This window comes from Anolis sagrei, chromosome 4 (assembly GCF_037176765.1).
Source record: "Anolis sagrei isolate rAnoSag1 chromosome 4, rAnoSag1.mat, whole genome shotgun sequence".
In the NCBI taxonomy this organism is placed as follows: Eukaryota; Metazoa; Chordata; class Lepidosauria; order Squamata; family Dactyloidae; genus Anolis; species Anolis sagrei.
Window position 1 is genome coordinate 105,056,170 of NC_090024.1, and position 144,179 is coordinate 105,200,348.

The 144,179-nt window shown below is 40.0% G+C and overlaps 3 protein-coding genes across 3 annotated transcripts; 1 reads left to right on the forward strand and 2 right to left on the reverse strand.

Moving 5' to 3' along the window:
- The first annotated feature begins 7,560 nt into the window (after window positions 1-7,560).
- On the forward strand, window positions 7,561-68,598 carry CTNNAL1 (catenin alpha like 1). Its single transcript, XM_060774635.2, has 19 exons — window positions 7,561-7,796; window positions 40,410-40,599; window positions 43,147-43,334; window positions 43,917-44,036; window positions 46,696-46,785; window positions 47,074-47,244; window positions 47,789-47,989; window positions 49,036-49,122; window positions 50,059-50,217; window positions 51,931-52,023; window positions 52,801-52,951; window positions 61,069-61,106; window positions 62,936-62,986; window positions 63,076-63,230; window positions 64,281-64,329; window positions 64,928-64,984; window positions 66,655-66,774; window positions 67,672-67,755; window positions 67,838-68,598. The coding sequence occupies exons 1-19, from the start codon at window positions 7,617-7,619 to the stop codon at window positions 68,003-68,005; spliced, it is 2,352 nt and encodes a 783-aa protein (XP_060630618.2). The 5' UTR covers window positions 7,561-7,616; the 3' UTR covers window positions 68,006-68,598.
- Window positions 68,599-70,664: 2,066 nt separating this feature from the next.
- On the reverse strand, window positions 70,665-79,353 carry ABITRAM (actin binding transcription modulator). Its single transcript, XM_060774634.2, has 6 exons — window positions 79,181-79,353; window positions 75,473-75,524; window positions 73,875-74,004; window positions 71,383-71,459; window positions 71,239-71,308; window positions 70,665-71,159 (listed from the first exon to the last, which is right to left on the reverse strand). The coding sequence occupies exons 1-6, from the start codon at window positions 79,281-79,283 to the stop codon at window positions 71,010-71,012; spliced, it is 582 nt and encodes a 193-aa protein (XP_060630617.2). The 5' UTR covers window positions 79,284-79,353; the 3' UTR covers window positions 70,665-71,009.
- A 2,850-nt stretch (window positions 79,354-82,203) lies between these two features.
- On the reverse strand, window positions 82,204-109,435 carry SLC39A6 (solute carrier family 39 member 6). The gene is made up of 11 exons (XM_060774633.2): window positions 109,265-109,435; window positions 104,044-104,126; window positions 102,145-102,840; window positions 98,993-99,173; window positions 98,479-98,648; window positions 96,760-96,972; window positions 94,266-94,362; window positions 88,908-89,285; window positions 86,670-86,750; window positions 85,974-86,164; window positions 82,204-84,500 (listed from the first exon to the last, which is right to left on the reverse strand). The coding sequence occupies exons 2-11, from the start codon at window positions 104,047-104,049 to the stop codon at window positions 84,348-84,350; spliced, it is 2,166 nt and encodes a 721-aa protein (XP_060630616.2). The 5' UTR covers window positions 104,050-104,126; window positions 109,265-109,435; the 3' UTR covers window positions 82,204-84,347.
- Window positions 109,436-144,179: the final 34,744 nt, after the last annotated feature.

Sequence of the window (144,179 nt, forward strand, 5' to 3'; positions counted from 1 at the left end):
CACTGTGCTTATAATATAATATAATATAATATAATATAATATAATAAAATATAATATAATATAATATACATATAATATTGATAATATTATAATGCAATACAATATACTACTGCTACTAATAAATTGATATTATAATTATATATTTTATATTAAATGTGATATTACTAATAATATTACAGTATAATGTTATAGTACAATGTAATATATAATATTAATATTGTGCTATGATAATAATAATATATTGTATTTACTTTTTACTTGTAAGCTGCCCTGAGTCCCCTTCGGGTTGAGAAGGGCGTCATGTAAATGTCGCAAATAAATAAATAATAATAAATTAGCACCCATTAACTCAAATCTACCTACATCCTTTCCCTTCCCACACCGACAAGAGGCAGAACAAACAACAGCTACAAAACTTCAAACTGAGCAATGACAATTTATTAAAATTCCTTCCAAACCCAGAAACTAATCAGCAGGCAGGCAGTGCATCCCAACCAACCACCCTGCAGATCCTAGCCAGCCACAATCAAGACCAATCAGCACCAGGGCAGCAAAGTCCTTTGTTTCAAACTACTGTCAGAGTCTATAAATATTTATTTGTGTTTGCAGTGAAATATGTCAGTTTTTGGAGTGGCGATTCTGCTGACATCCACTTTGGTCAAAGTGAATGAATGCCTCTGTTCTTTGCCTTCATCCCATCGGTGTCTTATTTGGTGCTTTAAGAGCTTGACATGCCAGTCTCCTGAACCCATGGTTCTTGCCAAGCTCAAATCACTTAACACCTATGGGGCAATTATTATGGGTGGACTGAAAGAAGCTCAACTCACTGTCCCTTCTCATGGGCCCTTTACTTTCTATGAATGATTACAATTTGGCTAAATATGTGAATTCTGGTGAATAATGTGTTCAAGATTATTTAAAAAAAACAACCCTGTGCCTGGTGTTTGTTAATTTTCCTAGAGAATAAGGATAGCTGTCTGTCTATCAATCTATTATCTGCATCATCTCTATCATTGATTTATAGTACTTATGCACCAGTTCTCAACTCGGCATGATGTAGGTAAAGTAGGTATAGGTTTTCGCCTGACATTAAGTCCAGTTGTGTCCAACTCTGGGGGTTGGTGCTCATCTCCATTTCTAAGCCAAAGAGCTGGCGTTGTCCATAGACACCTCCAAGGTCATGTGGCTGGCATGACTGCATGGAGCACTGTTACCTTCCTGCCAGAGCAGTACCTATTGATCTACTCACATTTGCATGTTTTCAAACTACTAGGTTGGCAGAAGCTGGGGCTAACAGCGTACGCCGCTCCCTGGATATGAACCTACAACCTTTCGGTCAGCAAGTTCAGCAGCTCAGCACTTTAACTCATTGCGCCAAAGGGGGCTCCTTTCAACATGATGTACAAAAGAGTAAAATGTTTAAAATATTTTTAAAAGTAGGGAAAATACTTTCAAGTCAAACTAATCCTCTCCTTAGAAATAGTTTAAAATCAGACAATCAAAACAGCAGATAAATTTAAGGACTAAAGGCCAAGGTGGAAACTCAGAAGAAGTCAGGTCTCACATGATCACTAATAATACTAATAATAATACTAATACTAATACTAATAATAATAATAATAATACTTTATTTATACCCTGCCACCATCTCCCCAAGGGACTCGGAGTGGCTTACATGAGGCCAAGCCCAATAGTACATACATCATCAGTAAACAAAAGCAATAAACAAAAACAATTAATACAATACAATTAATATAAATCACATATAAACTATAACCAATAAACAGTAACATACAAGGATTTAAAAACCTATGGCCGAGTCATATGTAATGGTTTAAAAATTAAAAAATAAACGCTGGGCATGAACTGGTATAGAGTTTTCAAAGAGAGATGAGGGAACGCAGTCAATCCTAAACCCGTAGTAAAGGGCCTTTCTACAAAGCCATATAACCTTATCAAGGCAGAAAATCCCACAATATCTGCTCTGAACTGGGTCATCCGAGGCCCATTCCACATAGCTGAATCAAATCCCATATTATCTGCTTTGAACTGGAATATATGGCAGTGTGGACTCTAATAACCCAGTTCAAAGCAGTTATTGTGGGATTTTCTGCCTTGATATTCTGGGTTATATGGCTGTGTGGAAGGGCCTTGGGTTATCTGAGTCCACACTATCATATAATCCAGTTCAATGTGGATTTTGTACAGCTATGTGGAAGGGGCCTCACACAGGTGATCAGAGCGCATCAAGTGGAGAGTATAGGTGTGTGACTTCATATTCCTTCTGCTGAAAGCACTCATCTTCTCTCCCATTGTTTTCATTCTTCAAAATATATCAAGCACTGTGTAACTTCAGACATCTCTACTCATCTTCTGTCTAGCAGCACTTCCAGACAAGGGACTTCCATATTATCAGTGTTTATATTACAAGGACTCTTCTCCTCTATGACAGCCAGGAATGACAAGCTTTCTAAATCATTTCTCTCCAGAAGCTATTAGTATTCCAGTACAAAAGCAGTTGTAGTGTCTCTTGTCATTTCTGAACAATTCATACACAAACAAAATCTTCTAATAAAAAGTGATCTTTGATCCCAAGGTTGCAGAGCTATGTACATATATCTTTGAGGATGGTCCACTGAATACTTTGTAATAAATGTGCACGAAATTAGGCTTTGTGGTTGTCATGCTAAGCGACCACACAGCCTGAATCCTGAAAGTCAATAAAGAAGGGTACTTAAGAGGAAATAAGTACACAAAGGAGGAGGAACAACACTGTCCCATATGGATATAAATACCTGAAATATAGGGAGCTAACAGTTTTGCATTTGGGCTACATTTGATAATTTTAGTTTGTGACGGCACGAGTGGCGCCACTTATATGTAGAACTGTAAGTTGCAGGATTTAAACTATTGTATCATGCCTGATTTTGCCTTTTTGCCCTGTAAATGTATAGTTGGATTGATTGGTTGTTTGTAGCTGTCAATCAATGTTGTTTGCACCAGTTGAATTGCTCCTCCTACTCAACTGTTTGACCCCACCTCTTTCTAGAGTTTCCTTTTCCATTCCACCATCAAACTTTCTATCAGATGGACGTGAGAGAGAGACTTGGCTCTAAAGCCCTTGATTAAGTTACCTCTCAGCACCAATTCTGAGGTTCTTACCCTTGAGACTTATGCTTCATGTTCAGATCAACCTGGACGACATTGAGAAGTCTCAAGCGCCTTCAAACCAGTTCTTTGGCACCAGAGGAAGGCTTTGTGCCTTCAAAATATAGGCTATTAGAATTGGGGTTGTGATTATTCCAATATTCACAGCCATTGAGAAAGAGGGACCTGGAAAAGCTTCTCAGCTGCAAAACTCCTTGGACCCAAGACAACCAGAGACTGTAATGTATATTTTCCTTTACCCCTTTGAAACTTCCAGCTTATTGCCTTAAAGGGATAACTCTTTATGAACAATTAAACTTATTTTGAGTTATCTACAGTGTTTTGGTCTTTGGGAGTTCCAGTTTTCCTAAAGGAGGGCAAGAAGCAATCCCCTGGGGGAAAGATGTCCATGCCTCTTTCACTAAGAGTTATAGCCTCCAGGCGCGACGGCATATAGTTGATGGCTCCTTGCTTTAAGAATCCAAAAAATTAGGAAAGCAATGTGTTATAACTGGAACAGGGGCCAACTGAATACACCTTAGGAGGGCTTGCATTCTAGGGACTTGAGGGTATATTGCAGGCTTGGGCAAACGTTGGCCCTCCAGGTGTTTTGGACTACAACTCCCACAATTCCTAACAGCCTCGGGCCCTTTCCTTTTCCCCCTCAGCCGCTTAAGTGGCTGAGGGGGGAAAGGAAGGGGGCCTGAGGCTGTTAGGAATTGTGGGAGTTGTAGTCCAAAACACCTGGAGGGCCAACGTTTGCCCATGCCTGGTATATTGTTTCCTCCCTCTTGTTGCTCTATTACACTGTTGCGCTGGCTGGAAGAATCAGTACACAGTGTTAAGGTTGTTAAAGACAGGAAAGGGAAACCTCTCTCCTGCTAATTCAGTTGGAGGTTTCCTATTCAGCCGGGAACTTTTTTCTATCTTTATTGCCAACCATTGAGAATTTACTTCGAGCTTTGGAAAGTTTTGCAGTAATATGTGCTCTGGCTTGTAGCTCTGGAAGGTTTTGCATGGCACAGGAATTCTGGTTTGTGAATTGGCAAGGTTTTGCATGACACAGCAGCTCAGGTATGCTCAGTGGAAAGAGTCTATATAACATATGACCCTTCATTTACAGATCTGTAAGGTTTGCATGTATGACAGCCACCCAGCTGAGGTAAATGGTAAAATATAGCCTTGCCCATTTTATTTCAGCCTTACCTTATGCCCTTCACCCCACTGACTGTGGAATGCAGCCACTCCCTACTGAAATTGTTTCCAAATTGGAATCTAACTCTGGGCTAAAAGGTGTTTCCCCCTCATTTCCCCAGGTCAAGCAGATGCCTTTTCTGATATTAACATGTGAGGTACGTTAACTGATTTTTACCCCACACTGAGTAAATCCAAACTGCAAGCCTTTTACCTTCAGGGTGAGTGCGACCCTATCTAACACAGGTTGAATACCTATTATTTGATCTGCCTTCCAGGATCACCTTTCTTATCTAGATTAAGGGCCCTTCCACACAGCCCTATAACCCTGAATGCAAAGGCAGAAAATCCCACAATATCTACTCTGAACTGGGTTACTCGAGTCCACATTGCCGTATATTACAGTTCAAAGCAGATAATGTGGGATTTTTTTCAGCTGTGTGGAAGGGACCCAAAATGCTTGCTTATAAAACTATTGTCCTTTATAAACAAAACGTGAACCTTCTACAGCAGCTTTTCTCAACCTGGAGGTCGGGACCCCCAGAGGGTCACAAGGGGGTGTCAGAGGGGTCGCCAAAGACCATCAGAAAACAGACCTCACTACCTCTGAGGATGCATGCCATAGATGCAGGCGAAACGTCAGGAGAAAAATTGCCTCCAGAACATGGCCATATAGCCCGGAAAAACCTACAACAACCCACATAGTATTTTCTGTTGGTCATAGGTGTTCTCTTATGGGAAGTTTGGCCCAATTGTATCATTAGTGGGGTTCAGAATGCTCTTTGATTGTAGGTGAACTATAAATCCCAGCAACTAAAACTCTCAAAGGTCAAGGTCTATTTTCCCCAAACTCCACCAGGGTTCACATTTGGGCATATTGAGGATTTGTGCCAAGTTTGGTCCTGATCCATCATTGTTTGAGTCCACAGTGCTCTCTGGATGTAGGTGAACTACAACTCCAAAATTCAAGATCATCGCCCATCAAATCCTTTCAGAATTTTCTGTTGGTCATGGTAGTTTCGTGTGCCAAGATTGGTTCCATTCCATTGTTGGTGGAGTTCAGAATGCAATTTGATTGTAGGTGAACTATAAATCCCAGCAACTAAAACTCTCAAATGACAAAATCAATCCTCCCAAGCCTACTAGTATTCAAATTTGGACATATTGGGTATTTATGCCAAATTTGGTCCAGTGAATGAAAATACATCCTGCATATCAGATATTTACATTACAATTCATTACAGTAGCAAAATTACAGTTATGAAATAGCAACAAAAATAATTCTATTTTGGGGGGTCACCACAACATGAGGAACTGTATTAAGGGGTCACGGCATTAGGAAGGTTGAAAAAAACTGTTGTACAGAGTCACACTCAACTTCTTGAATACATAGCAGGGTGGACTCAGAGCCCTTCCACACAGCCATATAACCCAGAATGTCAAGGTAGATTATCCACAATATCTGCTTTGAACTGGACTATCTGAGGGCCCTTCCAGACAGGCCGTATGCCCCAGGATTTTATCCCGGATTTTCTATTTATCCCAGATTATCTGGCAGTGCGGACTCATATAATCCAGTTTAAAGCAAAAAACCTGGGATCCAATCCTGGGATATGGGTCATGTCTGGAAAAGTCCCTTCCACACATTTGCATAAAATCCACATTGCACTGGATTAAATAGCAATGTGGACTCAGATAGCCCAGTTCAAAACAGATATTGTGGATTGTGCACCTCGATATTCTGGGTCCCCTTCCACCCAGCTGAATAAAATCGCAAATTATCTGCTTTGAACTGGGATATATGGCAGTGTGGATTCAGATAACCCAGGGCCGTTCCAAACAGTCCTATATCCCAGAATATCAAGGCAGAAAATCCCACAATATCTGTTTTGAGCTGGGTTATCTGGGTCAACACTAAGATACTGTGGGCTTTTCTGCTTTGATATTCTGGGATATAGGGCAGTGTGGAAGAGCCCTCAGATAACCCAGTTCAAAGCAGATATGGTGGGGTTTTCTGCCTTGATATCCTGGGATATAGGGCTGTGTGAAAGTGCCCTCAGATAACCCAGTTCAAAACAGATATTGTGGGGTTTTCTGCCTTGATATCCAGGAATATAGGGCTGTGTGGAAGGGCCATTGGATAACCCAGTTCGAAGCAGATATTGTGGGATTTTCTGCCTTGATATTCAGGGATATAGGGCTGTGTGGAAGGGCCCTCAGACCCAGCAGTTCAAAGCTGATATTGTGGGATTTTCTGCCATGATATCCAGGGATATAGGGCTGTGTGGAAGGGCCATCGGATGACCCAGTTCAAAGCCGATATTGTGGGGTTTTCTGCCTTGATATTCTGCGATATAGGGCTGTGTGGAAGGGCCATTGGATAACCCAGCTCAAAGCTGATATTGTGGGGTTTTCTGCCCTCATATCCTGGGATAAAGGTCTGTGTAGAAGGGTCCTCAGACGACCCATCTCACAGCAGATATTGTGTGGTTTTCTGCCTTGATATACTGGGATATAGGTCTGTGTGGAAGTGTCCTCAGACAACCCAATTCAAAGCAGATATTGTGGGGGTTTCTGCCTTGATATTCAGGAATATAGGGCTGTGTGGAAGGGCCATTGGATAACCCAGTTCAAAGCCGATATTGTGGGGTTTTCTGCCTTGATATTCTGCGATATAGGGCTGTGTGGAAGGGCCATTGGATAACCCAGCTCAAAGCAGATATTGTGGGGTTTTCTGCCCTCATATCCTGGGATAAAGGTCTGTGTAGAAGGGTCATTGGATAACCCAGCTCAAAGCAGATATTGTGGAATTTTCTGCCTTGATATCCTGGGATAAAGGGCTGTGTGGAAATGCCCTCAGACAACCCAGCTCACAGCAGATATTGTGGGATTTTCTGCCTTGATATCCAGGAATATGGGGCTGTGTGGAAGGGCCATTGGATAACCTAGCTCACAGCAGATATTGTGGGATTTTCTGCCTTGATATTCTAGGCTATAGGGCTGTGTGGAAGGACCCTGAGAGGGTTTATTAACCCAGAAGGTGGGGAGGAATAAGGCATGGCAATTTTCCCGCCTGAGGGGCGAAGCGAGCGCGCGCGACCCTCTGAGGCCACCCTATTGGCTGGAGGGGGGGGGGCGACGTCCGAAGGCGGGAAAAAGAGGGGGAGAGGGAGGGCGGAGAAAGGGGCGGAGCCTCGAGGGGGAGCCCCGGCTTCTCTGCCGCCGCCTCTTCATTCCTCTTCTGGAGAAGGAGCGAGCGGCGCGGCTCCGGAGCAATGGCCGCGTTCCTCGGCGGCGCAGGAGGAGGAGGAGGCGGAGGAGGGAGCCTCGGGAGCGGGGTCTGCCCGTGGCCGCGCTCCCCTCCGGGCTCGGCGCTGGGCTGGGAGCCGCTGCTGCCGGGGCTGCAGATCCGCTCGCGGTCGGTGGAGCAGACGCTGGTGCCGCTGGTGGCGCAGGTATTGCCCACTCCAACCCAGCCCTCCCCCTTCATTGTCCACTTTGAAGGCTCCTTCTCCTCCCGCCCTATCTTCCTCCTCATTTGGGACTCACTTCGTGTGCCCAGAAAGGGACTCATCCGTTCCCCTTTCAGCCGAAGCGCCTTCAAACGGGGAAGGACTTTCTCTCTTTTGAAGGGCAGCCAGCCAGCCATCCATCCATTCACCCCGGCCTTTGCTTTTTGGCTTGGCTTTTGGGGCGCTTCTTTCTTTCACATAACTTTCCCTCATTCTTTTTTCTCCTCCTTTCGACTGTAATCCGTTTTAAAGAGCCTGTGACTAACTTCCGCGAAAGTTTGGGCGAAAAAAGTTTTGGCTATTGTTGTTGTTGCTGCCAGGCTCGTTGCTTTGTGTGGCTTTGTGAATATTGCATGAGCCTTACCTTGAGCCGAGGTAGGATTCCTGCGCGCTCTTTGGAGAAGCAGGAGGAGGCTAGAAATAGTCCCTTGGGCTCCATTGGGGGGTTGCCAGCATCGTCCCTACCAAATCCCACAATATCTGCTTTGAACTGGGTTATCCAATGGCCCTTCCACACAGCCCTATATCCCAGGATATCAAGGCAGAAAACCCTACAATATTTGCATTGAACTGAGTTGTCTGAGGGCACTTCCACACAGCCCTATATCCCAGAATATCAAGGCAGAAAACCCCACAATATCTGCTTTGAACTGGGTTATCCAATGGCCCTTCCACACAGCCCTATATCCCAGGATATCAAGGCAGAAAACCCTACAATATTTGCTTTGAACTGAGTTGTCTGAGGGCACTTCCACACAGCCCTATATCCCAGGATATCAAGGCAGGAAAAACCCACAATATCTGCTGTGAGCTGGGTTGTCTGAGGGCCCTTCCACACAGCCCTATATCCCAGAATATCAAGGCAGAAAACCCCACAATATCTGCTTTGAACTGGGTTATCCAATGGCCCTTCCACACAGCCCTATATCTCAGGATATAAAGGCAGGAAAAACCCACAATATCTGCTTTGAATTGGGTTATCCAATGGCCCTTCCACACAGCCCTATATCTCAGGATATAAAGGCAGGAAAAACCCACAATATCTGCTTTGAACTGGGTTATCCGATGGCCCTTCCACACAGCCCTATATCTCAGGATATAAAGGCAGGAAAAACCCTCAATATCTGCTGTGAGCTGGGTTATCGGATGGCCCTTCCACACAGCCCTATATCTCAGGATATAAAGGCAGGAAAAACCCACAATATCTGCTTTGAACTGGGTTATCGGATGGCCCTTCCACACAGCCCTATATCTCAGGATATAAAGGCAGGAAAAACCCACAATATCTGCTTTGAACTGGGTTATCCGATGGCCCTTCCACACAGCCCTATATCTCAGGATATAAAGGCAGGAAAAACCCACAATATCTGCTTTGAACTGGGTTATCCGATGGCCCTTCTATCGTCAACTACCAAACTCAAGATTTTCGTATTTTGTCTGTTTTTGTTTTGTTTTGTTTTTTTGCTTTTTTCTGTTAGAAATGTAACATAATCAACTGGTTGCACTGACACGATGAATAAATAAATAAATAAATAAAGCACCGTCCCTTCTCAGGCTGTGTCTAGACTGCTCTATATTTTAGGACAGAGGTCCTCAAACTTTTTAAACAGAGGGCCAGATCACAGCCCCTCAAACTATAGGCCTGGGTAACAACGGAAAGGAGAGAGAGAGGAGGGTGGGTGAGTGACATCTCTATTCTGGTTTGACAGTGCTTCTTCTCAATAATAATAATAATAATAACAAACCACTTTCTGCCTTCGTGAATGTATGGGACAGTCAAAGCAGTACTGAAAGATGGCCATCCATTCTTAATAATAATAATAATAATAAATATAATAAATATAATTAATATAATAGTTTTAACCTGGAGAAGGAAAGGGGGGGAAGGAGAGAGAGAGGAGGGTGGGTGACTGACATCTCTATTCTGGTTTGACAGTGCTTCTTCTCAATAATAATAATAATAATAATAATAACAAACCACTTTCTGCCTTCGTGCATGTAAGGGACAGTCAAAGCAGTACTGAAAGATGGCCATCCATTCTTGATAATAATAATAATAATAATAAATATAATAAATATAATTAATATAATAGTTTTAACCTGGAGAAGGAAAGGGGGGGAAGGAGAGAGAGAGGAGGGTGGGTGACTGACATCTCTATTCTGGTTTGACAGTGCTTCTTCTCAATAATAATAATAATAATAATAACAAACCACTTTCTGCCTTCGTGAATGTATGGGACAGTCAAAGCAGTACTGAAAGATGGCCATCCCTTCTTAATAATAATAATAATAATAATAATAATAAATATAATTAATATAATAGTTTTAACCTGGAGAAGGAAAGGGGGGGAAGGAGAGAGAGAGGAGGGTGGGTGACTGACATCTCTATTCTGGTTTGACAGTGCTTCTTCTCAATAATAATAATAATAATAATAATAATAATAACAAACCACTTTCTGCCTTCGTGAATGTATGGGACAGTCAAAGCAGTACTGAAAGATGGCCATCCCTTCTTAATAATAATAATAATAATAAATATAATTAATATAATAGTTTTAAACTGGAGAAGGAAAGGGGGGAAGGAGAGAGAGAGGAGGGTGAGTGAGTGACATCTCTATTCTGGTTTGACAGTGCTTCTTCTCAATAATAATAATAATAATAATAATAACAAACCACTTTCTGCCTTCGTGAATGTATGGGACAGTCAAAGCAGTACTGAAAGATGGCCATCCCTTCTTAATAATAATAATAATAAATATAATTAATATAATAGTTTTAACCTGGAGAAGGAAAGGGGGGGAAGGAGAGAGAGGAGGGTGAGTGAGTGACATCTCTATTCTGGTTTGACAGTGCTTCTTCTCAATAATAATAATAATAATAACAAACCACTTTCTGCCTTCGTGAATGTATGGGACAGTCAAAGCAGTACTGAAAGATGGCCATCCATTCTTAATAATAATAATAATAATAATAATAATAAATATAATTAATATAATAGTTTTAACCTGGAGAAGGAAAGGGGGGGGAAGGAGAGAGAGAGGAGGGTGGGTGACTGACATCTCTATTCTGGTTTGACAGTGCTTCTTCTCAATAATAATAATAATAATAATAATAATAACAAACCACTTTCTGCCTTCGTGAATGTATGGGACAGTCAAAGCAGTACTGAAAGATGGCCATCCCTTCTTAATAATAATAATAATAATAATAAATATAATTAATATAATAGTTTTAAACTGGAGAAGGAAAGGGGGGGAAGGAGAGAGAGAGGAGGGTGAGTGAGTGACATCTCTATTCTGGTTTGACAGTGCTTCTTCTCAATAATAATAATAATAATAATAATAACAAACCACTTTCTGCCTTAGTGAATGTATGGGACAGTCAAAGCAGTACTGAAAGATGGCCATCCATTCTTAATAATAATAATAATAATAAATATAATTAATATAATAGTTTTAACCTGGAGAAGGAAAGGGGGGGAAGGAGAGAGAGAGGAGGGTGGGTGACTGACATCTCTATTCTGGTTTGACAATGCTTCTTCTCAATAATAATAATAATAATAATAACAAACCACTTTCTGCCTTCGTGAATGTATGGGACAGTCAAAGCAGTACTGAAAGATGGCCATCCATTCTTAATAATAATAATAATAATAATAATAATAATAAATATAATTAATATAATAGTTTTAACCTGGAGAAGGAAAGGGGGGGAAGGAGAGAGAGAGGAGGGTGAGTGAGTGACATCTCTATTCTGGTTTGACAGTGCTTCTTCTCAATAATAATAATAATAATAACAAACCACTTTCTGCCTTCGTGAATGTATGGGACAGTCAAAGCAGTACTGAAAGATGGCCATCCATTCTTAATAATAATAATAATAATAATAATAAATATAATTAATATAATAGTTTTAACCTGGAGAAGGAAAGGGGGGGAAGGAGAGAGAGAGGAGGGTGGGTGACTGACATCTCTATTCTGGTTTGACAGTGCTTCTTCTCAATAATAATAATAATAATAATAATAATAATAACAAACCACTTTCTGCCTTCGTGAATGTATGGGACAGTCAAAGCAGTACTGAAAGATGGCCATCCCTTCTTAATAATAATAATAATAATAATAATAATAAATATAATTAATATAATAGTTTTAAACTGGAGAAGGAAAGGGGGGAAGGAGAGAGAGAGGAGGGTGAGTGAGTGACATCTCTATTCTGGTTTGACAGTGCTTCTTCTCAATAATAATAATAATAATAACAAACCACTTTCTGCCTTCGTGAATGTATGGGACAGTCAAAGCAGTACTGAAAGATGGCCATCCATTCTTAATAATAATAATAATAATAATAATAATAAATATAATTAATATAATAGTTTTAACCTGGAGAAGGAAAGGGGGGGAAGGAGAGAGAGAGGAGGGTGGGTGACTGACATCTCTATTCTGGTTTGACAACAACAATCCTATCTCATCAGCCAAAAGCAGGCTCACACTTCCCATTGAAATTCTCATAAGTTTATATTTGTTAAAATTGTTCTTCATTTTAATCACTGTATTGTTTTTAAGTGTTTTTCTTTTTTGCACTACAAATAAAATATGTGCAGTGTGCATAGGAATTCATTCATGGTTTTTTTCCCAACTATAATCCGGCCCTCCAACAGTTTGAGGGACTGCGACCTGGCCCTCTGTTTAAAAAGTTTGAGGACCCTTGTACCAGGATATAGGGCAGTATAGAAGCGGTCTCAGGCTGGATCCACACTGCTCTATTTTCCAGGATCTAATCCCAGGTTATTTGCTTATCCCGGATTATCTGCTTATCCTGGATATTCAAACTACAAGAAAGGAGATTCTATCTGAACATGAGGAAGAACTTCCTGACTGTGAGAGCTGTTCAGCAGTGGAACTCTCTGCCCCTGTGTGTGGTGGAGGCTCCTTCTTTGGAAGCTTTTAAACAGGCTGAATGGCCATCTATTGGGAGTGCTTTGAATGCAATTTTCCTGCATCTTGGTAGGGGGTTGGACTGGATGACCCATGAGGTCTCTTCCAACCCTATGATTCTATGATCTCCAAGTGCAGACTTGGCCCTTCCATACAGCCATATAACCCAGAATATCAAGGCACAAAATTGCACAATATCTGCTATGAACTGGGTTATTTGATTCCACACTGCCATATGTTCCAGTTCAAAGCAGAAAATGTGGGATTTGATTCAATTGTCTTGTAGGGGCCCCCGAGGGCTTTTCCACACAGCCCTATATCCCAGAATATCAAGGCAGAAAATCCCACAATATCTACTTTGAACTGTGTTATCTGGGTCCACACTCAGATAATGTGGGTTTTTCTGCCTTGATATTCTGGGATACAGGGCTGTGTGGAAGGGTCCAGAGTCTTCACTGCCAGATAATCTGGGATAACCAGAAAACCTGGGATCCAATTCAGGGATATAGGGTCTGTCTGGAAGGGCCCTCAGGCTGGATCTACACTGCCATATAATCCTAATTATCTACATTGAGCTGGGGGCCCTTCCACAGTGTGTGGACTCAGATAACCCAGTGCGAAGCAGATATTGTGGGATTTTCTTCTTTGATATTCTGTGTGGAAGGGCCCCTGGATTATATGAATTTTCAATGCCATGTAGCCCAGTTCAAAGCAGATAATCTGGATTTTATATGGCAGTGTAGAAGGGGCCTCAGCCTGCATTATCACATCTTGTGTTCACTGCCTGCGCTCCTTTCCTCGTCTACCGTAGAAACCCTTGTAGAAACAAATGAATTTTGCATTGAGACTTGGGCCTCCATCCCCAAGATATCTCATTATATTTGTGCAAATATACTTAAATCTCTCAACATCTGATATGTATGTGTATAAAGTGCGTATTTCATGTGTAGCATTGGGTCCCATCCGAGAAAGTTCATAATGTATATGCAAGTACAGGCAGTCCCCAGTTCATTTCCCACCCTGGACATTCCACAGATATATAAATCTCAAGAAACCATCAGGACCAGTTTATCACCAGGACCAGTAAGTAGCTAGACCTTGATGCTGCAAGGCTTTTCAATGCTACTCAAGTTGGCCAACTGCAACATTCACGCCTACCTCAAGCAGACAAGAGTTCTTTCTCCCACCCTGGGCATTCCACAGATATATAAACCCCACTTGCCTAGTTTCCAACAGACCTCACAACCTCTGAGTATGCCTGCCATAGATGTGGGTGAAATGTCAGGAGAGAATGCTTCTGGAACATGGCCATACAGTCTGGAAAATTCACAGCAACCCCATGATTCTGGCCATGAAAGCCTTTGATAATATATTGAGACTCAACTTGTTTGAGGAATAAACAATCACCCCCTCATCTCTCCCCCTCCCCTAAAAATGTGTATATCCTGCAAAACAGTAGACCTCACAACCTCTGAGGATGCTTGCCATAGATGCAGATGAAACGTCAGGAGAGAATGCTTCTAGAACATGGCCATATAGCCTGAAAAACCTACAATAACCCAGCAGAATGATTTTCAATAAATGTGAGTTAAATTCAGAATTTGAACACATCATCATTAGCATGATGCAAATGGAAATGAATAGGACGCTGCTCAAGAACATCAGCAAAAGTGCCTCTGCCATTCATGTGGGTGACAATGAAGTCCCATTCATCCTGGTGGATTGTTCTGGGGCGAAGGATCAGCCCTTAGAGCCTCTCCTGCCTGCTCTTGGTCTCTATTCATCCAGATCACTTCAGGCACCTAAGAGGCTTGTTAAAATCTCAGCATGAATGTCCTTGAATGTTAAGCCTGTGGGTGTACAGTGAATTTCAAATATCTCACTCAGTGCCCAGAAAGAGTGGCCATTTTTGTACTAATACATTTTTGAGTTTGACATCATAGCAGCTGGAAAACATGATGTTTGAGGTTCCTGATGAATGTGTTGCTTTCAAAAAGATGCGCAGAATAAGTGGGGCCACTGAGGGCTGATGGCAGTGCTGTAACTAATAAACAACTGCAGTACTATCTTGTGCTGAACATGTGTGTATTCTCATATTTGTGGCATTTATATGATTCATTTTGTGACTAAATCATTTTTTTATTTCATTGTACATTGCATGTTGCGAACAGCTGCACTTGAAGTCAAACTTGCACTCCTGCCTTATAAACATTTAACATTTAGAACAGACATTCCTAAAAAATGATCAGCTGACATTTTTATACTAATTCCCTCTTCCCATGCAAACATGCAGTAGTAGTTTATGGTCCACTTATAGCTTAAAACAGCCATTCCCATCCTGGATCCTTGTATATATCTTGGACTATATCTCCCATTATCTACTAAGTAGAGAGTTCTGGAGCAGAACTGACCTTGAAAAACTATCATCAGTTTTTCAAAGACTCGTGTGATTGCCCAGCAGCAAGTCGCATGTGTCACAACTAATAAGATAACTTTTTGATTGTTTCAAAATGTCAAAAAATATTGAAACAAAGTATTTTAAAGTTCAAAGTATGATTTACTCCAAAGTACATTTATAGCAGACTCCAGTTCGACAAGTGTGACACAGGATTAAACCTATTTTTTAAAAGTTTTAGTGTGATTGGGGACAAAACATTCAGCATTAAAACATGGCATAGTTTTAATGATTTTGTGCAATGAAAAAGAGGGAATCAGGGACAAAGGAAATGCAAAGCAAAATGCAGAACTGAACAGAATAATTCTCACTTGATTATTTTTAAATATCAGGTATAAGAATTGTTACTTTTGAATCCAATTTGTATGCTATTCTTTGGATTTCTGACTTAAATGTGTATTTATGAATATCACACTTGTCTTTCTAAGAAAGTTGAGTAAGCTTTAGCATAAATACTATGGTTAGAAATATGTGGGAGCACCGACAGTCATTCACGCACACACAGAGACAGATTGTGCACTAATACATTATACTTTCTATCAAACAAAACAAGCTTCGTTGCTGTGAGTTTTCCAGGCTGTATGGCCATATTCCAGAAGCATTCTCTCCTAATGTTTCACCCACATCTGTGGCAGAGGTTGTGAGGTCTGTTGGAAACTAGGTAAGTGAGGTTTATATATCTCTGGAATCAGGACAGTAAATAAAGAGCAATACTCAAAAATGTGAATTCCAGACATGAAACCATCAAGGCCAGCTAAAACCTCCCAAATAAGGATTCCCCCAGGCAGGAAGCAACCAGTCTTTGAAGCTGCAAGACCATTGAATGCCAATCAAGGTGGTCCGTTGCAACATTCACACCTGCCTCATGCAGACAAGAGTTCTTTCTCCCACTCTGGACATTCCACAGATACATAAATCCCACTTTCTTAGTTTCCAACAGACCTCACAAACTCTGAGGATATCTGCCATAGATGTGGGCAAAACATCAGGAGAGAAAGCTTCTGGAACATGGCCATACAGTCTGGAAAACTCACAGCTACCCAGTGATTCTGGCCATGAAAGCCTTCGACAACACATAAAACAAGCGTAATGTTCCAGATCCCCTGTTTGGTAAACATTATATACCATGATCAAGATCATCTGGTACATTGTGTGTTTGCTGTCCTTTTAAATTTGGACTCATTGTAATACTCCTCTTTCCATATTATCATGGAGCCAACTCAGATGAGAACACCTCTTCCATTTGCTCTGAATAAACTCCATGTTTACACCATATCACCAGTGAAATAAGACTCAGTGATGCCCTTTGAAGACAAATGAGTAAACACAAGGTTTCCTGCCCATGTTCTGCAGTTATCTTGTAGGTTGAAAAATGTGTGAAGGTTTGGAAATGATGCCCAGAAAGACTGGATTTCTCATTTTTTGTGCAATAATAAAAAGGATGCATATGAGGGAGATGTTTTGGAGATTCATCCTTAGCTAGAAGGAAGGTTCTTAGTGCAGTAGTAAAACTTTAGGCGGTTTGAACTGGCCTGAAAGAGGGAAGAAGGCATGTTGTAATGATGTTTGCAATTGTATCCATAAATCCCTGTGGAGCAGAAAATCTGTGTGATTAGCATACTGGAAATTATGGTTAGTGACAGCTCCATAGTGAATGTGTCTGTTTTAATTCCTCTAATTAACATTAGAGAAATACTGGCAAAGCATCATAGGGCAGCTTTTCCAAAACTGGGATCCTATAGGTGCTTTTCACTACAGATCCTATCATGACTGACCACTGGCCCTTATTGCTGGAAGACCGATGAGTTATGTAATCTGTAACTTCTAGAGGATCCCAATGTAGAATCACTGGATGTTTGTGTACTTTTAGAGAGATTTTTTTGGTCGTGTTATGAGCGACTTGAGAAACTGCAAGTCGTTTCTGGTGTGAGAGAATTTGCTTTCTGCAAGGACATTGCCCAGGAGACATCCAGATGTTTTGATGTTTTATCATCCTTGCGGGAGGCTTCTCTCATGTCCCCACATGAGAAGCTGGAGCTGATAGAGGGAGCTCATCTGTGCTCTCCCTGGATTGGAACCTGCGACCTGTCAGTCTTCAGTCCTGCCGGCACGGGGGTTTGACCCACTGCGCCACAGGGGGCTCCTTTTTAGAGATTATAAGTGGGGTTAATGTGGGGGAGTGGGGAGCAGGGTTGTGTGTTTATCTTTTCCAACAGACTGTCAAGGAGCCCCTGGTGGCACAGTGGGTTAAACCCTTGTGCTGGCAGGACTGCTAACCAAATGATTGGCCGTTGGAATCTAGGGAGCGGGGTGAGCTCCTGTCTGTCAGCTCCAGATTCACATGTGGGGACATGAGAGAAGCCTCCCACAGGATGGTAAAACATCGAAACATCCAGGCATCCCCTGGGCAGCATCCTTGCAAACAGCCAATTCTCTCACACCAGAAGTGACTTGCAGTTTCTCAAGTCACTCCTGACATGAAAAAAGCAAACTGTGAAATTGCAGTGAATCATGCATATATTATATTTCACATTGCTCAAATTAGTTTCCTTCATCTTCATTTTTCTTGGTTGTATTTATGCATACAGCTTTAACCTGTATACATATGGGTAAAACAACTTGGTGGGATATAATTACAATATCCTTAACCCACTAGCAGAATCCTATTGATATTTATTATAGAAATATAGGGACAGACCCAAGAATCCACAAGAGAGGTTATTTCTAAATCATTTAGAAACAGCTTTCTGTGGTTGTTATGCTAAACATTATGCTAAGTCAAGAAATAGCCAGTTAAGTAAATGATTTGTAAATTGTTGGCTGTGTGCTTACTAATTTATGTAAGCCCCAAGCATAAATTATCACAGTTGGGGTAGTGTTTGGGCCTCAGCAATAGCATCAGATGCAAAGAGATGGCCTGTATACTTTCTGGAGCACTTTCTTCATCCTGATCAGATGATTTATCCCATTAACCCAGTATTATATTTTTGTGAGTTGCAATGACTCTTCAGGGTCTTGGGCAGAGAAGCCAAAAACTATATCTAGGAGCTTCTGTATGCAAAACATATGTTCTTTCACTTAGCGATATTCAATGTTTTCTTGATCTCTTGCTGTGTTTGATTGAAGTGTGGAAGACTGGCTTCAGGGCTCTTTCCCCCATCATCCCCTCTCACGTATCGGGCCGTGCAATAATATTTGATACCAGACTTTCTCCATTCATATTCAGCTGTTCTTCAGCAAGTTTTAAATGCATACTTTTCTTACTGCACCTTATCTTTATGCATATCTTGGTCCTCTCCTGACTGAATTACTTGCTGCCTGTTGTGTCTGTTCTTTGATCTTTTCAAAACATCACTGCTGTCAAATAACTTCCCCGCCTTGTGTTGCTGTGATCATATCTTTCACTTTGACTTTCCTTCCTGGCTATCCATCATTGAACATATCGGCTTCAAGCTTCTAGTCCTTATCTTGAAGTATTTCCCTTAATAAATGCCTTCCTTCTCCTCTAATTTCCAGAGACTCCCTCTGGCAATAATACAGCATGTACAGCTATCAAGCCATCTCCATCTAGTTCAGAAGATGTCAGAATGTTGTCTTGGCAACACAAGCTATAATGGAACCATTAACACTTGTATCCTGTGCTTTGGAGTATACTTTTGATTTGGCCTATAGTCCAACTCATGGTTGCACTTAACATTTTTTCAAGCCTCCTGCTAGTCTGAGCTTCAGAAACTGAAGGTTGAGTGGCAGAAAATTTTCCACCATGGAGTATTTCTGTTATGAAAAAGAAATCTTTGAGATCTGCAGAATTAATTAGCTACATAACTAGTAAATAAAATACCAGTCTTACCAGGCGGTTTCAAAGTTGCAATTTAACTTCTTTTAAAAAGAAGCCTGCCTACATAAACCATGCACAGCCCATTGGATGAGCTAAAATTAGTATCTTAATGGCTGTCAGTTCATTAATGTTTTTATTCCAAAAATGCAGGGGGAGTGTTTGCTACTGAGTTGTCATGCCATTAAGTATTCATACGTGTTGCAATAAAAATGATTTCTAAGTGATATTTCAGCTTTGTTTGAATATAACAATCAAAGCACACTTACACTTTATTGGATATTTTCTCCATATCAAACATTTCACTTCAACTGCTTTTAGTTATTAGAAAAGCATCTGAAATTGTTTTGCAGTAATATTAACATGCTGTATTTGTTTTTTAAATTATATATTCATCTAAGAATGACCATTGGTTCACAACTAGTCTTGGATGAGGATGGGACCCAAAGTCGGTAGACATTTTAGTATTATTGGTTTGCATAACTCCTTTCTTCTTTGTGCAAACACATCCTGTCTCTCTGGTGTATGTACTTTCAAATGTGCTGTCAACTTCTGGACATGCCATGAATTTTGTAGGGTTTTTTTAGGCAAGGACTATTCAGAGGTGGTTTTGCCAGTTCCTTCCTCTGAAATATAGCTGAAAGCACCTGGTATTTGTTGTTGTTCTCCCATCCCAAATACTTAGCAGGGTTGACTCTGTTTCGCTTCCAAGATCAGATGGTGTCTGATGTCTTCAGAGTATTTACTCATCTTTCTGTGCTGGTCATGGACCATAATAAAGTCTTGATTGATACTTATCTCAAACTCAGCTCAACTTATTTTTCTCTCTCCCTATCTCTTCCCTCCTCTCAAATACACACAAATACACAGGCAGATAATACAATGGCTTATTGGCCTATGCATTTTGACTAACCCTGTACTTCCCAAAGAGTGCTGTTTGAAGTCTTTGAGCAGCTTCCTCAGCTCTGATCTAGAATATTTTAAATACCGAGAAATCAAAGTTTTTCTTTTCTCAAAGCAATAATTGATATGAGAAACATCATTTGGTCACTGTGGAGGGCTGCTCACTTCAAAGATAATCCCTCTTTGTTGAGGGCAACATTAAATCAAAGGGATGGACGTCTGGCTGTGGCATCATTCATTTCAAAGAAACTAAGAGTAAATTTACTTCTGTTAGGGTAGAGACTAGTGCAATAGTGGTCAGAATTAATTACACATGGTATATATGAATAAGAAATGAAATGTGAGCATGGTAATTTTCTGTTTTTTGCATTTGTTGCTTTCTGTTACTGAGATAACATTTGTGAGAGATTGGGCAAATCACATATCTATGCATATCCCTATGTCACATTTTAACTTTTGTGTGTTCTTCAGTGGCAGTGAACAATACTGAGTCCTGCTCATGCAGTCCATATGTGTTAGGGGTTTTTGGTGTTTGGACTAACCCTTAACAACAAATAAAGAAAAAAGAAAACTGCTTTTACATTGATCTGTATACCAGATGTTATTTTGATAACTTTAAGCCTGATATTTGGTATGATGTATCCATGAAACCTCCCATGTATATCCCTGTGGGTACAAGTTGTATTGAGATGTGGTTGCTTAGAGTAGAAGTGGGGATCACCTGGAACATTTTGCATCCTCCCAAGATGCAAATCCTTTGTTACACTGAGGTTCCTATCTTTGCTGTATTGCAAGGAGCTCTATATCGACAGAGATACAGTTTCAGTCCCTGTGGGCTTGCAATAAACATTCCAGAGTATCAGTTACTTCCTCTAGGGATACTTTGTCCATCAGTTTGTATCTGCAGAGTGACAAGAGGAATGCGGAGGAAACAGACTTTTGAAGTAGTAAGTGGAGGGAGGGAACCTGTTGCCTTCTCATGTACATAAAGCTTTTCAAGTATGATATCAATGAGTCTGACAAATGAATCCACAGTAAAGCTTTACTGTTTGAGAGCCAGACCTGAATCATACTTTTGTTCTGAGCTTCAACAATGTTGGTTGAAGAAACATTAGCTATAAGTAGCATTAATCATGAGTTCGGTAGAACAAAGGTACTATAGAAATGTAAGTGGTCATGGGGTTAAATGCTGGCAGCATGCTGTTTGTGGAGGAGAAACAACAACACCTGGAAATTTGGGCTTATGTCTGTTCTTCTTCTTATTCTTATTATTCTTATTCTTATGCTTATTCTTATTCTTATTACTATTTCATTTATTTCTACCCTCTTTATCTCTCTAAAAAGAGACCCAAAGTGGCCTATAATGGTGAGCCTATGAATTCCATAGGTTTTCTTAGGCAAGGAGTACTTGGGAGTAGTTTTCCAGTTTCTTCCTCTGAAATATGGCCTACAGTATTTGTCGGCAGTCTCCCATCCAAGTACCAACCAGGGCTGACCCTGCTTAACTTCCAAGATCAGGCTGGATTTGGTGTCTTTAGGGTACTTAGGCTCTTAAATTGAGGCATATTGAGTACATAATAGGAATCTGTTCTTTAGCTGACAGAGCTGATTATGCTGTCTGACGTTTTAGTCCAGATAATATTGGGCAGGATTATATGTGTGTGGACGTGCACATGTGTCCTTGTTCAGTCAGGAAAAACATTATGTGCCCATTTCATCAGGGAAATGTTAACCAAAGTCAAGACTACCACCACAAGTACTCTTTATGCCTGTCCTTTATACAATGAGCAGTCTGTCAGTAATTTACAGGCAAGAAGGGTCTTCAGGTTCATTTTGAGGTCAATATGCCTACACCTCAATGCACAATGGAGACCATGAAACCCTTGATCTGCCTTTTAGGAGGCAGTGTATACCCAGCACAATGCCCTGTCAGTATTTTTACAAGTAGATACTTTGAAGTGTAGGAGAAGCTATTGTTTTGCATCTAGTGACAAAAACAAATGCCAAAAGTCCTACTGTGTGTACAGGAATGTACATTTCAGGACAATTTGAAGCTATGGAGAAAATAGCCTTTTTCCCTCCCCCTCTTAAAAATGAGCATCCCTTACAGCTTTAAAGTAACTTTGGTACTGTAGGAATGTAAAGTGTGTGATTTGGATTCGCATAAAATGTTTGGTACAGTAAAAGCACAGTTTATTTAGGCAATAGTTAAAGATCACTTTACATTTTACAGGGTTGGTTTTTTTTGTTTTTTTTTACAAATTGAGCTGCTTATTCTTGAAGGAATTATTTTGTTTTCCTAGTTTGTTAGGAGCAAGAAAAAAATCTGAAATAAAAACAAAAGGCATAATCAACACCAAAAAAACAAAGAATGTTACATTGTTTCCTCTAGTTCGGTGGTTCTCAACCTGTGGGTCCCCAGGTGTTTTGGTCTACAACTTCCAGAAATTCCAGCCAGTTTACCAGCTGTTGGGCTTTCTCAGAGTTGACGGCCAAAGTATCTGGGGACCCACAGGTTGAGAACCACTGGTGTAGTTCTTCATAATGTCAAGCTAATGTAAAGGCTCCCATGAAACTAAACCAAGACCAAGAATTGCAGTGATCTGATACAGCACTTAATCTTAAATACAAATCTTCCTGTTGTATAGGTTTTAGAAATAATTTTGGGAATCTGAATAATTAAACTTCTATCTTAAACATTTTGTTCATTCTTTTAAAAGAAAATATTGCATAATCCATGTTTCCAAATTGTTCTGGGGGAGAAAAGTGTCAAAGAAAGGCACACACTGTTTTCCCCCCTGAGTTTTCTTGTATTTCTCCCCAGGCCCTCACATCTGTATGCATGCACAGAATAGCCGTTGTGTATCAAATCTATCAGAGACGGTACTTTTCAAGAGAAAGGTTCTTGCATTAATTTCCAACATTGTGAATAAGTATTTTGGCTCCAATTCTGTTCGCATTTTACTGAGAAAAAGCACCACTGAAAACAGCAGGATTTATTTTTGAGTAAAATCGATAAGAGTTATGTTTTACCTATTTGAATATTGGTGTGAATAAGGTTTTATTATTAGTATTAGTATTAGTATTTATATCCTGCTTTTTCTTTCCACAAGGAGACTCAAAGTGGCTAAGGACCCTTCCAGACATACCCTATATCCCAGGAGCTGATCCCAGGTTTCTGCTTTCAACTGGATAATATGAGTCTGCACTGCCAGATAATTTAGGATAAACAGAAAATCTGGGCTCAGATTCTGGGATATAGCACCTGTCTGGAAGGGCTCTAAGTTACTATATGTATCTTGAGTCACCTTCGGGCTGATATGGGCTGGATAGAAATCGTGTAAATAAATAAATAACTAACAGAGTTGGAAGAGACCCATTTGTAATCTAGTCAAAACCGCAATCTTCCCTTTCCTAGTGGAGCAGTGTAAGCAGCTTTTGAAACTGAGGAAGGGTGCTCCAAATGTCTCTGTTTCAATATGATAAAATGTGAATGAGTGAGTTGGTTTGATCATCAAAGTTTTTTTTAAAAAAATCTTGCCATATGAGGGTATGTTAATGCTGTGGTTCTGGCCATGTTCCAGAAGCATACTCTCCTGACATTTTGCCCCATCTGTGACAGGCATCCTTATGTGAGGTCTGTTGGAAAGTAGTGAGATATATATAGACACACACACACACACACAGATAAACCTATAGATACACACAGACAGATATATAAACCTTACTTAGTTTCCAACAGACCTCACAACCTCTGAGGATGCTTGTCACAGATGTGGGTGAAATGTCAGGAGGGAATGATTCTGGAACATGGTCATTCAGCCCGGAAAACTCACAGCAACCCACTTAAGTATCCCTTTCTCAAGAAAACCCTATGAAATTCATTGGGTCACCATAAACCAACCAGTGATTTGAAGGCACATGCACACAAAGAACTTAACACATTAAAATGTGGAGGAAAGCAGACTTGTTCACAGATTTTAATATGTTAACAAGAGCAATGCTTAGGTTCTTATCTACCCCAGAGGTACATTATCCCATGTATAAAAATGTTGCTTGGGCCGTATTTTGCTTTGCCAGCTGTCACAACAAAATTGAAGCACACTGATCTTGAGGGAGAGAGCCCTATTTGCTATGTGTTTTGCATGATTTGTAGGACAAAATTTGGCAGCTCTTGCTGACTTCTGAGAATTTTGAGAGCTTTGTGTGAAGAAAACCCTGGAGCCACCTCAGCATTTCAGCTAAGCATTCAGTAGGAGTTGGAAACATGTGCCTTCTGTGCAATCCAGCCCCTGAAAAGGCAAAGTCTTTTTTCCTTTCCCTTTCATGGCCTGAAGTGTTCACAGGATGAAAGTTTGGGATGGGGAAGGGAGGAGATGGATCATACTGTGAAAAAAGAAATTATGGGTGTTCCTTATGTCTGCTCCCTTGGCACCCATTGTTTATGTTCAAGCAGGCATAGAATAGGAGGAAATGGGTGTGGGAAGTCTCTAGATTACAGTGGTTGTAAGATTTGATTGTGCCAGGAGGATCCTTAAGCTTGGTCCTTTCCTTCCTCACTCTGCAAGTTAAGTGTGAACAAAAATAGTTGCAGATTCAGGCAGTGAAAAGATGTTGCATATTCAGTTCTTGTGGGTTTTTTCGGGCTATATGGCCATGTTCTAGAGGCATTTCTCCTGACGTTTCGCCTGCATCTATGGCAGGCATCCTCAGAGGTAGAGGTCTGTTGGAATTAGGACAATGGGTTTATATATCTGTGGAATGGCTGGGGTGGGGCAAGGAGCTCTTCCCTGCTGCAATTAGGTGTGAATGTTTAGCTAATCACCTTCATTAGCATTTGAAGGCCTGCCTGAACCTGGGAAAATCTGTTGCTGGGAGCTGTTAATCTGTGCCTGGTTTCTTCCTCTCTGTTGTTTAGCTGTTATAATTTTGGAGTTTTTTAATACTGGTAGCCAGATTTTGTTCATTTTCATGGTCTCTTCCTTTCTGTTGAAATTGTCCACATGCTTGTGGATTTCAATGGCTTCTCTGTGTAGTCTGACATGGTGGTTGTTGGTGTGGTCCAGCATTTCTGTGTTTTCAAATAATATGCTGTGTCCAGGCTGGTTCATCAGGTGCTCTGCTATGGCTCACGATGGGTCTGAGTGGGGTGGAGTCCTTACTCCCAAAAATCCATAAGGACTCCACCCCACTCCACCCCACTCAGACCCATCGTGAGTGCCATTGGATCCCCCACATACGACCTAGCAAAATTTCTTGCTGCACAGTTACAAAGCCATATTGGGCTCACTACACACTACATCAAGGACTCAGCCCACTTCATAGAAAAAATCAGCAATCTCAAGCTAAATACAAACGACAAACTGATCAGCTTCGATGTGGTGTCTCTATTTACCATGGTCCCGGTAGCAGACACCATGGCACTCATCAACCAGAGGTTCCCAGAAGACATCACGGCTCTGTTTCACCATTGCCTCACCACCAGTTACTTTCAGTGGGACAATGAATTCTACGAACAGAAAGATGGAGTAGCTATGGGGAGCCCTCTCAGCCCAGTCATAGCTAACTTCTACATGGAACACTTTGAAGAACAAGCCCTGGAGACAGCAACCAAAAAGCCCACGATATGGTTCAGATATGTGGATGACACTTTCACCATTTGGAGCCATGGAGATGAAGAACTCAACAGGTTCCTGGACCATCTTAACAGCATCCACCCAAACATCCAGTTCACCATGGAAAAAGAAAATGAAGGAAGACTGCCTTTTCTAGATGTCCTAGTCATCCGCAAACCAGATCAACAATTGGGTCACACCGTCTACAGAAAACCCACACACACAGATAGATATCTACATAAAAACTCCAACCATCACCCAAGTCAAAAAAGAAGCACCATCAAAGCCTTGGCAGACCGTGCAAAAAGAATCTGCGAACCCCACCTCCTCCAAGATGAACTGAACCACCTCAACTGGGCTCTCCAGGCCAATGGATACTCCACCTCAGACATCAGAAGAGCTGCAAGACCAAGAACAAACCACGAGAGTAAAGATGAAGATCCACCCAGAGGAAAAGTGTTCCTGCCATACATCAAGGGAACCACTGACCGCATAGGGAAGCTGATGAGGAAACACAACATACAAACTATCTACAAACCCACCAAGAAAATCCAACAAATGCTACGTTCAGCAAAGGACAAGAGGGATCCTCTCACCTCTGCAGGAGTCTACCGTATACCATGCAGCTGTGGACAAGTCTACATAGGGACCACCAAACGCAGCGCCCAGACACGCATCAAGGAACATGAAAGGCACTGCAGACTACTTCAACCAGAGAAGTCAGCCATAGCAGAGCACCTGATGAACCAGCCTGGACACAGCATATTATTTGAAAACACAGAAATTCTGGACCACACCAACAACCACCATGTCAGACTACACAGAGAAGCCATTGAAATCCACAAGCATGTGGACAATTTCAACAGAAAGGAAGAGACCATGAAAATGAACAAAATCTGGCTACCAGTATTAAAAAACTCCAAAATTATAACAGCTAAACAACAGAGAGGAAGAAACCAGGCACAGATTAACAGCTCCCAGCAACAGATTTTCCCAGGTTCAGGCAGGCCTTCAAATGCTAATGAAGGTGATTAGCTAAACATTCACACCTAATTGCAGCAGGGAAGAGCTCCTTGCCCCACCCCAGCCATTCCACAGATATATAAACCCATTGTCCTAATTCCAACAGACCTCTACCTCTGAGGATGCCTGCCATAGATGCAGGCGAAACGTCAGGAGAAATGCCTCTAGAACATGGCCATATAGCCCGAAAAAACCCACAAGAACTGAGTGATTCCGGCCATGAAAGCCTTCGACAATATGTTGCATATTGTTGCTTCAGGGTGTGATGTGACCATTTAATTCTGCACATTCCCTATTTCTCTGGCTGCACACCCCATTGGCCACAAATATTTGAGTGGCTTTCCCCTTCCTTCCCACTTTCCCCCCTCTGGATTAAAGGCTGATAGGATGTGTGTGTATGTATGATTGAGTTGTTACAGTTATTTTCGATGGACCAGACTGAGAATAAGTTGGAGCCCAAATAAATAAACTCAGAACTCAACCATTTCTTTAGGTGCAAAGTCTCCCCAATTGATCGATGCAACTGAATTGTGAAAATTAAAAATATATTTGTGCAGATATGAGTGATAGGCATAATTCTAGAGATAGACTTGTGTTGGGCAATGACCCTATGTATAGTTAGACTATTTAAATGCCACTGACAATTTAAGCAGTTTATGTTCAGAACCGAAGTCATGTACAGTATATGCTTTCTCTGGAAATATTTTTAGTTCATGTGAGGTTTTACTGCAAATTCCTCCCAGCTACAATAATACAAACAGAGCAAACTGTTCTGTATCTTGAGCATTGTACAGCTTGGATTACCTGAGCATTTCCTTGATTTTTAAGGTATACCTAATCTCTCAGGTATGCAGCTGAGTAACAGATTTAACTCTTGGTAATGTTAATACCCCTTGAGGAATTCTAGAAGCGTGGAGCTGTGTGAGGAAGGAAGCCCTTGGTATTTGAATGCTACTGTATATAAGATAGGATCAGAATTATTTTAGGTCAGCTGTATAGAGTTGCTACAGAAAATACAGTTGAAAAAAGTGTGCTGTAATTTTAATTAACATGAGTAGAATGAAGACCTTCCCCCCCTCCATCAGTACACTATTTAATCCAAAGATGTAAAAACATAAATTCATGCTTCTCTTTCAGAACAATCTTTTATTGCCAAATTGTATCCCAAAATTGTGCTTGCATTATTTAAAAAAACCTCATCTAGTTGAAAGAATATCAGATTAAAAATAACGTAATGTTTTATACGGGATGTACTCTAAAACGGTCTTTGATTCAGTTTACAGCTGCCTAATTGTTTAAAAAGAGCTGAGGTTTTCAGATCGTGTTCTAGGAAATACTGCCATCCTCTTGCCTTCTGAACAACAGCTTTCCTTCTCTCAGTGATCTACAGTGTTCAGCCCCAGGATAGTGCTGAATGCATCCTAGGTTTCATTGTAGTGATAGCAAGGTACAATACATATTTGGTACCTAGTGCAAATTGAGATTGCACAATGGCATATTCGGGGTGACAGATGTATAGGCACTCTGCAGCAGACAGCTTGATGTAAAAAAAGAATGCCTTGAGGACAGGAATTGTGAAAATTGCTGGAAAAAGGAACATATATTTATTAACTTTCTGTTCCTATGATTTTTGAATACATGTGCTATAGCAAAATGGGAGCGGTTGCTGAAAGATACTCTGAAACTGGAGATTTCTCACAAATCGACTCTTCAGGATTTTGAGCAGGATTTCTATTATGATTTGTAATATAACAATAGAATTGTAAAGGGGCTCATGGGCTATCAAACCTAACCCCTCCTCAATGCTACAGCCTTCCTAGGGTTTTCTGATTGCATTTCAAAGGAATTTTAACTCTTAAGGGCCTGTGAAGATTGTTGGTTATGCAGCAGTTGCTTAATCGGTGAATTATAGTGTGCTCATGTAGTGTGATGGATAAATCACAAGTATGTGATTTATTGGAATTTCTTCCCAGGCACCATACTTACTAGGTGGCTAGATCAGTGGTGGCAATCATATGCCATACAAGTGTTGAGGGACTGACTGCAAGTCCTAGCAGCTTTAGCCACCATAGCCAATAGTGAGACATGGTGAAAGCTGCCCTCCAACAACATCCTTTCTTTAGTCAAGTTGTTTTATCTACCTAATCTGTCATGTAGATTGTGGGGGAAGTGGGAGCCATATTGACTATCAAATGAATATAATAAATAGTTATTTAAGAGATAATATAATTTAAATCAGTATTGATCCCTGGGTAATTAACTAAGCAGAAGTTTGCTAGAATTCTAAAACAATTTCAGCCACACACCTTCTACACTGGCATATAAAATACAGATTATCCATGTTGAACTGGATTATATGGAAGTGTAGACTCATATAATCCAGTTCAAAGCAGATAATGAGGATTATCTGCTTTGATAATCTGGATTATATGGCAGTGTAGAAGGGATCATATTATACCTCTGTGGGTGTTCATGCACACAATGTCATTCAGTGGAGTTATTTCAAGTAGTAAAAGTTCCTGTTGAAAAATGCCCATGTGCTCAGGTGATACAGTGCTCTTAATGCCCACTGTGATTTTTTCCACTGGCACGAATCTGTTCTTACTTGTATATCATGATTTTAACTGGCTTAGAGATGGATGTGATTAGGATGTTGCTTTCCGTTGTAATTGATACTTCTTAGTTCATACAATCTGTGGATGCAAAGAAGCAACTTGGAGGACTCAGACCTATCACATGCATGGTTGACCCTGGCCCTTGGTGGATGTGGAAATCTGCCAAACTCGGCTAGGATTATAGACTGCAGAGATAATTAATGTATCTGAGAAAGTATTTTCTAATCTCATGAAGTTGTGATATGTCTTCTAAAAATAAAGATTGAAGGGGGAGGGGGGAGAGCCAGGATCCTACAGTTTGCCTAACTTTTCATTCTTGAGCAAGATTCTAAAGTACATGATGGCCTCTCAAAATTAAACAGCCCTAGATGAAACTTTATTTGGATAAGTCTCAATTCTGATCTGATTTTGGGATGAAACAGACTGGGTTGCTTTGACATAGAAGGTCCCTATTCCTAGCCTGATTGTGAGGCTGGTTAATTTGTATCAGAGACAGGACATTTACAGGAATGGTCTATTATTTTCTCAAACAATGCATGGTTAGCACCTTCATTATTTGCATTCAAAAGAGCTTTTAGAAGAAAGCTCGCTTTCAAGTGCTTCTTAACTATCATTTGTGTATTGGACATGCTACTCTAAAATTGTATCTACTGTCTGAATATTATTTTATAAAAAATACTTCTTTTTATATTTTGAATATGTAACATTTTAGTGTTATGTAATGTTGTAATGCTATGCCTCCCTGAGAAGACTTTGGCCAAGAAAATTATCTATACATGGAATGATAACATCATAGGATCTGAGAGGTGCACCCACTCCCTTTTCTACCACCTTAAAACGTCTCCGTCCAGGGCTCACCTACCCTTATTTACAAATCTCAAAATGTCTAGAAAACCACTTGTGTTTTTTCTGAAATTACAATTTTGGGACAAAATAAGATATATGCATATCTTGTTTTATATGAGAATTCCACCTCCTAGAGACCTATAGAAGAGCATTTTGCCATTTAGGAGTAGTTTGTTTTTCTTTTAAGGTCATTACCAGAAGCCTTGGTGGACTGAACATCCTTATTTTAAATTTTAAATAAATAAATAAAGCAATGTGGTGAGTATATCTTACATCTGATTATTCTTAAAAGTTCTGGATTCTCTGAAGACACTACATGATTTAGAGATGCTGCTGATATGTTCTCAGCTGTTAAACGTTTTGTTCCCAGCAAAGCTTAGATTATTCTGCCACTCAGTTCAAAAGCAGCCACTCTAGTTTTCATGCCATTTCCTCCTGGATAACGGTGATAAGCCCTTGTTTGACATATCAGAAATAGGAAGCACTCCATTCTGTGTCATGTCCTTGGCAAAGTGCCTAGAATTGGAGAGGGGTTTGTGAGTGGTCTAGTTACAAGCCTTGTTGTCTAAACAACAGCATAATCATGTGCATGTTTATCCAAGTCACCCAGTGTTCAATGAAACTGCTCCCCCAATTGGCATTGAAAAAATTATTGTCCAAATTATTTTTAGGGCTTCAGTTTTACTGTTGACCAATGGGAATGAGAAGCTGAGTTTAGGAATGTGAAGGAAATGGTTTAGAAGCATTCTGCCTGGCCTGGAAGCACATTTCCCTCCATGAGCTCCTTATTCTGCCGTCTCATCTCCCCATCTTTGCCCTAAAGGGGGATTTTCCCCATAAAAACAATTGGGAGACAAGACGAGAATGTTGTTTTGTTGTAAACATAAGGGTGAATGAGAGGTTATTGGGATCCCTGGCTTAGTCTCAATAACAAAAGGAGATACAGAAATACTCCTAAAAACTAATTGTGGGATGAGTGAAAGTGAATAATTGAATGTTGCAGGAGATATCCCTGGGGCAGTGATACCAGGGTTTAGTTTAACCTGTCGTTTAGCCACTCGATGATAATTTTTAGCACAAGACCTGCCTATTTTTAAATTTCCCTTAGGATGAAGGCCTCCATTATTCCATTGGATTGATATATGCTGCAATGGCAGGTCAGGAGATGGGAGAAACTTTTAGCTCCTAATTATCCTCTTGCCTCCTGAGTTTAATTTTGCTGCTGTCTTTACCCATTAGCTCTGCAGCTTAAGGCTGCAGATAGCAACAGACTGTTTAACACACTTGTCAGTTAAAATATTTCCTGTGGGCTTTCCAGAGTTGTGCTAATTTTGCTCTGTTGGTGGTTCCTAATTGTATGAGCAGCAGTAAAGCAACCAAAGAGTCACTCAGTGTATCTGTTGGATGAAACAATGGTGTTTTGTAGAACGGAATTACTACTAATGGTTGTAATAATTAGATACATTGATCTCTATGTTTAGTTCATTTAATTTGGATTGAACTTTTAGAGGAAATATCTAGGATTAGAGTAGGGCAAGTTGGATAACTTCAAATGTCTTACCAAAATATATTCTGAATATAGGAATAACACTATTTATTTATTTATTTATTTATTTAGGGTGCTTCTACCCCGCCCTTCTCAACCAGGGGGGTGGAGAGACACTCAGGGTGGCTTCCAGCCGGCACATATTCGATACCTACAAGCAATACAACAAAACACACATCAAAACAATAATTATAAATAGTTAAAAACATTAGAGTAATACAATAAAGTCTACTAAAAAGAAAGCCAGTCTGGTGGCCATTGTTCCGTCGAGTCCTGAATTGAAAACTCAATTAAACTTGTCCATAAACCGTTTCCATAGCCATGACCATCATTGTCATCGTCAAGTCTGCAAGCGTACCCAAAGGCCTGGTCCCACAACCATGTTTTTAATTTCCTTCTAAAGGAGAGGAGGGATGAAGATGACCTAATTTCCCCGGGGGAGTGAATTCCACAGGCGGCGGGGGGGACGGGGGGGGGACCTGTGGAATTCACTTAAGTTGTAAACTACATGTTGTGTTATCACATTCATGGACATTTGTTTTCATTACAAAAAAAAGTCTTGGACCTCCTTAGAAATTAACAGATTTTATTACTACTTCATTCTGTGGTCTGCAGACCACTTTCTAGGTTTATACTATCATGAATATAGTTTGTATCGAAAGTGCTTCAAACTATTTGTTGCTTTTGCTGTAACAGCCTAAAATTATTAGTTATACTATGCACTTTTCTCTCTGAGGATATTATAAATGGTTTTCTTGAAGGGCCAGATGTACTATTCTCCATCAGTAGAACTGCTTCAACACTCTGTAGGCACTCTTGCAACCTCCGATAATAGTTTGTAGACTAGAAACTTAAATCTTTTAAAAATGAAAGCTTGTGTATGCCATGATGATAGAATCCTTTGCAAAGCTCCCCATGGATATCTGAAACCAGGGATAAGAGCACATATTGTGTTTTGATGGTACTTGGCCCACAAGTATACCAAAGAAAGGCACTGGAGAACCTAGAAAGAGCCACAAACACTTCTGAAGGTGGGATAATGTTTGTTGGAGAATGGTTAAATGAAACCGTGGCTAATAGAATACATGGGAAATGGGATTATATAAAAACATAAGAGTATAATTGCCATTTATTATGCATTTATAGGGACTTTCAGTAACATACAAATTTGAGGCTTGTCAGCAAATGATTTGTATCCAGAGCTATTCTGTGGCAGATTTACATTAGGCTAAAGTGGATGAACCCCAAAAAACAAACAAAAATTTCTTATAGGAAATTTTGCCAAACTACCTTCTGGTACTTGTCTTGAAGCATGTGTCACATGATAGAAGTATATAATTTACTAAATATCTTTAACAGTCTCCTCGCCTCTCAAAATCAGTAGAATTCACTTATTCTTGGGTTTGCTGCCAAGGAGAACTTTTCACTCATCCCTATGATCTGGGGCAGGAGCATTGAATATTGAATAACTTGAAGATGAGTTAATTTGTGCTTGTACAGACTTGTCTGCACTGGAGGGATGGCCTAATTATTCTTGCTTGATTTTGAATGGGTTCATTAAATCCACCATGAACACGATATTTAATGACAGCTGCTGCTGTATCTGACACCTTCCTGGATTTCTTCAGGCCTTCAATTCATCTTCATGGTGCCGTGCTTCCTGTGAAGAGTGAAGGACACCGACTCCAGTGTCCTCATGTCCACTTCCACTATCTGGTGTTATAAATGGATACACATTTCTCGCTGTGTTATGTGAACAGCAGCACCCATTGGCATCGATCATAATAATACCCTATATCAAATTACATTCACTTTAATGTCCTTAAGGGTACAAAACCTAAGAGCATAATCCTCCCTCTGTAGATTTTGGTGGGATTTCCATGGAAAAATGTACCAGTGGATTGAAAGTCACCCCTGCTTGTCTCATTTCCAGAAATAAGATCAGCAATTTCATTGTTTATTTCAAATTTAAATGCACCCAGCTGGTGACCATTTATGTTAAATACAAACACACAGCTGCATTTTTACTGTAAGAAAACTTGGAACTGTTCTGGATTTTGACAATCCCCAATGTCAAGATAATATTCTCAGCTCATTTGTACAAGGATTGATTGAGTGCAAAGCAGCCTGCTTCTATGAATAGTTACATTTTATATGTCATACTAAATACATATTCTTCTGTCATTTCACTGGGAATACTACAGTTAGAATAATTTGTATTACTGATTAGGAAGTAGACATACTGTTGCCGCTCCGAGAAGGGTCACAGTTCATACTGAATCTATATTGCTTGATATTTATTTGTATTATTTATTCTAGCCCTTCCTTCTGGTTAGGGATGTTGTGACTTTAATATTAATAGACTTTTCTGTGCATGCGGGTGTAATTTGACATGAGTTTGTGTATATATTGCTTGCTCGGAGACAAACTAAAAGGAAACAAGAGCCTGTGATTATCTTGGGATTATTTTGCACATTTCTAACGTATTTTAACTTTGGATGTATTTTTTGGGGATCTTCCACAGCAACGTATATCCCAGAATATCAAGGCAGATATTCCACAATATCTGCTTTGAACTGAATTATCTGAGTCCACACAGCCATAGAATCCAGTTCAAGGTGGATTTAATACAGCTGTGTAGAAGGGGCATTGATTGTACAGATCAGTTACTAATGGGTAGTTATTTTCAAGAACAATCAGCATCATAAACTTGAACCTTATTTTTTTTTCCTGTGTAGTTGCTCTTTACTGGACTTTACTTCATGATTGCCTCACATTTTCTGTCTCAAAGCTACATTTCCGTTTCTGGATTTGATTGATCACTGAACCATGTGTGTACAGGCATACCTTCAAGTCACCTGTGATCCCATACATTTCATAGGGTTTCTTAAGGAATACACAAGGATGGTTTTGCCTCCCCCCCCCCCCCCGAATGCGTAAAGCACCTGGAATTCATTTGCCAGTCTCCTATCCAAGTACTAAACAAGACTGGACCTTGTTTAGCTTTCAGGATCATAAAGGATCTGGTTGCTTTGGTTTAAATGCCATTGCTCCAGTAGTTCTTTCCAGAGATTCCAGAGGTTAATTGTTTGCTTTGATGTGGTCTTTTGTTACAAATCTATGTGCACATGGTCAAATCTATACTAATACTATAATGTGGCTTCGGAATGACTTAAAACTACAGGGGTCACAAAACGAATGCAGCCAGTGCATGCTGTAGCACACATTTAAGGGTATACAGTGCATTTTTTAATGTTGCAGGAAAGTCCAGGTTCAAGCCAAGTAATATGCTGCAGCAGATACCAATGTATCCCAGATCCAGGGTGAAATCCGAGCAGTCAAATGCAGATTGCATCGTAGACACCCATCCTTGCTGTTGTGCATTATAGAGTCCAGAATGGGGGTTGCTGAAAAGTGCCCCAAGGGCAGGGCTGGCTAGCAGGGGGCTAATTGACTCCCTGGGAGAAGCAATTAATTATCATCCCTGCTGTCATTTCCCCCTTTTTTTAACCTATGCATCTGGAGCGCTGGTGTGTGTCTCTCTCAGAAATGGGTGAGGGAAACTCCCAAGTGGTTAATGTAATGATCCACATATCCTCAAACCACTTCTAGACCTATCAATCATATACTGTAATCTACACGGCAAAACCAGTTCCCCCAAAACTGGTTCCAAGTTGTATTATAGGTCCCTTATACATTGAGATATAACATCCAGATTATCTCCTTTGATAATCTGGATTATATGGTAATTTAGAAAGGGCCGTAATGTCAGTGTAGATGTGACCTGTGTCAGAGTGAGAAAGAGGTCTCATTTGTTTAAACATTAGAAGGCACAGAATTTAGCAAAACATTGTGAAATAAGTTAAGAAAACAAGAGTTAAGTATTGAAGGGTTTTTACTGAAAAGGTCCCTTTTAAAACAATGATGTCAAATATTTTAACATCAAGGGGGGAAAGAAGGAAGACACTGCCAATCATTACATATTTCCAAATAAAAAATCAATAGTTATTTCATGATATTTATCTTACAACTGCAGTGGAGTTTGAACTGTCAGAAAACTACAAGGATGAAGTTTCATGTTTTGAACCTGAGAGCAGTAAAAGTCTTTTAGGATGGATTAACATGGCTATATAATCCAGATTATTAAATTAGATAATCCAGATCAAACCAAATAATCTGGATTTTATATGGCAGTGTAATTTGAGTCTAGATGGGGCCTTACGACTCTTCCACACAGGCTCAAAATGTGGAAACTGACTTGGGTGTATATGAGGCATCCAAAAAATTCAGGTAAACCCAAATCAATCTGGAGTAAACTGGTATTTCCCAGTTTACTCTGAATTAATTAGATACCTGAATTAATTAGGTGTGGGCCCTGTGGGAATTGACTTTCAAGATTGCTTCCATGGTCAACACCTGCAATGATCCCAGTTCTTTGGACCCCTGGAGCCTGAAGGAGTGGGATGGGACCCTCACCTTCCTCTCCCAGCCCTCTATTTATCCCCTAAACTTGCAATTTGACATGCCAGGAGCTTCTGACAGAGAGGCCTGAGCATGTAGCGAGACCCCTTAGATAGGTTTAGGGGGTAAATGATGGGCTCCATGCCCTCCCAATTAAACCTCTGGTTGACCCAGGAGGGCATGTTGCCACCACATCTTCCCCCCAGGAAAGCTTGGGGTTTGGGATAGGTGTGGAGATTAAATGCTGGAGGAATTGGGATATAATATCCCAGTTCCTCCTGGGATTTAGCTATGTTTGGAAGGGCTCTTAGTGAAGTAGGGTAAATTATATGTCAGTAGCATGGTCTGTCAATTAGAAATTGAGTGTCATCTTCCACATGGTTCTGAACCTGGATGTCAAAACAGATGGCAAATTCAAACTAGCTCCAGCATTTTGAAAAATAAATAACAGATGTTTGGAAGAGAGTTTGGGTATTGTTGAATTCCTGAAGGGTGGGGAGTGTGAAGTATAGACATTATAAGGAGCTCTGTTCAGAACATAGTGGTTTGTCACATCCTTTAAATAAATGTTAAATGGGGATAATCTGTTTTGTATTTGTTGTATCTTACCTGACCTTCTGTATATAAGATGTAACTTGGTATTACTCATAGAGAATGGAAATATATAATTTGAAGGGATAGTTCATACAGTGATGTACATTTTGCATCACTTCATTATACAATGCTTGATGACTCAACCAAATGTGTGAACTGTCTCTGGTTAAAAACATTGTATTTGGATTGGCATTATACTATATGAAATTTTAGGCTGAAGCCTTTATGTTTGACTGCACTTTAGAATGATTGGTTGGATTCTTCAGACACTGTTCACAGAACTGCACGTGCGTATTTTGAATATTGGGAGGGATGAGGTTCATAATAAAAAATCTTTGCTTTTTTCAGACCTTTGCATGAACAGTTGATACATGTGTTCAGTCACGGGACTGAAAAGTGACAAAAACGTATGTGAGAAATTTGGGGTTAGGGAAGAGAAGCCTTGATTTTCAGGAAGTAATATCTACTCTTTATTTATTTATTTAGAAAGGAGCATTTGTACTCATGTTCAAACAGATGTCACCTTAATGAGAAAATGTACAAAAAAAGGCCAAGATCTTAATAGGATTCCTGGCTAAAATTTGATAATACTGCCACAAGAAATAGCAATTGCCTATAGTTTAGATTGAATTTAGATTACTAGATATATTTATGGAGGCTAGGTCTATCAACTGTGAAAGTTTAAATGCAAATTACATATTCAGTGGATGTGTACTGTCATTTCCAATTACTTGGAGCAAGAAACAGTGCAGGGAATATTTCTGTCTACTTGCATTGGAGATGAAAGTGCTGGACAGAACAGAACCTTAGGATGATCTAACACAAGTTGCTATACCCCTTTCTCCATTTTCTGTACACATCAGGAGAAATAAATATAGAAAAGTAAAAACATCACTAAACAGCGGTTTCAGGAGTGCACATTTATTTGTTTCTTTGTGAATATTTTCCCTATTTCTTTCTTTTTGAGGGGAAGGGGGATTTTTGAGATCTGAAACTGATGGCATCTCTAGAGCCAAGTATCCTTTCAAGAACTGCTTAGTTGCTTCAGACTAACTGGAGTGCATGAGCCTGGAAGGAGGATCAAGACATAAAAAGGAATTCCAGTTCAAAGAAGTAGATGACCATTATGATTAAACTAAATGCAGTGATCCAGTGTTAAATAGATGCAAGTTTGTGCACTTGCAGTTCAGTGAAAAACAAACACACCTTTATTGCTTGTGCTATTCATGGCTCCAGGAAAATTTCTTAACATGAAATTTAGTTGGTGCACAAGAAAATGTGCCATCTTAAGTACTGGTCTAAACAAGATCTGTTGTTGTTTTAAATCTTGGGATTATTAGGTCTTTTAAATTGGGGAGGGGCAATTTATTAATTTGTTTTTTTCAGAAAGACAAAGACCTAGCTTTCCAAAACAGTTGTATTGTCCATAGTGTTTGATTACAATTAAAGTGTGTAAGTGTATATTTATGTGTCTTCAAGTTGGCTGTCAATTTATGGTGACTCATGAATTTCATAGGGTCCCTTTGGGGAGTCCTCTTGGGGAGATAGGGCAGAATATAAATAAATAAATTTCCCTGAGTCCCCTTGGGAAGATAGGGTGGAATAAATCAATCAATCAATCAATAATAATAATAATAATAATTATTATTATTATTATTATTTTCTTGGGCAAAGAATACATAGAGGTGGTTTTACCAGTTCCTTCTTCTGAAATATACCCCACCTTGTAGTCATAGATGGTACTAACCAGGGCTGACAGTGCTTAATTTCGACATCAGAAGGGATTTCATGCCTTTAGGGTATTTAGTCCTTGGCTGACAATGAAAGACAAAAGCTTAAATCCAATTGCTTATCTCAACTAAAGTATGCCCATTGAATCAATTACTGAATCACAAATCAACAGGTATGTAAACCTCATTTGTTCAATTTGTCTAATCAGATTGGGATTAGCTTTTGGATTTAGTCCAAAACATTATCACGTAAGAAAGAAAACAGCCACTTAAAACAAAAATAGATTGGGCAGATTAAAGCATTTTACCTAGAATCAGGGTTTGCCACATAAAATTTTTATCTGCTTGCAAGATAAATATTTGAGCAGGAAAGATACATTTGGCAAACAACAAGAACAATGGGAGTCAAAGTCTTGCAGGGGATATTCTCCAATCTTGAGTGTGGCCTTGCATGCCCTTTTTACTGAGGTGGTAAACCATTGTCATTCTTGTATGATCCATTTTATACTTCTTTTGTTTTTAGTTTAATTTAGATCCCACCATTCTACACTGACATATAATCCAGATTATCAAAGCAGATAATTCACATTTTCTGCTTTGAACTGAGTTATATGAGTCTATACTGCCATGTAATACAGTTCAAAGCAGATAATCTGGATTTTATATTCAGTGTAGACACTTGAAACTTGGAGTGCATGCTAAGGGGACTGTAGAAATGTATACCTGTATTCTATTTTTAATATCCTTAAAACATGCCTGTGTGCTTCAGACCAGAAGTACTATCTTCACATAGCTAACTACTGTCACAAATTGCAGTGGGAATGATTTGGAGTCACCTCTCCAATTTATTTCACTATTTTAACCATTAATGAAGCTAAAGTTATAGTAAACCCAGGAGGACTGAATCATTTTGTTGTACCTTGCTATAATAATAGGGTAGATGCTTAGGAAAGAATTTCTATCTTGTAAGGCAGTAAACCAGGTCAGTAGAAGTGTAGGCAAAGTACTATAACTGTGTAGTGTGAATGTGACCTTGTTAAACCTCAAGTATTATTTTCAGGAGATAAAACTTCCTAATTGCTGTCTTTCATTTTTATCAAAAGTACATAACTGTAATACTTGAAGAACGGCTATGTTAAGACTAGTTCACACACTTGCAGGTTGACTAAGGGCTAAAACTGGTGATGAGCTCATCCAATGGCAAAAGTCCTTAGAACCGGCCCTTCTCTTTATGTCATCTCCTTTTCCCTCCAACACTCCCCACTTCTTGACTGATTGCTTGTGGAGGTTTTTGAAATTCATTTGAGGTCTGCATGCTATCCATCCATGCTTGTCTTCATTGTTTTTGTGATATAGAAGACAGATAATAAACCTACTACTGCATTGCATAGACGATAACTTATTTGGAAGTGTATACATTGAATCTTAATCTATCGTAGCAGCCCTGTGTCATATTGAAAGGCTTAACGTATTTATTCAAGGACATTTCCAAACTGATTTTAAAAAATCAGAAAGATCCAGATTTTGTTTGGGTTCTTCCCAGGCCTCATCTACACTGCCATATAAAATCCAGATTATCTATTTTGATTATATGGTAGTGTAGATCCTGCCCATTTTATTTTTTAGATCCATACACATTGTATTCATCCCATGATATTTTCTGTTAGTCCTTAGGTTGGTTTATTTTAAGCCATATAATCAGAAAGAAGAGGACAGAATTTGGGACTTCAATTAGTCTGGATATGCTGGGAGACAAGGATAGGAATTGTGCGACCATACAGATATGCTTGAATTGCAATGCCTTACTTTCATTACTATTGTTCATGCCTCTAGGAGTTGTCGTCCAACAGAATCTTCATCAGACAAGTTTAGCTTTCATATTATAGTTCCCTTTTCAAGTATGGTTTACAATCATCCATCTGTTTTGGATACATGTCATGCTAAAACAGTGTATATTAATATATAGTTTTAAGTGCCATTCACTTTTGTTTTTCAGATAACCACTCTCATTAACCACAAAGATAAGCCAAAACGGTCAGACAAGACTTTGAGAGCAGTCCAGCAAGTGGGTCAAGCGGTTAATTTGGCTGTTGGAAGATTTGTTATGGTGGGCGAAGCCATAGCCAATGAGAACCAAGAGCTGAAAGAGGAAATGAAGATTGCCTGCACTGAAGCAAAGCAAGCTGGTAGGTGGATGTTTAGAGAACACAAATGGCTTGCCTTTATCTCTGTTGTGAGCATCCCAGAAAATGCTGCCTGCCTTTAGCTCTTCAAGATAGTTTGAGACCTGATAGATACAATAATTTAGTAATGATTTTGTCTCCAATAGATAATTGTAATTTAAATCTTTTTAGTGTTTGGAGCAGTGCCTATATCATCCCACAGGGAATTCGTCTATATAGAATGCCTTCTGTTTTGCTGAAATCATACTAATTCCTGCTGCTGATTATTCTAAGTAAAATGAAGCATTAACACAGATAAATTGTGAGGTGACCACACTTCTCAACAGTGTGATGTAATCATTATTAAAATCTTTGGCACGAGGTAAAAATGTTTAGGTTACCGGTTGTCTAAACTTAAGATTCTCAAATTTTGCTTTTGGGGGTGGGGGTGGGGGTGCTTTCTCTGCTATATGGCAGTGTTGAACATTTGAAAGACACAACAAAAGTCTGTAGACACAGACCACTTCCTTTTGAATTGCAGCATGGAATAACACTGGATGGTTAAATCTAGAGCCCTCAAATGTAGGGAGATTAAAGATTTTCTAGCTAACTATAGCTCAGGGCCAACTGGAAAGGTAGATAAAGGTTTCCCCTGACATTGAGTCTACTTGTGTCCCACTCTGGGGGTTGGTGCTCATCTCCATTTCTAAGCCAAAGAGCCGGCGTTGTCCGTAGACACCTCCAAGGTCATGTGGCTGGCATGACTTCATGGAGCACTGTTACCTTCCTGCCAGAGTGGTACCTATTGATCTACTCACATTCACAGGTTTTCGAGCTCCTAGATTGGCAGCTGGGGCTAACAGTGGGAGCTCACCCCGATCCCTGATTCAAACCGCCAACTTTTCGGTCAGCAAGTTCAGCAGCTGTGCCACCAGATGGCCCTAAACTGGAAAGTTGTGGCTATTTTATTTGTCAAGATGACATAATTGGACAAGGCCAGGATTACAGGAAGAGAGTGTACACAAAGTGCAGGAGTCTGCAAAACAAAGCAATGGATCAAAGACATCATAGCAACCAAGATGGTCCCAATTAGCTAGTCAGCAGGCCAAACTCATAAAAATGTTTGCTTTGGAAGCATTTGAGAGAAAAAAAACCCTCCTTCCTGGTGAGTCCAATTGTGTCCTTTAGGGCAGAGGTCCAGGGCATGATCAATGCAATAGATGCTTGACCTGCCGAAGTTTGAAGCAAGTGAAGTAAAACAAAATGGGCACTGTTTTGAATTGTACTGGTGTTCTTAATGGCTATTTCTGTGATTTATATTGTTAGCCACTTTGAGCTCCCATGATTAATACTGATTGTGTTTTAAAATAAATAAACAACTCATGTCTGCTCTGTAATATCATTGAATCCACCATCTAACATTTCCTAACTGCGTGAATGACAACTCATAGGTTAGTCTCCCTACCCTTTTGTCACATTCAGTCATCATCCAGTGAAGCCAGCATCCAATTCTCAATATTCCTCAGGGGCTGGAAAAGTTACTTTTTGGACTAAAGCTCCCAATGGTCATGCTGGTGGGAGAATTCTTATAATTAAAGCCCAAAAAGTAACTTTGCCCATGGTGTTAGGAACAGCTCTGAAGTAGGTTTAACTGACGTGCATTTGTCACTGTTGAACTTCATTTTGTTAGTTTTGGCCCATCTCTCTAAACGATCTTGACAGATTAGAGAGATGGGCCAAAACTAACAAAATGAAGTTCAACAGTGACAAATGCAAGATACTCCACTTTGGCAGGAAAAACGAAATGCAAAGATACAGAATGGGGGATGCCTGGCTCGAGAGCAGTACGTGTGAAAAAGATCTTGGAGTCCTCGTGGACAACAAGTTAAACATGAGCCAACAATGTGATGTGGCAGCAAAAAAAGCCAATGGGATTTTGGCCTTCTTCAATCGGAGTATAGTGTCTAGAGCTAGGGAAGTAATGCTACCCCTCTATTCTGCTTTGGTTAGACCACACCTGGAATATTGTGTCCAATTCTGGGCACCACAATTCAAGAGAGATATTGACAAGCTGGAATGTGTCCAGAGGAGAGCGACTAAAATGATAAAAGGTCTGGAGAACAAGCCCTATGAGGAGCAGCTTAAGGAGCTGGGCATGTTTAACCTGAAGAAGAGAAGGCTGAGAGGGGATATGATAACCATGTATAAATATGTGAGAGGAAGCCACAGGGAGGAGGGAGCAAGCTTGTTTTCTGCTTCCCTGGAGACTAGGACGCGGAACAATGGCTTCAAACTACAAGAGAGGAGATTCCATCTGAACATGAGGAAGAACTTCCTGACTGTGAGAGCCGTTCAGCAGTGGAACTCTCTGCCCCGGAGGGTGGTGGAGGCTCCTTCTTTGGAAGCTTTTAAACAGAGGCTGGATGGCCATCTGTCAGGGGTGATTTGAATGCAATATTCCTGCTTCTTGGCAGGGGGTTGGACTGGATGGCCCATGAGGTCTCTTCCAACTCTTTGATTCTATGATTCTATGATTCTCTGATTCTATGACGTGTTTCCTTTTATTTGTAGGGGAAACCATTGCACAGCTTACCGACATAGCAGCTTTGGATCATCCAGAATCCGATGGCCAGATAACTATTTTTACAGACAAAACCGATGTGGTTAAGGCTGCAAGATTGCTCCTTTCTTCAGTGACAAAAGTACTGGTACTGGCTGACAGAATAGTTGTTAAGCAGATTATAAATTCTAGAAACAAGGTATGCATTGTTTTTATTAATACTGGCAATACATTGTTACCTGTCTGAATCACTTGAGTGAGAATGAGAATGTTGTGCTGTTCTAATAGTATTGTATGTGTGTCATGCAGCTAAATTTAAACTTTCGGCAGCATCATTGATAGCAATGGGACTTGATTACCTAACTGTTTAAATGAATGTGTTTTTATTTTTTAGTTGGGTTGTTTATTTAATGAGTTTTACAAACTTCTTGACTGTTACGTTTTTAGCTGTACTGTATTTTAACCTATATTGTAAGCTGTTTTGGAGTCAAATGCTAAGAGAAAGAATGGAATAAATAAAAAGAAATATGAATGATATGCTTAAATTTTGTATCGAATTCAGTGAAACTTGGGAGTACTGAACTTTGTCTGAGTTAACCATTACTAGAACAAAGTTGGAGAAACAAATTTGATGAAAGTGAAATGGGTATTTGTTGTATAATATATAATTAGGACTAAATATGTAGAGCTTACCTCAATTTCTAAGAGGAAATCTTAATCTTGTTTTGTTCAGCAATAGTATAGGTTTATCACTGGTGGTTTTTAAAATTATGTTTGACAGGTCCTTTTAACCATGGAGCGGCTAGAAAAAGTGATTAGTTTTCAGGAGTTTGTGCAAATATTCAGTCAGTTTGGAAATGAAATGGTAGAATTTGCTCATCTAACTGGAGATCGACAAAATGTAAGTATTCAGAAAAAAAATATGAATCCTGTGCTTCAAAAATGTACTAGAGTAATGAAAATATTGTGTTCCTCTTAAACCTGCCTTTGTCTGGAAAGAACATCTGTCTGCATTTTTTCTGTCTTCAGAACTCACTTTTGCTTTCTTTTGTTTTAGAATTATTTGCATAAATTAAAAAATTGGCTATTGTAAGCAGAGCTGGAAAAAGTCACTTCTATTGAGTTCAAGTGTTAGGGAATTCTGGACATTTTTGTAAAACAATTGCCATTGAACATGATATTTCCATTCATGCCTTCTAGTTAAATTCTCAGTGATATAGAATACCTATAGTAATAAGGAGCTGATTTCTCCAGTAGCCTTTGTGTATTTCTCCAGTAGCCTAATATTATATGGCCCCCAGGTCCCAAAGGGAATGCATTCCTAGACTTTGCAGAATAGTAAAACCTATTGAAATGAAGAACTTCCCAGTGCAAGAACAACATGAAGTCCTGCTGGAGAACCTCAAAAATGACATATTTTATTGAAAGCAGGAAATGAAACTGTGGATATGAGTCCCATGGACATTTGGGGAGGGGTGTCTATTGTACTATTTACAATTATCACATTTCCCTTCTGAAGGAAGAAATATGGATAGTAAATAGTGGAGGATTGGTGTAATATTGATGGCTTTTGTAGACGAGGAGCTGTGACTAAAGTGAAGAATATTAGTTTACTAGTTAGTTTGGTCTTACATGTATTTATTATTTATTACATTTCTGCTATAACTCTCTGTCCACTTTAAGAAAACAAACTTAAATAATAATAACAGTAATACTAATACAATAATAATAATAATAAATTAATAATAATAATTTTATTTCTTAATCACTTAAAATACACAGATTAAAACATATTTCTAAACAACTGAATACCAAAACATAATAAAATATAATGGAAATTATATGTTTAAAACTATATAACTAGGCAAACATAAAGAAGGAAAAGGTAAGTAGCTGTAGCTACCTAAGCAATCCTCTGAATAGAAATAGGACTGCGGTTGGTCTGTCAATCTGACATTGACAAAAAATATGTGCACCACTGATACCATCTGTGTCCCCAGTGGCAATCCTGGATCCAAGATCTTACATTGATTGTTTGAATTGAAATTGCATACTTTGAAAATGTATTTAGCTTTCCAGATATCATAGAGAATGAACTATCAAGGTGATTTTATGGTTTCTGTTTTCTTTGACGAGAAATCTGAAGGTTTTCAGAGGCATTGTTCCTTATTTTCTTCTTACTGCTTAACATAATTGTGCATGGCCTCCAGTTTTGTCACTAACAATAAGAAAAAAGTAACATGGGTATGAAACATCTGTTGTGCACCGGGAGACTGCATATGTGGCTAGCATCTGGATGAATTTTGAAAATAATAGATTTAAAGTCATAGGCGAGAAGGAAAGTCTCTTCTGCTCTAATATAGGATTCACTACTGCTCTTATATTTCATGCAAAATTATTAAAATTGGAGAAATGATTTCCCTGTGTTAGAGAAAATAGCTAAAAAACTGTTTCCCCTTGATTTTAAAAGTAGATTTCCTGACATGCAAGTAGATTAGAACTGGTACTTATTTGGGAAGTGTGTTAGTTTTAGATCCCTTTCTGTCTTTCTGTATTTTGTTAAGTATTTGTGTGGTAGTGACTAAAACTCACTATCTTAGGGTGGAAAAGGACTATAAATAAGAATGTAAAACCTAAAGAATTAGGAAAGCAAATAAAGTGAAAGGTCTTTAGTATAGATTGCTGCTTGTTTTTGTAGATTCATTGATAATCTTATAGTATTTGTTGTTTCTCCTACACATCAACTGCTGGAGTCATATTACTAGGTGAGAAGCCTAGCTTACAATTTTTGTCAAATAAATTGCTATAATAGGTTCACATCCTGAAGTGGTGGAATAACACAGGGAGACAAAAGTTATAGCTAATGGCTTGATTTGTCCATTTACATATATTGTTTGCTGTTCTGAGTAGCACCTTGGTTAGATGGTTTGCAGCTCAAGCAGGACTCTGATTAAGCAGTGTTAGCATAAAGTTAAGTTGGTAGGCTGGTGAAGGTGCAGCCTATAGGTTGCATTGTACTCACTAGGTTTAGCCAGCCCCATCCCAGACCTTCACACAACCCAGTTTTAGAAAGGTTAAAAGATGCATGAAACCCATCACCCCCAGATTATCTTGATATTCCATAACTCTCTGAAACTCCCACCTTGAAAAACCTGGAACCCGCAACTGGAAGTAATTTCTCATTGTGATTGAAATGGGATGGTGCAGTCTGTGATAGGTTCATAGGAACTAAAATGACCCGTGCAGGTACCCAAATTGTCTTAAAATAATTGTGCTCTTGCCTTAAGCTTTGTACTTTAGTTGTGTCCTGTCTTTTGTGTTCATGTCTTGAACAAACAATGATATGGGAGTCTATATTGCATGACTCCTCCCAACACTGGATTGCAAATTCATTAGATGTAGGCAGGAATCTACCAGCTAGGTACTTCCAGACTGTGAGTCTTTGGTCTTCCTTTTCAATGGTGCTCTTATATCTTCTGGAACATGTATCCAACTTGCCACATCAATAATGCTAAATGCTATAATTACTGACTTCCAATAACTTTGTTTTCTTTCGGTAGGATCTAAAAGATGAAAAGAAAAAGGCTAAGATGGCAGCTGCTAGGACAATTCTTGAGAAATGTACAATGATGCTTCTCACAGCTTCCAAGGTAACTTGTTTCACTTTTTAATGAGAATTTCTCTCTTGAGCTCCTTTATTCCAGCAACTTATAGAGAAGAAATTGACAGAAGCAATGGGAACATCATACAGGGAAGATGGAGGGCTTTCTAAAAAGCAGTGCTTAAATATTGACAAACACCATGGTTGACTATGACAGGACTGAGAATCAACCTTCACTATTTTGCTTGTAGTAGCGTATATTGTATATAAGGATTAATCTTGGGAGACTGCACAGAGCTATCTTGGTAACATTTACTAATTTTTTTTCTTTTTCTAGACCTGTTTAAGGCATCCTGACTGTGAATCTGCACGTGTAAACAAAGGAGCCGTGTTCCACAGAATGAGACTAGCTCTGGAGCAGGTAATAGAGATTGTAACAGACGCTCGACTCATTGGAGAGAATGAACCAGGGCCAGTGAGCATCTATACTGGCATCAAAGAATTCAAGGTGAGGAATTTTGTTTAGTTCTTGAGTAAATTATGAAATCACAAAACGTATAAGGAAAAAAAATGAAAATCTGTTCACATGGTTTGAAGGACAACATGGCTTTCAAATATGTTTGTAATAGTTTTATAGTGTTCTTTTCAGTGCAGCTTACTTACTACCCCCTCCACTTCAAAAATATACAGTTCAGTACACTATGTTGTTTTGTATGTGGATAAATCAGCAAAATGCATTTGCAATCAGCATGTTGGGGTCCTCCAAATTGTGAATATAAGAAGAGAAAGGGGAATTGTGCAAACTAATATGAGGATATTTGATGAGAGGTTAATAATCAATATGCAAACCATGGATTCCCCCTTTAGGTTCATCAAGAAAAGGTTACATGTTCTAGCTTAAAAGAAATTGGGCAGCCAGGTGTGTTTGTATGATGTGTGGAGCTATAATTCATAGCTCAGTTACTTAGCCACAGTGTTGTATGAGTCCCTAGTATACAGTATTAGGCTTTTCTACATTTTTTTTGTTTATGATTACCACCTTCCCTTTTCAGAATAAAGTTGAGGGTTTGCGAGAGAACATTTATCATCTATCAAAGGAGAACCTTTGGGCATTGCTGCGTGTTGTCCTTGAACATACAGAAGATTTTACAGATTCGGCTTACACTAGCCATGAGAACAGGGAACGCATCTTGGAGCTGGCTAAGCAAGCAAAGATGGAAATGGAGCAGTTGGTGTCAGCATGGATGTATGCTGTAAGATTAATTTTTTCCCCTAGTATTTCTGATTGGTTCACCAATTTAAGGAAATATGCTTCAAGATCAATTTGTATGGAACATAAAGCACATGTTTAAAAGTCACAACCAAGAATTCTGGTATGTTGTGGATAGAGCAGCATATTAGTCATGCTGGCGGATTGTTTTTTCTTGCAGAAAGAACAGCTAAACGAAAATATTGTATGGTTATTTACTGCAATTATCTCACATCTTTCTGTTGAAGATGGTACTGAAGGCAGTTATTGCAGCTGTTCTGTCTGTGGCTTGTTTAGCATCACATTGACACTTGGTAAAAGCTCACAGTGTAGTTTGTTTCTCTAAAAGTGTTTCTCCAGGAAGGTTAGTTAAAAAGTATTATGTTATATTTGCAGTCAGCCCTGTCCATTTCAGTTTTAACTTGTGTGGATTTGATTAATATGTTATCTCTGTGTCTTTCAATATGGCTCTGTGATCAGCTTCCAGAAGTTGTTGATCATAGAATTGCACCAGAGGACATAGAGATTTGTAGAGATATGTATTCTCAGATAAATAAATTCCAGTTTTTTATTTGTTGGGGTTTTTTTTCCCCACTTCGGCTGAGGTCCTGTACTACAAAAGTGGAGGAACACTTGTACACTAAAACAATTATATTCATGTTATGTTAAAATTGAGTCATTTATTACACTAGTGTTGATTCTGAGTAGGCATTGCTGTTTCCCTTGAATTACTACATTTCGTCCTGTAAATGTCAAATGCATCATGCTCATCCTGCTCTAAAATTGTATTTATATAAAAGTTCCCCATGGAGAAGTTTTCTGAGATTCACACTTTGATTTCTGCAGCCCTCATTCCATGTTGCCTGGGACAATGGGAATATGGCTGACTCTCTCTATAGTCAGACAGTGCACAATAATCCTTGTGAGATGATGATTACCACCACTACCACTATTACCACTTCTTATTCTCATTTGTATTTTTTAAAATGTGGTTGGACAACTGCATTGTCTGAAATAATATATTTGGGGTGGGAAATTGTTTCTTTTTAGCAAAGTCAGAAAAAGAAGGATGTCACAGAAGATCTGGAATTAGCCATATTGAAAACGTGTCAGTGTATGAACGAGCTTCACAGAGAAGTACGTATAATTCAGTACGATCTATAGTACATTTTGACCATTTCCATATAATTTTTGTTGAAAAAAAAATACTTGGCTCAGTAGAGATGTGACCATTTAGCTGTAATTTCAGCTATTGAACCTGCCATTCAAACCCACTTTTCACAAGAGGCTATTATGAAGTGATTATCGAGTGGAAGCCATGGGCATGATAAGCATGCAAGAACACAAGTTGCTACATTTTGTTGCAGAATTCAGCTTACTGTGGCTTATCATTATCATGAATCCCCAGTATTTTTCTTTATATGCTTTGTGGCTCAGCAAGTGTTCTGTGGTCAGCTGGTGTTGATGTATTATAAAATCTAAAATGGGTGGGAAGGTTTATTAGAGCACCATCTGGACAGCTTTGAGCTTACCTAAAAGGGAGAACAACACAAACAAAGCTTATCATTTAACAGCAATGGTTGTCAACCTGTGGGTCCCCAGGTGTTTTTGCCAACAAAAACACCAAAAATCCCAGCCAGTTTACCAGCTGTTAAGATTTTTGGGAGTTGAAGGCCAAAACATCTGGGGACACACAGGTTGAGAACCACTGCTTTACAGTTAAATACCATATTTAACCTTTTTGTGGGGAATTTGAAAAGGGTGGCAGTGTTGCATACAGAAGAAAGAAACAGGACATTGCATTCTAGTGCTTGGAAGCTTACTTTATAGGATGGCAACTCCTGTAATACCTCAACCTTGCCTATTGTTCATAAAATTTAGTAATTCACTGTTGTTGTTGTTGTTGTTGTTATTGTTGTTTTCACTATATGCAGCTCCTGATTATTTGTAGATTAAAGAGGAAGCCACCAGGGACTTTTGTGTATGTTTTCTGCATAAAAGTGTTTGTGCACCATGGATCACTCCATGTAGTAACCTGCTGTTTTGTGGTGTCTCTCTCCCTCATTACTGAAGCTCCACAGTGTAGCAACTTCTGTCGCAGCAGACCTGATAAAGTATCATTCAGATCACCTCATTCTGAAAGCACTGAAAATCTGTGGTGCTGAAGGAAACATAGAAGCTGTTGCAGAACATAGCTGTAAGCTGTCTGAACAGAAAGAACAACTGATTGAAGTACGTTCATGCCATGTTCATTAATGTGTTTGTTAGAAAATGGAAGTTTAATTTTGTTATAAAATATGAGAGCTCGGGGTCACTGGCTTATTTAGAGCTGTATATATGTGCTTTCAAATCACCAGGTGACCCATGGATTTCCTAATTTCTTTTCTTAGACAAGGAATATTCAGAGATGATTTGCCATTCACTTCCTGTAAAATACAGCTTATTGCACCTGATATTACTTGGTGGTCTCCTATTCAATTACTAACTAACCATCACCCTGCTTAGCTTCCAAGGTAGTCAGGCTCTGATGCCTTCAGGTTATTTAAGTGTATAACCTACTATTGTAAGGAAATGTATAACTCTATGAATAAGAAATCTCCAAGTCCCCTTATCATCAACAGCCCTTCACAGATCTTACAGATCCACGAACATGGCTTCCTTGATTGAGTCTATCCAACTGGAATGTGATCTTCCTCTTTTCCTACTGTCTTCTGTTGAGATGTGTACTAATAACATTAATACAGGCTTTCTCTTTCTAGACTTGTAGCATTGGTAACTATTTTCTGAACTGTTAGGTTATCCAGTTTTGGGATTCTAATGTATGCCTGTAGTATAGTGAACCATTGCCAACTGAATCTGTTTTGGTCTTCAGAAAATGTATGACAATGGAACTGGTTCTGGCAAACTTTTGATATCATTGGTTCAGATATGACAACAGCTGAAAGATGAAACAACTTTATCTAGATACTAAATTTGGGTTAGAGTAAAATGTGTCAGTCTTTACAATGCCAGCACAGCCATGTTATTTTGACTGTGACAGACTAATTTATATACTGAGGAAGAAATTCATTTTGAATTCACTTCAAAGTTAAGCATGCTTATGGCCCTTACTCAAAACAGCTCTAATGAGGATTGGACATACTTGGTGGAGAATGTTCTGATCTTGGCTTTGTGACCTTTAGTGTGCTTCCCTCAACCTTTTTTTCCAGGCTTTTTTGTGGAGGCTGAGAAGAAATTGTTAGATCAGGGGTCTTCAAACTTTTAAAACAGAGGGCCAGGTCACAGTCCCTCAAACTGTTGGAGGGCCGGGTTATAATTTGAAAGAAACATGAATGAATTCCTATGCTCACTACACATATCTTATTTGTAGTGCAAAAACCACTTTAAAACAATACTATAATTAAAATGAAGAACAATTTTAACAAATATAAACTTATTAACATTTCAATGGAAAGTGTGGGCCTGCTTTTGGCTGATGAGATAGAATAGTTGTTTTTGTTGTGTGCTTTCAAGTCATTTCAGACTTAGGTTGACCCTGAGCGAGGGCCGGGTAAATGACCTTGGAGGGCCGTATCCAGCCCTCGGGCCTTAGTTTGAGGACCCCGATCTATAAAAACAAGCAACAATCTATACTGAAGGCCTTTCACTTTATTTGCTTTCCTAATTCTTCAGGGCCAGGTAAAATACTTTGGAGGGCCGTATCTGGCCCCTGGGCCTTAGTTTGAGGACCCCTGGATTAGAGAAATTGGAGTAAAGGTTTAAAATGATGACTAGGAAAATAGTTAAGCTCCCTCTGTGCACAGGTTTTAAGTGTTTAGTGGAGCTGAAATCTTACCCTAGATTTTCTGAATTCTGAAACCTTTCATTACCATCCATAATATAATGTTACGTTGCATTCTTGGGAGTTTCATGATTGTTAGTTGGTCTTTTTGCTTTCTTTCATAGATATGTCATTTACTGAGACATGTTTCTGGAACAGAGCCTCTTGAAATTACTTGTCTACATGCAGAAGACACATTTCAGGTGACTGGGCCTCAGGTATGAGTAGTTTCCACCTTTCTGACCTTGAAAAACAGTTTTGTTGTATATTTGTGCTTATGGAATTTAAATATATGTTTACTTGGACTAGCAAAACTAGGAAGAGGTGTAAATGCTTCAGAGAGAAAAAGAAAAGGTGTAATAAAATGGATAACCTCTCTGGCACAATGGTAGCAACAACAATAGAGTGAATAAAGCTTTCCCTCCTGATGATGATTGTAGAAACCTTCACTAATTTATGGGTTTTCCTTCAACAAAATGCATCAAAACTGGCAAATATATCAACACATAACAATGCAAAAAATATAGTAGGATTGGGAGTAATAAGAGTGTTGTGTGTTTCTTAGAAAGCTTTGGATTCATGAACATCTTAATAATAAAACTTCTTTTGCCCGGGGGGAGGGGGGGGAACCTAGTTATGGGATCATTTTTAGTAACTGGTATTCCACAGCAACAGTTCAGGTGGAACAACAATTAGGGGTACCTAAATTTCTTCTAATTTTTGAAATCTAATGGGAATTATATTGCTTATACTTAATAATATAATTGAACTGTCTTTTTTTAATTACAAATTTAACAAAGCAATTGGATCAGAATGAATTTGCTTAAAATCTTCCAGTGAAATCCCTTAATGTTTGTAAGCCTTTGCTGAGTAAATGCTATGTTAGCTCTTTTTTTAAAAGAAATACAAATGAGAACTGTTTGTTCTTTGCCTCTGGGGATGGGTGTTGATTAGCAATTTCATGTTACAAAGCAAGATCCGCTTGTTGTCTTCAGATAATCTCTGCTGCCGAAACTCTGACTTTGCATCCTTCCAGTAAGATTGCAAAAGAAAATCTGGATGTCTTCTGTGAGGCTTGGGAGTCCCAGCTGAGCGATATGTCCCTGCTCCTAAGAGAAATCAGCGATGTGTTTGAAGGAAGACGAGGTGAGAGGGCTGTTCTGAGATACAGGCAACCTGCTGCTCTTAAATACAAGCTACCAGTTTACTACACACGCATTTTCTGAGTGCTGTAGTTGTAATGTAAAATATTTGCTTTCCTAAAATCTGTAATGACAACTTGGAGCCATTTTGTGCAACTAAAATGTGTATATAAGTTTGGAGGGCAGGCATCAAGCTCCAAAAACAAGGGACATATGTCAGAAAGACCCTCTAGACCATATGTCCTTAGAGTGGTGTTTGAACTATATCAGTTTGACAAGAATAGTCAGTTTGCAGACAGCTTAATTTCACAAGCCTTCTTCAAGTGATTAGCTCAAGCTTCTGCAAAAGTAATCAGTTTCTAACTGAGCAATATGCTAAATGGGGAGGAGATGAGGAGACATAGAGATGGTAGAGAGAGGAAAAGGAGATGTGTATGGCTACATTTGGTTTCTTGGCCCAATCCATCCCACTCTTGACATGCAGCCCCCATCCTGCAATAGATTAGCTCTGAGGGAGTGCTGTCCTCAAGATGAATTAAATTGCCCACCCCTAGCTGAAAGAGTCATGCAGGTTTCCATTACAGTTGTTAGCCCAGAAAACACTGGTGTACCTATGATGCCACATAAAGTGCGAATCAGTGCCTAAGTGCTTTGATAATGAATCTGAATCCATCTAGTCTTTTGTTTTCCAATGTGATTATGAATAGCATGCTGAGAGCAAGTCTTTTGTAATTTTAATTTTACTGCAGCCCCCTGAGACTGGCATGGAACACTTGAAAAAGTAGATTTTTTTCTACTTGAAAAAGAAAATAATCTATTGTTGTTTTGATATATGTTGTTTTATACATGTAAGGCATTGAATTTTGCCATTGATTATTTTGGGAAACGCTTTGAGTCCCCCTAGGGGTGAGAAAAGCGGTATATAAGTGCCCCTGGTGGCACAGTGGGTTAAAGCACTGAGCTGACCTGCTGAACTTGCTGACCGAAAGGTTGCAGGCTCAAATCGGGGTAGCAGCGTGAGCTCCTGCTGTTAGCCCCAGCTTCTGCCAACCAAGCACTTCGAAAACATGCAAATGTGAATAGATCAATTGGTACTGCTCTGGCGGGAAGGTAATGGCTCATGCAGTCATGCTGGCCATATGACCTTGGAGGTGTCTATGGACAACGCTAGCTCTTTGGCTTAGAAATGGAAATGAGCACCAACCCCCAGAGTCCGACGCTACTGGACTTAATGTCAGGGGAAAACCTTTACCTAAGTGCAATAAATAAAATAATAAATTTAATCTTTGCCTAACTATTCCCATAGATAATGCTGACTGAGAAGTGGTTTTTGAGCTCTGTATACCTCAAAGAGTTCTGTCTCCTTTGATTTGAGGAATGTCCCTTTGTCAGCACTGGCACTCCCGCACTTTGCCATAGGATGCTTGGGTAGGGTGGGGAAATTCATGCCTAGCAGTAGGCACATGCAAACCGCAGGGAAAGCTTTGAGAACAGCTTGTCCTACACTGGGGAGCTCTGATAGGCATCTAAGGAGCCCCGGGACATTGTAATTTGGAATCCACTATTCTAGAGGAACAGAGTTTTATTATAATACAATGAAGCAATTGTATAAACCTTGCTTTTCATGGCAGTGCAGCAATAAATTAACTTCAGAGACTTAATAGCAATACAAAGCAGTTGAAATATTTTTGTGAGGGAGTTATAAAGAGGCCTTTTTTCAGTCTGTCCAGAACTGTCCAATATTCTTGTAAAAGAAACACGCTTTATTTCTGTACTGTCTGCTTTCTTTCTACTCACTTCACAATGTAGTGAATGTAGCTATTTGATTTTTAAACTGCTCTCCTTTCTGCTTGGATGGGATCTCTCTGATGACTCTACACAACTTTTGGCCTATTTTCTGTGGTTGGTAAGTCACCTGGTATTTGTATAGCATGTAGAAAAGAAACTGTAAAAGTGCCTGTTTGTCTCTTTAATGTTCTTGCCCAAGGCACTGTAGTGGTATTTGTCTTTATACCTCCTTTCTAAGCATAATTTAATTTTCTTGAGAAGAGTTTCTCTTTGGGTTTTCAGGTTTTATGGAAGAAACTTTCTCGTCGAATTGTGCCATTCTTCATGTTATAAAAATGTAACGTCTCTGATGTATTTATTCAATTGTGTCTTTTACTGAAAACGTTCACTCAGGGCAAAAAAAAGAAGTTAGGTTTGACAAAATCAGATACTGCTATGTGCCAAAAGGGAGGCTACATCAAACCTGGTGTGCTCCCTATTCATACTGCATTGCCTTTCGGAGGACCTGTGTCCAGTCCACTGTATGGCATTTGGGAGTCCTATAGTGTGAGAAATGGACCGTGATTTAAAAATATGTAGTCCCTTCTCTTTCATGGGTGTTAAACAGATATGAGATTCTGCTATCACATATTTCCTTAGAATGATTGCCAGCTAGCTTGTATCTGTGATCCATTTTTCACATATAGTTCCTAGATGGTTTTACAACTTTTAAAAAAATTATCTCTGTGTGTGAGTGAAACAAGGCAACAATAAACATGCAGAAGAGAGTTTTAAAAAATCAAAAGTAGGATTAGACCTAAAAGTAGGAGCCCCCAGTGGTGCAGTGGGTTAAAGGGCTGAGCTTGTTGTCCGAAAGGTCGCAGGTTCGAATCCAGGGAGTGGCGTGAGCTTCCGCTGTCAGCCCCAGCTTCTGCCAACCTAGCAGTTCAAAAACATGCTTCGGCGGGAAGGTAACGGTGCTCCATGCAGTCATGCCGGCCACATGACCTTGGAGGTGTCTACAGACAACGCTAGCTCTTCGGCTGAGAAATGGAGATGAGCACCACACCCCAGAGTTGAACACGACTGGACTTAATGTCAGGGGAAAATCTTTACCTTTACCTTTTTTAGGATTAGACTAGGCATGGGCAAAGTTTGGCCCTCCAGGTGTTTTGGACTCCAACTCCCAGCATTCCTAATAGCCTCAGTCCCTTTCCTTTCCCCTCTCAGCGGCTGAGGGGGAAAAGGAAAGGGACTGAGGCTGTTAGGAATTCTGGGAGTTGGAGTCCAAAACACCTGGAGGGCCAAACTTTGCCCATGCCTGGATTAGACAGAAAACTGCATCAGAATGCAATCAGATGGTATGCATCTGTTTTGTATTATTGTATAGAAGCATCAGGGTAGAGCTTTTGTGTTCTTAAGAGACGAGTAGAAGAATTTCAGCCACTGCAATTTCTTTGCTTTGGTGACACTGGAGGATTGAACAGCAGCTACCAAATTTCTCAATTTTAGATGCAAACAGTTAAAGGCACTGGAGTTCCATCTTCAAAAAAAGATATTGGTAGCATCCTTGGCCAAATGATTAATCATGCTCAAATTGAAAGAAAGATTATATCCTGCCAGGCACTTGGTTTTAAAGGAGAACCGGATGTTATCTAGCCTTGCTTGTGTATTCAATAGAAAGTCAGCCATTTGTCATTGTATCTGTAGCTGTTAAAATGGGAGAAATTCTCCCTTTCCTACTTAAATCTGTATTGTTTTTCTGCTTCTCCTATTGTGGACTCTTGATCTAATACACATTTATAAGACAAAAATTATATGTAAATGGGAAAGTAGGTTTGAGATATATGAATAAGTGCTCTTTGGAAACAATATAAGGGAAATGTATTTCTATCCTATCTATGCTTTTCTCTCCTCCTTGGTATTGCTGAATTACCTTTAAAAGCACAGCAAGCATATTTGGCAAAGAGTTTCTCCTTTCTTCTATTTGGACCTTGTTTTTGTTTGATTGGCCTAAGATGAGAGATCTGAGAAAACTGAAGCAACAGTAACAAAAGGGGAACTTATTTTGATTTGTGTTTTTAGAATAAATGATTTTCACTAGGTTCTTGTGGGTTTTTTCGGGCTATAGAGCCATGTCCTAGAGGCATTCCTCCTGACGTTTCGCCTGCATCTATGGCAAGCATCCTCAGAGGTAGTGAGGATGCTTCTCTGAGGATGCTTGCCATAGATGCAGGCGAAACGTCAGGAGAAATGCCTCTAGAACATGGCTCTATAGCCCGAAAAAACCCACAAGAACCTAGTGATTCCAGCCATGAAAGCCTTCGACAATAAAATGATTTTCAATTCAAAGAAACAATTGTCCACAGGCCAATACTGTATATGTTTCCCACAGTAAATATTAGGAGCTGGTTCTCAGAGAGAGTACTACCAATATTGGGAGAGAAAGCTTATTCCAGAATAAATCCTGTTAATTCTAGGTTAACACATCTAGAACAGGACCCAAACTAGGAATGTTAGTTGTATGTACTTTAGTATACAGTAAACACAGAGACTGTGATCAGACAGTATTTCGCTACCATATTTCCCCATGGGTTAAGGAGCATGGGAAATGCCCACTGCATTGCTGTGGCAAACACAGTTTCTATATTTAGCATAGGCATTTGTTTATCTTATCTGAGATATACATTGCCCCAGATGCAAAAAGTGGAATAAATATTTAATATTTCCCTAAATTTCTTTTAAATTGGAATTCAAATCCAAAGCACACCTCTCCATTTTGGGAGCTATGCGTTGCACTTTAAACTATATTGTATAACATTGTCAATGAAATGTTTTCTATGTATTCTATATAAACTTAGGAAATGTATGTATTCTATGCACCTAAATTCTTTTGATGTTTTGTGCATTTGAAACAGTAAATGTATCCCTTAAGGAGAATGTGGGAGGGAGCAGCCTTCTAAATCAATTGGCTATATTTTGACAGTTTATATTAGAGTAAATTGATGACTTGGCATTCATAAAAGAATTTGGTGCAAAACTAGAAACATGAGGAGATATGATCCATTATCCAGAACCCCCAAATTCATTCATTTGTGGGCTAGTTTCCTACAGTTTGCCACTTGATTTACAAACATTATATTTTTTACAGTAATGTACTTTTTTAAAATGCCACTTTACAAATTTTGGGTTTGATATTTGAAATGTGATGGGAAAGGTATGTTTTTAATATTTGTGGGGCAAATATTCTTTGCTTTTGGTGGTGGTTAAAGGATGAAGACTAACCCAAATGTGCTGGACACTTTCTAATAAATGAAGTGTATTTTTACAATCAACAGTTTGGCTCAAACTTAATTTGTGTTCTCTTTACTTTATGGGAGAAAGCAGGAATGCACCGCCCCCATCCATGTACCCCCCAGAATGTTCTCAGCTATCTCCTGTCTTAACCAATTGTGGTTTACTCTTTCTCTTTCCATTTGACATATGTTCTGGGTTTTCCACAGCCCATTCAGAGTCCTTTCCACTTTAAATTTATGAGTGAGTGGAATATGGAATATTTTTATGTGCAGTTGTTGTATTATATTTTCAGTGGAAGTACTTGGGTTCTGGCAATTTTCAGAGGCTGAAGACTGAGCTAAAATGATGTGATTGTATCCAGTGTGGTTGTAACTATGTCCAGGAACATAGTCAAAACCACACCATCAGAGCTGCTCTGATGGTGGAATTATTTTCACCAGCAAAATCAAGTGGGTGATTCTCTATACAATCTTCTTACTCTGAAACCTCAAAAACCTATTCTGAAACATTAATATAACATCGGATTTAGGCCATCTCGAAGTACATTACCTTTTTCTTCCTTTTCCTTTTTCTCAAACATTTGATTAAAATCTGATACACTAAAATTTGGTTGGTTAAAAAGTCAGAATGGTTTGCTACTGTATGGTGGCCAGGGTTGGAAACATTTGCTGGGCAGGAAAGAGAAGTCATGTTTTGAAGGGGGGAAATGAGTAAATCATTATTTACACCTACACATAAGATCTGTGGGTTCAAGTGAAAGAGAATCTCCGGCCAGTCCCTCCTCCCTGCAAATGGAATACCACCTGGAAACCAGACGGAAGCATGCAAGGATTCTTTGGTGAACATATCCTTTGTATCTAAGTGAAACAACTCATATATACTATGGATTTATATATACTAAACATGGCTTTAACACAATGCATTTACCTCTTTAAATGCAGTTTTTAAAGTGATCTTGAGATTCATTTATCAAATCTGTAATTTTGCTGATGATTCAGAAGGTTAGATCAGTTTCATAAAAAGTATCCACGGGTTTTATTATTATTATTTTGCTTCCTTGGCGGGAACATGCATTTCCATGCTGGCTATGGTACAAAGGGAGCCCACTGCTCCACAAATGGCATGGAAATGGAGGCTGTTGATATTTTATCAGGCCAGCAGAAACATCTACCTTCTTTGCCAATCCACATAATAGAAGACAGAGGGACAGGAAAATCTCTTCTTTCTCCACGTGCGCTTTGCTACATTTCTTATTGATCCAGGAAGAAGCAACCTTCCTTCTCCAACAGATAGCATAGAAATCAAATATCCTTCCTTTGCTAGCTCAATTAATCCATTAAGGTGCCTGCACAGAATTAATGTTCATTTTTGGGAAACTGTGAATTGTTAAATAACATGTATTGGATAGGATCCCAAGGGTCACTTAGCCCAATCCCCTGTAGGAATCTGCCCCTTAAGCCATCTTAAGTGAATATCAATAAACTTTAGCTTATCCAGAAGCTATCAGAATTCTTTAAATAATGTCCATATGACCTTGAGAAGCCTGGAATATACACTTCATAGATCAGTGGTTCGCAACCTTTGGGCCCCAGATGCTTTGTCCTTCTACTTCCAGAAATCCTAAAAGCTGGTCAACTGGCTGGGTTTTCTGGGAGTTGGGGGCCAACTGGGGACCCACAGATTGAGAACCACTGGCATAGATATCTGAACTGTGGCTTGGCATAATGTTTGAAATGGTAAGCTATGGCCTGCTGTGAACCAGGATGCCACAATCAGAAGCCATGACTTAAGCTGGAATTTAATCCCATGCTAAGCACTGATTTGTTATGCAGTCTGTATTGACAAACTATAATTACATATGGCAGCGTCTTTATTTTCTGAAGCCGTTGAACCCCCAAAATATTATCAGTGAGTATATGGAAATAGACTTTAAAAACTGGTGTATTTCTTTTTGAAGGTCAAATCACAGTTTGAGATCTTAATTCTGTTTAGTAACTTTGGCATGACGCCTTGCCCGGCCGCCATGACACCGACTGCTCATAAAAAAGGAAAGGCAGTTCCTATGACACAATAATCATGGCATCATCAGGCGAAATGTAAGCAAGTAAAATTCCCTATGGCTCCATTAGAATATGAGTGTAGTATATGCTGACACTGATTTCAGCAGAACGAGCCTTTAAAGTATTCAGAGTGTGTCGGTATCTTTTTTACTGTGGCCCCTTCTATGCTGCCATATAATCCAGTTCAAAGCAGATAATCTGGATTTTATATGCCAGTGTAGAAGGTGCCTCTGTCATTTGAAATCTGCCCTTTTCTTCTGCAGTCTTAAAATGCTTTAATATATACTTTACTTGTGGCATTCTTATAGTAGATCATATTTTAGATGAAGAGTAAAGATTTTCAGCATTCTGGTTTTACAGAGGCTATTTTTGCAAGTTTGGATATTAAGATTTTAAACCAGTAATGTTTAGGTTCACAGCTCATCCTCTTAACTGTTGCCCTAGTTGTTATGATGTCAGCTTTCTTTCAACTGTAGAAATACCCCTCCTCTCCCCCAGTTGAGTGTTTAGAAAGATAGTGGGTCTATCTATCTATTTCAAGGCATCAGCCTCATTTTAAAAACATAAAAAATTTAAAATAAAGCAGACACTGCCATAAGAAGCCTCTCCATGAACATGAAAAGGCTCTTTCCCATGACCTCTCCAAATGGGCCTGCGATGGTGGTAGGATCAAGAGAAAGTCCTCCTCTGTCAATCTTAAACCTCTTAGGTTCATATGGAAGATTTTAGAATTACAGTTCTAGTGTTGGAGAGGTGGGGCTCCCATTCTCCTTGCCATGGCTTTCAATTATGATAGATGTAAGGAGTAGTAGAAAATCTCTTTTATACAGAAAGCAAATAGGCAAAATGCCAGTCCCATGTGATCTATGAAGAGGACTCATTAGAGGTAGGTTTAAAAAAAAACCTGAGAAAATTTTCTTGCATTGCCTCAAGACATAAAGCAAGTTGGGGGGCATGTATGAAATCTAAATGACCACTTTTGGTGTGTTGTTCTTAGGAGAGAAGCGTACATACCTGTCACTACCCAGGCCAGGGGTAAGTTCTTTATCTTTACTTATATGTTCATATGCAGAAAAATTAATTAGCCATTTTCCCATGTATTACCACATTTACCCATATTTTTTCACAAGCTGGAATACAGTGGCCAAGACCTCATTTTTGTTGGCCAGTTACAACCCCATTCTGACAACAAAAGTTGCCCTTTATTTGTTTAAAGCTGCTAAAAGGAGATCACAGTACATAGATCAGATTGGGGTACAGTGTAGGGGAGATGAGGATAGTCGATGTATATATCCACGGCTAAGCTACATTGGTTTCAAGCTGACAAATACCAGTATATTTATATTTTATTTTAAGAGGACTAAATGTATGTTGTATGTGGTGTTTGCATTGTCTGTTTTTGAGAAGGCCGACTAGCTAATCAATAAAAATTGTTCGGTTTTCTGTGACAGAAAAACACTTCACTGTGTCTGCGCTTCGCAGAGAAACCCATTTGCATTTATATATTCACTCGCTAAATCAGATTGTGAAAGATGGACAAGCCGTTATGAAATATTATGAAATGTTATTAAATGCAGCTTAGATGCCACAGCCACAAACATTGATAAGTTTCTGGATGCCTCTGGAAGACTCTCCTACCTCACCTGTGAGGGGTTATGAAGTACAGGCAGTCCCCGAGTTACAAACATCCGACTTACAAATGACTCCTATTTACAAACTGGGATGAGACAACAGGAAGTGAGTGAAATCTACCCCTAGGAAAATAAAGCCTGAAAAGGTTATGAGGGGAAAGGTGTCTCTGTTGGAATTCAACCCTACACGGCTCAAGTCTACAGTTCTCAATGAGGAACAGCTAGTTACTTAGGAATAGGCTGAGGGAATCCCTTCCCCCCGATTCCTGAATGACATTTGGAATATATCTATTTGTTATTATTTTTGTAAATAAATATTTTATACTTTTTAAAGATTGAACTCTGCACATTTGCCCCCAAAGCTTTAAATTCTTTTCCAGCCTCATCATTTCACGCTCTTCTTGCTGTGAGTTGAATGCTAAACTATAATATCCTGTTTGTATTTTGGATGCCCTGCTGTATTTTGGGGAGTTTTCCCTAATAGTCTACACTGAAACTTTATCGTCAATTGTTCAGTTTCCAACTGGAGAGCAAAGGATTGGTGTTTCTATCCTCTGCAAAGCCACAATAATAAGCAGCACCCATGTTGCAAGTTGTTGTTGAAATTTCACTTGCTGACAGGAGGGAGGTGAAAATGCAACCCTTCTTGCTTACTGAATGGCAGTTGAATGAAACCTTCTTTGCTCAATCCAGAGGCTGGCTCTTAATGTGGGGAGGTAATTTTAAAAGCATTAAAACAACATATAGGAAGAAACTACATGTTGATGGGAAAGAGTAGTTGCCTTCTTTAAACAGTAATTCACTACTATATTCCAACCTTAAGAAATGGGGCTACAAAGTGGAATCCACGACATGTGAGTGTGGAGAAGAACAAACCACAGACCTCCTACTGCAATGCACCCTGAGTCCTGCCACATGCACAATGGAGGACCTTCTTGCGGCAACACCAGAGGCACTCCAAGTGGCCAGTTACTGGTCAAAGGACATTTAATAGAATACCAAGTCTGCAAATTTTGTGTTTTGTTTGTCTGTCTGTTTTTTAATGCAATACAACTGTTTTGGTTTGCTCCTGACACGATAAATAAATAAATACTACTATATTATATCATTAACACCTGTTTAGTCAGTAATATCTTATTTCTGATGGTAGCTTTCTTAGACTCTAAAATTTAAAATAAATAGTCTACTGGAATCAAATCCCATTCAGTAAACTTTTTTTTCATTTTTTAACAGAAACATAATTCAAATTTGAAAGCTTTAAAGCCAGTCAGACTTGACAGTGAGGTAAGATGCTGGTTATATATCTACTGATACTTATTTACACTATTTATTGGCCTATGAAGAAAAGAGAATAACTCTTATGTCATTCTCAGGAACAAAACAAACTTGGGAAAGTAGGCTTAGAACTGCATAAGCTGGCAATTCGTGTTGACTCCGAGATGGAGAAATGGGAAGACCCAGAAAATGAGATCGTACGACATGCTCAAGGCCTATCCAGCATGGCCTATTCCATGTATTTATTTACAAGGTAATCACAAAATGGGCAGAGAGGGAGGATTATTAAAGAAAAAACAATATGTAAAAGGTAGATAGTCATTCTTGTGAATCTTTCTCTTTTCTGTGTTCCCCCATGTCCCCACCCACATCTAAATTTTCTTTTCCTTTTAATGTTATTTTAAAGTCTAAATGACACATTATGCAAAAAAAAATGAATTGAAAATTGAAAAAATACATATTGCTTGCCTTTTGAAGAAACCAGTCAAATGCTTTCTTGGAGTATCAATACTGAGGTCCCCTAATGCTCTAGCATGCAGTGAAATAAAGCAGGCCACAGTTGTTTCCAAAGTTGCCACAGTTAAGCATATTTCAGATTCCATACAGTTCAAGAGTTTGATTTACTATATTCCTAACCCAATTCCCACAATCCCCAACTGGGAGTATGGATTCTGAGTGGGGCTGAGACTTCTGGGAAATAGGTCTGGTGAACAACAGCTCTAAAAGACTCAAAGATAATTGCTAGAGAACCTTGTATTCCTGATTTTTTTTTTCATTCAGATGATTTGATAAGATACTGTAGGTAGAGTCCAAAAATGTGAGAATTGTTTGGCAGTTATTTCAAGTGTCTGTTCTTCCCTATTCTGAACCTAATCTAGGCAAATATTATTGCTGACATTCTGCATTTCCTCCATGGTTGAAATTATCTGTTCAACCCTCTGCAAATGGCTATATTTGCAAAGAGCTTGCTTTTTTGTGTGTGAGACTGCGGGTTCCTTAATCCAATCTTCTGCATATTTCCTCAAAAATAAGTGCCATTGATTACAAATAGGCTTGTGCTTAAGTGTGGACATGATTCCAGACCAAGTCCTACAAAACCAGCTGCTCTGTTGTGGATACAAAATTACTGTGGTTTTCTTATGATACTGATCCCCAGTCTTTCCTAATCTAGCCATCGAGATAACAGTAGAATCATTCTTGAATGATTGAATCTTTTAGTCTTCTTAGGTCCATAGGAATTGTAGGTTAAATTATATTCAGGCTGTTGATGAAATTGCATTTTCTTTTCTTTTATCCATTTTAGAGGGGAGGGGTTGCTGAAGACGACCCAGGATTTATTTCAACAAGCAGAGGTAACAAGGCAACCAAAATGAAATTTTAGTTTTGGGCAATGTACTTTGGGCAGTGAAAATGTTGCTGAGGCCCCATCCGGCATTTTCCACAAACTATTGCAAGAAACTATTTGTGAATGTCGTTCGGAGCAGGGGTTGGAGTCCTTGGCCATATCAATGTTCTGCATGTCAATTTCTAGAAATCCCATCCAGCTTGGCCAGTGGTGAAATATTATAAAAGCTGCAATCTAAAATATCGAAAGACCAATAGTTTCTTACCCTAGAAATTTGGTTGTCTCGTAATGCACAAGTATATGCAGAGTATTATTACAAATTTTAAAGCTGTTACCTAAATGTGCTTGTTACGAGCTTCCAGTTTGTGGCCCATTAAGCCAAACACGACTCATCAGCTATATTTGGGAGCTCAACATTAAATGGCTTCCTGGGACTGGAAAAACATTAGGAATGCTGCCAAATCCATCCTTTTCTGAACTGTATTTGACTAGTTGAGTCACAGGCAGCAGGCCGAGCATATGTAGTGAAGGGAAGAGAAAGGGGTAGAGTTTTTTTGTTTTTATTTGGAAGAAAGGCTCAATTTATCTCTCTTTTTCTGTTTTAGGCCTTTGCAACAGAAGGATTAAAGCTTGCCTCGACTCTTCTTTCATTTTCTAATCAGGTACCTTACAATTTCCAAAGATTGAAACTCATGCTTCTTAGCGATCTCTTTGTCTTTGTCATTTTGTGCTAAAATAGCCATTGTATTTTTCCTCACATCTTACAATCTTCTTCCAGATGATATAGTGTGCCTACCCGATGATGGTGATGATAATAATAATAATTATAATACATTGTACTACTCTCCTGATGGCTTGAGATGGGGTGCCTCTCCTGATGCCTTGAGATGGAGTACACAAAGCCAAAACATATTAGTGTAAAATACATACAATAAAATCTATATAAATAAAAATGTAATGTTTGTGGGATTAACATAACTCAGACACCACTGGACAAATTGACACCAAATTTGAACACAAGACAACAACTAAAGCAATCTATGTCCTTCACTCAAAAATAAACAAAAAAATTAACTGGAAAGAACTTAAACCCCCACAAGCCTAAATGACTATATAGAGCATGCGTTAAAAGAACACCTTCCCCACCCCTCCCTCCTGCAGGAGGGAAAAATACCCAACAGCTGAGAGAGGTAGCTTGAGAGCGAGAGGGAAAGGTGGCTGGTATATCCCTCTTGCTACCCCTGCGTCTCTCTTCCCAAAGGATTCAGAGAGCGGGAGGGAGGGAGGGATTGAGGGAGAGAGAGAGAACACTCTCCTCCAGATCTATGCCCTACCTTTCCTTCTTTTCCTTTCCTTTCCTTTTATTTCCTTTCTCTCTTGGGTCTTGGCTGTTTTTGTTCCAAAGATATTTAGCCCTGTGCTCCTTCTATTTTTAATCACTTTTATACTAGTTTATGCAATGCTTTTGATACGAAATAAATAAACATCTATAATAATAATACCTACATGCCTTTAATAATATTTATGTCTATAATAATATCTATACATCTGTAATAATAACAATACCTAGATAATATCTTTGAACTGGGTTATATGGCAGTGTGGACTTCAGTAACCCAGGGCCCTTCCACACACCCATATAACCCTTTTGCCTCAAGGAGACTGAAATGGACCTGTATTAGGTTGACACTTTGCTACTTCAGTTGTGTATTGATAGCTTAGAAACCAGCTCTTCCTCTCTCCTTTATTTCCCATTTCTCCACAATTGCCCACAGCAACGCTTGGCCAGGTACAGCTAGTACATAGATAAAAACACACCAATATAAAAAAAAATACACCAAATGCATTTACCAAATTAACATATAGCAACAATAGAATGTAAATCAAAACTCATGATTGAAAGTTGACTGGGTAGGCCTGCCAGAAGAGATGGGTCTTCAATTGGGTCTTCAATTTTGACAGCTCAGCTAGCAGGTTGTTCCAAAGTCTTGGAGCAGCTGATGAAAATATCCTCTGGGTGACAGTCACCGGTCAGGTTCGGGCTGGTTGGAGGAAGCTTCCCCCAGAGGACCTCAGTGCCTTAAAGGACAGATCTTGCTGGAGAAGGCAATCCTACAGGCAGCTTGGACCCAAACCATTATGATTTATATCCTGCTTTTTCTCTCTTAAAAGAGAGACTCAAAGCATCTCACAATAAAACCAATACAATACAATCTTAATATAAAAATATACAAACATTAAAATTGATTTAAATATAAACAATATTAAAATTAAACAGATAAAACTCTTAAAACCAATTAACATATTCATAGCTGTCCAACATCTCTTTCAGCTAGAAGATGATGACAAACCATTGCTTCTGCAAGAAATTGACAAGATGGTCCCTGCATATCAACAGCTTCAGGTAACAGCTAAAACCCCTGTCCAGGGTAAGACTGCAACTTTTACAAAGGTAAGTTGTTTAGTATCTCTTAAACAAAGTCTGGCTTCAGATTTTTGTGTGCAGTTTTATTTTTGTTCTATTACAAAACCCAGTGTTTGATTGTGTATGTTAAATCCTGAATAAATTGTGCAAACAACAAGTGTGCTTTTCAAGTTCTTCAATGAAGCCATTTTCAACTTATTTATTTATTTATTTGCTGCTCTTATATACCGCAATTCTCAGCCCAAGGGCAACTTGGATGGAACCTTCTTGTAACTATAATGTCAAAGCAAAGGCTGGAATACTGTACCAGTTAATCTATAACTAGCTGCCTGGAAACACATTTGAAAAGCCGTTTTAGAAATCAATCACAATTCTGCGCTTCCCCTCAGTGGCTTGTCACCATGTTGGATGCACCAATTGGTGGAATATCCTCATACTTTAAGTTAGCCCGTTAAAGCCATTCCAGCAAGTTCACATTAATGCTTGTTTCACAGCATTCTGAAAATAGCAAATGCTGTTTTCTTTTCCCAACAGTCATGAATAATAGGCTCTTGGGTATAGAGAAAGAAGGACACAGTTTCCATTTCAAGAATTCTCACTAATTTATCTTTTCACCAGTGAAGTGTTGAAATTATATTTAATTGAAAACCAGACAGGTTAGACTTGAGTCAACATTTTTAAGACACAACTGAACTTAAAGTTCTGCAGAAAGCCAGTTTAAATGAGCAAGTACACTGTTTAGCTTTGTGCAGTTCTTGTTTATTTCAGCATGAAAAAGTACTCCCAGTTCAGGAGGGGAAAATCCTAAAGGGAAAACATGCAGTAGAGTGTGAACGACTACTACTAGATGTGCTTAACAGCAAATGTACTTTTTACAGAAAATGTTTCATAAACTTATATGACAAAGTTATCTTCTGTATTTAGGTAGACACCTGTATTCATAATGTAAAGTGTATTCTGGATATCCTGGCTCAGGTTCTTCCACTCAGCTGCAAGTTGCATAGAAAGGTGAGTTGATAAGCATGTAAATGTGTCAAAATAAACCTGAAGTGCCTCTTTTCTTGAAAAATGAAATGTTTTTTTTTCCCAGCACAAGGCAGGAAATGGCTATTTCAGAGCACATCGTCCTTGGAGAGAAAATGGCCTTCACACAGCTGCAAAAGAAGCCAGTGGCCCAGCCAGAACTGACCTTTTTGGCATCAGGTCCCTGGAACAACATGTAGCAAACCTTACAGTTTGGGACAACAAACCCTTCTAAAGGTGCTTTAGGGGAATGAAAAAATTTCCTAATGGGAGTTGGACACAGAGCCCATCCTAATTGCTTTCTTTTGAGAAAGGTGAAACCAGGTTAGAAAAAGCTGTTGTAACCTTTTCACATCTAATAGATGTCACAGTCCTTAGCCATTAACAGAAGCAACAGTCAACTTTAATGGCTGAATACTTTTGTAAAGTAAATAGCTTTTTGTCCACTGTTAATACTGCTATTTTTGTAATCATGTATGCCCATGAATGTGTTACTCTTCAGATCCCAAGGATGCTGCTATGGATGTTATAAATATGAACTGGATATGTCACATGACAGGCTACTGTTTTTAATTAACTTGTGTGAGCCTAGGATCCTGGTCTATTAATAGCAGAGGGCTGCTTTGAACAAGGAGAGTAATGGGCTATCTCCTACCACTAGGTTCTCTCGCCACATATACCACTTTAACAACTTGTTGAGCAACAGAAGTGAGTGGGATGTGAGAAATGCAGTGTCTCTTAAAGGGCTAGATGGGTCCAAAGGCACCCACGCTGTTGTCCCTTCTTGTAGAAGTGCCGTTTAGTTGCAATAAAGCTTTAATAATGAAAGCCTTCAGAAACCTCATTTTTTTATAAAATATGCTTACCAATGGAAAGCTAAAAATAAAGGTGATTGTTAGTGATAATAGAAACAAACTACACTTAGGAGTCTTCATTAGCTATATTTCTTTTTCCATTACACACAACTTCATATTAGAAATGTTAATAGTGTGGACCTAAGCAACTATCAGAAATAACTGCTAAGCTATTTAGTGAAAGAACTGGGTTACAGACAGTGGTCTTAAATGCAATGCTTAAGCCTTCACTTTTAGAGTGTGGTAGAACAAAGTTTCATTTGGAAGAAAGTTGTAGCTATTAACGTCTATCGCTACAAAGAGGGCATTACGTTTTCTTACATTTTTGGTAGAGATTAAATATTCTTCTCCAAGCTTCTTTTGAGGTGTATGTATATTTATTGTTTTAACTGATATATCATTAAATGCATCAGCCTGAAGTTTCACTGCTCATACTGTTACAATTTTTGGACCTTAAAAAAATGTCCCATTTTCAGTGGGACAGAGTGCAGCAGGCACTTTCAGGGAAACAAGTAGGCATACTAACACCAGTAGTGATTTTAGAATAGCTGCATTGGTTACACAGACAGAGAGACAACATCATATTCCCTTTATGTCCTGGGCTGCAGGTCCCTAGGATGAAATCCACTCACAAGAAAGCTTGGAACTAGATTCTTTTATTATCCAGATCAGTACAGGATGGAGAAAAAGTTACTTCTGAGATTTAAGTGTGAAAAGCATTGCTAATATCATCAGGCAAAAACTCCTCCTTCTCGACCCCCTTTACCTAATTTGTTTACCCATTCCCATGCTAGCCCCATTACTATCAATTTTTATTGTTATTGCTCTAGCTCTTTCACTGGAGCCCCCGGTGGCGCAGTGGGTTAAACCCCTGTGCCGGCAGGACTGAAGATCGACAGGACGCAGGTTCAAATTCGGGGAGAAGCGGATGAGCTCCCTCTATCAGCTCCAGCTCCTCATGCAGGGACATGAGAGAAGCCTCCCACAAGGATGATAAAAACATCAAAATCATCCGGGCATCCCCTGGGCATTGTCCTTGCAGATGGCCAATTTTCTCACACCAGAAGCAACTTGCAGTTTCTCAAGTCGCTCCTGACACACACACAAAAAAAGCTCTTTCCCTCAAACATTCACTCACAATCCATATATTCAGCATGCATACTTACCATCCCTCCTCCATTCAGGCCTGCTGCTGGGGGGGAAACAGGAGGGTAGACAGATGCTACATATCCTTGAAGGTCTGACACACACTTGATAAGGAAGAGAGTTTTCCTTACGTAGAAATTTTGTCATCCATTGTTTGATTGTTTTGATGGTCATTGTTCGTTCTCCTTGACCAGGTGGAGCTTCATCAATCAGGGGACTAACGGGTTGTGTTTCAAGTTCCTTAATTTACAAAGTTGTCGTCTTTTGACTATAGAAACATATCATCTTGCACCCCAAGGTTCTCAGTTTGGTTCATTGGTTTTTTTTTCTCTCAATAGCATTTTTCTTTGTAATTCCTCACCTCCTTTGCTCTCCTATAATGCAATTCTCAACTTTCCATTTTCGGGATGGTGACTTTGGTCTTGCTAGGTCTTAGCTAAACCCCAGATATTCAATCCATTCATTACACATATTTTAATATTGGTCATTCCTCCTTTCTCTGCACTAGAATAGAAGCCAAACAACAAGTGGCAAAAGGGTCCCCAGTTCTGTTCAACTTTTGAGATGCAAAATGGAGCTGTATGGCAGAAAGTAAATGGTGGGGGAGCATTTATCATTTCTTCAGTCACCCCAATTGTATCTCCACTTTCCTCTGTGGCATGTGCCAAAAGATAGGGAGTGTGAAGAAATGTCCTGAGGACCAGGCACACATCTGAAAAGGGGACTGCTGAATTTGCTGGTTAAGATTTTAGCTTTAGCCTTGGCTGCCAAGCATAGTACTTCATTCAGGTGCATGCTTCAATGCTAAAATCCCCAACAAGAAAATAGTACCAGGTTTGGTTAAAAGTTATCAAACTTAGGAATCATTTTCAAAAACACATGACAAATTATGCAATTTAAATAAACAAAAACTTTTATTGATAATGAGGACTAGAAAAGTATTTTGGCAGTGCTCCTTTAAATGCAATAGTACTGTTATAACACAATCAGGTTTTGTTCATACCACTGAAAGTGATATAATCAAATACTTGATGCTTTATATACTTAAAGCCTGGCTTTATTGGGTCTCATCTGGCTGGATTTTTTTTAAACTTTCCCATCATGCTGTTCTGGTTTTACAGTATTTTTGCCCAATTCCTGACTCCTTCCTCTTTAGGTATGAAAGTCCATGAAGTCACTTTATTGTGGGATATACTGGAACCTATATTATACAATTCATATTTCTGCTATGAAATGTATTTAGTTCTCACTCTGTACTGTATCATGAAGTGGGATTAAACGTTTTGCCAACACTTCTTCATATTCTTTCCGAGTCAAGAGTCCCTCAGTTATTGTTTTGCTTTCTTCAAACTTTGGTAACACAACTGCAATGTATCCTTCTGTGGAGGGCTAAGGGGAAAAACAGAAGTGAGACAAAAAGCACAGGGAAGGTGCAGAAGTGGCTGATAATTCATATGAAAATCCTCACCTTTTCTTGGAGGAGAGATGGGTTTTCCAAAATGTTTTCATTTACTTCTATCAATTTCCCTCGTATACAGCTGCAAAAAATGTCCAGTTTAGTAATCTGATCAATAAAAGCAAGACAACTATCAAAAAGGCCTTGAAACAATACCTGTATATGGTGTATTCATCTCCATCTGTGCAGGATATTCGACATAGAGGGGCAAGCTCTGTTAGAAACTGAGCTCCCTGCAGAAACAGAGCATGCAGAAATTAGGATTGCGAGAAAAGGACATACAGCAAACAACTGGCCAATTTGTGACATCAGTGAGTATGCTTTAAAACTGAACAAGCTATTCTGCATATATCTAAGTATCTAGATCTGACCAGGACAAAAATATATAAAAATAATTTACATTATATATTACAGATTATCAGGTTTTCCCTTGCTTGTTCATGAAACACAATAGGCTGACCTTATGTATTCTACTGTCTCTTGGCATACTATATCTCACTAGTTAATATTGCATATATATGGGAAGAAGTAGGTGGTGGGTTTATTTTTGTTTGTTTTGTTTCCTTGGTTTATGGAAATGCTCTGCCATGCCCAAATAAAGACAACCAGTATTTGATTTGTTAAGACTAAGTCCCACACATTTCAGTATGTTTGAATCAGAGTTTAGCCCTCAACAGCTTGTCTGTTTGTTCTTGTTCTGAATAGTATCACCTCTCCTCCCTAAGCTGTCATCATGATTCAGAGCAGTGGAGAGAGAAGCATGAATACCAAAATGAAGTTGGTGAGGCATGCATACAAAAAGAGAAATGTCCCTTTATTTAGTAAACCGGCCATTTCTCTTGCACCCTGATCTTAATCTTCCTTCTAGTTTCCTTTTCCCCAACAGGAATTCAGAGATGGTTCCCCTATCTCCCCGCAGACATCCCTACTTCCCAGCAATAGGTCATAATAAGTGTTATTTGCCAGCAAGGCGCATGTGTGCATGGCCTCACATTACACAGTGGATTCCCTTCCTTCTGATAGTCATAGATTCCTACTTGGAAGAGACTGCAAGGGCCTCTAGTTCTACCCCTTTGACATGCAGGAACACACAATCAAAGCATTACTGAGAGATGGCCATCTAGCCTCTACTTTAAAATGTTCAGAGAAGGGGACTCCACCATGCTCAGAGGCAACATGTTCCACTGCTGACCAGCTCTTATAGGCTGGATCTACACTGCTCTATATCTCAGGATCTGGTCCTAGATTTCCTGCTTATCCCAGATTATCTCCATGTACCATATTATCTGGCTGTGTAAACTCATATAATCCAGTTCCCGAGCTCTGAAGATCACCTGGGAAGGAACCCCACTGGAGCATTGCAGCGCACCCAAATACCTGGGAGTTACTCTGGACCGTGCTCTTACCTACAAGAAGCACTGCCTGAACATCAAGCAAAAAGTGGGTGATAGAAACATTATCATACGAAAGCTGACTGGCACAACCTGGGGATCACAACCAGATACAGTGAAGACATCTGCCCTTGCGCTGTGCTACTCTGCTGCTGAGTATGCATGCCCAGTGTGGAACACATCTCACCATGCTAAAACAGTGGATGTGGCTCTTAATGAGACATGCCGCATTATCATGGGGTGTCTGCGCCCTACACCACTGGAGAAATTACACTGCTTAGCCGGTATTGCGCCACCTGACATCCTCTGGGAAGTAGCAGCCAATAGTGAAAGGACCAAGGCAGAGACATCTCCAGCTCATCCCCTGTTTGGGTATCAGCCAGCACGTCAACGACTTAAATCTAGACATAGTTTTCTAAGATCTACAGAGACACTCGCTGGAACACCTCAGCAAGCGAGAGTCCAAAAGTGGCAGGCTAAAACCCAGAACCTCAACCAATGGCTGATACCAAATGAGAGACTCCCTCTGGGGCACACAGAGGACTGGGCGACTTGGAAGGCGCTGAACAGACTGCGCTCTGGCACCACGAGATGCAGACCCAACCTTCAGAAATGGGGCTACAAAGTGGAATCCTCGACATGCGAGTGCGGAGAGGAGCAAACCACTGACCACCTGCTGCAATGCAACCTGAGCCCTGCCACATGCACAATGGAGGACCTTCTTGCAGCAACACCAGAAGCACTCCAAGTGGCCAGATACTGGTCAAAGGACATTTAATCAACTACCAAACTCACAAATTTTGTATTCTGTATTTTGTATTTTGTCTGTTTGTTTGTTTGCTTTGTTCTGTTAGAAATGTAATATAATTGACTGGTTGCTGATGACTCGATAAATAAATAAATATCCAGTTCAAAGCCGATACCTGGGATAAGATCCTGGGATATAGGTAAGTGCAGATCCAGCCACAGTCAGGACATTCTTCTGAATGTTTAGGTGGAATCTTTTATCCTGCCATTTCAATACAGGAAAAAAAGATCCCATCTAACATTAGGAAGAAGGTCCTGAAAGCTGTTCTGCAATGGAATATGCTGCCTTAAAGAATACAGTCCCTTAAAGAAAAGAGAACCTTGGGGTATGTAACTAATCTTAATGATAAAATCACTTTGCTCGGAGCTATCATAATGTTTTTTAAAGCAAACAAAACTTCCTAAACAGCGTTGCTTACACTGCAGAATCGAGTCAAAAATGGTCCATACCCGTTTGGATTTCCCAGAGACCTTATTTTGTAGTCGGCTGCAATTGGCACTTATCTGGTAACTAATACTCTTGATTTGTTTTCCCTTTTGAAGAACAGGATGGTCATCAGCTATAGTGATGACACAGATTCTACAAGAGAAGACATTAGAACAATCATCTTTTTAGTTCTTTCTCTGCATGAAGCAACAGTCTGACACGACTAGGGAAACTGATGAATGCAACATGATATTATAGTAGTTGTTCCTCGACTCACGCTCCACAGATTGTTTAGTGTGAGAAACCCTGATGTTCTCACAATTTCAGCCAGAGAAATAAAACCGCCATATAAAAGAAGGCACTAGCTGACATAGTAAAAAAGTTACAAGGTTTTTCAATATAAAATGATTTAAATGCAGTTTCTAGAATAAAAACCCAGGTGAAAGAAAATATTTCTGTTCAGAACAATGATTTTACTTCAAGAGGCAGTGACCTCCATCCTGCTGCGAATAAGACATCCTGTTCAAAACAAAACTTCTCTTGATCAGAGTTAAACAAGAACATTCCACCTTGTTGGATTGGCACCAAAGACTAAAGTAATCCAACATTCTGCAATGTTTTTGAGGTATTTGTCAAAATTTCAGGAAAGGGAGAGATTTCCTCCCGCCTTCTGAACAAAACTGAACCTTCAAAGGAAAAAATCCTCCTAAAAATCATGCCCCAGCTCACATTTTAGCAAAAATCCATGGTTTTTCCCAGTCTGCCAAACTAGTATTAGTTATATGTTTTCTGAACGGGAACTGCTATGGCCAGAAGAAAAATGGTAGAAGAAAAACAGCCTCCAGAAGGTAATCTATCTCTGTTAAAGGGCAAGATTTTGCATCAACTTGATGAAATATCATACTCTACATCCACTTCCTTCCCTCCACACATGGAACCGATATGGCAGCTAGTGATGCAAATCGTTTCCCTCCCATGTAGCCACTGGAGAGCCAGGCAGAGAGGTCTGGAAGACTGCTGCCTTCTTTGCAGAGCTGCTTCAGCCAATAAACATATGTAAATGGGGGCATCGGCAGCTATCATAAAGGTGTATGTGCCTGTCATTGCAGACAAGATGAAAGAAACTCCTGTTTTCACAGCAACTGTAAAAGTATATACATAGGTTTATATCATCAACAAGTTTCCAGTGAACATATCTAATAGCCATTACTCTCCAAACCTTTTACACTTCCATTTAATGGCCTGTTTTTTCACTAGTCCACTAGATCACCTCTTAATAGTAACAGACTCTACCATAAGTCTGAAAAAGCCAAAAGTATAAAAAATGGAGAGATGGATTTAGTCTAGAGTCCTACTACATGTTTCTCTTGCACATCTTGTTCTTTAAGCTTCTGGTTTTAATGTTTAAAAACCCTCTGGTTTTAATGTTTTAACATTTTAACTTCTGGTCTGTGACTGTAATAAACAAATCAATTCTCCCCATGTTTCTCTGTATTAGTTTTCATACTATGCAAAGAAAAACAAAAAAAATATGCCTTGAATCTTATGATTACTTATTTGGTATTAAATCCTATTGAACACAGGAGTAAACAAACAGATAATGGGACTCTGAAGAGCTTACCTGTTTGAATGCTGTAATACACAATGATCTTCACGCAGATTGCCTTTTATATCTAAAGAAAAAAAAAGGATACCCATTACTTGGCACTCTCTAGAGCAAAATTTGCAGAGTGCAGGCTGAGTGGAATTATGTGAAGCTTCCCCTGCTTGAAGCTATGAATTAGTCTTAGGCCCCATCTACATGGACCATTTAAGGCGGTTTGAAGCTAGTGTCAAACTGTGGTAGCCAGACAAACTCCCACAAAGGCGCATGAGCATGCACTTAATGCTCACCAGTGCCCTGTGATTTGTGTTAGGTCCATCCAGGACTCAAACTGGTTCCAGTATTTCTGATGTAATCATATGCATAGGAAAAACACTTAAGATACTGCACTGAATAGTGCCTTAGAGACTTGAATACTCTATAAATTCACTAGATCTCATCTGATTTTGAAGCTAAGAAGAGTCAGCCCTTAGTGGCACCTTGGTAATTAATTGCAGTAAAATTATGAGAGGAGCTAAAAAGATGGTTATCCTGAGCTGAGACAGATAGTCACACATATATATACACAAAAGGCCCCCTCTACACTGCCCTATAACCCATGATCTGATCTCAGATTTCAGGGAGTGAGTAACCCTTTCCAGTTCAAGTTGTAACCCTATTCCCAGATCGATCTTACATGAGACCAGGAATACTTCCATTTTATCTGGATTAAGCTTCAAATTGTTTATCCTCATTCAGTCCATTACTGACCTCAGGCAATGGTTCAGGTGCTGGATGGGTTCCTTGGCATCCAATAGAAAGGAGTAGTAGAGTTGAGCATCATCCAGATACAGATGATACCGAACTCTGAAACTCCAGATGATCTCTCCCAGCGGTTTCATGTAGATATTAAATGACATTGGGGATAAGGATGAGCCCTGCAGAACCCCACAGTCCACAGGTCATGACTCCCCCTGTCCAGCTCTCCGCATCATCCACCAAGGCAACCACAGCCTGAAACCAGATTGAAATGGATCTAGAAAACTAGATTATATGAGTCTTCTCTGCCAGATAATCTGGGATATAAAGATAATCTGGGGTCAGATCCTGGGATATAGGGGCGGTGTGGATGGGGGCGAAGTGGTATAAGGAGGAGAAAAAAAGAAGGAAAATGGTAGCAAAATCTGCTGGACGAATTGCCATCAAATTTGGCCACAAGACACCTACTAACCCAAGGAGTGACCATCACTTTAAGAAATGATTTTGTCACTTAGGAGCTGTAGTTGCTGGGATTTATAGTTAACAATCAAAGAGCATTTTGAACTCCATCAATGATGAAATTGAACCAAACTTGGCACACAGAGCTCCCATGACCTACAGGAAACACTAGAAGGGTTTGGTGGGCATTGACCTTGAGTTTGGGAGTTGTAGTTCATCTATATCCAGAGAGTACTGTGGAGTCAAAAATGAAGGATCTAGACCAAACTTGGCATGAATACTCCATATGCCCAAATATGGACACAGATGGAGTTTGGGGGAAATACACTTTGCCGTTTGGGAGTTGTATTTGCTGGGAATTATAGTTCCCAGTACAATCAAAGAGCATTCTGAACCCCACCAATGATTGAATTGGGCTAAACTTCCCACACAGAACCCCCATGACCAACAGAAAATACTGTGGGTTGTTGTAGGTTTTTTCGGGCTATATGGCCATGTTCTAGAGGCATTCTCTCCTGACGTTTCACCTGCATCTATGGCAAGCATCCTCAGAGGTAGTGAGGATAGCCTCTAGAACATAGCTATATAGCCCGAAAAAACCTACAACAACCCAGTGATTTTGGCCATGAAAGCCTTCGACAATACTGAGAATACTGTGTTTTCTGATTTTCTTTTGTGACCCTTTTGACACCACTTTGTGACCCCCTCAGGGGTCCTGACCTCCAGGTTGAGAAGTGCTGCCTTAAGGCCATCCAGTCCAAAATAATCAAAGCCCTTTTCACAAAGAGCCATCCAGCCATAGATGTTGTTGTTCATTCGTTCAGTCGTCTCCGACTCTTCGTGACCTCATGGACCAGCCCACGCCAGAGCTCCCTGCCGACCGTCACCACCCCCAGCTCCTTCAAGGTCAATCCAGTACCATGCATCCATCTTGCCCTTGGTCGGCCCCTTGCCCTCGGTCCCTGTGTGGATCATAATAAATTGTGGCAAGTTCTTGGTGAGATGAGCATACCAAGCCACCGTGTCTCTCTCCTGAGGAATCTGTACAAGGACCAAGTAGCAACAGTAAGAACTGACCATGGAACAACAGACTGGTTCAAGATTGGGAAAGGCGTACGGCAAGGCTGCATACTCTCACCCAACCTTTTTAACTTGTATGCAGAACACATCATGCGATGTGCGGGGCTTGACAAATGCAAGGCTGGGGTAAAATTGCTGGGAGAAACATTAACAACCTCAGATATTATTATTATTATTATTATTATTATTATTATTATTAACTTTATTTGTACCCCGCTAGCATCTCCCGAAGGACTCGATGCGGCTTATGCAGATGACACCACTCTGATGGCCGAAAGCGAGGAGGAGCTGAGGAGCCTTCTAATCAAGGTGAAAGAAGAACGCGCAAAAGCCGGGTTGCAGCTAAACGTAAAAAAACCAAGATTATGGCAACAAGAATGATTGACAACTGGAAAATAGAGGGAGAAAATGTGGAGGCCGTGACAGACTTTGTATTTCTAGGTGCAAAGATTACTGCAGATGCAGACTGTGGCCAGGAAATCAGGAGGCGCTTACTCTTTGGGAGGAGAGCAATGTCCAGTCTCGATAAAATAGTAAAGAGCAGAGACATCAGACTGGCAACAAAGATCCTCCTAGTCAAAGCCATGGTATTCCCTGTAGTAACCTACGGATGTGAGAGCTGGACCTTAGGGAAGGCTGAGCGAAGGAAGATAGATGCTTTTGAACTGTGGTGTTGGAGGAAAGTTCTGAGAGTGCCGTGGACTGTGAGAAGATCCAACCAGTCCATCCTCCAGGAAATAAAGCCCGGCTGCTCACTGGAGGGAAGGATACTAGAGACAAAGTTGAAGTACTTTGGCCACATCATGAGGAGACAGCAAAGCCTAGAGAAGACAATTATGCTGGGGAAAGTGGAAGGCAAAAGGAAGAGGGGCCGACCAAGAGCAAGATGGATGGATGGCATCCTTGAAGTGACTGGACTGACCTTGAAGGAGCTGGGGGTGGTGACGGCCGACAGGGAGCTCTGGCGTGGACTGGTCCATGAGGTCACGAAGAGTCGGAGACAACTGAACGAATGAACAACAAAAAACCAAGGGCTAATAAAAGGCCCTTCCACACTGCTCTTTATCCCAGGATCTGATCCCAGATTATCTGTTTATCCCAGGTTATCTGGCAGTGGGGGCTCATGTATTCCTTTTTAAAGCAGATAATCTGGGGTCAGATCCTGGGATAAAGAGCAGTGTGGAAGGGCCCTTTATTAGCCTGCCAAACATGATCACAGGCCATTACTGATGGAGGTAAGACCCAAGTCTAAATGCAAAACGCACTGCTGTTTCATATCTGCCTTCTCGCCACCCAGGTGGGCGCTTTGGGTGTGTTTTGGGATCCCAGAGAAGGGATGCTCAACCTGCAATGCTTTGAGAAAGCCTTTTTGAAAAGAAGATCATGCCCTGAGCCGCCTCCTCCCTCTGTTCCAGTTCTCCTTCACTCCAGGGCTGCTTCTCCCTTTACCTGGCTTGTACCATCGGGTGAAGTAGCGCTCCGTCACCCCGGGCACCGTTGCCATGGCAGCCGGCGCGTCAAAGTCTCCCCCTCCCCCGTGCAGTGCGCGCATGCGCCCAGCTAACTTCCTTCCCGCCTGCCCCGCGAGCCGCCGGCGGGGGCCCTCTCCTTCCGCTAAGCCAACGACGACCCGGAAGAGAATCCCAAGCAGCAAAGTACAGGAAAGAGAAGAAAGCACCTTCCTCTTTCCTTGAGCAGGAACTTCCGGGCTCAAGGGTATGACTATGTATGTATGTATGGTACATGCCACCTCTCTCTGGGAGTGAGGCATAATAACATTAGTTGATACCCGCCACGCGTTGCTGTGGCCAACCTTCCCTCTTTCTCTCCTTCTTTCCCTCCTTCCTTCACTCTCTCTTTCCTTTCAGTCTTTCCTTCTCTCCTTCCTTCTTTTTCTATCTCTTTCCTCCCTTCCCCCCTTTCCTTTCTCTTCTGCTGTCTCTTTTCTTCCTTCTCTATTTCCTTCCCTCCCTCTTTCTCTACATCTTCTTCCTTAATTCGCTCCCTCTTTCCTTCCTTCTTTCCCTTTTTTCTTTCCTTCTCTCCTTCCTTCTCTAACTTTCCTTCCTTCACCCCCTTTTCTCTCTCCCTTTTTCTCTCCTTTCTTCCTTATCTACCTCTTTCCTTCCTTCTCTTTGCTTCCATGCTTCCTTCTCCCTTTCCTTCTTACTTTCCCTCCCTCTTTCTCTACATCTCCCTCCCTTCCTTTACTCTTTCTTTCCTTCTTTCCTTCCTTCTCTAACTTCCCTTCCTTCCCCTTCTCTTTCCCTCCCTCTTTCTCTCCTTTCTTCCTTCTCTACCTTTCCTTGCTTCTCCCTTTCCTTCTTTCTATCCCTCCCTCTTTCTCTACATCTTCCCCCCCTTCCTTCGCTCCCTTTCCTTCCTTCTTTCCCTTTTTCTTTCCTTCTCTCCTGCCTTCCTTCTCTAACTTTCCTTCCTTCCCCCTTTTTCTTTCCCTCCCTCTTTCTCCCTTTCGTCCTTCTCTCTTTCCTTCCTTCTCTCTTCTTCCATGCTTCTTTCTCCCTTTCCTTACTTTCCCTCCCTCTTTCTCTACATATCCCCGCTTCCTTCACTTTCTTTCCTTCTTTCCCTTTTTACTTTCCTTCTCTCCTTCCTTCTCTAACTTTCCTTCCTTCCCCCTTTTTCTTTCCCTTCCTCTTTCTCTCCTTCCATCCTTCTCTACCTCTTTCCTTCCTTCTCTCTTTGCTTCCATACTTCGTTCTCCCTTTCCTTCTTTCTTTCATAGAATCAGAGTTGGAAGAGACCTCATGGGCCATCCAGTCCAACCCCCTGCCAAGAAGCAGGAATATTGCATTCAAAGCACCCCTGACAGTTGGCCATCCAGCCTGTTTAAAAACTTCCAAAGAAGGAGCCTCCACCACACTCAGAGGGTTCCACTGCTGAACGGCTCTCACAGTCAGGAAGTTCTTCCTCATGTTCAGATGGAATCTCCTCTTGTAGTTTGAAGCCATTGTTCCGCCTCCTAGTCTCCAAGGAATCAGAAAACAAGCTTGCTCCCTCCTCCTCATGACTTCCTCTCACATATTTATACATGGCTATCATATCTCTTCTCAGCCTTCTCTTCTTCAGGCTAAACATGCCCAGCTCCTTAAGCCGCTCTTCATAGGGCTTGTTCTCCAGACCCTTGATCATTTTAGTCGCCCTCTTCTGGATACATTCCAGCTTGTCAATATCTCTCTTGAATTGTGGTGCCCAGAATTGGACACAATATTCCAGGTTTCCCTCCCGCTTTCTTTCTTTTCTCCCCTTCCCTCCCTCTTTCTTCCTTTTTTCTGTATTGTCATTTAGCTTTTCGTCATTTAGCTTTTCGGGGCTTTTGAAGTCCCTTCTGCTGTGTTTTTCAGTGTTTTTATGAGTGAAGGACATACATTGTGTTGTTAGGTGTATTGTGTCCAAATTCGGTGTCAATTCCCCCAGTGGTTTTTGAGTTCTGTTAGTCCCATAAATGGACATTACATTTTTATTTATATAGATAACCAAGCATTCAAAGACATGGCCGTGTTAGTTAGGAGTAACAGTATGTGAAGGGACTTAGAAGCAGGTCTGAAAATGAAATGCTACTCAAAACCTTCCTAGACTTGGAATACAGAAAGGCGCCATCGACACTGCCATATAATGTAACTCGAAACTCCCATTATATGGACAGTATAAACCAGGCACTCTTGCAAGACACGAGAAACCAGTGTCATTGTGGCTGGGGTCCAGCAGTGGCCCCAGACAGACCTCTGGGTCATTACAGCTCCTCAGAGTAAATAAATACAGCCCATTTGGTGGTTCCTGCTCTTCTGGCTAGTTCCCTTCAGCCATAAAACCCACCAGTTACTGTCTCAACCACACATGAAAGCAAAGATAAAACCTCATAGTAGTTTAGCCGTAGGGTCACCATAGGTCAGAAACAACCTGAAGGCACAGAACAAGAACATGTGTATAAGGTTGTGCTTTTATGACTTCCACTTTCACATTAGGAAGACCTTCGTCACTGTAGGAGCTATTTGAGAATGATAGCAACTGACATGAGGGTGGTGGTCTTTCCTTCCTTAGAGGTCTTTAAACAGATTGAAGGGCTATATCTCAGGGTGTGTTGGCCTGCCTACAAGGAAGTTCAGGGATTTCTACAACAACATAACTTTATTTTTGATAAAATGTACCCTGACATTGTTGTAGTCATACCTTCATCAAATTTCATATTTAGAATCATAGAATCAGAAGAGACCACATAGGCCATCTAGTCCAACCCCTGCCATGCAGGAAAAGTACAAAGTACCCCTAACAGATGGTCATCCACCCTCTATTTATTTATTTTTTCAAAGTCTAGGTTTAAATTATACTGTGGGTTAAAACTATACTTTTGTTTTGAGCAGAAAATGTGCCTGTTTAATGTACATTATAATTGTCATACCATACTAGGATGTTACAAATTATTCTCTTAAGTATAAATAAGCAAACAATAATGAATTGAAATGTTTTATTATCAAAAAAATGTCCATGGTAAGCCAGTTAACAATACATATCCAACTTAAAGTTTAGAGGTATATTCCAGTCCTCTATTCTTTCAAGACTTTTAGTTAGTTAAGTGCTGTGTCAAATAGAGGAATGAATTCCAAATTTCAGGAGTCAAGAGCATTTTTTTTTACTCAAAATGTAGATATAAGACTTCTGCTACAAGTCATCTTTTTGACTTGTAGCAAAATCTACCTTTTTCTAGATGTTAACAACATCCACCTTACATATGTAAAAGCTACATTTTATCCCAAATGTTTCTGATCCACGGATTTGACCCACTAATATATACATGCATGTCCAGTTTTGTAGAATGCATTTGATTGAACTTCAACCTGGAGTAAATAAAATGTATGTACATAAATAAAGGTAAATATATAGATTTGAAGTACAAAATTTGAGTAACTCAACTCTTAATATTTAGCTTCATTTATGTGCAATGGCCCTTGGTATACTTTGGAGTTGGTAGCTTACACACACACCTGTGAATACCAAAATCAAATGGTCTAGTAGAATGGTGTCCCTTATATAAAATGGTAAAATCAAGGCCTAATTATTCAAAATATGTTTTGAAACTGGATGGTTGTACCTGCAAATACAAAGAGGTGACTATATAGAGATTGGCTATGTTTTTGGGAGATGAATAAAGAATATAAAACACTTTTTACACTTGAAGAGCTTAAAAACTTCATAAGACATTTGAAGCACATTTAAAAAACATTATTTAATGTGTATCTCATCTTTCTACCCAGATTGGGATTATAGTGGATGGTGACACTTTAAGATATTATATTGATGAACAAATCTGTTACTGTATGAAGTCAAAGTATGAAATGTCTCGTATCACATGTTTTCGGACTTCGGCAATTCTATGTTACACTCATAATGAAATCTTATAGCACCAAGTACGCAAGAATCCAGTTACTTCGGAAGTGTAGTATATTCTTTCCATCACTGTTTCTATCTTTAGCATATGCATGGTGTGAAAAACTTGTTCCGAATCAACAATTCACTCTCTCTACTCATTGGCTTCTGAAGGCTCACATACCCAGCTAAATTTAGAAAGAAACTACAACACAAAGCAGACAGCAAGATTACCTACAATCATCTTCTTACTTTTATCTGAAAAGTTCTTTCCTTCAACTATTCCATTAATGCAGCACCATCTTTGGCAACCTGCCTTGTTCACCACCTTTATGTTCCTGCCAAACACTTCCATCTACTGCATGGTTTGTGAAAAATATGCCAAATTCCCACAGGGAACTGCACAGATTTGTTCACTGCAGATGTTTGGCTTTATATGTTTAGGTCAACTGAACGTTTCTGTAAACCTTTAATGCAGATAGATCAAAGATCATGTAATTTTAATGGCAATGCAATATTAAATATCTTCATTGAGAAACTTGTTTATAGCCTAAGAACTGACGTACTCTGAGTACTATTTTTTTCTATTGACCGCAGCAATGGAAATGATAACTTTAGGTTGCTTATTCCATATTAGGGACATTAAAAGTAGTACCACTTCACATGTTTGTACCATATACAAGACAAAAAATCGACACTGCATGCTGTAGATACAATTGCAATATTAAATAATGGCAAAACAGTTTACAATTCATCCCTTATAGTTTTAGTATCCATTATTTTTGGTAAAATGGTAAAATGCCAGTACCGCACCATGTGTGCAATGAGTGCAATGAGTTCACTACCCAAAGAAAAGTCCAGTCTATGTGCCTTGTCTGTAGGCAGTTAATTGGGGTAGCAAAGGGGGGGGGGGGAGTGCCTAACAGTAACATTTTCAACATCAGAAACAGAAAGTAAACAAAGCAGGGTTTACTTTATAATATCATCTCCATGAATCTTCTATACATGGAAGTGGCTGAGATGTAGTAGCGGCTCTTCACTGGATAAAAAAAGGGTAGCAAAATGTTGTTTTCCTCCTTCCCAGGAGCACTCCACATCTTACATTTATCTAGAGGGCCATTCATGTTTCAAGCTGATTTTCAAAGGGCACAAAAGGAAGAACTGGCCAAAATTTTCTAATCTTTCCTCCAGTGCAAGCAAAACTGCACCAAGAGTCAGTCCAGATCCAAATCTAGATGTTTATGCTGAACACAATTTTATGTTCAAATACAGAAATAAGAAGCATAATACCAAAACCTAACAAAATTCCAGCATTCTGTAATAGAAAGTATCCCCACCGACTACATCCATGATCACTAGCATCATTATGGAGCATTTCAGGCACCTGGATTTAAAAACAAAACACAAATGGGTATGAAAATATTAAAAATGCAAAGGCATGTTCTGAGTAATTGTCAAATAGCAGTTAGCAATCTTTAACATTATAAATCATACATATTATATCTTCATCCCCTAACAGGAATAGATACTGTACAGAGTCTGTGACAAATATAACAATATGCAGACTATAAGCTCTGAAACACTTTAAGGTGGATTGACACTGCCATATAATGCCATGTAAAACTGCATTCAAAAAATATAAAACCATATACGGGCAGCCCCCAAGTTTAAAAAATCCAACTTACAACTCACTCGTAGTGACAAATGGGGCTGAGACAACAGGAAGTTAGAGAAATCTACCCCTAGGAAGGGAAATTGATTCCTGAAAGGGTTATCATGGAGAAGCGGGGTCTCCACTGAAGCTTTCTCACCAATCTTTATTTCCACAACAAGCCATTTCTTTCAAAATTCAATGATCACAGGGACAGAAGGTGAGGTGAAATTTTCTGGACGGGGGGGGGGGGGGGGGGGGAGAGACTGCAAAACCCTTCCCTATGCTATCCAAAGCTTATGCCTCTCTGTTTGTCTTTCTGTCTTATCTATCTATCTATCTATCTATCTCTGGAGTTAAGACTTTTTAAAAAGTACTTGTTCTGATTTACATACACATTCAACTTAATAACAAATCTACAGAACCTATCTTGTTCGTAACTTGGGGACTGCCTGTAATGGAGTTTGAACTGTTCCGAACTGCATTATATGGGCCTACTCTGACCATATCATTCAGTTCAATGCAGTTTAGATCCAGCCTTACACTCTCTGCTTCTACCTGACTTCCTTGCTTCCCACTCTGCTTTTACTCTAACAGAAGTACCAGACTATGAGTCCAACATGCTCAGATCATATTGGTGTAATTGGGTTTTCCCTTCTGGCATTTTTTTTGTTTGATATTTTTAAAAAAATCCCCAGTGTGTCAAATTTGAAAAAAAAAGATGTCTGGTTCTTATACCACACAAAGAAATTACCTCTATTTTCTGGATACATTTTATCCACTACAAACATGTGAGCTAGATAGACTTCACACATTCATATGCTCACATACTCTTTGAGTGAAACTTCTCAGTAATTTAAGAAAACCCTAATTTCTTTTACAACCAAATCTAGGAATTGGCTGCATTGGTAAACAAGGATATACAATTTCAACACTGGGTTGTTGTAGGTTTTCGTGCTATATGGCCATGTTCTAGAGGCATTTTATCCTGACGTTTCGCCTGCATCTATGGCAAGCATCCTCAGAGGTTGTGAGGTCTGTTGGAACTAGGAAACCTCTGAGGATGCTTGCCATAGATGCAGGAGAAACGTCAGGAGAAAATGCCTCTAGAACATGGCCACATAGCCCGAAAAACCTACAACAACCCAGTGATTTCAGCCATGAAAACCTTCGACAATACAATGTCAACACTGCCTACATACTTACCATATCAACGAGGGCAACATACATGAACAGCCCAGCAGTCAATGCAAAGATCCACATAGAAACATTGTCAGCATAGTGGCCAATGAGTATCCCAGTAGCCATTCCAAGGTATGCCAGCATAGCTGAGAGGGCATTATAAAGAACAGCTTGCTTGACAGTCATGCCAGCTTTCAGAAGCACAGCGAAGTCTCCTGAGAGAGAAGGAAAGAGACAGAGATGACAAACCAAACCAAACAGCTATCATATTACTTAATTTCTGCCCACTCAAAAGATGCCCAGATACATATTTTAAGCCTTAAGCTGCAGGAAAGGAAAATCAAGAAAGGTTAAAGTAACTCTGAGTAAATGTTACAGAACAGGAAGCTTTTCTGTTCAAAGAGACAACAGAGGTAAGTAAAATTATGCATGGTCTGGATAAAGTAAGCTCACTATTTCTTCTAGTAGTAGAACCTGACACCTTCAAATGAAGCTGAATTGTAGAAGATATAAGAAAGATTAAAGGGTATATTTCTGTATTTACACAAATCATAGGCAAATTAAAATAGCATTAGGGAACAGTACGTTACTGTCATTTGCCCAAACCATAATTAAACAGTCAAAATCTCTCAGTTTCTACTTGTTTTACCCGTGATATCACTAATGCAATTAAAGCACACAAACAAAACCCTATTATTCACTCAAACATGCATGCCTTACCTAATTCATGTGGCAACTCATGGCAAAAGACTGCAACAGAAGTACTTAAGCCACTAGACAAGCCTTCAGTAAATGCAGCACCTTGGAGGAGATAAAGAACATTACTGAGCAACAATCTCATCAGGAATTTCCAATTATAGCTCAGCAGAAATGGCAAAATGCTGGGGTGTGAAAAATGGCATTTCAAAAGTAACAAATATCACACTATTCATCTTTTATACATATCCAAGCTAAGGTAACTATCACTCTGTACACTTTTGAACTTCAGCTTCTTTTACTTTGATGTTATTTTTCAGGGGGAATTCCCCATCACTCCAGCATGTGCATTTATACCTGCTACTCTGAGGACAATAGTTTATATATCTTATTAGGCAGAAAAAATCCATGATATATTTAAAATATCTTATTCACAAAAGTGCCCAGGATGATTTTTTTGTTTTTCTACATAGTAAGATGCATGTACTGCTAGAAACAGCATACAGGTGGGAAGCAGAAGTTACCAGGAACACTGAATGCTTACCTACGATCATTCAGACTGTTAATCTGTCATATTCTACAAACCAGCATTTGACTGAAACTGATCGAACTTTCTGTGTTAGAAGTAGCAAGGCTTTGATTAGATTTCATAATGACTTCAAGAGTCTCCCTCTACTCAGGAAATCTCAGATTTCTGTGTTTTTTGTTTTACAAGATACACTAATTGCAACAATTTTGATTGCTCACATAGGACATCCTAAATATTTCTGTGCAAGTTTAAGATCCACCAACAAATCATGCTTTTTATTTCAAAAATGCAATTTTTGATCAATAGTACATGGTATTTGATGGGTAAAAGTTTTAAGGATTCACATGAGTAAAATCATCATGTGTATCCTGGACAACGCCCAGTAGAATATATAATTCCATATTAAGTGAGATTTCAAGGCTATAACATTATTAGTTTCAGAGCAAATAAGGAATGACTCTTTTAGTCTTTCCATCCAATTCTACTAATTTTGTTTATAAGTTGAGAAATAAATAAATGTGGAAAATATTAGATATTAAATCATTAAATATGACAAACAGATTTAATATTAAGTATCTGGATAAATTAAGGGGACACTATGAAACAACATCCTGGAAATTTAACAAAAGGAGAAAACAGGTTGGATTCGGAGTTAATCATGATTTCATCAGAAATCCACTGAAGTGAACATAGCAAGATAGCTACCACTAAATCCCACTGATTTCAATTGATATATTCTAAAAACAATTAACTGCAAAGTATATGTGTTTCCAAAAGGTACCAAATTAAAAAAAATAATAAAAAATGAGATATAGGTGGCAGCAAACAGTGGGCTAGGAATAGAATATTATGTACAGATCAAATGTATCAAATCACCTTGGAACAGTGTTTTCCTGGAAAATTTGTTCAGATTGATTTGTTACCTTTTGGAAACAAGCTCCACATATGTCTCAGGCACATCAAAAGACATGCTTATGAACCATGTCAACCTTTCCTGACCTGATGTCCTCTACATGTATTATTCTGGCATTGAGATTCCTATAATCTATGGGCCCTTCCAAACAGGCCCTATATCCTGGCATCTGATCCCAGGTTTTCTGTTTATCCCAGTTTATCTGGCAGTGCGGACTCATATAATCCAGTTTAAAGCAGAAAACCTGGGATCAGATCCTGGAATATAGGGCCTGTCTGGAAGGGCCCTATGACTACAACACATTCTGGCAGGAATTAGTGGTGATGCTCTCTAAAAGAGGAAGTAGGTTGGTTGGGTTAGACAGGGTCATATGCAAGGCTCAGTGTATTTAACAGAGGTTGGAAAAAGGTATTTACAATTCATTGGTAAATATAAAATAGTAGCTAGCACCTGCACTTTAATAAAAATGCATAGCATAGTAGTGTGTGGGAAGGAGATGTGGTTGTTTTGTATCAAATGAAGTAAAAAATGTACAAAGCACATGACTGTTGTTTTGACAGCTGACAATGGTGAGTACATTTTACTTAGCTATTTTTAAAATAGATAAATAGAAATAATAACAAATCATATACAGAATCATGTATGAAATATTCATTATAGACTGAAAAACATATCGGTAGCCCTAACTGTCACAGAAATAAATTTGAACATCTTAGACTAGTAGAAGCCTAGCAAAGAAACTGTGATGACAATCCTGATAAAAATGGTTATTTAGATCAGCCGCAAATGCATAAACAAAAACAAAAGAAGATACACTAACCAATTGCAAGACCATCACTGAAATTGTGTAGTCCATCTCCCATAATGACCATCCAGGCTAGGGTCGCTATACCAGCATCCTTCAGTTCTTCTCGTGAATAGCGCTGACTATGGCTGTGGGGATGATGGTTCTGATGGTGATGGTGATGTAAGATATGATGGTAGTCATGGTGATGATGACTCAGATGGTCCGACTGTCCCAGAGTGTCATGCAAATGTGAATGGCATTTGTTTCTACACCCTCTGGATGCATATTCGTTGTCAGCAGTCTCCTGATGAGAGTGAGCGATCATCACTTCTTCTTCTTCTTGCACCACTGGCTTCTGAGAGATGAAATTTGATTGCTCTTGTGAGTGTGTCTCCAAATAAACTTCAGGTCCTTGATAAAACAAGGGAAAAGCAGAACTAAGAAACATTTTCGAATAAATCTGAAACAAACAAAACCCAAGAGACCTTAAAACAATTATTTGTCCCAACCAGAGATGTACTGAATCAATTGCTAAGTTAATACTTGTGTAAATGCTCAAAGTAACAAATACATTTAGGCCAGGGTGTACAGGAATATATGACTTTACTGCCTACTACAGCATTTTCAACATTTAATTATTTTATTCTTGGAAAACTTAGACTGTTTCTATATTTACACACCTCCATTGGAGGCACACAGTGTGGTACGGTCAAATATTTATTCCTCTTTCATTTTGTTATCATTGGTAGCATCAATGTAAACTTGTAAACTAGAAACGTATTGGATTGCATGCGCCTTCAAGTTATCTGTCAATGTATGGTACCCTGTCCTTAAATTCTTAGCATTTTCTTAGGGAAGGAATACTAAGAGGTGGTTTTGCCAGTTCCTTCTTCTGAAATACAACCTACAGCACTTGGATTTCATTGGCAGTCTCCAAGTAGTAACCAGAGCTAACCTTCTTAGCTTTCACCATCAGATGGAATCTGGTACCTTTAGGGTATTTAGGCCCTCCTATTAAGATTGTATGGAAACTTGTTTTAAAAGGCCCACAACACCAGAAGCCATGTTTGACATCTGTAAAAAGCAATGATTGATTGCAAGACAAGTTTTCAGACTGTGTAGTTGAATCTACGGACCAGCTCCTGCAGAGGGTGTACAGGGAAGTTCACAAAACTGCTCTCTTGTGTGAAGTGGCCACATTGCATGTTGAAAGAATACTAGTCTCAAAATGTTTTATCTTTTAACTCCAATGAAAGAAACCTCTTTCATAAGACCACACTCAATCTTGGAAGTTACAGGACACCAGGCACCACCATACTCTTTTGGACCTCTGTAATAAAGAGTGGGGATGGGCAACTCCTCTTGGGTGAGGGGGCATCTTCCAGGATGGGCAAGCACTTGGGCTTAAAGCAGTGGTTCTCAACCTGTGGGACTCCAGATGTTTTGGCCTCCCAGAAATCCTCTAACAGCTGGTAAACTGGCTGGGATTTCTGGGAGTTGTAGGCCAAAATACCTGGGGACCCACAGATTGAGAACGACAGGCTTATGGCTTAGTGAACTTGGAAACATTGAGAATATTACCATTTTTTCCATTTACATTTTACTAGCCGTCCCCTGCCAAGCATTACTGTGGCCCTGTTTGTGTATATGTGCTTTGTGTGTGTATATATTTGTGTATATGTGTATGTATGTTTGCGTATAGATGTGGTTATGTGAATGCGTTGTAATATAATAATTCTTTTGGCTTTTAAGTTCCTTCCGCTGTGTTTTTCAGTGTTTTTATGAGAGATGGTCACTCTTCGGCCAGATACATGTATTGTGTCCAAATTTGGAGTCAATTTGTCCAGCGGTTTTTGAGTTATGTTAATCCCAAACACAAACATGACATTTTTATTTATATAGATACTAGCTGTCCCCTGCCACGCATTGCTGTGGCCTACTCTGGTGGTCATGGGGGTTCTGTGTGGGAGGTTTGGCCCAATTTTATTGTTGGTGGGGTTCAGAATGCTCTGTGATTGTAGGTGAACTACAAATCTCAGCAACTACAACTCCCAAATGTCAAGATTCTATTTTCCCCAAACTCCACCATTGTTTGAGTCCACGGTGCTCTCTGGATGTAGGTGAACTAAAACTCCAACACCAAAGGACACTGCCCACCAAACCCTTCCAGTATTTTCTGTTGGTCATGGGAGAACTGTGTGCCAAGTTTGGTTCAATTCCATCGTTGGTGGGGTTCAGAATGCTCTTTGATTGTAGGTGAACTATAAATCTCAGCAACTACAACTCCCAAATGACAATTTTGAGTGAAGGACATACATTGGGTCGTTTGGTGTCTTGTTTCCAAATTTGGTGTCAATTCGTCCAGTGGTTTTTGAGTTTTGTTAATCCCACAAACTAACATTACATTTTTATTTATATAGATTTAAAATACATTGCTAAGAAATAAAATTTGGCATGTACAGTTAACAAATAATCACCCATACATAATTATTCCGTATTTAGAATGACTGATTTCATTATTAATAAAAAAAATCCCACCCACACATTAAGAAATAAAATACCTGTACCTGATTATCCTTAAATGTATACTTGGTTATAATTAAATAGATTGACTCTAATGATATAGGGTATTAAATGTGATACTGATCATCCCATGCACTACAGTCAGCTTCATAGCATTGACTATAGTGTATTTAACTGTCAGCAATAAGATACAATGGCAATTTCAAACACAAAATTGTGGGGAGTATTGGAGGCTGTAAGTAGGATATGAAGATTACATTTAAACCAAGAGATATGAAAGAACAGTTAACAATGTTTTAAGAACAGTAAGAATCTATTATCTATGAAAAGCGTAAACTGAGGCAGAGAGTGCAAAGGCTCTACAACAGAACAATCTCTCTAGAACAAAAAGCTAGAAAGAACAAAAACTATGCAATGAAAAGAAGATCAGTCTTGAAATTATGGGTCTAGTAACCTCTAGTGGTGAAGTGAAATAAGTTGTCAGTGAATTATTAATCATCATAGTAACCAGGCAATGTGATAAACAATGATGATAAATTTAGAATCAAGAAATTCAGCTTCTAAGTCATGAATAATATGAGATAGGCTTGCACCTGCGCTAGCTTATCAACCAGTTCCACAATCTTCCATCTCAACATCTACAGCAATTAGTGATGTTTTATTTTATAGAAGCCACTGCCATCTTCCTACATCTGGGTGGGAGCCACTGGATGTGTCATCAGCCAAACTGTTTATTGAGCCAGAATAACTCAACTGCAGGCATGGTATGTTAGAGATGTTTTGCCCGCTCTCACAGGAGGCGAATACAGATGGAAAAAGTGCTTTCCCATCATTCTCTGCTTTCAATTGGGAAGCTTTTGCAATGTTCTTTGAGTAGAGGAAAATGGGAGCGAACCCATTTAAAACCTATGTCCTTTGTTTAATCTCTGTTAATCTTTGTGTATTTTAATACGCATTTTATAGAAATACATTTTAATATGTATCTTTTATAGAAATACATTTTGATATATGTATTTGTGGTATTTTTACAATGTTTATGTGTTTTAATTATTCTATAACCTGCCTCGAGTCATAAGTAGAGCTGGGTAAGAAATAATAATAATAATAATAATAATAATAATAATTATTATTATTATTATTATTATTTTAGAGGTTGGAGTATTCCTACAAGCACCTTTGAGGATGGGACAGAGTTGGAGAGAGGCAAGTCCTATTGTACAAACAGAATCCCATCCATCAAAAGATGAGTGAAAGTAATTGTCTCTTTTTATACATACACTAGAAAAATGAATACAGTTGACCTTCCACACTTGCAGACTTGACCTTTGTGGATTTGATTACTTTCCGATTTGATTAAAATGTTATCTCTAGGAATCTCTAGAGCATTTTTATGGAAATGGATGACAGTCATGCTGAAAGACCTAGAGATTCCATGAGAGAACAATTCTATGTGCCTTTCATCATAATTCTATGGTCAGCCTCTGGCAGACATTGACCACAGCATCATGCTGGAGGACCTTTACATTCCCAGAGAGGTGTTTTGTTAGGTTAAAAAAATAGCATGTCTTTGTGTGTGGTTTTTCATTTATGTGGGGCTCTGGTCCTGTGGGAAAAATGACATTTTAAAACTTCAAACCAATGATAGACTTCTTATTCTCTCCGGCTTCAATTAAAAGCCAGTCCTCCATTTAAGAGGTCAGCTAAAGGATCACTCAGTGCTGCATCATTAAGCACACAAAACAAGCCAAGCTTCCCAAGAATTCATTCAAGCACAAAAAGGGTATCTATAAAGCACCAAACAGCAATGACTATTAGATGCGGCAATATAAAAATGTTCGCTTTGCAAAAAAATATATATCAAAAATCAAGCACTGCAATGCTTTAAAATTGGGTTCCTAATATCATGAAGAATTAGAAGAGATTTTAATGGGCAATTCAATGAATTGCTTATGCCTTAAGCAGCAGCAACGTATCATTCACAGTGAGGTGCAATCTCTTCCTGCTTTTAGGAACAGAGACATTTATTTTCAATGTCACTTCATAACAAATAGTACAAACGTATCCTGCATCAGTGAGAATTTGTTCTTGGAAAACAATGTATCACCCATATAATCAGCACAAGGGAAGGCCTAAGACAAACGTTATTGATGTAAGCTATGCCTCTATGGCATCCTTGAAGTAACTGGCTTGGCTCTGAAGGAGCTGGGGGAGGTCACAGCTGACAGGGAGCTCTGGCGTAGGCTGGTCCATGAGGTCACGAAGAGTTGGAAACGATTGAATGAGTGAACAACAACATGCCTCTAAACCAGTGGTTCTCAACCTGTGGGTCCTCAGATGTTTTGGCCTACAACTCCCAGAAATCCCAGCCAGTTTACCAGCTGTTAGGATTGCTGAGAGTTGACAGCCAAAACATCTGGGGACCCACAGGTTGGAAATCACTGCTCTAAACTAAACTTTGGAGTCTTCAGAACATCTCAGATTGCATTAATATGTGGGAGGATCAGAAGCAATGACAGTAAAAGGCTGTTCACCATATCAATAACAAAAATAAACACCTAGATGGCCAAACAAAACAAGTTGTGGAAACCCTTTGGCAGAGCTCTTACTCAAGGGTGGGGAGTGTCATTAATGATTAATTAAAGATTGCTGTTGTTGTGTGCCTTCCAAGTAGTTTCAGAGTAAGGGTGAAAAAAATATAAGAAAAATATTGCTGGTCTTACACATCAGATTGCCTGAGATGCACTGTTTCAACACATTCTAAGATACTGCTTTTCACATGCAGAAATCCCATGTGCAGCTGCAAAAAGACTGCAAATAATCATTTGTAACCTTTTAACTAGCATAAATGTACATTTTAATGAAACTTACTATCATCTATATCCATTTTTTCTTCATTATTTGAAAGCTGAGAGTCATATTTAGACAACTGCTTCTTGATCTCTGCTTCATCATCTTCATTTTTTTTCTGGCAGCAAAAAAAATCCCCACATAGAGAAGTTATTTTAGCCACACACAGAAAGTATTGATAGAGCATACAGTAACTGATAATGCAGAATAGATAACAACTTAAGATGTACACAAGTGACACACAACTCTATTACTCATTTCCACCACAAGCCAAGGAATCCTGAACAAATGCCTGACAGCAGTGATGAGCTGGTTGAGGGCTAACAAACTGAAGCTTAATCCAGACAGCCACAAGGACAGTCGGGTATAGGGTGGCAACCTGTGTTCAATGGGGTTTACCCCCTCCCCCAGGACACAGGCCAGCAGTCTGGGGGTCCTTTTGGATTCAGCATGGACACTTGAAGCTGAAGCCCAGACTTTGCACAATTAAAACTTGAGCACCAGATGCAACCGTACCTCAAAATGTCCGACTTAATGGCCACGGTGGTCCATGCCTTAGTTACATCTTGTATGGATTATTGCAATGCACTCTACGTGTGGCTGCCTTTGAAGATGGTCCAGAAGCTTCAATTCGTTCAAACATCTGCAGCCAGACTGCTTATAGGGGCAGGTTGTAAGGAACATGTGACCCGCCTCTTAAAGCAGCGCCACTGGCTACCAACTTGTTTCTGGGTCCAATTCAAAGTGCAGATTAGTACCAACAAAGCTCTATATGGCTCAGGTCCTGTCTATTCACGTGACTACATCTCTCCTTATGAACCTGCACGGATCTTAAGATTAGCTGGGGAGGCCACCTCTTGATCCCCTTGCCACAAGTGAGGTTGGTGGGGATGAGGGAGAGGACCTTCTCAGTAGTGGTCCCCCGACTGTGGAATGCTCTCCTCAAAGAAGTAAGACAAGCACCTACACTTTCAACTTTTAGGGAGGAGTTAAAAACCTGGCTATTTAAGCAAGCTTTTGACAATGGCTAGAGTATTACTTAATTATCAAAAACAGGATTTGAATGACTATTAGAACATAATGCTGCATACTCTGACAACAGGAACAGACTGGTTTAAACATTCATATTTATATTTTTTTGGAGGGCAAATAGCTTTTAAACTGTTATTTATTAATGTTTTATTAGTTTACAATTATAATTTTATGGTAATTGTTTATTGCTGTTTCTGTCTATTACTTATATTTTCTGTATTTGTGGAAAGTCCCTTCAGGGAGAGCGGGTTGGGTATAAATAAAATTATTATTATTATTATTATTATTATTATTATTATTATTATTAAGAAAAAGTAAAAATACTTAAGGGAAATCTCACACTAATATTTAAAAAGCAAAACCATTTAGCTTTGGCTTTTTAATTTCAGCCTAAATTAAACATTTCAAATAACTCAGATTCTAATGCTCATTCCAAATGCAAAATATTTTCAACATCAATCTATTTTTAAAAAACAAAAATAACCGTGTTTCATACTTGATAGGCACATTTAAAATGATCTAATGAAAAGATAAAACTCCCTCGAACCAACTCGGACTCAATAAATTATCTGGAAAATATTATATTGCATTTAAAATTGATTAAATATAATATAATCATGGAAAAGTAAATTAAGCTCACTGTATAATAAAAATTCTTTAGTAGTATGAGGAGGGGGGAGGAATACCCAAGCATTCTGTTTTACTTATGACTGGAGAAGAATAATTTATTTTAATTTTACAAGATGTCTTACATTTAAAATTCAATCATATTTATCATCAACTGTGAGAATTGTACTTATTCTGGCAGCATATAACAAAAGGTAACATCACCAACAATAGTGGATGCTACTCCAAGATTATGTGAAGACTGTTAGTTTCAGTACTAGAGAAACATGGAAGTCAATAGCCAGATTGTCTCTAGAGAAATGACAAATAGTCTCTAGAGAAATGACAAAATGACGTTAAAGGAAAAATGCAACAAGGAAAGGAAATTCTGGGAAATCAATCTGAAAGCCTTGATAAACCCTGGTAAAACTGCTTCTCGTGACTCTTAGATGGGAATTGAGCTTTGTCAGCAAAAGAAATACTCCCTCACTTCTAACTTTTTGTTTTAAATGGGGGAGGGAAGGGAGTATGAGGCTATTGCCGTATCCTAGGGAACTGCCTATGACTCCTTGAGCCCTACTTTGCCCACCTCATAACAGAATAAGGATTTTGAATCAAAGATTCCAGCAAAAGGAAATAAAGCAGAAGATTATCTTTCCTATGGAAACCAACACTAATAAAGCACAGCAATTCTGCTTACAGTTCTGGCAACAAAACTATGGTTGCCAAAATAGTAAGCAAATTTGCTGTGAAAGAAAACACTCCCCTCCATTATGACTCAGGTATGTCTGAAGGTTAGACAGATACAATTGGAACTCCCTGTTTTTTCAAGTGATAGTGGGAGGGTAAAGTCATAGATTAAAATTTGTTTTCGTACCTTTTTTTTCTTGTCTTTAAACTGCTTAATTAAAGTGATTAAGTGCTCAACAAGAAACATAAAATATAGTCCTCCAAGTGCAGTCAGGCCTTTCCAGGTAGAATCCAAATATGCATTTTCTTCTGAACTTTGAAATACAAGATGCTTAAAAGAGGAATCTTTACTATGTTCTGCTACTGGCTTCTCATGATGGTGATGATGGTTTCCATGAGACTAAAGATGGGAAAAGAAGAAGGAAAATACAACACATTCAGCCAGGTTTCCATACAGGACAAGCTGGGACAAAGGCAATTCATCTGGCCTTAATTAATAATGCAGTCTAATGTTTAATATGATTAACTGATAGCAATTCTCAGAGGATTCAAGAGAGCTTTGCATGCAGATGACTGGATTAGCCAGAAGACAAAGTGCCTGCAATCTGAAAATCACAAGAAGCGCCAAAGTAAGTATGACTCATGATGTCAAAATGGTGGAAAATAATCTTTCTCCTCATCTCACAGTACCAGAACGTGATATATTCTCATTGAGCGGGAAAGAACGGTTTCATGAAAGAAGTGTACGAAAATTAAAACTACTACTTTGGAATCAGGGGCAAAATGCCAATCACATGGATCAGTGTCCTAATTACTAGCTTGTAGATTCCCCAGATGTATCTGTTCATTACTGTAGAAAAAATTATGTTGAACCAGAACAAGCCTTTCGTCTGATCTGGCAGGGCTCTTAACATTTGCACAATATCAAATGCAGAAAATTAATTAACACACACTTTAAAAATGTAAATAGCAGGAACACCCCTGGGGTGATGGCAAGAGAAGGAATTTAACTATTTCCCCATCACCCCCGTGGTCCTATCTTTCCAACTGTCCAGCTATCCCTTTCACCAGATATGACATATCTGTGATAGAGCAGGTCCCTACAACCTGTGGCCCTTCAAGTATTTGGGCCTCCAACTCCCAGAAGCCCTAGGCAGCTTGTTCAATGATCAGGATTTCTGGGAGCTGAAGTCCAAAACCCTTGTGCAGTTGCAGGAGCCAAGAGGCCTGCTATAGAGTACTTCATGGTGGGGGGAAATGCTCTGATGCCACTTGGCCTCTTTTCACTATCTTTATCAGAGCTGGATTATGCCTATATCTGTAAGGAAAAGAACACTAAATATCTAAGGCAGGGGTCCTCAAACAAAGGCCCGGGGGTCGGATACGGCCCTCCAAGGTTATTTACCCGGCCCTCGCTCAGGGTCAACCTAACTCTGAAATGATTTGAAAGTACACAACAACAACAACAACAATTCCATCTCATCAGTCAAAAGCAGGCTCACACTTCCCACTGAAATACCAATAAATTTATATTTGTTAAAATTGTTCTTCATTTTAATGATTGTATTGCTTTAAAGTGTTTTTGCACTACAAATAAGATATGTACAGTGTGCATAGGAATTCATTCATGTTTTTTTTCAAATTATAATCTGTCCCTCCAACAGTTTGAGGGACTGTGACCTGGTCCTCTCTTTAAAAAGTTTGAGGACCCCTGATCTAAGGCCTGAAATTAGATGCAAACTACAGAATCATTCCATTAAATCATTTGGAATAAAGGAGGACTCCTACAACGTTTCCTTTCCCTACTTGCAGGCTTGTCTTCATGATACCATTTACCCTATATTAATACAATTAAATACCACACGGTCCCTTAATATGAACAAAATTATATTACAGTGATACTTACATGTGGAAGGAGGTGTAACAGAGCATCTCCACTTAAAGTACCAACGGCTAATGCCACAAGAAAACTTAAAAGGAACTTGAAAAAGACACGATTCATAAGAGGCACCAATATTACACCCAGTAATGAAAGAACACTGATGATGGAAATGGCTATAAATCCTCCAATCCAAGCTGAAAAAGAGACAAAACATTCTAGCAATCACCTCAAACAGACATTGAATAAAAGAGTTCTTAGTGCCACATAGGTTCTGAAAAAGCTGGTAAATTTCTGAGCAGCACAGAAACATCTTGGTATGTTTTTGCTTTGTCAAACATTCAACATAAACTTGTTAACTAAGAAGACTGAATAATCAGCATTTTGAGCACTAGTTTAAACTCCTTGCCCTCTACAACACAACCACAAAAAACATATTTAGAAGTAAAATCCAAAAATAATATTTTGCTCAATGCTTTTAGTACCTACTATTAAAAATGAGGTGCTAATAAAGAAATTGTGACATCGCCAGGAAACCTACCTACTTGCAATGAGAATGTTTTTGGAGGATTTTCTGCCTTTTCACTTGTTGCGTGAATTAAACAATATCTGCCATCAATCTGATTAACAATAGCTGGACAAAGGTAACTGAAGTCTGTGGTTGTCAACAAAACTTGTGTATTTATTCCATGAGAAAGCATGAGCTTAGATGCATTGAAGCACTGCAAAAGAGGGGTAAAATTCAGGAAAGCAAAAACATTAGGAGATCTTATTTGAAATTGTAAATACTCTCAAGTAAGTGATAAGCTTAAAGTGTCCTGTTTTAAGAAAAGAAACAAAACATGCTATACCTGTGTTAATTACATGGAAAGAACCTCTTTGAAGACTGAGTAAATACAATAAGGCGTACCCTGGGCAAAGCTTCTTGTAAACTGCTAATCTTTATAACCCCAAAGTATTGCTTTACAGCATTTTATGCAACACTTTTGACAAAATAAAAAATAAAATAAATATAAGAGAAAACAAAAAATGTGCTGACCATATATAAAATTTCCTAGTACTAACTTGAGCAGCTGAAAGTTGAAACTGCATATCAAAAACACTACAGTTAAGAAGTAAATAAAGTAAAAAGAGATAGTTCTTTTTAAAGTTCTTGCTTGATTGTTGTAAACTGCCATGAGTCGCCTTAGGGCTGAGAATAGTGGTATACAAATGAAGTAAATAAATAAATAAAAGAGTTTGTTCCAGAAGATCTTTGGGTTGACGGAATTTAAAATACAAACAAATAAGAAAATATTATTACAACCAATATGACAATATGATAGATTTGGTCAGTCAACACTCACTTTAGGCATCTGTAGGCTTTTTAAAACCCTCTGACTCCTGGGATATTCAACTTAATATGCAAGTTTGAGACTGAAATACTGCGCCATTACTAATGTTAATGAATTCTTGAAATAATAAGACAGAAGTAATTGATTCCAGTATAGCAACCCAAATGCTCTGAGCTAAACCCTTCTAGGTCTGCCAGTTTATGCTTTATGCCACACAGAATAGTACTGCGTAAGTAGGTAGTTTTTAAAAACATTATATCCTATGAAATTCCTATTTTCAGCTTCAATAGGTAAGTTGAAACTAGCAAATAAATATATTAAAAAGTGTTATCTTCTCTTGGAGAAAATGAGCAATTGTTCAATGGAAATTTTGATATCTTGACTGCAGTGACAGAAATGACACCATGCAGATATAGACTGTACCTACAGGGATGTAAAAATAACAGTATTTACAGAAATCTGACAAAATGATTTACAAGGGTTGAACTTATTCATAACTGACTATGAAAATGCTGGTGCAACAGTTTGCTGGAAATGAGAGAGAAGAAATTCAGTTACATGGCCAGTTAACAGAACAGGGCTTCCAGTTTTCTCATTTTTAACTTTGTAGAATATCAGATCCTTTCATACTCTCACTTAATCCAGAGTTGACTTCTGTCCCCTGATTTATTAACAAAGAACACTCAGATTTATTTATTCTCTTGAGATGACCAAGCAACAGACTGGAGTTCTGAATTGTTGTCTGATTTTAGCCAATACAATACATGGCCTATTATGTCACTTCTAACATCTATGCCTTAAAATGTTATATTTTCCATATTACCTGCCCAATTTTCAAATTTTAAGATGCATATAAATAGCAACAAAAGCCAGCTTTGGAGTCAAACAAATTGGATTCAGGAAATTCAAATTTTAATCCAGGTTTTCAGAGAGATAAGGTTAGGTAAACAAAATTACATTATTCTAAGAAATCTGCAGTCCCTAAAATTGGTTTTTAAATTGGCCTTTACACTTTTGAAAGGAATGTTTAAATCTATTTTACTGCACATAACTTTGAAAGCTCCAATGTGAAGAAAAGCAGTAAAAAACCAGTAAAAACTGTACCTCCCCCCTGTAAGAACCATGTATCAAAATATACAGAGAAAGCAAATGGGAAGTACTGTGAAAAAGAAAATCACGGCTATGGACTAATTTAGGAATCATGCTTTGCTGTCACTTTTTATGTCACATTGCTTATTGGGTACTAAGCAGCCTCCACAGTGGCCCATCCTCTCTCTCCACAATGTTTACCCCCAAAAAGTCATTTCACCCAAGATCTCTTTATAGGGTTGTAAAATGTTGTTGTCAGGGACCTTCCCTTTTTGAAATTGGGGGTGTGGGGGGGGGGGAATGGCAGCAAAGGCAACCAGAATTCATGTTAATCACTTCTATTTGCCCTAAACATGGGCTATGACAATAAACTATAGCCTTCTGGAGCTCCAGAGAAGGCAACAATGTGATCCTGTGAGTCTGAGCACGCTTACCCAAGCATATGGAAATAAAGGGGAGTGCGTGTGCATTATTAACACCCAACTACAGGGTGAGGCAGCATAACTTCCTTTTTTAAAATGTGCGCCATTCAGTCGGTTGAAGACGTAGTGGAGTGCTAGTGGTCTTGTTCGAGAGGTGGGAGTATAAAGTTTTGTCCTGACACAGTTCAGTCGCCATCATGCGTTGGAACAGTGAGGAGTGTGCTTTTGCCATTGAGGCCTACTTTTTGAGCGGATTTGGAGTGGCCAGCCCGCTTTCCAGATTTGGCCCCTTGTGATTTTTTTCCATGGGGTTTTTTGAAATCCTGTGTTTTTGTGAACCGTCCAAGGACCCTACAAGATTTGAAGATCAAAATCCAGGAAGAAATTGCCAACATAACGCCTGCTATGCTGGCAAGAGTCATGACAAATGCCAGAAATCGATTTACTCAGTGTATGGAGAATGGGGGACGTCACCTACCTAATTTGATCTTCAAAACTACATAAAACAAAACTTTAGGTATGCGCCTACATTATAAAAATAAAAATTTCTGATTCATACAATGGATTATATTAAGTTTTGAAAAAAGGAAGTTATGCTGCTTCACCCTGTATAATACCCAATACCTACCGAAGTGGGAAATCCAGGCTTCTGAGTTATAAATTGCATAAATTTAGAGACAAAAAGAATTCCAGCACAAAACTCCAGGAACAACTCTGTCTGAAAAACATCTTTGTTGACCTTTGCATGCATTTCTATAATAGCAGAAAGCACATTCATAAAACCCAGCAAAAGACATTGAGACCAGCAGCGGATAACTTGTCAAGGATAATGACTTCTAAGTAAGTACCTCTTGTGTAACTGGTTTTCTTATTTTAGAATACATATAACTTCCTCTTTCTGATTCCTTCACGAGAGTGAGCGATTCATTTGTTTTTCCATGTAACAGTACGCTCATGTTGTTGCTTTCTATGCTGGGGTTGGGGCTGGCAAAGCTTGTATGTGTAGATTTTAATTCTGCAGCCTCCGAATGCTCTACCAGAGGGCCGCCCTCTGTTCCCAAGGTGTAGGTGGATGCAGTCATAGCAACCGTGGTGCTCTTCGTGTGCACAGGACCTGGCTGATGCTCCGTATGCTCTGTATGCTCTCTTGCATGATTATTATGGACCTCTTTATTTCCATTGCCAGATTCATCACTAGGGCAAACGGCTTTCTCAGAGTTTGTCGTGGGAGCAACATGATTATGACGGTGGTGATGGTGTTCATGATCTAGGGAGATTCTTTTCATCTTCTCAATGCCCATATTTCGTAACAGTTTTCTAAACCCGTCAATAGTTAATGTATTGTTCTCCCCATAACGAGAGAAGAGTTCCAGAAGGTGACATCTCTGCATGTACTTGGCCAAATCAACATTGATCCCAGCTGCCATCTCGGGAATGAATTTCTCTGCTGTTTGTGAAATAGTGGCTGGCTCCAAGCCATGGCTGCCAGCTCCACGAAGCAAGAGAAGAAAAATTATATGAAGCTTGTTTGCCATGGTCAAGTCCTGTAGAGAGGGAAGGAAGGAAGCAATCGTGAAAATTCTCAGGTTTCCTGCTCTGTAATTGATTCAGTACCCATACATGTAATATTCTGCAGAAAATCACTGCAATTACAAATGTTCTATTGTACAATTCAAAATGACATCAGTCAGCCCTCCACATTTGCTGGAGGTTAAGGGTGCAGGACCACCACAAGGCCGAAAAACTGTGAGTCACCCCCCCTCCCCAAGCACTTGAAAGATCTAGGTCGTCCGGTACAACACTATGGTCAACTTCTGGTGGATGTTTACAGGGTCAAGCTGGAGGACCTAGACATTCCTAGGGAGGACGTATTAATCAAATCTGCAAAGTTAAACTCACAAATCAGGGGGCTGGCTGTATTATATAACTCTCAGTAAAATCCTATCAAGGATTTCAGCCAGTCAGCCATACTCTCTATCATTCATTCAATCCCCACAATCTATTTTCCCATACACTCTAAATGTCACAATTATATATGCCCTGAATGTGTTCATTTTTCGCAGAGATGTTTTGTGTTTCTTCTCCCTTTATTACCCCCCGCCATGATTTTTTTTTTGGGGGGGGAGGGGGGATAGTTCTGCAAACCTTGGGATCCCCAAGCCTTCCAATACTTTTTTTATTTTAGAAGGATAGTACTGGCTTGGATACACTGGGATCAACACTCAGAAAAATGGGTTTAGTAATATCAGTGAATGAAAGGATAACACAGTGGCAAAATTACTTTTAACATCAATTCTGCCTCACAACTGCATACAGATCTATCCTGACAGCACAAAGACTACTTCAGCATTCTTTTAAGATAAGACAAACAATAACAGAAGATCAGGTTCAATATAAGTATTCATAATTATCACCCAGAGCCCTTCCACACAGCCATATAACCCAGAATATCATGGCAGAAAATCCCACAATATCTGCTTTGAACTGGGTTATCTAAGTCTACACTGCCATATATCACAGTTCAAAGCAGACAACATGGAATTTTATTCAGCTGTGTGGAAGGAGTCCCGGTCTCATTAATTGTCTTTGTACCCAACCAAAAAATTTAGGTGACTGAGAAAAAAAATTACTATTTTAAAACAGTAACGTTGCCCCATCCCACACAATCAATTATCAAGGCAGCATCAAAATAATATATTAGCAAATTTCCATCTCAAATGCTTGTTTGAACAGGTCCGGTTTCTTACCAGCATTTCTAAACCTTTACAAGACTTGGCTCCGTCTCACAGTACGAACACTTTTGTTCCATCTGTTCTCTCACCAACGTGACCTTATGGGAAGATGAAGCAGAGTTTCATCCATACACTTTAATGTCTGGGAGGAGGTGCATACAGAAGGTGGCACAAGAAAAGCTACTAAGTCTTGAAGGCTACAGGCCAGTAAGAAGTTTACAGGTAATTGCCACCAGCAATAAAACAGTAATAAAAGAGCATTTTATATTGGAAGGAATAATGTCATCATTTAAAGTCATGTCTAGACCAGTACTGAAGAATTATTGCAGTTTATAGAATTTATAGCATTTTAATAGGTGCTGAGATCACACATAGAAAACATTATCTTCTTAGTGAGTCCAGATCTTTCAAATCACAAACTAAATAATTTTCTTTCAAAGCATAGATCTATATTCAGTGACTAGTATCAGTTGACCCAGTAATAGTTAAATATGTAGAATCTGGTTTTTTTTTAAAAAGTTTCTTGCAGACCATTTCAAATAGTTTGTCCTGTGTTTAGAAGCTTCTCTCCTCGCCCTTAAGTTTGTTCTCTCCTTGATGTTCCATATTTGTTCAAATGAAACCTGTACATGACTTTTAAAAGATTTAAAGAATTCAAGTGAAGAAGTTGCTAGATGTAAAATAAAATTCCTGGATCTTGACACTCCGTTAGTTAGAACAAGATGTGCTTTGTTACTCATTGGCATGTATTATGTTGAGGAAATTCATTTTTGAGACTTTCAACTTATCTTTGATTGCACTATGTAACAAAATTGGAAAACATTTCTGTTCCTGGTTTGAAGTGTTATTTTCTGTTTACTTGTGTGGAACAATTCAAGTCATAATACAGGCCATTGTCATTGGAGTCGTCAGAAAACACGATGAAACATCCATGTCTTTAATTCCTTACGGAATGTGGCTAGGGAGGGTGCCAGCCTAATCTCTCTGGGGAGGGAGTTCCAGAGATGGGGGGCCACCATTGAGAATGCCCTCTCTCTCGTCCCCACCAACCGTGCCTGAGATGGGGGCAGGAGCAAGAGAAGGGCATCCCCGGAAGATCTTAAGGACCACATGGACTCCTAAGGTTGCTGTGAGTTTTCTGGGCTATATGACCATATTCCAGAACTATTATCTCCTGACGTTTCGCCCACATTTATGGCAGACATCTTCAGAGATTGAGAAGTCTGTTGGAAACTAGGCAAGTGGGGTTTATATATCTGTGGAACATCCAGGATGGAAGAAAGAATTCTTGTCTGCTTGACGCAAGTGTGAATGTTGCAAATGGCCACCTTGATTAGCATTTAATGGCCTTGCAGCTTCAAAGCCTGTCTGCTTCCTGTCTGGGGATCCTTTGTTGGGAGGTGTTAGCTGGTCCTAACTGATTCATGCCTGGAATTCCCCTGCTTTTTTAGTGTTGCTCTTTATTTACTATCCTGATTTTAGAGGGTTTTTTAAAATACTTGTAGCCAGGTTTTGTTCATTTTCATAGTTTCATCCTTTGTCCACATGATTGTGGATTTCAATGGCTTCTCTGCAATTTGCAACATTCACACTTGCCTCAAGCAGACAAGACTTTAGTATTTCACCCTGGACATTCCAGATATATAAACCTCACTTGACTAGTTTCCAACAAACCTCACAACCTCTGAAGATGCCGGTCATAAATATGGGTGAATCATCAGGAGAGAGTGCTTCTGGACCATTCGGGCCTTACAGCCCGAATATCTAACAGCAATCTAGTGATTCCGGCCATGAAACCCTTCAACACATTGGATTGTATGAGTTTACACTGCCATATAATCCAGTTCAAAGCAGATAATCTGGATTTTTTATGGCAGTGTAAATAGGGTCTGAGGATTCACTGCATAAGAAGTTCATGGGTTCACCATAAATCAAAAGATGAGTTGAAGGCCCATCTACACACTGCTTCGGAGAGCACAGGACTTCAGCCTGTTCAGACAATCAATAATAATAATAATAATAATAATAAACTTTATTTATACCCCGCCACCATCTCCCCAATGGGGACTCAGAGCGGCTTACAAGCTCTCAATGGTTCTGTTATTATGTATTTCTTGTTGTGTGTCGAGTCATTTCGGGCTCATGGCAACCCTATAATGGATTTTTCTGAGGCTAAGAGTGTGTGGCTCGTCGAAGTGCACCTAATGGCCTTCTATGGCTATTTATTTATCATGTCAGAAGTGAACTGATAATACAGTTATAATGTATAAAAAGCCACAAAGTCTAAAACTTGGAATGATGCTAAATTTCTTTTGACCAGAAGCTGACCACTTGGGAGTGCCTCTGGTGTCGATGTAAGAAGGTCCTCCATTGTGCATATGGCAGGGCTCAGACTGCATTGTAGTAAGTAGTCTGTGGTTTACTCTTCTCCACACATCTATGGCTGAACCTTTCAAACCCAATTTTCCAGAGTCCCAGCCCAATGCTCAAACCACTATGGGATGCTCTTGTTTGCGTTTGTTTCAAATAAAAAGAAGGTAACTTGTCCACTGAAAATGATAAGACGGGGGCAGGTCCCGTTTGCTATTGGGTGGTGGAACCTGTGGCTGAGAAATTATATTCCTCTGATGGTGACCAGAGATGAAGGCAGTGAGCTCCCATCACTCTGCTGAGGAACATACCAGGGACATGTTGCGGCTTGATCTGCGGAGGCGAAAAAGGGCTGCACCTGATGGAATTCCTCTCCCGCACAGCAATTATAAAGAAAGTCACTGGAAGCCAAACCTGGTAAGGCCGGGTTGGGACATCAGCAGCTGGAGCTGGTCAAGGGTCATACTGGCTAAACTGCAGGCATGAGCAAACTTTGGCCCTCTGGGTGTTTTGAACTTCAACTCCCACAATTGTGGGAGTTGAAGTCCAAAACACCCAGAGGGCCGAAGTTTGCCCATGCCTGGCTAAAGCAATGCTTCTCAAAAGGGGTGATTATTGGAGCAGGTTGGGTCTGAAACCTTCTGAGAAAGGCATTACATTTGTTAAATGTAAAAGCTATTTATTTATTTAAGGCATTTATATGCCGCCCAAAGGGGCCTCAGAGCAGCTTACAAGATATATATACATAAAATATATTTGCATAGTACAATGTCAGTATTATATATTACTATATTGTACTATACCATTATATTGTAATATTATTAGTAATATTACATGTAATATAAAATATATAATCACAAATTGTATTATTATTAGTAGTATTACATTGTATTGCATTATAATATTAGGTAAAGGTAAAGGTTTTCCCTTGACATGAAGTCCAGTCGTATCCGACTCTGGGGTGTGGTGCTCATCTCCATTTCTAAGCCGAAGAGCCGGCGTTGTCCATAGACACCTCCAAGGTCATGTGGTCAGCATGACTGCATGGAGCGCTGTGGCCTTCCCGCCGGAGCAGTACCTATTGATCTACTCACATTTGCATGTTTTCAAATTGCTAGATTGGCAGAAGCTGGGGCTGACTGCAGAAGTTCATGCCACTCCCCAGATTCGAACCTGCGACCTTTCGGTCAACAAGCTCAGCGGTTTAACCCACTGTGCCACTGGGGGCTCCTATTGTACTATACCATTATATTATAATATTATTAGATTTTTTTTAGGTAGTGGCATTTTGCCAGGTTGTCTTTTGATCTGCCCACTCCGCTTCCGAGTCTGTTCAGGGACTTCCAAGCTGCCCATTCTTGTTTGCCCCTGGAGGAAGACCCTCGCGGGGGACCATCCAGTTGGGATTTCCTAGTCTAGCTGCCCAGAGGGATACCCTGATGTTGCTCGGGGGATGCCAAAAGGAGTGGTAGTTTTCATAAAGCTTTTCCTTGATTTGAGTCTACTGGGAGGATGCTGGTAGCCATGTAGTGGATGGCTTTCACAGTGTTCAACCTTATTTCTCTCACATTTAGCAGCAACTTCCTGTCGCACATCAGGGGGTCAATGCCAGCTAGCTTGTAGAGTTTATCAACAAGTGTAGGTTTAAGACACCCTGTGATTATTCTGCATTTTTTCAATACTATGTTCACATGCTTTGCATGGGCAGACCTATGCCAAACAGGGCAGGCATACTCGGCAGTTGAGTAAGACAAGGCTAGGGCTGGTATTCTTATTAATTTTGGGTCTGCACCCCATGTGCTTGACTGCTCATTGGAGGGAAGAATAGTAGAGGCCAAGATGGAGTACTTTGGCCATATCATGAGAAGAAAAGAAAGCTTAGAGAAGACAATTATGCTGGGGAAAATGGAAGGAAAAAGGAAGAGGGGCCGACCAAGGGCAAGATGGATGGATGGGATCCTTGAAGTGACTAGATTGAACTTGAAGGAGCTGGGGGTGGTGACGACCGACAGGGAGCTCTGGCGTGGACTGGTCTGTGAAGTCACGAAGAGTTGGAAACGACTGAACAAATGAACAACAACCCCATGTGCTGCCAGTAAGTTTCCGCAGGATGCTATTGTGTGCACTACTTTGTGCCTGGTGTTCAAGCAGTGTTTCCTATATGCCAGTGTTCGATCTATAGTGACACCTGCGCTTCTTCTATTTTTATCGGTTTTATACTAATTTATGCACTGTAAAATTAGAAATATTACATGTAATATAAAATATATAATTATAATATTGTATTATTACTAGTATTATATTGTATTACATTATATTACAAATATTATATGCATATACAATATATTATATTATATTATTCGCAAAGCACTGGAGACAAGATGGGACTTATATATATAATTATATATATATTTATTATATTATTATATTTTGATTATATTATTAATAATACTAATGGCCAATGGGCACAAACATGGTAAAGGTCCCAGAGACATGGGAGAGAGGCAACTAGGGGATTCTGGGAGCTGTAGTTTCAGGATGTCACTTGTCCAAGCTTGAACTGGCACAGCCCTGCTTCTGCCTCGCCCAAGGAGGGTCTCTCTGGAGTGAAGGCCAAAGACCCACTGCATGAATGAGCAGGAAAGGCATGAAGGCAGCAGCCAGAGCCTTTGCTTTGTCTCTCGCCCCAGGCCCGCCTCCATGGACCCCATGAGGCCTGGGCCTTCAGGTTGAAGACCCTCCCTCCGCCTTCACCCGTTGCTCCCCGAGTTCCCACATAAACCCGAGCCGGACACATTTCGCGCATGCGCACTTCCTCCCGGGGAGCCCCCTCCCCTTTCCCCAGGCCCCCTCCAGGCGCACCTACCCCGCCCAGCGGCCGCGCGCCCTCGCCTTCTCCTCATGGGCTCCTTCCCGGCACGCGACGGCCCGTCCTCTCGCGCACCGCCTCGCGAGCCCCGCGAGCCGGCCTACAGACAAGGCGGGGAAAGAATGCAGCATTCCAAGTCCTCCCACGCCCTCCCGGCAAAGCGCGCGGCCAATCGGGACGCGAGTCTGCGTCACGAGCCCTGCGCGGAACCAATGGGCTTCGGCCTCCTCCCGCCTCGCCTGGCCGGGAGGAAAGAGGGCCAGACAAAAGAGGCTCTTTCTTTGCACGTGGTGGGAGGGACGGAGGATGTGTGCGGTCGTGATTTGCGCATGCGTGAACCAGGGGAGATTTAAATGCCGGCCAGGGTTTCTTTCTTGTTCATACACCAAATGCCCCATCTATCTATCTATCTATCTATCTATCTATCTATCTATCTATCTATCTATCTATCTATCTATCTATCTATCTATCTATCTATCTATCTATCTATCTATCTATCTATCATCATTTAATTACTTATTAATCGCCCTCCATCCAAGATGCTCTAGGCGATTTACAAGCTAAAATTGTAAAGGATAAAAATACATACATACAGATATTGATAAAATTAACAAAGATCAAAAGCTCTAGTAAAAAGCCAGGTCTTAAGTGCTAGAGTAAAAGGCCCTAAGTCACGCATGGCTCTCATGTAGGGCGGTAAGGAATTCCATAAGGCAAGGGCAGAAATAGAAAAAGCTCTGCGTCTGGTCTTTTCCAAGTGCACTTCTCTAGGACCGGTATATAAAGTAAGTCACGTTGGGCTGGTCGTTGCGACCTCCGATGATGAGAAAAGGAGAGACGGTCCCTAAGATATGATGGACCCTGGCCATAAAGAATTTTAAAGATCAGAACTAGCATCTTATAGAGACCACGGTACTTAGTTGGAAGCCAATGCAAATGCCACAACACTGGTGTTTTATGGCATTTCATGGGTGTTCTTGTGTGAGTAGCCTGGCTGCTGCATTCTGAACAATACTGAGCTTTCGGGTCATATACATCGGAAGGCCAACATACAGGGCATTACAATAGTCTAGCCTAGATGTGACCGTGGCATGGATGACTGTTGCCAGAACCTCATCAGATAGGTAGGGTGCCAATTGCCTCGCTTGTTGTAGATGGAAAAAGGCCTGTTTGCTGGCAGCAGTGACCTGAGCTTCCATTGTCAGCTGCGAATCCAAAATGACCCACTAGCTCTTAACGGTAGGCAAAGGAGATAGGGCAGCACCATCGAAGGTGGGTAGCAAATGGGTCAGACCAATTGAGCAGCCATGCCAGAGAATCTCAGTCTTCGCCGGGTTCACCTTCAGTCTACTAGCACGTAGCCAGTTTGACAGTGCCTCCAGACATAAGGTGAAATTGTCTGGTATTAAGGTTGCTCCAGGCTCCAAACGCAGAAGGAGTTGGGTGTCGTCCGCATATTGATAGCAGTCTAGGCCGAAACTCCGAACCAAACTAGCAAGGGGTCTAACAAAGATGTTGAAGAGAAGAGGGGAGAGAATTGCACCCACATAGGAGGGGAGATCTTTCAGAGACTTGATCCATATACTCCACGCATTGGCTCCGGTTTCGGAGAAATGAGTCAAACCAATTGAGGGCCTGACTGCGAACTATCTATCTACCTATCTATCTACCTATCTATCTACTTACCTATCTACCTATCTACCTATCTACCTACCTACCTATCTAATCTATCTATCTATCTATCTATCTATCTATCTAATCTATCTATCTTATCTACCTACCTACCTATTTAATCTATCTAATCTATCTATCTATCTATCTATCTATCTATCTAAAAATGTAATGTTCGTTTGTGGGATTAACATAACTCAAAAACCACTTGACGAACTGCCACCAAATTTGGCCACAACACCCCTACTAAATCAAGGAGTGACCGTCACTAAAAAATTATGATTTTGTCATTTGGGAGTTGTAGTTGCTGGGATTTATAGTTCACCTACAATCAAATAGCATTCTGAACTCCACCAATGATGGAATTGAACCAAACTTAGTACACAGGACTCCCATGACCAATAGAAAACACTAGAAGGGTTTAGTGGGCATTGACCTTGAGTTTGGGAGTTGTTGTTCACCTACATCCACAGAGCACTGTGGACTCAAACAATGATGGATCTGGACCAAACTTGGCACAAGCACTCCATACTCCAAAATATCAACAAAGATGGAGTTTGGGGGAAACAGACCTTGACATTTGGGTGTTATGGTTATTGGGATTTATAGTTCACCTACAATCAAAGAGCATTCTGAACCCACAAACGACAGAATCGGGGTTAACTTCCCACACAGAACCCCCATGACCAACAGAAAATACTTAAGGCCATCCAGTCCAACTCTCTTCACCAGGACAAGAATATCTAATCAAAACCCTCTTGACAAAGAGTCACCCAGCTATAGATATAGATAGATATATATGATTCTCACACACAGGTATAATATCATAGATTTGAAAGGGATCCCTAAAGAAGGACAATGATATGTTCCATATTCCAGAGTAGGCAAACCAGACACTATCCACATCAACACTGACAAAGAAACAATAAGAAATACTGTTTACCCACAAGATTAAAGAAATTACATAGATTAGAAACCATTATTTTCCAGATCACCAGACTGGGCCACACCAACGTGTGGCAGGGGACAGCTAGTAGATAGAAAAAATAGATTACATAAATAGATAGATGATAGATTAGATTAGATTGATACGGGACATTTGGTGTAAGAATAAGAAACCCCTGTGCCGGCAGGTCGCAGGTTCAAATCCGGGTAGAGCACAGATGAGCTCCCTCTGTCAGCTCCAGCTCATGCGCGGACATGAGAGAAGCCTCCCACAAGGATGGTAAAACATCCAGCCCCCCCTGGGCAACATCCTTGCAGACAGCCAATTCTCTCACACCAGAAGCGACTTGCAGTTTCTGAAGTCACCCCTGACACGACAAAAAAAAAGTTCAGTCGCTTAGTGACCTCATGGACTAGCCCATGCCAGAGCTCCCTGTCTGCTGTCTCCACCCCCAGCTCCTTCAGAGTCCAGCCAGTCACTTCGAGGATCCCATCCATCCATCTTGCCCTTAGTTGGCCCCTCTTCCTTTTTCCTTCCATTTCCCCCAGCATCATTGTCTTCTCTAAGCTTTCCTGTGGCCAGGCTAATTCCCTGGCTGCAGATTTCCTGCACTGATCTTTGTACCTAGAAATACAAAGTCTGTCACTGCCTCCACGTTTTCTCCCTCTATTTGCCAGTTATCAATCAGTCTGGTTGCCATAATCTTGGGATTTTTTTTATGTTTAGCTGCAACCCAGCTTTTGCGCTTTCTTCTTTCACCTTGATTAGAAGGCTCCTCAGCTCTTCCTCGCTTTCGGCCATCAAAGTGGTGTCATCTGCATATCTAAGATTGTTGATGTTTCTTCCAGCCTTGCATTCGTCAAGCCCCGCACATCGCATGATGTGTTCTGCATACCAGTTGAATAGGTTGGGGGAGAATATACAACCCTGCCATACCCCTTTCCCAATCTTGAACCAGTCTGTTGTTCCATTGTCAGTTCTTACTGTTGCTACTTGGTCCTGATACAGAAGCTGGACTTGGACCATCATGGCCAAGTCCGGCTTCTCAAGGTACAGTTGCAGCTGACGCACAAGCTTTAGTTGTGTGAAAGCCTTCCTGGCCGTCTCCAACACCTGGGCCTCTAGGCTTAGCAATGAGTCCAGAAGGACTCCCAAACCACAGACCTGTGTCTTCAGTGGGAGTGTGACCCCATCCAACACCCTGTACCCTGATCTACCTTACAAATGACCAGAAGGACCTCCATCTTGTCTGCATTCAATTTCAATGTATGTATCCACGTGAAGTCTTAAAACATATCCCCAGTGGACATAGGGATCTTACTGTAATGACCACAAATTATTTGCTTAACTTTAAAGAGGAATAGTTCAAAATTTTCTGTACTTTGGCTCAGTCATTAATCAGAATGGAGAGTACAGTCAAGTAATCAGAAGAAGACTTGGACTCAACATCTAAAAAAGAACTAGACAAGCTCTTCATGTGTCAACATACATAACCGAATATCAAAGTTGGGATTGTCCAGGCCATCCTATGTATGGTTGTTAGAGCTGGACAGTAAAGAAACCTAGTGAGAGAATCGACTGAAGCAGAGTTCTGCAGATACCCTGGACTACCAAAAAGACAAATTATCAAATCAAGTCTGAAGCCTCCCTTGAAGCCAAGTTTACTAAAGACACTGTCGTGCTTTTAACCTAATCTTGAGAAGATATTTTGCTGTTGTTGCCTGCCATCAAATTGACTTTGACTTATGCAGACCCCATGAATGAGGAACCTACAAGTCACCATGGCTTCAACAGCCCTGTTCAATTCTTGTAGATTGAGATCAGCAACTTCTTGATTTCAGTCCATCCACCTGGAATGCAGTCTTCCTCTTTTCCTATTATCTCTAACCTTATGAAGCATTTCTATCTTTTCTGGTTAGTTGTGCCTTCCTGCAGCCAACATGACCAATGCATAGAAAGAGGAGAAGGTCTAGGGCCACAAATATCTGGAAGGCTGCATATTTCCTGCTTGGCTACCTCTTCCCCAGATGATCTTTCCTCAGAGTAAGTGCCTAGAATCTATCACCAAAAAGATCTGCCAACCTTGGCACCATTGTGTTTATGTCGGGTCTTAAAGTGATCTCTTGGCACCTTTCCAATGTCTGGGAAGTATTTTGAAGGTGTCTCCTTTAGTGCAGCTGCAGTATTTAAATCTTAAGCTCTTTATCCAGAGTAATCTCATTGCTCTAATAGTATGGTGAATGTCAGCCTGAAATTGAGGAAAATCTACATTCATTCTGGACCTAGGTTTTGAGCAGGGTTAGAAGTAAAGGCGTACAAAGCAACTGAGAAGGGATACTTTTCCTCTCAACTTAAAACTAGATTAATATTGTTATTTTTTTCAGTATTAATATCAATCAATTCCATTTCCTCCTTTTATTTCTTTGCTGTAACCTTGAAACAAATAATATTATGTTTTGCCGTCTTGTTACTGTTTTTAGCTACTACTTCTGTTTAGACACATTTTTAAAAAATCAAGGTTAAGGACTAAATGGGCACTCCAGGGACCCTGAAGGGTTGCACCCACCTGCCATCCAACCACAATATATATGTTTGTCTCTAAATGCCAACACCCAATTTTGCCACATCATGGCAGAAGCCTTTTTCCCTAAATAGGGTGAGAACCAGACTCACCGTTCACTATCTCTCAGCAACAAGGTCTCCTCGACCCAAAAGTTCATTCTTTGGGGCCAAAAATGAGAGCTGTGAGTGTGTAAAGAAATTGGCTCCAACTTCAAAGGGAGCATTTGGGGTCAATGTATTGTTTTGGGAGAGGAACCAAACAATTTGGCTGGAGGGGGGGGGGGAGCTTAGGAGGCACAAAAGTAAACCTGTATACCTGTATAAAACCTGTATAAAACTTCATTATACAAAGAAGTTATTGCTCTAATATACAGAGGACCACTTCACAATAGAAAGCTTAAAAGTGGTCTATAATTAATTAATTAATTAAATGAAAAATTTTATTAGCTTATAATGAATACCATAATTTGTCTGGGTATGTCATTTCAGAAAATTATGAATTATGTTTTGCAGTCCTATCACTCTACATTGGCATTATTCTACTTTAACAGTCATGGAAATATTCTGTAAAATTCTGGGGTTTGTAGTGTTTTCTCCTTCCTATTTCTCTTGGCCTTTCCCTTAGATGGATTACTCAGCGCCTGACTGCTGTATTTTGTGTATATTGTGTACTGGGAAATGTGCCTGCTTAAGGCCTCCACTTCTCTTCCCTATAAATCATGTTGCTATGATCATTGGACTTGTTTAGAAAATAATAATACAAATAAACTTCATTTATATCCAGCCACCATCTCCCCGAAGGACTCAGGGCAGCTCACAAAAAGCACACAATAGTGCCGTGACAAAACAACATACATTTACATAAACAACATATGTTTGCATAAAACAACATATATTTACATAAAACAGCATACTAATATAAACCAATTTCCATAATTCCACATGCATTGCAAAAAAGAAGACTCCACATTCAGTTCCTGGCATCTTCAGTTAACTGGGTGAGGTATCAGTAGGGGTTTGCTGAGAAATACTTTTATTTATCCGGAAAGCTGTGCCAGCCAGTTACTTTGCTAGTAAATGGGCAAATAGTGCGATGGAATACACTATCACACTATAAGCCACCACAAGTCTCCGGGGGAGAGGGGGCGGGATAATAATAATAATCATCATCTCATTATCTATATCTATCTATCTATGTATATAATAAAAGTCAAAACTTGTATGCGGAGGACAAAAGTGTGGCGGGAGGAGTATGTGCCAGCGTTCTGATTGGCTGGGCAGCGGTGCTATTTGCATGTGATCCCTGATTGGCCTGCTTCAACAGGAGCCCCTGGTGGAGAAAAGGGTACATGACAGAGACAGGGACATGACAGAAGGAAATTTGCATATGGTCTCTGATTGGCCAGCCTCAATTCCAAGATTCCGAGATGACAAAGAGAGGAAAGGAAAGGCCAGGGGCTCTGTCAGAAAATTACCAATACAGACCACACTTGGCAAACAGAGCACAGAAGACCCACTCTACATCCTACTGCAGTTTGGAGGAGGATGAACCATGGATGATGGGACTTGCAGTACCATCACTCACATTCTGAGACCGCTGTTAACCTCATGCACTGACTGATCAGGACCAAACTTGCCACATAGACCTCTCATGACCCACTTTACGTCCCGGTGTGTTTTGGCCAGAGATGGACCATGAATTATGGGACTTGCAGTACCTTTGCTCAATTCCTGCGACCAATGCAACCCTCATCCAATTACCGATAAAGACCAAATTTGGCACACTGAGTCTCCTTGATGCACTCTACATCCTGGTGCGGTTTGGGGGAGGATGCTCCATGGACGATGGGACTTGCAATACCTGTACTCCCTTCCTGAGACCATTACAACTGCCAACAGTGATGGATCAGGATCACAATTCGCACAGAGAGCCCGCATGACCCACTCTACATCCTGGTGCAGTTTGGAAAAATTTGGAAATGGATTATGGGACTTGCAGTCACTTCACTCACTTCCTGAGGCCACTGAGACCCTTGCCAATGACTGATCAAGACCACACTTGGCATACAGAGTCCCCATGACCCACTCTACATCCTGGTGCGGTTTGGAAGAATTTGACAATGGATGATGGGACTTGCAGTCACTTCACTCACTTCCTGACACCACTGAGACCCTCACCAATGACTGATCAAGACCAAACTTGGCACACAGAGCCCCCATGACCCACTCTACATCCCGATGCTGTTTGGAGGAGGGTTGACCATGGATGATGGGACTTGCAGTACCTTTACTCACTTACTGAAACCACTGTGACCCTAATCCAATGACTGTGACTGATAAAGACCAAACTTTGCACACAGAGCCCCCATGACCCACTCTGCATCCTGCTGCAGTTTGAAGGAGGTTTGACTTTGGATGATGGAACTTGCAGTACCTTCACTCACTTACTGAAACCACTGCCACCCTCATTCAATGACTGATAAAGACCAAACTTGGCACACAGAGCCCCCATGACCCACTCTATATCCTGCTGCTGTTTGGAGGAGGGTTGACCATTGATGATGGGACTTCAAGTACCTTCACTCACTTCCTGAAAACAATGCAACCGTCATCCAATGACAAATAAAGACCAAACTTGGCATACAGAGCTGCCATTACCCACTTTCTCTAATAACCCGGGCAGCGCCGGGTCCCCAACCTAGTTTACAATATAAACTATAGGGAGAATACAACACCCCTATTAAAACAGCTTTCTTGGCTGACAATAAGTTGCCGAGCCAAATTCAAGGTGCAGGTTATGACCTATAAAGCCCTAAACGGTTCAGGCCCTGCCTATCTCTGCGATCGCATCTCCTTCTATGAACCGGCATGAACTCTAAGACCTTCCGGGGAGGCCCTCCTCTCGGTCCCACCTCCGTCACAAGCACAGTTGGTAGGGCGAGAGAGAGGGCCTTCTTGGTGGTAGCCCCCCGCCTCTGGAACGCCCTTCCAAGGGAAATAAGACAGGCCCCATCCCTCCCCTCCTTTCATAAGAGCTTGAAGACCTGGTGGGTTCAACAAGCCTTTGAAAATGACCAGTTCTAACTTAGTCTTACATATTGTTGAATACGGCCTTATTCTTCCTACCAATTTCCCAGATCACTTCTTCTAATCAGCCCCGGAATGAACAGCCACAGACCCGTACCTAATATTATTGTTGCCTGCCATAGCATTGCACTTAATTCCTGAGCCCCCTAGAATTTTTGGGCTTGCACAAATCTTGGCCCAGCCTTTTAAATTTTTAATTGCCTTGAACAGGCAGGATTACTTTTAATATATGTGTGTCATGGCGACAATTTTTATGCTTATACTAGCTGTCCCCTGCCATGTGTTGCTGTGGCCCAGTCTGGTGATCTGGAAAATAAAGTAATGAGAAAGTGTTGGTTTCTAATATCTGTAATTCCTTTATGCTTGTGAGTACACAGTATTTCTTGTTGTTTCTTTGTCAGTGTTGATGTGGAGAGTGTCTGGTTTGCCTACTCTGGAATATGCAACATATCATAGTCCTTCTTTAAGGGTCTCTTTCAAATCTATGATACTATATATGTGTGTGTGAGAGAGAATCATATCTATCTATCTATATTTATGACTGGATGGCTCTTTGTCAGGAGGGCTCTGATTACATTTTCTTACCCTGGTGAAGAGAGTTGGACTGGATGGTCTTAAGTATGGGGGTTCTGTGTGGGAAGTTTGCCCCATTTCTGTCATTTGTGGGTTTCAGAATGCTCTTTAATTGTAGTGAACTATAAATCCCAGTAACTACAAATCCCAAATGTCAAGGTCTATTTCCTCCAAACTCCATCTGTGTTCATATTTAGGCATATGGAATTTTTGTGTCATGTTTGGTCCAGATCCATCATTGTTTGAGTCCACAGTGCTCTCTGGATGTAGGTGAACTACAACTCCCAAACTCAAGGTCAATGCCCACCAAACCCTTCCAGTGTGTTCTATTGGTCATGGAAGTCCTGTATGCCATGTTTGGTTCAATTCCATCATTGGTGGAGTTCAGAATGATCTTTGATTTTAGGTGAACTATACATCCCAGCAACTACAACTCCCAAATGTCAAGGTCTATTTCCCTTAAACTCCATCTGTGTTCATATTTGGGCATATGGAATATTTGTGCCAAGTTTGGTCCAGATCCATCATTGTTTGAGTCCACAGTGTTCTCTGGATATGGGTGAACTATAATTCCCAAACTCAAGGTCAATGTCCACCAAACCCTTCCAGTTTTTTCTGTTGGTCAAAGGAGCCCTGTGTGCTAAGTTTGGCCCAATTCCATCATTGGTGGAGTCCAGAATGCTCTTTGAGTGTAGGCAAACTATAAATCCCAGCAATGACGATTCCCAAATGACAAAATCATTTTTTTTTGAGTGGGGGACATAAATTGGACTGTTAGGTGTCTTGTGTCCAAATTTGGTGTCAATTCCCCCAGTGGTTTTTGAGTTCTGATGGTAGCACGAACTAACATTTTTATTTATATAGATTGTTTTGTTGCTCTAATGGGTATGTTGTTTTACTTTGTATGTTTTGTGATGTTGCCTGGGAACTGCTCTGAGTCCCCTCGGGGAGATAGAGCGGTATATAAATAAAGTTTTATTATTATTTTATTTTTATGCCATTGAAAGTCCTCTCCGGTAAGTTCTGAATCCTCTTTTGTGGTGCTGTGCTTTAATTGACATGATTTGCCTGCCTAAGGACCACTTAACCAAAATCTCAACTGTTTTTGGACTAAAGTTCCCGTGGTCACAAGCCACACTGTCTCGAGGTGTCATGATGGCATTTGACCGTATCCCTGGGACAGAAGCAGCGAGTCCCATATCAGTGATGGACTCTTTTAAGCAGCTGTCCAAGGTGCTGAACCTTCAGATTAATGCTCAGCACTTTGGATGACTCCTTTAATACCAGGGTTACAAACTGGACCTTGAAATCAGCAGCCAGCATTGGACTCACAGACTCTAGAACAGTGTTTCTCAACCTGGGAGTCGTGAAGGGGTGTCAGAGGGGTCACCAAAGACCATCAGAAAACACAGCATTTTCTGACGATCATAGGGATTCCATGTGGGACGTTTGAGCCAATTCTATCGTTGGTGGAGTTCAGAATGTTCTTTGATTGTAATGAACTATAAATCCCAGCAACTACAACTCCCAAAAGTCAAGGTCTATTTTCCCCAGGCTCCATCTGTGTTCACATTTGCACATATTGAGTATTTGTGCCAAGTTTGGTCCATATCCATCATTGTGTGAGTCCAGAGTGCTCTCTGGATATAGGTGAACTACAACTCCCAAACCCACCAAACCCTTCCAGTGTTTTCCGTTGGTCATGGGAGTTCTGTGTGGCAAATAAGGTTCAAATCCATCGCTGGTGGAATTCAGAATGCTCTTTGATTATAGGTGAACTATAAATCCCAGCAACTACAACTCCCAAATTACAAAATCAATCCTCCCCCAACCCCACTAGCATTTACATGTGGTTGCATTGGGTATTTGTGCCCAGTTTGGTCCTGTGAATGAAAATACATCTTCCATATCTGATATTTACATTATGATTTATAACAGTAGTAAAATGACTGTTATGAAGGAGCAACAAAAACAATGTTATGGTTGGGGGTCACCACAACATGAGGAACTGTATTAAGGGGTCATGGCATTAGGAAGGTTGAGAACCACTGCTCTAGAACTTTTTGTATTTTTTGCAAACTCTGATCTGCCACCATCTAAAGATATGAAGGATTTTGTCTTTAATAATGACAACAAAACATGGAGAAACACTAGGTCAATTGTACTGAAAATAGCTGCTGCTAAAATAGCAAAGATCCCTTATTTTACAATTAAAATCCACATCTGCAAATATATATTTGGATGTTCTATCTATTTCTGGCATTCTGACTGTGCTGAAATTATAATTGCCTGTTATTTCAAATCAATAGCACAGCTTCACAGAATCCTGAACTGAACACTAGTAAATTGCTGCTTTAATCACCAGTAATTTGGGTCAGAAAACCTAGCTTTCAGCCGCCATATAATATTTCCCAATAAAACTCTATAAAAATGGCAGGCATAATCCAGTAAAGTTAATTAAGAATTTTAAATCCTAGACTCCTATACCCATTAACCTGAGAATAAGATCGATGAATTTAATTGCACTTGCTTCTGAGTAGATATGTATAGGAATGCATGTAAATCCCAACTATTCCAACTAGGCATATGTTTAAATCTCTTTCATTGAAATAACTGGGACTTAGACCTGTTTGACTTTGTCTGAATTGTATCTGTTCTTAGAATTTCAGTTTGATTAGTTTTAATGACACAAATGGACTGAATAATCCAGTCTAGTGCTTTGGTTTCACAAAGCTATGACTTTAACCTTAGGTAACTGTTAGCCATTTATGAAAACAGATATTGAAAGATTCGTTTTTAAAAAGAATATTCAATTCTTTTTAATATTCAATTAAGATCACTCTGACCAAAAGGTCATGAGTTCGAAGCCAGCCCAGGTTGGAGTGGGTTTCCAACCAATTGTGTGTAGCCTGTTGTCGACCTTTGCAACCCGAAAGACAGTGTGGGGAGGCTAAATAAACTGATTTATGAGGCCATAAAGAAGACTCTAACAAAGCATTCCAGTGGGGAAGCATGCGGGGAATGCGGAAGTGCTTTATCAGCGTCGCAGATGGACGATGAAAGCGACAGCTCCCCTGGCGGCCAGAAAACGTTAAGTAGGCCCTGTGTATGTTTGTACATGTTTGTATGTCAAAATTGACATTGAATATTTGCCATATATGTGTACACTGTAATCCGCCCTGAGTCCCCTGCGGGGTGAGAAGGACAGAATATAAAAGCTGTAAATAAATGATAAATAAATAATTGTTCATATGGATTTTGTGAACATGTGTTTTTGCACTGGGAACTTTTAAGACATATATTATAGGCCTAGATGCAGGTATCTTTTGATGTTAACAGACTCAACTCCTTCCCCAATTATGTATTTATGCATTTGCTGACATGTTGGCAAACTATAGCATCATCATTTGCTAAATAAATACTGTAAACACAGTTACTAAGATCTCTTTTTCTTGGAACTGCAACATGGCACCATGCAGGGAAAATATATCAACAGTCACCTTTCTCTTGATAGCTCAATGACTAACAGTACCAGAACACAAATATTTATTGTACCTATGTGTATATTTTGTTTCCTTCTTGTGCCTCAAGGGAATATTTAACCTGTCAATTTGAAGGTAGGAGAAGTTAGTCTTCTCTTCCTTTTCTGTTTTTCTAATTCTTTCTTTGGTTTTGCACATCAAGCCTAGCAACTAAACTTTGCTTAATGACATACAGCAATATATTCAGTGCAATAGTTGGTTGTCCGATATAGACAGGATTTTTTATTCAAGTTGGTGCTGAAAATATCTTTGTTTTTGTTTATAACATCTTAGAATCATTAGCATTCATAACTTTTGGTGCATAGAGGGCACCACCAGTACAGTTCATCGAAAGGTAAATGTTTCCCCTTGACATTAAGTCTCATTGAGTTCAATTCAGGGGGGGGGGTATCTCTATTTCTAAGTTGAAGAGCTGGCGTTGTTCGTAGACACCTCCTAGGTCACGTGGCCGGCATGACTGCCTGGAGCACCATTTCCTTCCTGCAGGAGTGGTACCTATTTACTCATGTTTGCCTGTTTTTGAACTGATCAGTTGGCAGAAGCTGGGTCTATCAACAGGAGCTCACCTGGTCCCGCAGATTCTAACTGCCCACCTTTCAATTAGCAAGTTCAGCAGTTCAGTGGTTTAAGCCGCTGTGCCACCACAACCCTGTGGTTCATCTACTTTCTATAAAGTCCCCTATTCTACTTGTTGTTCACTTAGTTTCCAGGTTTCTGATTTATTTATCATGTCAGGAACAAACCAAACAGTTGTATTGCATTTTTAACAAACAAACAAACAAAACACAAAGTTTGCAAGATTGGTAGTTGATTAAATGTCCTTTGACCAGTAGCTGGCCACTTGGAGTGCCTCTGGTGTTACTATAAGAAGGTCCTCCATTGTGCATGTAGCAGGGCTCAGGTTGCATTGCAGCAGATGGTCTGTAGTTTGCTGTTCTCCACACTCGCATGTCGTGGATTCCACTTTGTAACCCCATTTCTTAAGGTTGGCTCTGCATCTTGTGGTACCAGAGCGCAATCTGTTCAGCGCCTTCCAAGTTGCCCAGTTTTCTGTGTGCCCAGGGGGAGTCTCTCATTTGGTATCAGCCTTTGATTGAGGTTCTGGGTTTGAGCCTGCCACTTTTGGATTCTTGCTTGCTGAGGTGTTCCAGCAAGTGTCTCTGTAGATCTTAGAAAAGGGTTTCTGATAAGGACATATACAGTAACTGCTGCTTTACTTGCTTTGTTATTTGAATGCAAAACCAACAGTCACTCAGATTGTTCGTTCATATTACAAATGTCTCCCATGCATATGATCAGGTTTTAGCACAAATAAAGTAAGAGTGAGGCTCAGATGTGATTTCAGCCCCAGATGTGAAAACAATGTGCATTCTCTTTTAATGTCAGGCATTCCAATTCACTGAATTTGGCTTTAAGGTTTCTAGTTTAAACTAAACATACCTCTTGAGTGCAGTGTTTTCAAAAGGTTTTTAAAAAATCAATGTGTCATCTAATATGCTTCTGCCTTCAATAAAAGCAAACAGGGAGCATACAACCCCCCTGTTATGTCAGCTCCACTGGCTGCCTGTCTGCTACTGAGCACAATTCAAAGTGCTGGCTTTAGCCTATAAAGCCCTAAACAGTTTTGACCCAGCTTACCTGTCTGAACGTATCTCCCTCTATGATCCACTTCAGAGGTTAAGATTGTCTGGGGAGGCTCTGCTCTCAGTCCCACTCCCCTTGCAGGCACAACTAGTGGGGATAAGTTACAGGGCCTTATCATTGGTGGCCCCTTGCCTATGGAATTCCCTCCCCAGTTAGATCACATCATCCCCTTCTCTCCTGACCTTCATTAAAAAACTTAAGATGTGGATTTGGGACCAAGCCTTTGACCAGTAATTGGAACAATGCAATAAATGACTATGAATTAATGTGATGGACAAATGGAACAGCCCTGGATTATGATTTGGACTGCATGATTTTAATTGATGTTTTAATAATTGATGTTTTAACTGGCTGCAATCACTGGGTTGCTGTGAGTTTTCTGAGCTGTATGGCCATGTTCCAGAAGCATTAATTATATTTATTTATTTTATGGATATCTACGTGTATGGCAGCACTGGGATTGTGGCACAGCTGGCTGGGATTCAGCTGCATTAAGATCACTACTGACTGAAAGGTCATGAGTTCAAAGCCAGCCAGGGTCAGAGTGAGCTTCCAACCTTTGTGTAGCTTGCTGTCAACCTTTGCAGCCCGAAAGACAGTTGCATCTGTCAAGTAGGAAATTTATTTATTTATCGGCATGTTTTAATTTATTGTTTAATGCACTTGTGAATTTGTATAATGTTTTTTTAATGATTTTTACTGTTTTAACTGTAATCTTTGTTATATGCTGACAGCATCACATGATGCTTATGTGAGGCCCCCCTGAGTCCCCCTTCAGGGGGAGAAGGATGGAGTAGAAATACATGAAATAAATAAATAAATAGGAAATTTAGGTACCACTTATTCAGGGAGGCTAATTTAACTAATTTACGACATCATAAAATCTCCAGCAAGCAAGCAAAAGAATGTGGAAGTACTCCATCAATATCACAAATGGACTGAAGCAACAGCTCCCTTGGTGGCCAGAATACCCTCATGAAAAAGCTGGAAAGTTAAATAGCCTCTGTGTGTCTGTCTATATATGTTGTGTGTCTATGGCACTGAATGTTTGCCATGTATATGTACATTGTAATCTGCTCCGAGTCCTTCTAACTGTGGGGTTAGAAGGGCAGATTATAAATACTGTAAATAAATAAATAAATTGCTGCCTGTTGTAAGGCCACCCTAAGTCCCCTTCAGGGTGAGAGGGTGGGGTACAAATGTGGTAAATAAACAAAGAAACAAACAAATAAAAAATAAAATAGGCACTTTTAACCATCATCCTAATAGAGGGGGCATTTTAATACTCCAGAATTTACGTAGAATGTACATAGAAGTGGATCAGCAATGTTGGAATTTTACGACATTGCTAACCAAAGAATTTTAAACAATGTCCACTAATTCCAGTAAGATACCCTCCAAAATGACCAAACAATAACTGGAAAGGGACAGAACAATTTCATACAAATAGTTAGGATCTTTTTGGTTGGGCAACCCTCCTTCACTTTTTGTATGTACTCCCCAGTTTCACCAGCTGTTTGCATTTTGCAACTAGGATACTTTTTTTTCAGCCACACGGTGTAATCTTTTGGGACAACAAAAGACATTCCCATGGCACTTCTGGCTGAAACATGGCACAGGTTTTTAAAAATACTTCTCACACAGCTCAATGATGGAAGGGCAACAAATGCACACTCAATCCTCTCCAAGAAGAAACAAGTGGCAGTACTGATGCCAGGAGAGGCAGGGATTAGGTGCAGACATCCACAGATAATTTACAATAGAATGGGCAAGGACAAGAACTCTCGAGAACAAAGAGACGTGTAAACAAAGAAACAGCACTAGAAACATCTGAACTGGTCCTCTCAAAAAAAATTGTTTATCACATAATCCATAAAATAAATAGAAAGGTATGGTGTTTATTTAGGATCTGAAATAAGAGAAACCCAACCAAGGTAAAGCATGGAATCCCCTTGACATTATGAAGCCCACATTGACCTATTGCTCCTGGCAAAGCAATGTGTAGCCTTGGAGGAAGTGTGGCATCGACTCTCAGAGTGCTGCCACTTCACTGTAACAATAATCACAAGGAAATTGCATACACTCACAAGGTACTTGAAGTTCAACAACAGGGAAATAAAAGTGATGCACAAAGGCACGGGCAAAGAGTGCTGTTGAACTGTTTCTGAGCAGCTTCAAATGTGATACATCAGAGAAAGATCTAAGTAATCACAAGCCAATGGCTGCGTTCAGAGATATCCTTCCCATTTTGGTGGGTTGTAGAGATGGGAAAGCGGGTAAAAAAAACGCAGAAAAATTGGGGGGAAAACAGTTGCCTTCCTGTTTTACCCCAAAGCCATTTTTTCCAGAAAAATTGAAAAGTGTGTAAAATGTGTTCTTTTCCAACATCTCGGTGACATGGTACCCAAACTATATAACATGAAGACCTTAATGAAATATTTCTGAGACTTTTTGTTTTTGCACACTTTAAAAAAAAATCTGGAAAATGGTTTTGGGGAAAAAAAGAGAAAAAACCCCTCTTTATTCCCCAATTTTTCAATTTTCTTTCCAGGCCTTCCCAGTTCTAGTGATATGTACCTAATAAATCAAGAAAGTATGACGTAAGCATATATCCAATATTTACTCAAGTCTAATGTGCCATTGAATCTAATGCACACTTTATTTTTCAGAACTCTGAAACCCAAACAAGTATTTACCATATGACTCAAATCTAATGCACACTCTAATTCTGAGAAGGCGATTTAGTAAAAAAATGTGAGTATTAGAATCACTTAACTATGGTAATGAGCTATAATGCTAAGACATGCTTTGTATACTCTGAAGGGAGGTCTTTACCATTTGTAGGCAGCATGTTACATCATGAAAAGCACAACTTAAATACTCTACTTGAACAATATTGTCGTACTAAATATGAAAAGTATAGGAGACAATGTTTTCATCTTGTATACTTTTTATCTTAATTATAAAGTATGGGAGACAATGTTTTCATCTTTGCTTAGAAACACAAGATGAGTCCACAGGACACAAGATCACTCTGCTGGCTGTTGTACTGGATCACACATCAGACACATCCCAAGTTTTTAGGACTGTGTGATGTATCGGCGAATAATGCATGCAGATCCCAGTAAGGTGGCCTTCTGCAGCTGGCAGATATTATTATTATTATTATTATTATTATTATTATTATTTGAAACACAACAAGATGAGTCCACAGAGACACTGTTGGCTGTTGAATTGGATCACAAGTCGGACATTTCCCAAGTGTCTAGGACTGTGTGATGTATCGGTGAATAATGCGTGCAGATCCCAGTAAGGTGGCCTTTTGCAGCTGGCAGATGGTAATTTTGTCAGTGCCGATTGTGTTTAAGTGCAGGGCAAGGTCTTTAGGCACTCCACCCAGTGTTCCGAGCACTACTGGGACCACCTTGATTGGCTTGTGCCAGAGTCTTTGCAGTTCGATCTTTAAATCCTCATATTGTGTCAGCTTTTCCTGTTGTTCCTCTGCAATCCTGCTGTCACCTGTCACCATTATTATTATTATTATTATTATTATTAGTAGTAGTAGTAGTAGTAGTAGTATTGGCAAAATAGAAAGTCTGTCCAGCACTGTAACTAAAGCAATGCAGGATATAATTATCACAAGATACATATATTGTTATTGTTATTAGCCAAACTAACATTACTTGTAATGTTTTGCTGCATATTTATTTATTTATTTATTTATTTACTTTATTTATATACCGCTTTTCTCAGCCCTCAGGTGACTCAAAGCGGTGAACAACATCAATATTTACGCAATAGTAGTGCTTCTGCTGTAATCCACTTGAGGCTGTCCTGGAACCCAGTGGTGTATATCTACTTACTGGCTGAAGACCAGTGAATTAGATCGAGAATGATGTTGTGATCAGGTTCCATAGTCTTATTAATTTTCAGATCATTACCAACTGAGGAATGCATGTCTGGCCTGGCCTGCATTCATAAACAAATCAAAAACACATTGTATAACCAATGTGATGGCACTGGTTTCCCCCCCCCCCTCTAAAATGGGTCTGGATGATGTTCTTGTCCTCTGAAGAACAAGCCTGTGGAAGTGGGACAAGCTTGCCCTTTTCCATTGTCCTGGATTCTGTTGTTCCAATAGCAGAAGCCCATTGTTGAATATTTGTTAACACGGTTACTTATTTACAAGGAATCCATACTAATTTTTTCTGGTGGTTATTTCAAACATTTCAGTCCAGCCACTTCCATCTCCCTTCTTCCTTACTTATTCATTAAATCAGCAGTTAACTTGTATAAACACATCCTAGTTGGAAATGCTGGCTCCTTTTCTAGACAACGTTGGAATTTGACTCCAATAACCTAATGGCATTTGTTGGGGAAATTGCCATTTAACACAAATATTCTTGATTAATCATTGCTCTCTCAAACGTCATGATCCATCACAATCAGAATAACCTTTATATATGACATGTATTCCACCAGAATATATGCAACCTGAGCTACAATTTGAGCCCTAGAGGAATTTTTTCCTCTTTGCTACAAGGATGGCTTTACAAGTGGTTTTCTGCCTCCATTATTTTGCTCACCATATCTTTCTCATGAGTAGTCATGAATATTTCAAGCATCTCATTTATTTCTTACTTAGTTCCATTAGCCATGATGCTATGAGCAAATGCCTGAGTTCTAAAGATGGGCTATTAGTCATAATAAGTTCATTAGGTTTAACCAGTTTCATACCAGGAGACATGAAAGATGTTAATGCTCACTCTCCTTCCTTTGCTTTTAGTATCTGTAGATATATATGTAAGGCTCTTTCCTCTGCAACACTGCAGTTGCTATTAATAATGCACTTTATACTCTCAGCTGTAATTAACTGCAAAGCTTAGGCTCAGTCCATAATTCTGCAGGGTTGTGTCATAATGCAAAGCATCTGGCCATCAGGCCTTGAGCAATGGATAAAATAGGCTGGCTAGAAATGTGTCACCTGCCAATTTTTTCTTTCCTCTGGAATATAGCCTAACAGACCCCAAATTACCTAATGTAACAAAATTTGAAAAAATTCTGTTCCTGATTATTTCTGTTTAATAGCCCCAGCTTCTGCCAACCTAGCAGTTCGAAAACATGCAAATGTGAGTAGATCAATAGGTACAGCTCAGGTGGGAAGGTAACGGTGCTCCATGCAGTCATACCGGCCACATGACCTTGGAGGTGTCTACGGACAATGCCGGCTCTTCGGCTTAGAAATGAAGATGAACACCAACCCCCAGAGTCGGACATGACTGGACTTAATGTCAGGGGAAAACCTTTACCTTTTACCTTACTTTGAAAGTAGTTGTTATACTTCAGAAACGTCATTTTTGTGGCTGAGAGTAGTACTTCATTTGTAATTTTCCTTAAATGAAAACATGCCTTTTTTTTACCATGTGCAGACTGCAACCAAGTTTAATAAACTTTTTCCATGTTTTTATGATAGAACCAATTAGGAAATTACATTTATAACCCAGGAACAATATTCATGTTACATAGTGTTATTTATGACAATATTAACTGCTGCTGAGTGGCTGATGGGAAGGGTTGTAATCATAGGATCAAAGGGTTGGAAAAGACCACAAGGGCCATCCAGTCCAACCCCCTGTCATGCAGGAACATATATCCAAAGCAGTCCCAAAAATGACCATCCAGTCTGCTTAAAAACTTCTATAGAAATTTATTTATTTATTTATTTGCCACACTTTTATCCTGCCCTTTTTGGCCTGAAGGCGACTCAGAGTGGTGTACAGACTGACAACAATTAGATGCCAAACACATATAAATACATTGTTTAAAACAGGTTAAATCACATAATAAAATTCATATAAAAACAATTCAAAACTATTAAAATCAATGACTTCTGGGTTTAAATCCATGTCTATTTGCATTGTTAACCCATTCCATATTCGTTCACAATACTGAGTTTATCTGGTTACAATAAGGTTCCAAAAGCTTGCGCGAAGAGCCAGGTTTTTACTCTTTTCCTAAAGGTCAGGCGGGAGGGGGCCAATCTAATATCCCCAGGAAGGGAGTTCCACAACCGAGGGGCCACCACTGAGAAGGTCCTGTCCCTCATCCCCGCCAAGTGCGCCTGTGAAGCAGGTGGGATTGAGAGCAGGGCCTCTCCAGATGATCTTAAATTCCTGGAAGGAATAGGCTCCACCAGCATATTCCACTGTCAAACAGTTATCCTCAGAAAATTCTCTCTAATATTCAGGTAGAATCTTTTTTTCCATTATTCCATGTCCTTGTTTCTGCAGCTGTAGAAAAAAACCCTCCATCTCCAATATGACATTATTTCGAATATTTAAGCATGGCTATCATATCCCCTCTTAACCTTCTCTTTTCCAAGCTAAACATATCCAGTTCCCTAAGCTATTCCACATAGGGCTTGCAGATATTTGATCATTTGGGGCTCCCTCAATTGAAGGCTTGTCAATATCCTTTTGAATTAGGGTACCCAGAACTAGACAATGTATTCCAGGTGACATCTGACCAAAGCAGAACACATCTATACAGAACAGGTCAGCAGCACCCCATTGCCTTGCTGGAATATATAATTGCTTCATGCATTTGCAGCACCGCCTGAGCTCTGTAATCTTTCAGCGCAGGCTTTATCTGGTCTTTGTCCAGCCATGAAGCAAACTCCAGTAGGAAAAGGAAGAAACAGACCATTGTAATCAGCGGATAGCAGCGAATGTAACTGTGGATCTCAATGTCCCTTTGTAAACTGATAATGCTGAGATTATTTTTGTCAGAATTTAATGTTTCAGACTTTATTCTTTTCAGATTAATGTTTCAGACTAATATTTTTGAATGTGTGTGACAGAGAATCTTCTTGCAGAGTAAACACTCTGTTTTCAAGGTGAATGATTAAACTATAGTTTTCACATTTTCTTAACCAGCATTTTAATGGAATTAAGCTATAATACAAAGGAGGCTTTCCAAAGACTTTATATACAGCTCCGCAGAGAGAGGGGATTCTAGCTACCATGCATTTACACTGGTTAGTACAAACAGTAAAATTCTGCCAAGTTTAAAAATAGTTTTAAAACGGCACCTTTAGAACCTCATTACATGGGGCTTTTTGCCCGTCCTAGGACACTGCCAAGACACAGCCGGGATAGAGCTCACTAGACAGGCCCGTAGCCAGGATTTTGTTTTGGGGGAGGGGGGCTGAGTTTGGTTCGGGGGGGGGGCTGAGTCTGAGTGGAAGAGGGTCTACCCTAGCAAACCTTTTGTATCGTTACCCCAATACCCCCATGCATATGGGTTATATTGAGTATGGTGACCAGATCATGATATGAATAAACATCACAGTTTAAATGATGCACCAGTAAGGCCTTCTCGCGGACCACCATGAGAATTTCGGGGGGGCTGAAGCCCCCCAAAGCTCCCCCCCTCCCCCGGCTACATGCCTGCCACTAGAGCCCATCACATGATGCAGGGCTACTTCCAGCAGGGCTAAGAGGAATCCCTGAGAATATGGGTGACTACTAGGCTTGGGCGATCAAGAAAAAAAACGGTTCTAAACTCGTTTTGTATATAGGGGGCGCTGGCGATTCGATTTTAAAATGATTTCTGAAATTTTCTTGAAAAAAAGATCGGAAATAGCAGGAAATCCGAATCGCTTTGTTTGCTTTGTTAATGGAAGGTGCCCCTCCCTCCCTCCAGAACCATTAAGTAACTTTGACAAAGTCAGAAAGCCTAAACAAACAGTTTTAAAATCTCGCAGTTTCCCTTCCCTGGTGGCGAGTTGCAATGCAGAGGGACAAAGTGGGCATGGCTAAACACAGCTCTCCTTGAAGGCCACTGGGGGCGTGGCCTTCAAGGAGAGCTGTGTTTAGCCACGCCCACCTTGTCCCTCTGCATCGCAGCTCACCACCAGAGAAGGGAAATTGTGAGATTTTGAAACTAACAGGGAAGGGAAACTGCGAGATTTTAAAACATGGCCTTCAAGAAGGGAAACTGCGAGGCTTTGCCAAAGTTGCTTAATTGTTCTAAAAATCAAAATAATTATGGAAGACATCTGAAAATAATTCTGAACAATGGGTAAGTGGTTTAAATTCAGAATTTCTCCTCCCACTATTCCTGCATCGCTTGAAATTGGTTCAAAAGGGATTTTTCCCAAATTAATTACGATTTTAGAAGCTTCCGAACAAACTTGCCCAAGCCTAGTGACTACCTGTGTTCTCATTGATTAAGCCTGGGACAGCACGGGATCGAGACAGAGATAAATGGGAAACCATGTGGGATGGTAAGGGGGCAATGTGAGTGCTGCCTGATGGTTTCACCTGCTGCCCCACAGATTCGCCCTGCTGCCCATTTTTTTCCCCTATGTGATGACGTGATTAATCTGATAGTTTATTTGATTGTTTTAAAACTGTTCTCTAATACTATAATGTTTTATTACACATTAAAGGTTTTCCTTTTTTGTGACCTAAATGAATAAATAAAAAGCTTTTTATGCATACACTAATTTCATACTATTTGGAGAATTGTGGAATGAACAAATTAGTTCTCCAGGTCTTTCTTTTCTTTTATACTTCATAATGATAAGCTTTTCAATTACTGTCATTTTATTTTACTTTGTTTTTGCCAGAGAGTTAGATGAATCTCAAACTATGTTTTTGACAGATTTTCAAAGAACTGTGAAGACAGTTCCCTTACCCCACTCTTGCTCAGAAGAACTGTCATTAATAACTTTATACAACTACTGATTTTCTCCTACTCTGTGACAAAATTCTTCTTGAACTCAGCTTTTTTAGCCTTGTTCCTTTCAGAGTTTCTAATGTTTTTTTTTTCTTTCTCAGAAAGAAAAAAGATTTAGTGAGCAAACTCTTCAGGCAGCTCAGAGCATTTTGTCCTCCATCTCTGAAGCCGAGAAAGAACAGTGGATAAAGCTGATAACAGAAGTCGACATGGGCAGGAGCAGCCAGAAGGTGTGGAGGCTGCTAAGACGGTTGAGCAATGATCCCTCACAAACTAACACCCAGGCCAACATAAAGGCAGATCAGATAGCACACCAACTCTTGAAGAATGCGAAACCCAACCTTGCCACCAAAGTAGGAAAGAAACCAATAGTCAGACAGCCAGATAATGAGAACAACAACCTCCATGAACCCTTTGCATCTACTGAATTGGACATGGCTCTCAATAAATGTAAAAATGGCAAAGCAGCTGGCCTGGATGATCTACGGATGGAACAAATAAAGAACTTTGGTCCAAAAGCAAGGTGCTGGCTGCTGGTGCTGATGAACAACTGCACTGCATCCTGTCAGATCCCCAAAATCTGGAAGAAAACTGGGCGACTTGGAAGGCGCTGAACAGACTGTGTTCTGGTACCACGAGATGCAGCGCCAACCTTAAGAAATGGGGCTACAAAGTGGAATCCACGACATGCGAGTGTTGAGAAGTGCAAACTACAGACCACCTGCTGCGATGCAACCTGAGCCCTGCTACATGCACAATGGAGGACCTTCTTATAGTAATACCAGAGGCACTCCAAGTGGCCAGCTACTGGTCAAAGGTCATTTAATCAACTACCAAGCTTGCAAACTTTGTGTTTTGTTTGTTTGTCTGATTGTTAAAAAATGCAATGCAACTGTTTGGCTTGCTCCTGACATGATAAATACATTCTCAGAAAGTGGTTTTAGGAGTTGGGTAATGAGCTTTGCTTAAACTTCACAACTGCGAATCTTGTACTCTGTGGATCTGTGTTCATTTGCCCTCCTAAATTGCTGATAATAAAATGTTGACAGCTAAACCATGGAATTCATGATAAAACTGTGAGCATGCATGGAGTTGCCTTTGAGCTGTGCTGCTTGCTTATGCTAAAAAGGCAGGCATTCAGATTGTTAAGTATTTTATACTCTGACTTAGACATAAAAATATTGAGACTGTAATGAAGAATTTGTCAATGAAACCCAGGAAGCCCCCAATACCTGTGATCTTAGAAGTGCCAGGAGGGGTCCTATTCATAGAATCCATAGGTGACCTTTCCTCTAGAAACCCAGTTCAGCTAACCTTTTCAGACAACCTATAGCCTGAATTTAAAAAGTTGCACAAGCATGTATTACACACACAGCAGAGAAAATCCTATCATCCTTTCAGGCAGTGGGCGTAATCATATCACAATACCTCTACACCCAACAATAAATTCAGACCAAGAAGTCATGGAAGTTGACCATTACCGCTCAAGCAGGGAGCTTTGAGACGGTTGAACAGAAGCTCTCCGAAGCTCTAGGTGCTTTTACTGCCTATTACAGGGAAAACCAACTGATCCCTAATCCATCTAAAACAGAGACATGTGCCTTTCACCTTGAGAACAGACAAGCATCCCGAGCTCTGAGGATTACCTGGGAAGGAATCCCACTGGAGCATTGCAGCACACCCAAATACCTGGGAGTCACTCTGACCTACAAGAAGCACGGCCTGAACATCAAGCAAAAAGTGGGCGCTAGAAACAATATCATAAGAAAGCTGACTGGCACAACCTGGGGATCACAACCAGATACAGTAAAGACATCTGCCCTTGCACTATGCTACTCTGCTGCTGAGTATGCATGCCCAGTGTGGAACACATCTCATCACACTAAAACAGTGGATGTGGCTCTTAATGAGACATACCGCATTATCACAGGGTGGCTGCGCCCTACACCACTGGAGAAATTACACTGCTTAGCCAGTATTGCACCACCTGACATCCGCCGGGAAGTAGCAGCCAATAGTGAAAGGACCAAGGCAGTGATATCTTCAGCTCATCCCTTGTTTGGGTATCAGCCAGCACGTCAACGATTTAAATTAAGAAATAGTTTTCTAAGATCTACAGAGACACTCGCTGGAACACCTCAGCAAGCGAGAGTTCAAAAGTGGCAGGCTCAAACCCAGCACCTGAATCCGTGGGTGATACCAGATGAGAGACTCCCTCCTGGGCACACAGAAGACTGGGCGACTTGGAAGGCGCTGAACAGACTGCGCTCTGGCACCACAAGATGCAGAGCCAATCTTAAGAAATGGGGCTACAAAGTTGAATCCACGACATGCGAGTGTGGAGAAGAGCAAACCACAGACCACCTGCTGCAATACAACCTGAGCCCTGCCACATGCACAATGGAGGACCTTCTTGCGGCGACACCAGAGGCACTCCAAGTGGCCAGATACTGGTCAAAGGACATTTAATCAACTACCAAGCTTGCAAAATTTGTGGGGTTTTTTATCTGTTTGTTTGTTCTGTTCTGTTAGAAATGTAATACAATGGTCTGGTTGCTGATGACACAATAAATAAATAACCATGTGCTTTTCTTGGAAACCCATTCAAATATACCAACACCCATTACCACCCATTGTTGAGCCTGCTGAACGCATTGCCCCACCATGGTCTGGCAGGAATACAGTCATTAGCATCCATCAACTCAGACCCTTCCCACATTCCTTTTCCACATGTAACCACCCGGTATAGACTAAGAAACAGCAACAAAACTTCAAACTGAGTAATGAAAGTTTATTAAAATGCTTCCAGATCTGGAGTCCAAACAAGAGCAGTGGTAGACAGCATGCAGATCCCAGCTTTCAAACTCCTATAAATGCTTCTGTATATTCCCATAGCCTTTATGTCAGTTTTGAGAATGCATACTCTGCTGATATCCAATTTGACCAAAGTGAATAAAGGCTCTGTTCTTTTGCCTTCAACCTGTTCAATCTTTGGAGCCTAGGCATGCTGGGACCCTGAACCCGTGAAGTTGTGGAAGCTGAAAAATCATAAAATCATAACAAAATTGTACATCTACACAGTTTAACCCCACTTTAACTTCCAAGGCTTCAGGGGTGTTGAAGTTGTGCACAATCTTTCATGTTCATTACTAAATTGTGCTGGTGCCTCAACAAACTACAGTTGTCATAATTCTATAGCACTGAGGCATGAGAATTAAAGTGGGGTTAAGCTGCATTGATTATACAGTGTAGACATGCCTTAAAACTTCAGCTATGAAGGAACTAGATAAGACTCTCAAGTGTAAATAATAAATTCCAGATCAGAATAAGCTGAGATATAATTTCTATTTATATTTGTAAAAACTGGACAATGAAGAAAGCTGACAGAAAGAAATGGATCCGATGCAAAATCCAGCCTGAATTCTCCCCCGAAGCCTAAATGGCTAAGATTAGACTATTGTACTTTGGCAACTATCATGAGTCAAAATGATTCATTATGCAAGATGAAGAGGTAAAGTGGAAGGCAGGAGGAAAAGGGGGAAACCCCATTGCAGATTGATTTACTTAATCAAGGAAGCCATGGCTCTGCGTTTGCAAGACATGAGCCAGACTATTGAAGACATCGTGGAGCTCATGGAGGCCTCTTAGGCTCCTTTTACACTGCCATATAAACTAGATTATCAAAGCAGATAATCCACACTATCTGCTTTGAACCTGATTATATGAGTCTACACTGCCATATAATCAGGTTCAAAGCAGATAATGTGGATTATTTGCTTTTATAATATAGATTATATGGCAGTGTAGAAGAGACCTAAAGAGGCCTCCATGAGTTCCATGAGCTCTTCAAAAGCCTGGCTCGGGTCTTGCAAACGCAAAGCTATGGCTTCCTTGATGATCATATGATGACCTCATCAGATGGGGTTGAATTCAGCAGCAACCACTTCGTCTTCCCTTTAAGCATGGACTCCGCTGGCTCCCAATACATGACACAAAGCTACTTCTGATGGGGCTCCATCAGAAGTAGCTTTGAAGAAAACGGCACTCTCTAACTTGACACCTTCCAAAAGTCTTGGGCAAATGCCCCCTTGATCCCCAAGTCACATGGCCAGTGACCAATGGTCATGTAACTAGGGATGATGGGAGATGTCGCCCAACTGTTCTGGAAGGTGCCGAGTTGAGGATAGGCAAAGGAAGACAAAGTGGAGCATGCCACCGTGGTGGCAACACAGGAGGCTTCCCATGTTCTGCCAGAAACAATGGGGGAAAGCCGGATGGTTGACACTTCCTGCGGTGGAATGGTGAATTGGGTGTGTCAGGTGACGCAAAGCGTGGGGGTTCCCCACACACCCCAACATGCACCACCAGAATCGCCATAATGAGGCATCCTTTGAGATGACGTCAATAGAAATCTCAATTGTTCGTGTAGTGGCAAACATGAGCGTTTTCCCACTAGAAAACATAATTATAGTGCAGTGTTTCTCAACCTTCCTAATGCCCCGAACCCTCAATACAGTTCCTCATGTTGTAGTAACCCCCAACTATAACATTTATTTATTTATTTATTTCACAGTTTTCTATACCGAGCTTCTCAACCTCATTGAGGAACTCAGTCCGGTTTCCAGCCATAAAAAACATATACACTCATTAAAATATCATATATCACAATTAAAAAAACAACTTTAAAAACACTCTATATAAAACTACAGTGGTTCTTCATAACTGTAATTTTGCTACTGTTTGCTAACATTATTTTCATTGGTTCTTCATAACTGTAATTTTGCTACTGTTATGAATTGTAACATAAATGTCTGATATGCAGGTTGTATTTTCATTCACTGAACCAAATTTGGTTCAAATACCTGATATGCCCAAATTTGAATACTGGTGGGGTTCGGAGGGCGGGGGAGGGGCGATTGATGTTGTCATTTGGGAGTTTTAGTTGCTGGGATTCATAGTTCACCTACTATCAAAAAGCATTCTTAACTCCAACGATGAAATTAAACCAAACTTGGCACACACAACTCCCATGATCAACAGAAAATACTGAAAGGGTTTGATGGACCAAGAGATTGGGAGTTGTAGTTCACCTACATCCAGAAAGAACTATGGACTCAAACAATGAGGGATCTGGACCAAACTTGGCACAAATACTCAATATGCCCAAATGTGAATACTGGTGGAGTTTGGAGAAACTAGAGGTTGACATTTGGGAGTTGTAGTTGCTGGGATTTATAGTTCACCTCCAATCAAAGAGCATTCTGAACCCCACCTACATAGAATTGGGTCAAACTTACACAGAACCCCCATGACCAACAGAAAATACTGTGTTTTCAATGGTCTTTGGTGACCTTCCTTACACCCCCTCGCGACCCCCCCCCCCCGGGGTCTCGACCCCCAGGTTGAGAAACTCTGTTATAGTGCTACAATTCCACTTTAACAGCCATGGTTTTACCCTATGGAATTCTGAAACTTGCAATGTAGGTGCCTTACCAAACCACAAAGCCCAGGATTCTATAGGATGGAACCATGACATGATTGTACTATAATTGTGGAGTGTGAAAAGTAACTTGCATTTTGAGACATTTTTACCCAACTATTAATGTGTAGGAGAGGGAGCTGTGATTCTTTCTATCTCATCAGCATTTGTAATTAATGCTTTTGAAACTGAAGTTTGGATCTTTCTGGAGTAAATGGGATTTTACGGCTCCAATTCTCTTCTCACATACCTGAAAGTAATCACTGCTGAAGTCAATGATCTGGAGTGTACTATTTATTTATTAACTACAGTAAATATTGTGAAATACACATGACAGAACATTACCTTGTTATAGCTTGTCTGTAACTTAGTTGGACAGTGCACTGGAAATACGATTTTTTTTTGTTTCCCAAAAGAAAGAAAATAAATGTGATTAATGGGTTGCTGTGAGTTTTCTGGACTGTGTGGCTGCATTTTGCAATTGTCCAGAGCAAAGCTTCTGGAACAGGTTATACAGCCTGGAAAACTCACAGCAACCCAGTGATTCTGGCCATGAAAGCCTTCAACAACACAATGTGATTAATGCTCCTTACAATAATCTTGATAAGATGTATTATTTGGAATATTATTATTTTAAAAAATATGATCTATCTTCAACATGTTAGAAAACTGCATATTAATGTCATTATTTTATGATGAGGTATGGTAAAACTATCCCAATGTTATTATCATTGTGATGAGGTGTGGTAAAAGTGGAAGCAAAGGCAAAGATGTCACCCTAAAGGAGATTCATCAGAGAATGCAAGCTGTTTATTATATTGACATGAGTACTGTGTGTTGTTGGGCAAGTAAGTTTAAAGATGTTGAGGTGGGGACATCTGACATGCGTGACAAACAAAGAGTTAGACGTCCTGTGACAGCAACTACCGAGTTTCACAAGCAAAAGGTTGACAGATTGATTCAGGGCGATTGTCGTATCACTCAGAGAGAAATTTCAAGCATAATCAGCATTTCACAAGAACGTGTGGGTCACAGGATTGATCTGCTTGACTATTGGAAGATCTGTGCACAATGGATACCCAGGATGCTGACACCTGAAATGGAAGTGCACAGACTTGAAACTTCAGAGACTGGATCTCACCACCATACAACATCCTCCATACAGTCCAGATTTAGCATTGTCTAACTTCCATCTGTTCCCGATAATGAAAAAAGATCTGCGGGGACATCGTTATGCTTCTGATGAAGACATTAAGAGAACTGTGAGATGCTGGTTGCAGAAACAGAGTGTCAACTTCTTTTGTGACAACTTCAGAAAACTTGTTCATCGTTGGTAGAAATGTATCCAATTGTTTGGTAATTATGTGGAAAACTGAATAGTGGTAGTTAAAGAGCACATTCTATGGATTATTTCTGTGTTTGATTTATTAAAATATTCCCATCCAATCCCTAGTAAAGAAGGTGGAGGCATTACTTTTCATTCAACCCTCGTAAAACCAGGCACATCTCAACACCTCTCAACAAAAGATTCCCCCAGGCTCAGCCAGGCCTTCAAATGCTAATGAAGGTGGTCAGTTGAAACATTCACACCCAGCTCCAGCAGAGAAGAGCTCTTTGCCCCACCCCAGTCATTCCACAGATATATAAACCTATTTGCCTAATTCCAACAGACCTCAGTACCTCTGAGGATGCTTGCCATAGATGCAGGCGAAACGTCAGGAGAAAATGCATCTAGAACATGGCCATATAGCCCAGAAAAACCCACAAGAACCTAGTGATCCCAGCCATGAAAGCCTTCGACAATACATTGTGACTTTGTTTTATTGTTTTATTTAATGTTATATGTATTGGTTTTAATGATTGTTTTGTATTTGATTGTGTTATATTTTGTAATTGTGATTCAGCGGTCTTGCACTGTTACTAATGTAAGCCGTCCTGAGTCCCCCTTCAGGGGTTCAGAAGAGATGGGGTACAAATGCCAATAATAAATAAATAAAAAAACAATAAGTGCTTAAGGTGATGGTTTTCTGAATGGGTGTCGCAAGGGTGGATTTGGTTTGGGGGCATAGGAGGAGAAGCATCCTCAAAGATAACTCAAATCATATCAGGTGAAATAGGAAAAAGGACCAAGGGACTTTGGTACAAGCGCATTGTGTGTCACGCCCGAGTCTCCCAGTCTATCGCGAAATGATTATGGTAATTTGGGGAATAATTTCCTGAAATCTGAAGTGGGATGAGGCATCATTCCAAGGAAATTCAAAAAGGGTTCTTACAGGGCAAAATGAAAAAAGGCACTGCAGCTATGGTTTGTGTCTCAGTGGAGCTGCATCTCACAATTCATAATTTTGGGCTCTAATTTTTGAAAATAGCCATGCCAAAAATGTCATTTTGTGTTAAGTAAGTTTCAGAGAAGTAGGATAGTGTGGCTTTCAAAGCCAATTTTAGTTCGGATTAATATTGTAAGTTTAACTTTAATAGAGGCATAGCGCTCAATGGAGCTGGGATATTGCCCAGGTATAGATTTAGCCTTAGAGAAGACTTCAGCAGCTTGTTTTCTCTTTCTATGGCTAGAGAATGGCTTCCTGTTGTCTCCAAATGGTGAGACATTGGTCTTTTGGTTTACACTCTGTAAAAGGGATTACATTTTCTCTTCCTGCAAACTGCAGGTTTACCATCTGAAATGGGAAAGACTGAGACAGCAGGTCTACAATTGTGTGTATGCTTGTGTGGGAGTCAGTTCAATTTAACACATGCGTGATTTGGACTGCACATGACTTCACGCACATGATGACAGATATTCCCAAGGTTGTTGTGGGTTTTTTAAGTGTCTGAAGCAACAAACAAAAAGAAGACTCAAATAAATGGTTTTCTGCTATGTTTAAAGGTTAATGCTACTATAAGGTGCTACAAGATACCATTGGGGAAGCATAGTAATTTGGAAAGGCAAGCAGAACATAAAGAACAAGGAACACTAAGTACACCAGAATAATTGGTTCATGTATTTTCCCACTGCAGAATGGATGTGGCTCAGATAACAGGGAGAGATAGAAGTGAGGAAGTTAACACTTGCATAGAATCATAGAATCATAGAATCATAGAATCAAAGAGTTGGAAGAGACCTCATGGGCCATCCAGTCCAACCCCCTGCCAAGAAGCAAGAATATTGCATTCAAATCACCCCTGACAGATGGCCATCCAGCCTCTGTTTAAAAGCTTCCAAAGAAGGAGCCTCCACCACACTCCGGGGCAGAGAGTTCCACTGCTGAACGGCTCTCACAGTCAGGAAGTTCTTCCTCATGATGGAATCTCCTCTCTTGTAGTTTGAAGCCATTGTTCCGTGCCCTAGTCTCCAGGGAAGCAGAAAACAAGCTTGCTCCCTCCTCCCTGTGGCTTCCTCTCACATATTTATACATGGCTATCATATCCCCTCTCAGCCTTCTCTTCTTCAGGCTAAACAGGCCCAGCTCCTTAAGCCGCTCCTCATAGGGCTTGTTCTCCAGACCTTTTATCATTTTAGTCGCTCTCCTCTGGACACATTCCAGCTTGTCAATATCTCTCTTGAATTGTGGTGCCCAGAACTGGACACAATATTCCAGATGTGGTCTAACCAAAACAGAATAGAGGGGTAGCATGACTTCCCTAGATCTAGACACTATGCTCCTATTGATGCAGGCCAAAATCCCATTGGCTTTTTTTTGCCGCCACATCACATTGTTGGCTCATGTTTAACTTGTTGTCCACGAGGACTCCAAGATCTTTTTCACACGTACTGCTCTCGAGCCAGGCATCCCCTTCTATATCTTTGCATTTCTTTTTTCCTGCCAAAGTGGAGTATCTTGCATTTGTCACTGTTGAAATTCAATTTGTTAGTTTTGGCCCATCTCTCTAATCTGTCAAGATCTTTTTGAATCCTGCTCCTGTCCTCTGGAGTATTGGCTATCCCTCCCAATTTGGTGTCGTCTGCAAACTTGATGATCATGCCTTCTAACCCTTCATCTAAGTCATTAATAAAGATGTTGAACAGGCATGTTATTGTGGTAGGTTGTAGCTCTTATATGTTGAGTTTGAAGGCAGGTAATAAAACTTTTGCTCCAGCATGTTGACCAACCCAATTCTCAGCTTTTTATACCACTCTTATGGAAAGACACATGGTGTAGGGGTACATATGTTGGAATTGACTTTGACATAACAGGTTCCAATCCACACACAGCCACAGAAAGCCACTGGATGACTTTGGGCCAGTCAAACTGTCTCAGGTTCAGAGAAACACAATGGCAAACCCACTCTATGCCAATCTTGTCGTGATGATCCTGCTGCTGGGTTACCATATATCAAAAACAAATTGAAGGGGAAGAAGGCTGGAATGAAAAAAAATAGTTGGTGTCAGGCTTAGTTATAGTCAGCTGTCAAACTGAAGTCATAAGTGTTATGTCAAGGGTTGAGCCAGTAGGTCACTCAAGGAATGAGAGCCAAAGGTCAAGCCAACACTCATAACAATGAATCAAATTGGGAGTCAAGTGAGAAATTGGCATTAATGGAAGCTTGGAAAATAACTGTTGAACAAGCAGAATCTATGACTGGAAAGGAAGTATTTTATAGACCTTCATTTTGATTTGTTAATTCCAAATATGTCTTATTAGTTTCAGAGACATGGATACTTTTAGCTAAAAAGCTACTATTTTCTAATTATAGTGGCTTTTCATTAAGCAGTGATTTTGTTACCTCTAGCATATTCATCATGACTATTTATTTATTTATTTCCTTCATTTCTACCCCGCCCTTCTCCCAAAAGGGGACTCAGGGTGGCTTCACATAAGCACCAGTTATACTGTCAACATATACATTCGATTAAAAACAGTAAAACTCAATTAAAACATTATAAAAGCCACCAATAAATTCATTTAACATTCAATTAACATGCCGCTAAAACCACGATCCACCCAGATAAATCCAATGTCGTAATGTTCAAGTTTCCTTTCCAAGCTGCCATTGTCCTCTAGTCAATGCCTCTAGTTGAACACCTGGTCCCACAGCCAGGTCTTCAGTTGTCTCCTGAAGAACAGAAGGGAGGTGGCCAGCCTGATGTCCTTAGGGAGGGAGTTCCACAGATGGGAGCCACTGCCGAGAAGGCCCTGTCTCTCGTCCCCACCAACCGCGTTTGCGAGAGTGGCGGGATCAAGAGCAGGGCCTCTCCTGATGATCTTCAGCTGCATGATGGTTCATAGCAGGAGATATGTTCAGACAGGTAAACTGGGCCAGAATCATTTAGGGCTTTAAAGGTTAAAACCAGCACTTTGAATTGTGCCCAGAAGCTAATCGGCAGCCAGTGGAGCTGGCGCAACAAAGGAGTGGTTCGTTCCCATTAGCAACCATACGGTTCTGGTCCAGCTTACTTGTCTGAACGCATCTGCCCCTACGTCCCACCTCGTAACCTAAGATCATCCGGGGAGGTTCTGCTCTCGCTTCCACCAACATCGTGAATGCAGCTGGTGGGGACGAGGGACAGGGCCTTCTCGGCAGTGGCCCCCCGCCTGTGGAACGCGCTTCCAAATGAGATACGATTGACCCCATTCTGCCTGGCTTTCAGGAAGAAAGTAAAATTGTGGTTGCGGGACCAGGCCTTTGGTCAGCACTGTGGTTGAAATGGACTGGAAAGACGATTTACATGAGGATACAGTTTTATTAGTAATTAAGATTTTATACTATTTAATTAATGGCTTATGTATTTTATGTATTTTAATGGTTTGATGGTTTTGTTTAATGGTTATTGTATTAGTTGTTCATGTAACGGCATTGACTTGCTGCCATGTAAGCCATCCTGAGTCCCCCTTTCAGGGTAGAGAAGAGATGGGATATAAATACCAGAAATAATAAATAAACCTGGCTGCTGACGGTTGGACTAATTGAAGCTTCCAAGTAGTTTTCAAAAGCAGCCCACATAGAGAGCGTTGCAGTAGTCTAATCGGGATGTAATCAACTATTTAAAAAACATGCCTTTTTGTCTTAAATGTTTAGTAAAGGCCAAGAACAAATTTCACAGGAGTAAGTAGACAAAGGCTGTTGATCTTTGCTTTTTCTTTCAGTGAAGACCCACATCTGTCAAGTCTTTCTGCCTGGTTCTGCTTACGTAGGCCTGGGTAACAACGGAAAAATTTGTTTCTAAAATCAATTTGTATTTGGGGGTTTTTTTTGTTTCGATATTTAAAATAATTACAAAATTTTCCCTTAAAAAAGTTCGGTATTTACGAAATTTCGTTAATATTAACGAATCAATTCGTTAAAATGGCGGACGCGGTTGCGTGACGTGAAAATAATAGTTTTAAATAATAGTTTTAACCTCGGAGAAGGAAAGAGGGGGGAAAGAGAGAGAGAGGAGGGGTGAAACAAACCACTTTCTGCCTTCGTGAATGTAAGGGACAGTGAAAGCAGTACTGAAAGATGGCCATCCATTCTTAATAATAATAATAATAATAATAATAATAATAATAATAATAATAATAAATATAATTAATATAATAGTTTTAACCTGGAGAAGGAAAGGGGGGAAGGAGAGAGAGAGGAGGGTGGGTGAGATCTCTACTCTGGTTTGACAATGCTTCTTCTCAATAATAATAATAATAATAATAATAACAAACCACTTTCTGCCTTCGTGAATGTAAGGGACAG

Excerpts from the sequence above, each read along its gene's own strand:
- CTNNAL1 (XM_060774635.2), top strand. The coding sequence starts at position 7,617 with ATGGCCGCGTTCCTCGGCGGCGCAGGAGGAGGAGGAGGCGGAGGAGGG. Across the intron at positions 62,987-63,075 it reads CAGTCAGACTTGACAGTGAG|GAACAAAACAAACTTGGGAA; the intron begins GTAAGATGCTGG and ends TGTCATTCTCAG. Across the intron at positions 66,775-67,671 it reads AGACTGCAACTTTTACAAAG|GTAGACACCTGTATTCATAA; the intron begins GTAAGTTGTTTA and ends TTCTGTATTTAG.
- ABITRAM (XM_060774634.2), bottom strand. The coding sequence starts at position 79,283 with ATGCGCGCACTGCACGGGGGAGGGGGAGACTTTGACGCGCCGGCTGCC. Across the intron at positions 75,525-79,180 it reads CACCCGATGGTACAAGCCAG|ATATAAAAGGCAATCTGCGT; the intron begins GTAAAGGGAGAA and ends TTTTTTCTTTAG. Across the intron at positions 71,309-71,382 it reads GATGAATACACCATATACAG|CTGTATACGAGGGAAATTGA; the intron begins GTATTGTTTCAA and ends CATTTTTTGCAG.
- SLC39A6 (XM_060774633.2), bottom strand. Across the intron at positions 96,973-98,478 it reads TGTTACACCTCCTTCCACAT|TCTCATGGAAACCATCATCA; the intron begins GTAAGTATCACT and ends TCCCATCTTTAG. Across the intron at positions 94,363-96,759 it reads TTAAAGACAAGAAAAAAAAG|AAAAAAAATGAAGATGATGA; the intron begins GTACGAAAACAA and ends TTTTGCTGCCAG.